Raw genomic sequence first — 144,179 nt, forward strand, 5'->3', positions numbered from 1 at the left:
GTGACTTGAGCTAACCTTCACAAATTACAACCCACACAGAGTTATAGCCCTGATTAGGACCCTTATATTCAAAAGATCTTTACTAGCTGAGTACTTTACTGAGGTACACTACTCTAGCATGATATGTACAGAAAAATATATGTAATTTTGAAGGCCACATGAATACAAAATGTTACTTAAAAAGTGAAACACAAATTCGTAGTTTGTGAAATGAGTAAAGTAAGGCTTGTTTGGGTCTCTCTAATTTTAAACAAATCCTCACACAGCTACTTAGAGGAAATGGCCCCCAGTATCCTTCTCTGATTTCCATTGAATCCAAATAGCTTGTTTGTCAACACTTCAGGCTGAATCTACTCTCATATACGTGCATTAAAATAACATCCTCTTGATATTAAAGGTTGTTATTTGAAGGTAGAAAATAAAAATGAACTGCAAAACATTTGAAACGGAAAACACAAATGGACTTGAAACAGACCCTGACATATAAAAAAACATTGCACAACATTATGAAACATAACTGATACTGAGAAACAAAAACTTGCTTCATGTGAACAGTGTATCTTATATGCAGTTAATGGCTGACATGTTAGTAATAGTAATTGGAACGTAACTACTACTGAACTTTCCTTAGTAGTTTTCTTTATGTGATTCCCAAAACACATTCCTTGCAAGTTCCTTAAACCACTCAAAAACAAAGCAAAGGCAATTCTTAGTTTTTGTGTTATACTGATCTTTATCAAAGTCACACAAATCTGACATTTACCATGTAAACATTATCTGCAGAGAAATCTGAATTTCTCTAAAATGTCTTACAGTAGGAAAAAGAACTATTGTAAGACTGACGATCTCCTGTGGGTGAACAAGCACGCAGATAGATGGGTTAAGCTAATATCTATTCAATTATTACAGCTTTCCCACGTGTGATAGAAAATAATACTTAACACCAAGTGAAGAGTATGTGATGTCCATAGACATCATTTATATGCTAATAAATAAGGATTTCATTTCTCTTTTTCTGTCTTTTTATTTATTGGCACAATTTACTTTGATTACTGGAATAATAACATTACTAATAGTTGGGCAGCAGGAAATGGGACCAAACCGTTTTTTTTAAATAATCCGAGATATCTTTTTAGAGGCCTTTCCAACATTATAATTTCTAGGTTTTAATCATTTTTTATCCTAGCGCCAAACATACTTACAAAGAGCTAAAACAAAAAGAAACATTTGTATTCATATAAAACAGATTACAACACCTTTCTGTGGTGTACAGTAAATTACGTGTAACATACAACCGTTCTAATATTTACTTAATTTACAAAATACGAAATGAGTACAGCTATTTTAATAATAAACGCAGTTACGACAAGAGAAAAACTTCATTTCCAGGAGAAACTACATATCACGCTTGAACCCTCCATTCTTTCCTGTCCAACACATTTTTAGGCTCCCAGCAGCGAATTTTGCAGAAGCGTTACCACCCACTTGAACCGGAACCTTTTCAATCAAACTGCTTCGACTGTGTTGCCTCTGTTTGCTATGTACACTGACAGCAGGAGCCGCGACGCTTGCAATGTTTCGCTAACATCCTCAGTTTACATTCCCCTGTTAATGGGTTTAAAATGACGAGGGGATAACAGCAGACCCCCTTTCGTTTTGTTTATTTAGATCAATCACGACAAGTAAACCAGACTGCTGCGTGGGTTGTGCAGATTTCAGTGCCTGCTTAAAATATCAGGAGTGCAGAAAGAAAAGGGAAAGGGTTTCAAACCTTTCTCCGATTTCTTGCTCTTTTTTCTGTTCGCAAATGGCTTTGCATTATTGCTGCTGCTGCTGCTAGCTAGGACCGGACGAGGGTGTATAACTGATCGGATATTCTGGTGTTGCAGTTCCACCCTCGGCGCCCTAGCCTTCTCTTTCAAGACCAGCTTCGGTCTGTGCTGCCAAGCAAAGCTGAAGAGCACTGAGTATATTAAAAAACAACCCTAAAAATGGGGAACACGACGTCCTGCTGCGTGTCCTCCAGCCCCAAGCTCCGGAGAAACGCTCACTCCAGGCTGGAGTCCTACCGCCCGGAGCCCGAGCTCAGCCGAGAAGACACGGGCTGCAACCTTCAGCACATCAGCGACAGGGAGAATATCGACGGTAAGACGGCAGATAAATCACCATGTCTAACGTGAAGGAAAAAAAAAATCCAGGACCGCTAAAACCAACGTCGATTTCGTAAATCCAAAGCCCCTCCTTTTTGTTCGGCATATATTTTGTGAAAAAAAGAGGACTAGTTACAGTGCTGTGAGGTTCGCAATTGCTGAAGATTCTTGAAATTATTTTTTATTTTTTAAGTTGTAAGAATTGAAACCGTGAAGATGCTCGAGAATCGTATGACTATTAATCGGGATCGTGCTTGTTGTCATTTGTATCTGTACAAGCGAGTAGAAATTGTGATTTATTTTTTGGGTGGCCCTTGTGTTTTGCAAACAAGCGACAGGAGCTTTGACACAGACTGTCAAGTCGATTAGGTTGGCTCCTCAATGTTGTCATCCCGCTGTGAGCATGAATTTTATTGCATCTTGTTTTTTTAAGGTATAGGCGCTCTGATTTCTAAATAATAAAGGTTGTTCATTGTTTGATGTACTTAGTTATTTACATAGTGGTGTTTGGGGTTTTATATTGTTATCCATCTACCAAACATACACACTACCTCTCCATATGTTTGTTTCACGTTCATAAGTCAGTTATTACATGGTTTTGTCGTGAAACGTTCCCTACCGCGAGTGATTTTACAACGAAGGGCCTTGATCTGTTAAAACTTTTTTTTTCCAATAAGAGGAATCGATAATTTGTTGTTGTGGACCTAGTTCAAACCAGGTTTGCGGGCGGGTCCCCGGGTTCTCCTGGGTCTTATTGGTGAGAGCCCAGCGTCCAGCCGGTTGTACTGTGGGTAGTTTCTGATCTGATTGCATTTAACTTTTATTTAAGGTGTGTGTAATCTAAACATTATTTACTTCATTCAGATTGGCTTGTTTATAAATACGTAATGGCATAAGGCCGTTTATTGTTTTATTCTGTAGCTAAATGTTCCTTGAACAGCCGATACCCTAAAGGTTAATTTAAACTGCGACTTCAGGGCACTCCCATGACTGTACTGCTGTGTGTAATGATTTTAATCTTCATTCAGTCTTGTAAGATCCGTTAAAGAACTACATGTTAATTAAAACACTCTTCTAAATTCGGTTACAAAACCACAGTATTAGTGTTCGTAGCCTATTATTGGCACTGTGCTTAATTGCTTTGTAAAAGTCAGAAGAATGAAATCATTTGTTAAAAGCGATAATAAACCCTGATTACCTCCGGATTTTTAAGTAGCATTTACAGGCTAACGAGGCTATGATAAACTCACTAGTGCAGCAGTGAAAGTTCCTTTATGAAAATACTCTTTAAAATCAGAAGGCACGCCTTTTACTGAGAAATACATTACTGCAATGAGATAGATTAATGTTAAACAGTTTTATAGCTTCAATTGATCTGAAGACTCACAAAAAAACAGCATAATGAATTGCACGAATCACTGTTACTGAACGTATCTTACCATTTTATCATGTAAAAACAACTTTCCAGGTTAATCCCAATTACAGAAGTCGGCAAATAAATTTTTTTTCCATGAATTTTACTACTCAGTTCTTGTAGAATTTTACTACTTAGTAATACGCCTAAGCAAGCACTAAATATTTCTTGATGATTCCCAAAACATAGAAAGTTAAAAGGCATATCATTTAAAAGCGGCTATTGTAACGAGTGGTATTGGTGGCTTTCCCATTTTATAAAGTAAATTAAAATTTTAATTTCTTTTTTGGAACTTGTCTATAAGCTTGTCCTTTCAGTACTGGTGCCATTCTAGACAAGTAACTGGCCTGTCACACTATCCTTGTTGTATTCTAGGACAGCAGATCCTAGAACAAATCATCACTATTAGACACCTCCCTTATAGCTTCACTAGGAAACAATGAGGTACATTTTCTAAACATTGCAAAAAGATGTTTAACATTAAATATAGTTAGAACAGGTAAATCAGAGTGAATTAAGTTATTACCCTTCGTATTACTTAGTGTGCTTTTCATTTTAAATCTTACTAAATAAACATTGAGGTACTGTAATATGAGTTACTTGGGCTTTAAATGGTTTATAAACTGAAAGAAAATTTTGACAATCGCATAGCAATCAATATTTGCAGCATAAAGTTCAAAATTAACTCAGTGAAACATTACTTCCAGTTTGTATTGTATGATTAGCGATGCAAGGGGGAAAGATTTTTTATTTGAACAATTTTTTTTCCTAGTTTTGATTTTCTGCCCACACCCAATTTGCTTTCGCCAAATGTTTCTTTGTCTCGGCTCACAGCAGCGACTCCAGTACTGCTGAAGGAGAGAATGAGGACTGAGGGACAAGCCTCAGTCTGACCTGCCCTCCTATTGAGACGCTGCTCTTTGGTCACTCTGCAGGCTCAGTGGTGCCTGACGGGAGAGTTAGTACTGACTGGATGAGGGGTGGGTTTCTCTCTGACATCACATCCGGGTGCTCAGAAAGCTGGCCTTTGATGAAAAGCTGAGAGAGCCCTTACTGATTGCTGTCTGCCCTGCTCTGGCGATACTTTACTAACTCCAAGCAGCTGCAAGGGGAATCCCAGTCAGTAAGCTGGGGTTTCCTAAGCAGCAGGCTACAGACTCGGGTTCTAGCCTGAGACCCCTGGGTCATAGTGCTCCACCTGCAGCAACCGCCTTTTCATAGTTTGTTGAGTCACTCAACAACCAAGCACATTAGATTTTTTTCATTTTGATCAATTTAATCATTTCGACTTCTACAGTGAACTGAATTTGGCTCCTTCCCAAAGTTTTTTTTCTGTGTAAATCGAGCTGTGCTTTCCATGCCACCATGTATTCCTTAAGACGTTCTTCCTACTTCTTGTTATATAGCTTTTATATAGCAGTTGCATGAGAAACAAGTGCCACATGACACATACAAAACATTCTTGATGTCATTTCAAACTGAAGCTGCCTTGAGATAAAACCGCTCGGTACACATAACTTAAAAGGACAGTTTTAGCCCTTTAGCAAAGACCATAAGATTAGTTAGCAAGATGCTTATCACCGGAACACTTAACATTTAGCATTTTTTTGAGGAATTGTACTGGCCTGATCTGTGGCTTTCTTGCACAGGGCTGAGCGCAGCTGGATTTTAATGGAATGAAGCAGGGAAGGGATGAATCACAGCATGGAATTAGCACTTGCATTGTCAGTGAGATTGGGGAGCAAGAAGTCCCGGTTCCAATAACAGAATCTTTATTCAGAAAAAAGGCAAGTTTATAAAACCACTGGCCGTGCCAAGAATCTGATAATGTTTGTCTGTGTTTACCATGAAAGCCTTGGTTAAAAGAACATGTTCTTATATATGGGAATCCCAGTCTGAAATACAGCCCTTTTTACTGTTCAGCAGGTAAAACTATGAACATACAGTACCTGGCATGACTAAAGGTACCATATTGATTGTAATATAAAGATGTAAACAGAGACTTCTGTGATTTCATTTTTAGGGGGTGAGAAAAGGTCTTCACCCAATTTATATTTTATTGGCAATTTTAAAGTATGTTTGTAAAATATTTTGATTTCTCTTTAGAATGATTTGTATTAGAGTTGTAGTATAGTAGTCTCTTTGTATGTTTTTAAACTGTATTGATCTGTGTGAATTACTTTTTTTCAAAAGGATTGGATATTCGCTTTTGCACAAGTTACACAAATCAGAATATTTCATGTGCTGCGGCTTCTCTCTTTTGTATCACTTGCATATTTGTAGACACCTGTGCTTGTTAGAATTGATTGAAACATTGTTCAGTGCCGTCTGTGCTTACCAGGGGCCTTTATCACTGACCAGAAAGTGATAATTTGCTAAGCTTCTCCAAATTCTGCTTTGTGAAATGCATATTTTCAGTATAATTTCTTTCTCTGTGAAGAACATTTGTCAAGCAGACATGGCAAAAATAGTCTGAGAATCCAATATGTCTAGATAGCCTGTGATAGCTGCATATAGTTTCTTGCCAGAGTGGATTATTCAGTATTCAATTGCTTCATGTTTATAGTTCTCTACTGAAGCCATAAAGCAAATTGTAATTATATCTCAGGTAATGTATTTGTCTCTGTGTATGGGAAAGTGCATTTTGTGTGGAGTCTCAGATGCTCTATTCAGCACAAACTGTTGTGGTTCTATGGAACAAATATTGCAAAGCTGATACCCTGGCTTCTTTCAAGATGAGATCGTGGATAGGATCATTAAGAAACACTACTAGCAACCAAACGGGCTACCTGGGATTAATTATCTAACATTGTATGAAGGCAGAGAGTTAAAAGAATTCTCTGGAAAGTGGTCCAGGTTAATGAAACTTAATCTCATGCTCTAGTGATTTCTGAGTTATTATGATGTAAATGTCAGTGAGCCCTCTTGAAACCTGAAATTTTGGAACCTCCTCGAATTCTGAACCAGTCAAGCTACAGGTTGCAATCTGGAGTTTTTGCAGCAGAGAACGTTGTGATTAAACCATCTGATTTGTAGTCCAAGACAGTGCGGTGCTCTGTGTCTTCTGGTTGGCCATGGAATGAGCTGTCTGCGTGTTTTTTGTACATTGATGTATCTCACACATAATACCCTTCGCCAGACGTGTTCTCGGTCTGTCTGCCAACTCAGTTTCTCTTTCTATTGCCATTCTGGGCACTCTGGGATAGCCAATAATCAGGAGCAGCCTGCCATCATGATTGTGATCATTTTACCCTGTTGAAAATGAAGCCACTCTTGTGGTTTGTTCAAGTGCTGCTGTTTTTGTTCTGAGTTTCTCTATTTCTAGTAGAATGTTTTCCTTATGAGATGTACAGTATATGTACATTGTGATAAATAGAATTGTATACATTATAGGATAAACCTGACTTTGTAAGACTGATTACTAATGGCTTTCTGATGCAGGCTAACTAAAGCCAATAAAACACTTTCATATTTCTCTACTGTATATGTTGTGGTACGTTTTGAAAAAATAAATCTTTGATTGTGTCCCTAGGAAACCCTTACTTTCTGCTTGGTGTGCTTAATTAGAGGCTAGACTGGTAACTGAAATTTAAGTAAGGAAATAAGTGATTATCCAGTATATTTTTCTGTGTTTCCTCTGCATTTGCCTTTTGTTTGATAGAATGGGTCTGACCTTCTATTTTTGATGAATGCTCTATGTCTCCTGAGGACATTCCAAGGGAAAACATCATACAGTTTCCCCATTTGGCAACACTGCCTTTACAGAACAATCAGTTTGGTCTGTAAACTGGCTTTTTCATGGATACAATGGAGCTATACGCTTGAATAGCAGAGCAAACAAAAAGGATGACTAGGATACTGCATTTTAAAGAGCTAGGAGTTCACTGGTTCATTTTGGACAAAATAAAAGTATGGTGCAAGCTTAAGGTCATAGGAAAACAAATGCAAACAATACTGCTATTATACTTCCTGGTAAACAATGTTCACATGCTCATCTGGATACAGTATGTGGGACTTCAAAGGTTTGAACAGCTGATTTATGTATTACTACCTCCAGTATTGAGATGGTTTGATTTCTTTTAAATCTTTGGCATTACTGAAGAACAATCAGACACGAACTGACAAATTTGGTTTCAGGTAGCGACCTGGTTAAATATGAATTTGCTCTGAACATTCTTTTTGGAAAATGAAAGCACCACTGTTTTACGTCAGGTAGGTTTGTTGGTTGTTTGAATAGTATTATTCCTTGGGATAACAAAATTCTGAGCTCAAGTCATGTGATTTTATACAAACGCCAGGTGCTTAGTGTTTGATGTTTGTGTTGAGACAACATTGAGCTGATTAAGGATCTGTCTAGCCATTCAAAGAAAGATGATTTTAATTAATGCAAGAACAGCTCAAGACACACCATGCCCCAATTAAGTAACGATAATCACCTTGTTGCTCTCGGCTTGTTTGAAGATGACCATCTGTGAGAAGTCTTGCTCAGGGAACAAGATGTTCTGCAGAAACCAGGAGACCAGCTTGTTTAAGAAGAAATAACATGAGAAAATAACAAAGGTGACAAGTGCCCGGAGATTATACTGCCCACCTAGCTTTTTTGATTGCAAGTGAGGACAGGCCACTTCCTGGAAAGCAGAGGACTGGTACACTAGTCTAGGACCGCTACATCCATTCAATTCCGCTGTGTAATCACTTTCAGACTGCAGTGGCTATGGTATGGAAAATCCCCGGAAGAAATAACGTGCACATTAGAGGGACAAAGGTAGCTCACCTTTGTCATGGGTGAAATCTCGCTTGCTCGGAGGTAATTCGAGGGTAACGCACAGTTTAAGAGATTAAATCACTGTCTTCCCAGGTGGTTTTCCAAGAGAATGTTGGTTTTCCGAGAGAATGGTACAACGTTTTATTCGCTGACGGGCGTATTGGCCATTTTGTCTTTGATAGACCTGATAGAAGATGTGAGGATACTGTGGTCAGCCTGATTTTGATTGTCATGATGTTCAAGATAGCTGCTGGGGTGACAGAATTGTACTGATGCCTTTGGTATAAATTGAGGGCAGCCTTACTGCTCAGTGATACATTGGGGAAGTATAACAATCTCAAGGTCTGCTTGTTGTCCCATACCTCTCCTGTTGGACCAACTTGGTAATACTATCAGCAAGAGACAGCCATTCACTTCAGCTGCACAGGAAGAGGGCAGGTGCAGTTGACATCCATCTGTGTAGACACTGATCAGGTTTATGTATGAGTACTGCTAGGGTTATATTAAAAGATATAAAAACAAAAGAAAATTTGCAAATGAGAGGAGACCATTTAGCCCATCTTTCCCTTTGGGTTTTCAGTAGCTAATCAATGGATCTCATCCAGCCACATCTAGAAAGAAGCTGTGGTATCGTCTTCAACATCATGGCTGGGTTTCTTGTTCCAGACTCCCATAGCAAGGGCCTTGTAGGTCTTTATAGCTGCCAGTTACTTCAGCGTTTACAGTACATAACTGGTCAGTCCGTGAAATGGATTTATCTAAGAGCAGGTTGTCTTTCCTTCTGGGATAAACTGGACAATCAGTGTGTGTTTGTGAAACACTACGGTCTGTCTATAGTTCAGGGGAAATTTGCTTTGGACTTTCCTTACAGCAGTATTTGTCATGGGATCTGTGTGCCTGCCAGAATGTGCCTGCCACATTGCACTAAGTCCTTTTCTGATGTTATAAGGCTTGACATTTATTTTCAGGCTCTCTTTGAGATACAGTATTTAAGACCCTCTCATTTACTGTTAACAATATCTCCAAAGGTAATAGTGCATTCACAGTTCATTGTAATATTGTTAAATTAGTATTTGTTGCAGTTGTTGATCATATTTAAAATGCTTTAAAACACCTGTGAATAAGATGGGCTTTTTTTGAGAGAAATAAATCTATTTTATGCATTCATTTTTAAAAGATAAATTAGATGGAGGTTGCAGAACATTTCTGCATGTTCTACAGCATCAGTGTTCTTCTGACTAAAACCCTTTTGTGATGGAAATGGGATTTTTAACTCCCACACAGACGTATTACTAAGATAATTGCTTCTTCATTATTGCATTAAAACTTTATTTCTTTGAATTGAGCTAAATGTTTGAAGAATAAGCTGTTTTACTTCTTTAAATTCATATTTTGATCTCTGGGTTCTATAAGGTGCAGCAAACTTCCTTAGAAGTTCAAATTTATTTCCATAATAGTAAAGTAACTATTGTAAAGTAGTTTGATAAGTCTAAACAGCAACAGTTCTCAGAACTTATTTTTGGAATCTGGAGTATAAATTGTCTCTTTTCCACAGAACATAGTGAATATTGTTTTAGAATGCCAGATACTGTAAAGTGTTTTACTTGCATTAACGTTGATCACAAACCCAGGTCTTAGCTACTGGTATTATTGTTTAAATATAGTAATCTGTTTTTGCTTCTTCCATTATGTACCATGCAATTTAGCCAAACTATATTCTGCATCACGCCCCAAAGATATTACAATATAATAAGGTTTTTGGCCAGAGAGGGAATAAATGTGAGACATAACTAGTGAACTACAGGATGCAGAATTTACAAGTGCACATTACATAACCATTTTACTCTACATTTAATGCATCAAAAAGAAAAACAGATTTACAGATTTTAAAAGGATAGGCTATTTTGAATGTAAAGTCAGATAAAAATGGTGTACTTTTTTATCACTGTACTGGATGATGGATTGCATTTTCATTATTACAAATATTGTTTAGTTAACTTCAAATATAACACAAAGTATGACCAATGTTTTTAAAGAAAAGTAGGTAAAGAAGGTGCACAGCCTTTTGAAGAATTTGGAAAAGCTTACTTTGTGATTAACTCTTACATCCGATGTTCTGGTAAGCTAACATTTTTTTGTACCACAAAGTGTTACAGGATTTGTTCTTTAAACTAGACATTATTGTTTGTTGGGAGTGAACAGCTTTTTTTGATCGGTAGGTAATGGCAAGAAAAGCATGTTTTTGCTTCTGATTGCCGCGGGATACTGATAGAGCTCTAAAACGTATTTTGTTTTGTAGCAGACCACCAAGAAGTATAAAAAGTGATTTTCCATTAGTGACATGCTGAAACAGCCAGTAATACTATAATGTTAAATTTAAACTAAAATGTAAATAAAACTCGCAAAGGTACCTACCACGGCACTGCACATTTTGTGTGCATCTGTAACCTGTGCATTTCTGTGAGTATAAAGACTGACTCTGTGTAGCGTGGGGTCATTTTCTCATTTGAATTGTGTGAATGAGGATACACCAGAGGAACACTTACTTATATTGTAGCTTTTTGTTAATGGCATTTGTAACACAATGCATACTTCTTTTTGTTTTCTACATTGTAATATTGCACTCATTTTGCAGGGACTCGGTATGTATTTTATTGTAAAAGAGCTGGTCAAACTAAGGAGGTTAAGAATACATGCTACACTATATTAGCTGTCTGAGGTCCTGAAATATCTTGACATAAAATGTAAGTGTAAATTATGTTCTGACATTGTGGTGTTATCGTGGGGTTTCAAAAGCAGCCTGTGGAGTGAAACAATACAAAATTAAGAGATCTGTGGATCAGTCCATTTTTCCTCTCTAGCTTGCAAGGTAGCATATACGGTATATTAGAACTACTATTGTAATAGGTTCTTTAATCTCATCCATTCTCTTAAGCAGAGTCAACACCCTGTTTAATGCCAACTGTGAGCCCACTAGGCATCGATTTGGTAGAAACTGAAATATGTCTGATTCTAATACGGTACATTTGTATCAAAATCCCCTTTGTCAAATTCTGGGTGCTTGTCAGTAGTGGCCCACAATAATTTAGGCATGTAGTGTAGTGATGTGTCTCTGTAGAGCTGCGGAAGAGTTTTTTGTTTGTCTTAATACCTTTAATGCTTTAGGTATTTCTACAAAACCAACAGTAGACTGTCCACTTCTGCATCCAAGAAGGATAGTAGCAGGTGATGATCTCCTGGCAGAAAAGTTTTTGCTCTGTCAACAGATTTTTGCCTCAGTAATCTGATTTAAATAGTTTCCCAGCTCACAGTCAATATGTGTGGCTTCAAATTATTCATACCTTTATTTTTTTATTTTTTTACTGCAAGTGTTCATTCAGTATGTGATGCATAATCAACTAAAAACATGAAAAATTGTAAGACTTTACTAAATATTGTGCAAACGGACTCCTCCAAAATAATTTCATTTTTTTCTTACAGTGATGTTCAAATGTATTCACACCATGTCCTCTTGTCAAAAATAGGCATGTAGTTACTGATTTTGTGGTCTTGTGGCAGTGTCTCAAGATTTCTGAAAGAATTTAGAAGACTGAAAGTCATCTTGATGGCGACTGATAATGAACAGAGCCTGCACACAAAATCAGCTTAGTCAGTATCTCGACTATCTCATAAGGAGAGTTCCAGGCTAATGGAATGGTTGCTATCCCCACTAAAATCACTTAAAGATTTTTCCTAATTGTTTACTGCAAAAAAAAAAACGCATGGGAATGTAACTAATGCCCAAAGGGAAACAATTGGAGGAGATCGGGGAAAAAAAGACACATCATCGGGACACAATATCTTTAGGACTACCATGTGAGTTTGACCTCATGAATCTGAATGTCTTTGGCATCTGCTTCAGGGCAGCATAAAAAAATCTGCACATTTTTCAAATAGTAATTTATGACTCTTGTGTCACATGAGACCACATGATGATTTGAAGTACAGAACTGAGTTTATAGACTCTCTTCTGCAGATAAGCAACCTGCTAAGGTAAGGTAGTAACATGAGCTTCACCTTCTTAAGCTTAGCAACTTAAGAACCTGCTATTAGTTACATTTTTATAAGGGTATGAGTACATTTGGAGCCAGCTATATTTTCATACTTGATTAGTTTCAACTATCCTGTATGTCTCCTTGTGGCAGTGTATTTCTTTGTTGGGAGGATCTGTCAGTCATCGTGACTAACGCGAAGTCACGGTTTTCACTAAACTGATAAAAATCTGGAATTTGTTATACCTTGGCCCTGGAGAAAAAAATTATTCATACTAAAGGGAAGTTTCCGATAAAGTTTTTTTTGTCATTTACAGCATTAGCATTGTCCTGACTCTAATTACACAATGGACAGACTTAAAAAGAGCAGCTTTACATATATTACTGAAAGCTGGGTTCTGGAGAAAGGCTTCAAAATGAGAAGCCCAACCATTTGCTATTTTTATCTGGCCTAGTTTTTATTGTTAAAACCATCAACTCAATTTCTAATCCAAAAATGCTTTTACACAGGCCATTGGGTCAAAACATAAGCTAATATGCATAATTGTTGTAAATTTGCATTATTGTATGTTCGTCGTTAATGAGAAGCTGACTTATAAATAATGTATACCATGTCAGATAGAGATAAGAATGGCAAGCCTTTACTGGTCGGATGAGTTGTGCAAAGGCTGGGTTGTGTTTCTTCCTGAATAAGTTTTAATAACGGAGCAAACAGAATCTCAAAAGAGTGTGCTTGCCTCAGTAATGGGTCTGCCAATATCTAATAGATGTCCTTAGTGTGTTATGTAATAATTGCTGAAAGAAATGTCCCTTGTTGGTTTGGGACATCCAAAATGGTCAGAAACTACTAACAGAAGATGCACTACAGTTCATATACTTCAAGCCAAGAGGTACTTGAAAAAGGCTTGAGTGGTTGTAAAAATATTCCTCAACTGGAGAACTGGCTACAGTTCAGCTGCAGTTTTTGTGATTTTGTAGGTCTACTTTTGTATTTGTGAACTCAGGACTTGATCACCTGTATTTTATTAATTTGGACTCCAGTGCCTCAAAGGACTTTTCATGTCTGTAAATAATTGTTTTCAGTCAAATTTTTAGTGGTTTTCAAGTGCTCCTAAAAGTCTAATTAACAGCCCTGATGGTGTCACACAGATTTTTTTGTCCTGCAATTCCAGTCTCATTTCTGCTTTTGTTTACTTCGTTAATTTCCAAGCATTGCTTGACCTGCCACCCCACTAGAACACCCAAACATGCACACTGTAAAATTCAGTGTAGATATGCAGACAGCTTCCACTGAAATGAAATATATTTTTTTCCCCACTGCCTCATTGTCGTTAATGTCTCGGGAGCACAGTTTTCCCCCTGGATAGTAACTTACTACCATCCTTTATATGAGAATAGTTTTGGTGAGCCATTTTTTATGCCTTAATCCTAGAAGGTGCTAGAGATTTTTTTTTACTCTGTTTTTTTTTTTTGCTTTATGCCATAAACCATAATTAATTTTAACCAGCTCCCGTTATTCTTTCTCAGTGTGCTGACAGCGTATTAATTTGCAGCTTAATTATTCCTTTTAATAGGTATCCTATATGCTGTCAGTGCTGCATGGGGAGAAAGTGATGAATTTTAATATGTGCAGACTTCCTCGGTTTTGAAAGGAAAGAAAATCCTCCCTCAGGTTGGTATAAATAAGCAGAATAACAGATTTGTGAACATTTATTATTTGAGAATAGCAAAGGATGACACATTGAACACAGTAAATCTTGCTGTTGTCATGGAACAATCCAAGGTAATATCCTATGCCAAAGGGTTGGATTTTGGAACATTCTAACAAATTGTGGAAAGTCTGGCCACTAATGATCTTAAGTTTCTTTTGAAGACAAAACTCCAGGAAGGAGTTAACTGAAAAGATGTAAAAGTTAATAAGTAGGGAATGGTGTCCCCTTTTTATGTGACATGACCCTAACTAGTGTGTGTGTGTACAAATCATCCTTGACAGTTCATGCTTGTAAAGGATGGCAAACTGCAGAACATGATGAAAACGTTAAAATAACTTAGGAAAGGTATAATTGTTTAATTTGAAGTTTGTTCATATTGCTGTGTCTGTCAAGGAATCCTGGCACTTTGTAACTTGATAAATAACACACTTGTAGTATGCCTATGCCTGTGAAATTTGTAGTTAATGCTATGTACCATTGGCGTCTACGGTTGGCCTCAGCGGTATCTTTCTTCTGGAGTCCTCATCTTGTATTTCCTGCTGAAGTGCAAGAACTTGCAGTGAATCTTTGTTGATTTGAAAATACTACTAGTTGATAAAAAACAAACACGTGGGTACTTGAGAGAGACACCTGGGGTTTCTGCGTGTGTTAATGAAGCCGATAACATCCCAGCATGCTTGTATAAAAATTGTATAAAGGTGGAGAGCTCAGTGATTTTGTAAAACAAGAGATTGCTTGGACACATCTGGCAGGAAATTCATTGAACAAGACACCTCTGCTTGCTGATGTTTCATGCACAGGGCTGTCAAAGGTGTGGTCCTCATGGAACTCCCAAGGCAAAAACATCATCTGTAAATGGCATCAGGAGGTGGAAGCAAAGACTCCAGATATCTGTGCTCTACTTGGAAGGGTAATGCATATTTCAACCTGATTTGTTTCACTTCCGGTGCAATTGCTTGTGTCTGGGGTTGCATAGCAGCTGCTTGTGTGATGGAAACTCAATACAAACCTGCTTGAGATCAAAGTAACATGAGGATGTATTAGACAGCTAGATACAGATGCAGTTCATGTGCGAAATTAAATGACGGCGTCATTTCATGATTTGCTCTTTTTTTCAGTTTTAAGAACCCGTACCTCTGTGTTTCCTGCCTGCTGTTTACATTTTTGTGATTCCCCTTCCTGTTGTGGTGGGAAAAATTAGCATTGAAGACAGGACAAAATAAAGAGTCTGGAGTGTACATCCATCCATTTTCATCCAATTCATGGCCATAGGGGAGCCTATCTCAGCAAGCTCCAAGTGTACAGTGAAACCAAGGTGACAGCAGCTGTTTGAATCATATAATGCGGTATTACACATTCAGAAAATATTGTAATCAGCGAAAATGTGGCTACAATTAAATATGGATTCAGTTGTGATATTTTAGTGTTTTAAAAAATAAAGCTTGCAAGCTTGAGCTGAACTTTAAATCCCCAGTCATATTCAGGGAAGTCTCCTACATTTTGGGCTTCTCTCCAAGTTATCTCTTTTAGAGAAAGCGTGCTTTATTAATATTTCATGTGTGCTTTTAATTACTTGAAAGAACATTAGAAACCAAAATAAAGGCACCCCTTATGTGTTGTCTGGTTAAGTGTGTGCAGCTTTTCAAGACCTGGGGTTATTGAGGTTTGCCTTTTTTCCAAGATGAAGTCATTAATAACAAGAACAAAACATGTAGACAACAGTAACAGTGTAGATCCTAGCTGTAGTGCGATATACAATTAAAAATTAATTTGTCTTTAAAGAGGTATCCTGATATGGCTAAATATGACATGCCCACTACCACCCTTAAGGCAAGTCATTGTGAGTTCTTGTGTGGCAGGTAGTGCAGTACAGCAAAGTGTGCTTCTCAGTGTTCTGCTCCTGTTCATGTAAGAAATATTGACATGACTACCTCGATGTTTCCTCACTGGAGTTGTTCCATTTGGCCGTGGTCATTAGTGCCATACAATTCCGGTAAGCTGCTTGAGAGCTGAATGGTTTTCAAGCTATTGGCCTAACTGGTAAATACTTGAAGTGGGGTTAATTAATCCAACAGTTAACAATTAATTGGTCTGTATTTTTCGAGGTGTAAAGAACCCAAGAATACAACTGTTGTCAAACCTCAAGCACTGCTGTCATGGCTGGCATCCTGTGGAATTCCACAGATATATAGACTGTGGCATGAAATTGAATCACTGGCAATGAACAACGATGCTACACAGTACCACACAATTTGCAGCAGGATGTTTGGAGTTACAAGTCTTGGGTCTATTACATTAAACGTGTTACTTGTTGAGAAAGGCCTGGATACCTGTGCGGGATATAGGATTTAGGATACTGGAGGTTTAGGGTTTTGAAAATTAACAGTGGTCTTTAGAAAAGTGAAATTCATAATCCTCTGTTGGTTAAGTTGTGCTTCCCCTTCCAGTTTTTCAGCAGATTAGTTGACAGTTGGATTTAAGGGTCAATTTCAAATGAACAGATGCTTTGTAATTAAATAAAAATGCTCATTATCCTCTTGGATAGGGAAGAAAAATGAATAACAGGTGGCTTGAAAAACTGAGTAGTCTTTTTGCTTATTTCTAGTGCTTACTCTTTACATGAGATAGGGTTGTAAAGGTTATGACTTGCCTTGGCACTACATAAAAAAAGATGAAGGGAAAGAGTCAAAGAATGCACTTTATGGGACACGTAAGTAAAAACTTCCATTCAAAGCAGAGCCTGGCAGGGAATTGATATTTAACCCAGCAGGAGGGAAAGCTATGTCACTGGAGACATTTAGCCCTTTTGAAGTTTTCTTCATGATCCTCACTTGAAAGGGGTCTCCTGTGACTTTCAATAAATATTTTTTGTTCCTCCAGGGAAATTTGCTTAGTGTTCATCTCGTGTAAAGGCAGACATTGCCTCATAAACTGAAGAGGTACTTTGTGGTCACGGAAGATTAACACTGTCCAAGAAGAATAATCTTCTGAAGGTTATTCAAGAGTTATCTGTGAGTCCGTCATACTACCGTGCAGATAGTTAACAGTAAATTTCTGAAATGTATAACCATGATGTCACCATTAAAATAAATTATGGTTTGACCTTTTCTGAAAATGTCTGTGTAAAAAAATGCTTGCTCTTTAACCCTTCAAAGACATCTTGAGGTTTTGTCTGTATTGCTGCTGCACCCTTGATCATGTGCAAGACAAACACGATTAGATTATGGAAGTCTATGTTTTGAAGTCCCTTTGCTGCAGAAGGTCATATGCATAATCACGCAAGTCACAAGTGAAGGTGGTGCTTAGAAATGTTTAGTCCAGTTTGGGGAGTGTACCTTCCACCTAAGCGCTTTAAATTGTGACAGTTTTTTGGGAGCTTTATTAGAACATTTCTTATTATTGCTGACTTCCCTTTGAGTGTATTATTTCTTTGTGTGAAAAACAGCCTTTTAGAATTAAGACTGCATCTCTGTAATAAGGAGAGAGCAAACACATGGTTTCTCAGTTTCTGCGTGTTTTATGAGAATTAATCACAATTACACATCGGGTTTAAGAACTGAACCTTTGCAAGTTTGATATAAAAGAGTTTGGTGATTTTTGGATGCACACAAGTATCTGAAATCGCAAAAGCAGGCCGGTTTCAGTGAGCAGGATCCCTCCAGCACCAGATAATGTGCTAAATATTAGGTCAGAGCTAAAGGGAAAGGCTTTGATTTACAGCTGCTGCCTGTGCCTGAATAATTTCCCAGTGGCCACACAAATCCAAAAAAATGCCAGCGCTGCTCAGCTAATCACTGGGATTCCCATCGTACTTGGTGTACTGCTAAATAAACATTAGGCAGAGGCTAGAGGGAAACCCCATGAATTTAGGGTTCTAAACACCAAGCGGAGACCCATGCAATCAACTGGCAGACCTGGTGTGTGGCTTGATGAGTCCTTTGAACAGCTTTTGACTGCTTCACATTCTTTAAGAGTCCCTGGTACGCGTTTGTTTTGAAACAGAACAGGTTTCATGTGCCTGATGCTCATCCGTTTTCTTTTGGTTGCCTTATTTAGACGCCTTGTGATAAAGGGCTTGGCAGTGTGCTTGGAAGAGTGTTCATGAATAATTTACATTACTTTTATTTGTGTTTGTACGTAATTAATTGTCAAGTATTTATTTTGTAACAGCGTGTTTCCAGCCTCGGCCTAAGTTTTATTTGCTTTTAGTGCCCACCTACCTTATATTAATGGGCATAGTACCCGTACGTACATGTGGGTATCTAAAAGACAATCTAATCTTCACACCATCCATTCCCCTTCTAATAAGGGTTGGGAGTTTTCTTTGACAAGCACAAAATTAAGGTTTCATTTTCTTAAACCTTAAAAGTACTGTACCTTCATCATATGTACATTCACAGTAATTATTTTTTAAAGGGTCTAGTTTTCGCAGGTCTAGCTTTATGAATCGGGTGCACAAGAAAGTGAGAGTAACAATGCAGAATGAGAAATAGCTTGCTACCAAACCTAAGCAATTAACTTTAAGTAAATAGCAATTTAATTGTGTACGTGCGTTAACTTAAAGTTAATTTAGATCACCAATGCCTTACAAAACAACAAGTGCATTTGAAAACTTGCTACCAATTTGTGTCTCTGTTTTTGAGAACTGTCAGTTATTCCCAAATGCTAGCTACCAAACAGAGTGATTAACCTGGACTTTTTGCCAAAAATAAAAATAACCTACATTACATGCCCAAAAGACCTACAATGTGTTACATATCCCATATTATCCTTTTGGGGTTAAACCTTATTCAGATTATATTGTTTTGGCTTAGCTGATGCCCTTATTCGGGGCCATTTATTATTTTGAGAATAATATAATGTTTTTGAGTTTGTGAAAAATGTTATGACTCAGAATCCCAACCATATTTTTCATATCCAATCTTTTTATTCTGTTTTTTGATCTTTTATTATGTGACGTTCGAGAGAAATTGTATGTTTCTTCTCAGAAGTTTTTTGTAAAAAAATATATATAAATAGACTGTATGACTAACGGAAAAAAGGAAACTGGAAAATAATTTTTAGAATTCCTGTTGGGATTTGAAAAAGTATTAGTATTTTTGTGAAACTTAAATTACACAGAGCACAAGGTAGTATATCTGTGGATTAATCGGGTTCAGCGCTTGGTTATTGTGAACAGGAATGGATCAATGTCAAATGTCAAAGAAGGCAATGCATTGTTTCTTTAAAATGACTGTATTTATTATCTCGGTTGCATCCAACCATTGGTGTAAATGCACACATCATTTTGGTTAATATTACAGTATATTTCCCTTTGGTGACATATAGTTGCAGGCATTTTTTTTCTCTTCTAAGCTACAGTATACTGAAGGTACAGTATGTTTTTACTGCATCATTTTGGATTAATTGAAGACAGTGCAAATACAGAGTCTTAAGGCAAAAACCATCCAAGTTGGAATGGCCAGATGTTTTTAACACCGCCCAGTGCAAGGCTAGAAACCATGCAAGCTTATGTTGAGAAGAACAAGGAAGTGCAGACTGTCTCCTCTGACCTATTCACCTTTGAGCAGTTCTTCATTTAGCATGGCACGCACTCCACAGCCCCATGCAGGAGGTCCAGTAGTGATTGGAAGAGAGGCGCGGTCCTCACAGATAGCAACCCTAGGAAGCTGTAGAGAGTCGCGGTGTCCCTAGGAGTTGAGACGGCCCTAGTCTACTGTTCCTAACCTTGGCAGGGCCAATTGTGTGCTGCCTCTTGGGAAAAATCCCTATCACAGTTGATAATGATGTGATAAAGGCTTAGAACCGCAATGCTGGGACCATAGAGTTCAACCAGTGCTTGTTTACTGGTTGAGCCAATCAGGAGATCTCTAGTTCAGAGTACTTTAAAGTGCTTGATACACTATGATCAATAGAGGGTTAAAGTGTTTCCTTAATGTAAATCTTCACAGCCAGTGCCTTTTTCAGTTGGCTGATGGGACTATAAAAGATCATCCTAATGTATTGTTTGTCCCAGGGTCCTGAAATAATGCGGAATTTGGAAGATGAAAAGCAGAAATTAGCAATCAAAGCATCAAAGGCTTTGTCAAAGCATTTCCATAGCAATTGTTTTGAGGGAGATGGAGTTTGAGTAGCGTTGGGTTCGGTTTAATTGGGAGGCTTTTCATGCAGCAGAGAGCAGAAAGCTTCCTGCAGGCCTCAAAGAACCACAAAAGCCATCTGGCCAAGAGCTCTTTCCAGAAATTAGTCTGTACCGTCTTCCCCTAAAAAGGTTGTTTGTTTTGGCCCTGGGTCTGGAATGGTTCATCAGCTAGTGATACAAAATTTTATAGAATCCAAATTCCCCTTAATTAGGATTGCCTTATGCTATTTTAAAATCATTTTCCCTGTGGTTGAAATTAATTTGCTCCTGTAAATGTTTCTTTTTTTCCCCAGTTTGAAAGGTTTATCAGAATTGTTTGTGGAATTAAGTTCATGCAGAACATATAACGATAAACAACGGGCACTTAAAACTTGGTTCTTTTTCAAACAACTAGCAAATACACTATAATCTGTAGACAGCACAAGTTCTAAAAGTGATAAGCACTCCATTTTTAAAAGAGACAGCCAGACATTCAACGTGTTTGTGAATGAGAGCTCTGTTTAAATGCAAAAATTATTCTTATTTAATTCCTTAAGATTTAATGATATTTTGTCTAATATCTATGGAAAAGCAAAAGGTTAATGTTTTAATAGTCAATGTATACTAATATAGTTTTATATTCTTTCATTTTCTTCCTGCCCACAAAGTAAAGGGACATTGAATTTTAGTTTAAGAATTTGATAAATATGACTGTTTTCCTTTTGTAATTTTAAAATGCACTGTTACTCAATCATAACAGTTCACTGTATGTTATTTTGGCAAATCTAATACAGGTATGTCTATTTTATTTGCAGAATGCTGGAGTTTGGCTGTTTTCGAACCATTAAAAGGAAAACACCACAGGCCATTTTTGTAAGGGGTATGCCCAAATGCACATTAGCCAAGTTTGTTTTTGTGGAAAAAAAAAACATTTAATTAGTTTAGAATTCAGAATTGTAATCAAGGATATGATTTTGTAAGGTTAATATATGTAAATATCACTGCAGGTCTGGATGGGGATGACTGTTTTCTGGTCTTTGGAATGACTTGAAAAACAGCCACAGCATAAACTCTTCAACACCTCTGTAACCACGCTGGTTACATCTATTTAAGGGCAGATGCTTGAATGCACCCTCTATTTCTAATCATATCCCTCATAATTAATTCATTAATTGAGGCTGAAAGAAGGTAGCTTGTAGCAAATGTTGAACTTGAGAGTGTGGCCTTCAGTGAAAAGCACACAAGTTGAAGTGTTTGGTTTAAATGTTGTTTTTTTTGTGAACAACATGAAGAATGAATACATTCTTGTAACCATTCGCTCAAATTCCATTTGAACAACTGTCTTTGTTATAGAGAATGTTGACTAGTCCTCTGGAATGAACACAAATTGCTACCCTATTGAAGCAAATAAGAATGTTGCGGGTTTCAAACTGGTCCCTAGAAGGCTTACTTGAGAACAATTACTTAAAAATCAGAATTTTTACTTAGATCACAAGGGAACAAGGGAACGTGCGGCGTAACTTTCTTTAAAAACATTTCATTGCCAGCAAAAAGACATTTCATTGCCAGCAACTACTGCTGCACGCCATATTGTTGTGCATTTGATAAATAAACTTTGATTTGATTTGAAGGGAATCCCAGTATTTACCTGCAGTAGAGTTTCTAAGGGTATTTAATTTTGTTTACTTAATAAGGATTTAATGGTATCTTTATACTACCTGTTAACATGCTACTACTATGCTACTAGTATTTTTATGCTAACGTCTTTATTCATGTCTTTTAAATACGTTTTTTATGGTTTTATTTTTTGCATGATAGTTCTTTGTTTTCCAGCTGCCTGGGATTTAGTGATAAATTTTCAAATTTTAAAGTAGGCGAATCCTACAGCATACAGTTGCAGTTTTCCTGTAATGGAATTTACATTCCATTGAGTATGCACAGTGCGCACTGTGTATCAAGCTTGATAAATGATTAATGGATTAAGTCGTATTAGTTATTTCCTCTGATTATATTCAGTTTTGTGTTCTATACCAAATTGTTGCTATCTAGGTTTAGGTTTAGGCATGGTGTAAACTGGACAATCATTTTTTTCACCATCAATAACATCACTGCACTTGGTTTTCTGCCCATTCAACACAAAATTACATCTTTTTGAAAATTAACATCTTGTAGTTGTGGTGGAGTTGCTGAGGAGTCGGATTATGTACTCTAGGGCTGATGTGTACAGTATGTGCACATGTATGTAATATGCTAATTGTTAATCTGTAATATTAAACTCATGTTGGCAAACTCAGTTGCAATTACATACATCTGTAGAGTGAACCTGAAGTGTTTTTACATTCCTAATCGACACGGAGAGAATATTTAACCTGGCGACTTGGTTCTTTTATACTCTCTTATCAAACGTCTCAGTACTTTTAAGTTGCAATATGTGTTAGCATGGTGGTGAGGCAGCATGTCAATTTCAAAGCCCTTTCTTTGATATACAGTAGGAAGTATAACTTAAATCTGGCTCTGTGTTTAGGGCCGTTATGATGTTCGAAAGAAAAGTTCTTCCTTTGCAAGTTCCCTTCCTAAGGGTTTTGCATAACACTGCATAACATTTGAAGCAAGATCTCTGTTGCATTTTGTTCTGTTATCATTCTTCTTGGTCTTGTTCTCTTCTGCTTCTTGCAAGTTCTTCCTTTGATAGTGGTGTTTCAGAAAGAATGCCCATACCATTTGGGCATTGATTCTCCTTATTTCTTCTGTGATTTTCAACAGAGGTGTATTAATAGCTTTTACCTTTTTGATTACCTATTTAAAAACAATACTTTGTATTATTATTTGCTTAGCAGGGGCCCTTACAAGATTCCTTGTATTTTCTACAATGATGTGGATACAAGGAGATATATTCATAGAGTGACTGTGAGGCTGGCCCAAACTGGACGAGCAATGCCAATGCCACACATTGTGTGCCGTTTACAGTGAGTGCCCTTAGCGTGTTTTGCTTCTAGTTTTTTTAATTAAATCTATTCATGGAATGCAGTTTAGGAGATATTGAATGATGTGGTTTGGAGCCAAGAGATCACAACTGCTATCCAAACAGATGAGTCTTGAGCAGGTGCCAAAACATGGCCAGGGACTGAAAAGCCCTGATTCTGTGGGTAGCTCTTTATACCAGTGTAGAGTTAGGGTGCAGAATGGATGGGCTCTGGGAGTGGGGAAAATGGAGAAGGGGTACCGAAAGAATTGTGAGAAGAGCAGAGCAATGAGAGGGGCTTCAAGGAAAGAGAAGAGACTGGAGGTAGCCAGGAGCAGGGCAGCTGACTTGTGGATGAGAAATAGGGTTTTGATGTGTGCAGGAATAAGCAGTGGAGGGATTAGATTTATGTACTAGCATGAGAGTAGATGAGCTAGGCCTCAGAGTTCTGGGTGAGTGGGAGTGACTAGATAATGTTTATAGGAAGGCTGGTTATAGTAACTCTGGTTTATAGAGTTACTGGTACTCTGTGCAGGAGAGGACTAGGGTTTGTGTGGATTAGTTGTATACTGTAGGAAGTGGGGATTCTGTGAATGGTGCTCATCCAGAAGTGGCAGAAGCATGCCAGAGAAGAAATGTGATAGGAGTAGGAGAGGAGAGGAGCTTTTGGTAGAGAGGGTGGGGGCGGAGAGTGGTGGTAGTCAGATGAAAGTGAGAAGACGTGAAAGGGCTGGAGTATAAATTGACAGGAGTGCATCCGGGAGCATGTGGTTGTGATACAGGCAGAAATTTGTGAGTAAGTATAAATGTTAATTGGATGGCATTGAGTACGATTTGACCATCATCAGCACCGAAAGTAATAAAAAAAGGCCATGGAAGCAGATGCCAAAGAGGTGCTGTAGACAGAGAACCTTAGGGGACTCAGGACAGAACCCTGGGGAACACCAGAGCAGAGAGATCATAAAGATCAGTGAGTGAATCAGATATGTTCGATTTGCCAGGGTTGTATTGTCAACCCTGTTATGGTGGCTACATTGTACTCTTTCCAGTTTAAGGTTTCCGTGTAATTTCACCGATTAAACGATTTCTCACTTCAGTTGCTGTTCTGGTGTGTCTCTAGCAGCTACTGGCATACAATTGCTGCTGTACTTCACTCAGATGAATGCTGAACTAAAGTGGTAGATGAGATGGCTGTCCTCCTATTTACAGTACCTGATGACATCAGTGCACAGTGTTAAGACCCTGTACATCTGCAAATTATTTACACTCTTTGGACTTAGGCTTCCTTTCAGTGTCCCAAAGAAGGCACAGAATAGTGGGAGACCATGCTTTGTTTTATGATGCTCCAAGGATGTGGAATAACCTCTGAACGCATAACAGATCTATCAAATCATTCATTTCTTACAGGTCCTGTCCTAAAACGTACTGTTATTCGTAGATTTTTAGTTATTTTTTAATGTATTATATTAACCTAATTTGTTTATACCAGTTACTTTTATTGCTTGTTTTCAAAATCTATTATTATTATTATTATTATTATTATTATTATTATTATTATTATTATTATTATTATTATTATTATGGAAAGCACTTTGGGATCCATTGGGATGAAAAGCATGATGTAAATGCATTTTATTATTATTAAATTGCTAGGTGAGTGTGTCTTGGCAGAAGAATCGATATTGTTAAAGCTGGCAGAGAGATGAAGAACGATTAAGAAAGCAGTGGGAGGCAGCACGAGCCGAGTGAAGAGAATCAGTAACAGAGGGGGAGAGGAGCAGCTTCTTTTACAAGCCATTTGTTAATTTCCTAGTTTTCAGAGTTCTGTGTTTAAAGCACACTTCTTAATATAGTCATACATCATTTACATGGTGCCCTTCATATTGTGACTAGAAAGCGATGTTCAGAAGGATTTTACAGAGACTTGTTCTTATTCAGTGTACTAAGCTTTATATTTAAAATCACTGGAAGATTCAGCATGCTACACTTTACATTATATACATTTTCACTGACTTAAAAGTATTTTGTGGGCCTATAGATGAACTGGAGGAAAGTTAACAGGGCAATATGGCAGCATTTATCCAGTTCTGTTTCTCAATTTGTGCGGCTGAGTTGCAGGATCATGTAAACAGAACTGACTAAAGATCTGTAAACAAACTCTCGAAAACCAAACCCCATTTTTTAATGTCCTATGTCTATCAGTCGAAAAAGGACTGGCCAATAGGCTTTCTAGAAGTCTTACTACTTTTCAAGCAGTGGCAAAAGAGAGCTTTGTTATATGTGGCACAAGGGGCCGTGCTGAAGGTGACACTGTACTCGGAGGAAATGTGTAAACAAGGCTGGTGTTGCATGGACTGGCTCCTTGGCACGCGTCAGTCTCTGTTATTGTTTGCTCTCGTGTCTGGAGCAGTTAAGTAAAAAAACAAGATTTAAGTTAAGCTGTGGCACTAGCTGTGGGTTCATGTGGCTGCTGTGGAAATGAAAGGGAGAATATAATGAGAGGGCACCACAGTGACCCAGTGGTTAGCGTTGCTGCCTCGCAACACTGGGGCCCAGGAGCCAGTTCCGGATGTGGGGTTCTATCAGTGTGGATTCTGTGTGTTCTCCCTGTGTTTGCATGCATTTCCTCTGGGCGCTCCACTTTCCTCCTACAATCCAAAGACATACTGGGAGGTTAATTGGCTTCTGGGAGAACTGGCCCTGGTATGAGTGTGTGCGCATCTGTGTCTGTGTCTGTGTGTGCCCTGTGCTGCACTGGCATCCCATCTAGGATGTACCCTGCCTTGCGCCATATTACTTCCCAGGATAGGCTCCTACTCAGCTGTATTGGATGAATCGGTTAGAAAATGGATGGATGGAATATACTATTTTTGATGAAGTAGAAGATAACAGCACATCTGCAGGCCTTTACTGCTGCTACGTATTATGACACATGATGTCACTCTCTGACATTCATAGGGGTTTTTTGCAGATGCTTTGCTTAACCGTGTCTGTTAAAATGTTAAAATAGGCATGAACGGTTGCTCTTAATTTTGAAATATTACGTGCTGCACAGCATATCGGCTAGGGCAGTGGTTCCCAGTTAGAACTGCTTCTGATTTAGGTGTTCCTAGGTTCGACTTGGAACATGTTTGCTTTTTTTTGTGGAGATGTATGTTCTTCATCTGTTCTCCTGGTGCTTCTGTTTTGTTTCACCTCCTTTAAAAGGAGGTGCTGGTTGCTGGAGACTGGAGTTTGAAAGCACCTCATCGCTTACTCTCAGTGCGCCTTGTGACATGTCATTAATTTTCAGTACTGTTTCTTTTTCCAGTCACATAAATAAGCACAGGAAAAAAAAATACAATCTTATGGATACAATTAATAATAAACAAATCTTCTGTACTTGACTAAAAGGTTTTACTTAGTTTTATTTGCTTGTCTGCATGTTGTCTCTGATGGGCATTTATCTCCTAAACAAAGACATATACTGTGTCCCATGTGAGTTCTCTGAGGGTAATTTGTCAGGAAGACACTTGGAGACAGTGAAGAATGATACCATGCTGAGGAATGGATGATGTTATTTCGAGATGCATATATTAGCAAGTTGCCATAAGAGCGTCCTCATAACTCATTTTAGGACAAGACAGGTCTGAAGCTTCGTTTAAATGACATTTGTAGTTGTTCCTGTTGTTGTATTACACACAGAACTTACAGAATTTTTTTTACTTAATTTACATTCGCAAAAGCTTTTAAAAGAAAAGATGTTTGTCATACATCTAAAGTTGCAGCACTTTTATAACAAATGCACCAAAACCTATGGTTTCTGATTTTTGTATCAACTCTTCTGATCTTGGGCTTAAGAGGTTTTGGGTGACATTGTGTCTGTTTGCACAGTTCCAGTTTGTAAGCATCATGTCAGAGTCAGTATCAGCTTGACTTCAGCAGAGTGATTTTTGAGAGTAATCATTTCTGGACTTAGTGCTGATTTGTTACTGGGCAGTATTAGGGGAGGAAGTTCTTATATTCTAGAAGTGACTGCAAGTGACAGTTGTCTTTGTCATAACTGATTAAAAAGGCCAGGGCAACTTTCTTGATAAAGGATGAACTGATGAGAACACAGCACTTTCTGTCAGTGACAGGGTTGGAAAATACTGCTTGAATCTGTTTTCAGTGAGTCAGGGTTTTTAAAAATATATTCACTTGTGAAAGAGTGTTTTAAAGAGCCACATTCCATTTAGTTCCGAATGTATTTAGAAACACAAATCCCAGGGTGAACCTCCATTTGTTTCCTGTTCCGTTTAAGTTTTGCCTTTGGTGACTTGAATTGTGATGTTGCTGTAACCAGTGACTGTCCTAGGTATTGTAAGCCATCAGCTGCCAAGCTACAATGTGGTTGTGCTTGAGCTTATACAGTGTAATCGCATAACTATAGATCTGATGGAGTGAGAGGTTATGCTATATTTTATGTTCTTTATGTATCCCTGTTATTTGATTTCTTGGCCTTTATCCTAATTCCTATGCTATGTTTTTGTTCCTGAATAAATGCTATAATTATTTGCTGAATGGTAGTAACTGGGTATTCTGTCAGACTTAGCCTCCAGACAAAGCCTCACAAAGTGGCAGAGCTGTGTGGCAGGGAAGAAAATGACTGTCTTCAAATGCCATGCTGCCTATTAGCGAAATGCACATGGCACTTAAAGGCCACGTTGAGAGTCGATCAAAGAATAAATTGAATTATAGATTCAGTTTAGTTTTCCACTTTACTGTGTTATTTGTAATTTTTACATTTGCGGGTATGTTTTGTGATTTAGATTATCTGTGAGTACAGTATCATGTTTCATTCAGTTGCACTCCCCAATGAAAACTAATTTCTCTTAACAAAGTGTTATGTAAATGCAAACATGCTAGCACCTGGTTATCAAGTTCAAAGTCAGGGCAAAGCATTATTTGTGCTGCAAGGGGATTTGGGACCCATCCTTTGCACATTGTTTCACCACTAGTGGTCATGACAGTGGTCAGCACTGCCTTTGAGCTGTGAGCTCATGACATTTCGCAAAGGGATTTTGATGGTGATGCAAAGGAGAGTACAAAAGTGGCCCATCTGGCTTGTTTGGTTCCTAAAAGTGACAGTACATGGTCTGAACATCTCTTCCAGCCCAATCTTGATAGAATGTGTCGGTTTTCAGAACTTGTCTGGGGAACTTGTTCCATATTCTTTCAGCCCTTTGTGTACATAAATGCATCCTATTCTCAGTTTAAAGGCAACTCCCTATAGTTTCCACTTGTGACGCCTAATTTGTGTTTCAGGTGCATAGTGATGTCAGTGCTTTACAGGATTTTGAGTCTTGAATGAAGTGGTGTTAGTGGACCAGTCAATGGCAGTCTTCCCTCTGGACCACACATTTCAAACTCCAAGTGTGCTGACCAGCTACAGTGTGTTGTTGGAGGTGCTGTCCATCAGATGATACATTATCCTGAGGTCTAGACTGCTTGACAGTAAATACCAAAAGGGGCTGTGGGTGATAACCCTGGTGTCATAGCTAAATTTGCATAAGCTGGCCCACCTAGAAGTACCCATTAATTCAATTGGTGATGCAACATCTCCACTTGATTTGCTGTGTTTTTGATCGAAATAGCAATCACCATTACAGTATCACTGCAGTACTGTTAGTACCACTGAAATACGTTTGCTCCATGCTGTTACTCCTCAGTCCTGAGCTCTCTAATGTCTGTTGGAGGTGCTTCTTGCTTTGCTTTTAGAATACTGCAGCTCAGTTTCCTTGATAGATAAGTATTCAGAAGGCTGACCCTTTTATGTTTGCTGATAAAACTTCATGTTTTGTGCAAACAAAATGTTATACTCCAAATTATCATAAGAACGTTTAAATCTTTAATTGTACCATTTCATTACAATACTGTAATTCATGTCTTTGGGTATACTGCTAAATAGATTTTGTTTTCTTGATGTGGTCTTTGAAATTACATAATGTAACTTCATTGGCTCCAAAAGCTGGAAATCTGTATGTTGGTTAACCTACTGTGCCACCTTACCCTGGCACTTGTTAACATTGTTTGACAGAGAAATCCTTAGTTCCCATTACTAAACCGCTCCTGATCACTGGCCATGTCAGATACATGTTCAGGTGGGTAGCTGCGTCAGCATGCGTAGGCTGCAAAGGAACAAGTAATAGGTTTATTCCATGCTGGAAAAAAAGAAGAAAGAGAACACAACGTTTTGGACGTGGAGCTTTCTTCAGGTGTGAGAGAGACAGGGCCAGATACATTATGTCAATATCAGAATATTTCAATATCAAAATCCACTCCAAATTCAAATAAGCAACAGCTGCTGTGGTGATTGTGTTGGGACTGAAGATGCTGAACACAATTTTCCCTTCACTTTTTATTGCTTTCTTTAAATTATTTAATATCCGTGAGTAAATCAAAACGTCCCATCAGTGAAAAGCCATATCCCAGCCAATCCCCATTAAAGGATTACAGGCACTGTACAGTGAGCATGTTTTCATTTGCTGCTTGCTATATTGTGTTTTTATTTTCCACCCAATTTAGAATTCAGTCCTGGAATTTGAACTCTGTTACTAAGAGCGAGCCACAGAATGTGAGGACTCCCGAGTGTCTTTTGACAACAACATCTTGCCAGCTGATTCCTCCTTTCATGCTTACGTTGCCTAGTTACTGAATCCAGGAAAATGGGGCTCAGCTGGGATGGCAGTGTCTGTTTAGCTTCTGCCTTTCCACATGAACACAGAGGCCAGCACTTTTAGAATTGGGTCTGGATCACACCCAGTGGACCATGTGGTGAAGAGTTCTCCCTAGGTGAGCTTCTGAGGACCCCGGGTGGTGAAAAATCTGCCCTTTTCAAAGCAACTGTGCCATTTAAATTCTTCAAATGTTGGCTGTCATGCACCACTAGTGCGGTGTCAATTTTTTAACAGAAGGACAGAGAGGGGAACAAAATATAAAAACAACTGATTTTAGTAGTCAGACGGGCTACTAGAGAGTCATCCTGAGATGCAAAAAGCATATCCAGTCATTTTTTTTATATTTGTGAGATGCTTTTTATATTTTAAAAAGTAACTCTCTGCACGGTACAATATGATTTAAAAATAAACAATTCAACCGAAATCAGACTGCACATTGTTCTACAGAGAGCTACGGTAAACAATGAAATTTAATATTGCATAGAAAAGAGGCAGAATTAATGCAAATTGTTAAAACCACTTAGAACCACATCATCTCTCTGCAGACATCACTATTTAACTCTAAACAGCATTTTGTCAGGAATTAATTCAATAACTTGTATAACTTGATTCTCATTGAAATTTCTTTTATCTCATATTTTTTAATAAGAACATAGGAATGATTGCAAATAAAAGGAGAGTATTTGCCACATCTAGCTTGTTTGGTTTTAGTTGCTAATTGATCAGAGAATCCAGCCCTTTTATAAAAGAAGAGTATTAACCATGGGAATATGGCTGTGTAGTTTGTTGCAGATGTCCACAACCCTCTGTATAGTAGAATACTACTCCATAAATAAATAAACAAGTAAACATTGTTGAATTATATTCAGATGTGACAAAATCAAAGAGAATATTGAATTATATGGCTTGTAATATATAAAATCTTTGACACCTTTGAAAGAAGTAAGTTATTCTTTCATTTGATATTAGCTTAATTAAATCAGACATTCTGGCTGAGGTCCAAAGTCAGATGAATTAATCATTCTGTGGCATTTGAAAAACTGAAAAAAAAATGATACACAGTACATTAACAGTCCACGCAAATATCTGCCTTTATAAATGTTCTTTTCAGTTTATTGATACAATTGAAGAAAACTGATTTTTTTAACTTGGTATGGTGCAGTGACACTTCAAAAACATTGCTGGCTAGCTTGTTCCACACTCTTACACCACTTTCTGTAAAAGAGGCACTTCTTTACATAAAGTCAGTGCCCTTCTTTCAAGAAATTATTTGATGTAAGTTTCTGAGGTATTAGGTTGTATGTAGGCTGAGTATACTTTCTAGAGTGCTCAGCATGGTAACTTAGGTTGTCTTTTTTTTTGCTTTTACTTCATTTGTGATCAGGACTAAAAATAAAATGACTTCCTTCAGTCAGCATGTACTGTAAATTGTAAAAAAAGAGATGGCAGTTGGATCATGGTTTTTTTTTCCCTAGAGGATAAATAGTTTGACCATTTTTCTTTTTCCTTCTTTGGACTTCAGATATCTTAAACAAAGAACTGCTTTTGACCTTGGGCTATGCTTTGAAATTGTAGCCCAACTGTCCTAAAACAAATTAACAGGTGTACGTAGTGCTTGTGAGGAATTTATGCATTTTCATTTAAGTTTAGTCCTTATCATCTGTCACTGCTCCAATAATGAGGCTTGGCTGATACGTTTTCATCACATTTTGTGTAAAGTTGATTAGAGGACTTTGACATTTTGACTAAGATAGGATATGTTACTGAAGACGGAGCAGTGTAAAAATGTAATTTAATAGGTGCCTGAATTCTGTCATCTCCCAGACCCCACAGTGCATGGTTTTAATTTTATTTTGTCCATGCCTGTTTATAAGACTTAAATGAGGAAAAGATTTGGGGTGCTTTTTATTGAAGCAATTTAGATCCAGACAACAAGCATTTAGGTGGTATGGCAAACATCTGCTAGTGATACAGATCGATGTGTTTGTCTATGAAATGTGAAAGATGGTATAATCTGTATGGTGGAAATTATTTATGGAATTCGTGGATTTTTCACACATACTGGAGATATAATCTGTGAAAGAAATATAAACTCACCCTTGAAAAGCTCTCTCCTCAAGTGCTTGGTAGTTTTGTTTGCTGGAGATATTTTATGGTGCCTGGTTGTTTCGTAGTCATGACACAATAGACTGCTTTTTTGCACTGTTTTCTTGTTAGATACCACACAAAAGAACCCTTGATTTATTTGAAAAGTGACCGCACAACAGAAAAGCAGCGGAAAATAAATCTAAAGGCATTAACCTCTGAGTGATAAAGGGTGTTTGTTTTGTTGATTTAATGAAAATAGTGGTTTCACACAGCATGTCTAGTGAGGGAATAGAAAAGTTCACATCACTAAGTAGAGGAGTTACAAGCAGTAATCTCTGCTTTTGAGATTCCCAGCTTCAACAGAATGAAATTTATTATTTAGTTATGGACAGCTAAATTGGACCACTGAGAATCCTGTAGTTATCTACATCAATCTGTAGTTATTCTTTATCTACAAATAAAGAAATTGTTACACAAAGTTTCTCACTCAGAGGCATAGGAAAAAACATTAATATTGTAAGTCTGATTCAGGGTAGTGCCTGGATGTGTCTCAGTTATGTGTTTTATAAGTTTGAATTTTAGGAGATTTTCTGTAAGTAAAATAGAACAAATGGTTACTCCAATTTTGGCAAGGTCATTCTCTTCTTATTTTGCAGTTAAAAATGTGCCTTTCCATTAAGAAGAATATTAAGATTAAACTTAATCTGAAAACAAACTACTTACATCCAGCAGGAGAATAATTTGTTAGGCTGTTAGTGGACCTATTACAAAAACAGGTTTTCTGAAGTAAAGTCACAGTAACTTCACTGTGCTTTAACTTTCAGTATGTGGGAAGAAGGCTCTGAAAGTACTCCTTATGATTGATGTAACATACTGTTTCAGTGGGCTGGCCCTATAAAAATGAATGTATATGTCCTTACAATTGGTAAGAATCGTCAACTGTTTATATGGAAGACAAATATAAATGTTTTAATAGCATTGGGTAAGGTATCTGTAACTTTAGTAAAATGAAAGGCTAGATATATAACTGCAAGATTGTGAGATTTATTTTATTGATGTCTGCATTAAAATAAATAATGTGCTACCTTCCACAAACCAATTTAAACTTAAACTTTGAAGAACTGGGATGAAAAAAGTATCACTTATATTAACTATAGCTTTTTCAACACAATAATATAGTTTTAATTACATTTTAAAATGCTGATACTGTACTTTTCTGTAAGAAAAGAAATCATCATCACTCTTCTATTTCCTGTGAGGGTGAATGCTTTTTCTTTTCAGCAGATTGTGATTAGAATTAGATCTCATACTGTACTACGATAAATATGTCAAACAAAAAGGCACACAAACACAAATTCAGTTTCTGTACAAGAAACCTCCTTGATTGGGTTTGGATACAGACAAGTACTAAAGCTCTTTTGTTCTATCAGCCCTGTTGAATATGGGATCACGAACACAATTTGATTCAAGGAAAGAGTTCTAGGTACTGAAGGTGTCCTGTGTAGTAAAAGTCCACATTGAATACAGTAATTCTTCAAGTAACTTGTCTTGTCTGTAATTGATGAACTATAGTCTTTTATGATTTATCTCTTCAAAGTGCTATAGAAACCCTCCCTTTCAGTTGTGCCATTGGTATCATTTCAATGGATAGTTGACAGACATTTCAGATACAGTCATGCATATTGTGTTAGATCCTGTAATGTGTTATTGCTTTCGACAAACCCTGCTTTGTTTCTCTTTGGTTATCTTGTGCTTATGAGATATTGAATACAACCGTAAAATAGGAATGCAAAAATAGCTGCAACATTCTTGGAAGGTGGTTTTGTGTGTTTGATATAAAAACATTAGGCCGCTTTCCTCATTTCACCACATATTGTGGTAAATTGGTTCAGGTTTTAAAGGCACTAATTCCTCAGCTTTCATCTCTTTTTTTAAATACTTTTGAAATTGCAATAGTGACTATTTTAGTAAAATTTGTATCTGAATGAAATACCTGGTGTAGTCCAGGCTGTTTGTGGTTCCCTCTTGACTTTGACTAAGTGATGTTGCAGATTTATTCTTGCATATCAACTGTAGAATAAAGTGTTCTTCAAAATGAGGAACATGGAGAAATGATTGTAGCTCCTATGCAGCTCTCTGTTAGGGTTGATCAATAAGGTTAATAACATTGTTAAGAATTATAAATTCTAAAACCTTGGTTTTGGTCTGTCATATACAACTTCCAAAATAAATCCAAGTTTCCCATTTCACTAAAACCACTTATAAAATTACAGATTGATAAATAAACTGGTTGTTTTGACTGTTGTGTTTTAAGATTAAGTTTTAAAGCTATGTCTGAGTAGTGCTTTTGGCACTGCTGTTAACCTTTATTTACAAGAAGATTAGTTGGACCACCTGTAGTCTTTTCATGCCTTGGCTATCGTCTGTCTTACCTGTCATGAGTCACTTTTGAAGGCATCAGGTGACAAAGAGCTTTCCATCTTCTAAGTTTGCATTGGGAGAAAAAGCAGGATAGACTTATCCCTGTCATCCTGGATTGAACTGTGGAATGATAGCATTAATGTGTGCCTACTGTCATAGGAAATAGGATTTATAGTCTTTATCCACACAGATGGGCTGCATTAAGTTGATTACACCCTGTCGGGATTGGCTTTTGTTGTCAGGTTAGATTTTTAGCTTTATTGGTTAGTGGTGGACAGACAAAATTTAAGGACATGACCAAGACGAAAATTAATGACCTCCACTAGACCGTTTTTTTTGCATAAAAGATTTGCATAAAAAACTAAAACTTTCATTAGGAAGATCGATCACAGATTCAGTCCCATGGCTATACTGAGCTCAGCTTCCCCATTCCAGAAAGGAACAATTTACTGGAGTCAACCTACCCTACATGTTTTTTGGGAAGTTGGAGGAACCCATGCCTGACGCATTCCATCCTATATCAGTCCTACCCAACACATTTACTGGAAACAAATCTTGGAGTTTCAAATGCTGAACAAGGCTTTTTAAGCAAGTGGTTCCTTTTCTCCTCTGTGGCTTGTTAGTTCACAATTTCAGATTAGATACCCTTTAAAAACCACAGGCATGCTGTGGAGTGTTAAATGTGCAGTGCACATGAAAAACCACCCATCTGAAATTGCAGAGTGTGAATCAGAGTTTTTTTCTTGAGATTAGCACTTTACTTCCAAAGCCTTTCTGCTGTGGTGTGCCAAAACCCATTGTTTTCTAGGCGGCTAAATGGATAACCTTTGCAGTGGGAGTGTAGTTGTTTGTGAAGGGAAGGTCATTATTCCAGGCCTTATCCTATTTCACCTGCTCCTCAGCTGTTTCCTGACATACGTCATGCTGCTGTATGGAAACCCAAGAGCAAAACATTTTACTTCTTAGATGGTCACAGATAAATGCAGTTTTTTTGCTTGTAAGTACAATAAGGACATTTTTCACTCCTAAACTCCTTCTTTTTTAGGAGTTTTAGGCTTAAACTTCTGCTGCAGTTATTTTTTGAAATACTAGGCTAGCCATAATTTTATTGCAGAATTCTAATTTTTTTTTTTTACATCTACATATGTAAGTTATATTCATTCCCAGCAGTTGCTTAGCTATAATAAAATGTGGCTTACATACCTTAGTAACATCTCCTACTTTCTTATATAACTTTCTTGAGTCTTTCGCTTTGAAACTATAGAATATTAGGAAAACACAGAAAAATACACATTGTAGGTGTTCTGTAGGTCTGTCAAGAGGAACCTACTACAATCAATGTGGAACGCTGGGTTCTGAAGCACTGCTTTCATAAACCGGAAGGTAATGGGTTCAAATCCCAGGTGACACATTGCTGTTTTATATTGCCCTTGAATAAAGTACTTCACCCACTTCTACCATATAAAATACAAAAATTGCTATAGCTAGAGTTTCATTTTCCCTTTGAAGTGTTAATGAAGTGTATACTTTAAATAACTTGTGATGGATACTTTAGGCTCCAAATAGCTACAAATCTAACATCTCTGGAACGAAGAGCTTTTTGTTTTTCGGTTTTGTTGTAATCAGTTTTCTTTCAGAAATCAATTACATATTGACTACATGAAGGACATTCTTTGTTTTACATGTGGCAGGCAATAGTTTAGATTGCCATGGCTAATAGAAAGAAAAGCCTATTTTTCTTTAATAATAATAATAATAATTGCTTACACTTATATAGCGCTTTTCTGGACACTCCACTCAAAGCGCTTTACAGGTAATGGGGACTCCCCTCCACCACCACCAATGTGCAGCACCCACCTGGATGATGCGACGGCAGCCATAGTGCGCCAGAACGCTCACCAAACATCAGCTATCAGTGGGGAGGAGAGCAGAGTAATGTAGCCAATTCATAGAAGGGGATTATTAGGAGGCCATGATTGGTAAGGGCCAATTGGAAATTTGGCCAGGACACCGGGGTTACACCCCTACTCTTTTCGAGAAGCGCCCTGGGATTTTTAAGTCAGGACCTCGGTTTTACGTCTCATCCGAAGGACGGCGCCTGTTTACAGTATAGTGTCCCCATCACTATACTGGGGCATTAGGACCCACATGGACTGCAGGGTGAGCGCCCCCTGCTGGCCCCACTAACACCTCTTCCAGCAGCAACCTTAGTTTTTCCCAGGAGGTCTCCCATCCAGGTACTGACCAGGCTCACACCTGCTTAGCTTCAGTGGGTTGCCAGTTGTGAGTTGCAGGGTGATATGGCTGCTGGCTAAATTTAAAAGCACCTTCACTTCACTGTCTGTAACATTAGATGTGTCGGATATGAAGTGTGATATGAAGTGTCGTATTCTCATTTCGTGGGAGGAAAAGCTTTGTTAAAAAAACAATCTGAAGGAAAATATACTGTTCCTAAAATAATCAGGGTTTTCAGACAGATTACAATGAATGACTATGAGGTTTGTAAAACCTATCAAAAATTGCTCATTTAGTTCATTTAGTTCAAGTAAGAATGGCAGACAGTTTTTTATTTTACATATTTAGTTTGCTCCCATCTTCCAAAGACATGCTGTGTGTTTGTGTTCATGGATTGGAGTCCCATCAGGGGTATAGTAATCCCAGGGTGCCATGATCAGAACAAATCATGGGATTTTTAAGGAGGGGTAGATGGAGATAAAGTTAAGTTATTTTTTTGTAATTTGGCAGTCTAAATCTGCTTCAAATGAAAGATGGAGGGCAAAAAAAAAACTGTCTGGAGATTTGGTAATGAAAATAGGATGAATATCTGTAGACTACTCTAGGTGTGACTCAAATAGTTATATCATTTCTTTCTTGGTTTTTCTGAAAAAAGCCTTCATAACCCAAAATCAACAAACATCTAACAACCAAATGACCATGATGGACTGGAAAACTCCTCTGATTTGCAACAGCTCAGTCTCCAATAATTTCATTTATCCAGATCTATAGAATGTATGAAATAAATGAAACATTTGTTTCATTTATTTAACATTGCATCTTACTAAATGTTTCAGAACTACAAGACAATGTTCTACTACATCGTTGCAATCAGAAACTGTCCTAGTGTTACAGTATAGCAGCACAATGATTCTTTCAGTTTTACATCCTCTCTAGTGCAGTTTTCAGGAGAATGTAAAAAGTCAAGACGAGGACATAAGATTTTAATTTATTGTATATTTGGATCCCCAAATATTAAATGTCACTGCTCAGTTTTAACTCTGTTTAAATGTTAGGCCTAGGGCGTTCAGTGATCGGTGACTGTTTGTAACCTCAGCATTGTTTGCCTGTTGCCAACCTCTTGTGACGTCACCAGCCCTTGTTTTGATTCCCTTTCTGCGCCTAAAGGTTTCTTTGAAATTCTTTCAATTCTGGAGGAATTATTACCTCTCATCTAGATGAAAATAAAATAATACATTTGAGCAGATGCTCAGACCTGAGATAAACCAAGCCCCAGTCCACTTTTCAGCTACACCAACTCCTATTTCAGGAGTTTTTAGCCAACGCTGAAAAGATAACATGAATCATCTACATTTGCTTTGATATTATTCCACATCTTATATGTAATATTGGGAATTGTGCTTTTTAGGTGATTAGTATTTTTCTTGTACCATTGGATATGTTTTATAATTGTAAAACAGTTAATTCTGAAGATTGTGAAAGAAAAATGTCTGTAGTGCAAGTTTCTAGCTTTGCATTTTTCTGCTGTTTTTCACCAGGTAAAATCTTAAAAGTAAAATAAAAAGTATTACAAAACATATATCCGCTCTAAAAGTTTGTGCACTGTTACATAATGATAGAAAGCTACTTTCAAGAGACTGTTCTTTAAAGAGTAATTTAACACTTTCTCTTCTGAATTGATATCCCAAGCTTTAGCCTACCATAAATAACATTTTGCTGTATTGTGTAATAAAGTGTTGTTTAATCTGGATCGTATGGATTTTGGTTTGCACATTAAAAAAGTACATACAGTAAAAGATTTGCAACCCCTTTATTTTGCTGAACTTGTGAAAAAAGGGAATTAGTTGATGTATTTTTGTGTATTTAATCAGAGGGAACTGACTGCCAGATCAATATCATTCTTTGGCAAGTCTCTCAGGGCAATGTGTCACATCTGTCTTTATAAAATAGATTTTATATTTCATACCTCCCTTCCTAAGGCTTATATAGTAAAACCAGTAAATGTGCAAGACAGTCCCTTCCTGCGCATGAAGCATCTGTTCTGTATTTGAAATTTATAGGCCACCTTTTATTTCATGGAGTAACGCCTTTGGATCTGCATTCTGTAAAAATGTAACATGCATTTATTTAAAAAAAATGTAAACATTACTGTAAACTTCAACAGAATGGTTCGACATTTGCTACAGATGCGGAAAAGTTGTAAACGTGGTATCAGAGGAAGTTGATCTTTAGACCGATAGCTCACCTGGCTGGGGAAATCTGTTATTTAGTTAAGGCCTGATCTGCAGGCCTGAATCATCTTTGACAACTACCAGACATCCCCAGGAGGAAACAACAAATTGCCTTATGTTGCATGGATAGGTGAACTTTATTTGGGAAACAAGTACCTTTATTTATCATCAACTGCTGTTGCAAAGGCGCATTTAGCATGAAGGTGCTATTCTCTTTGGTGGGGCTACTGATATAGTTCCTCATTCAGAGTAGACTGGAGAGCTACGTAAGGACATAGAACATCTCCAGACTGCTTGAGGTACAATGTGCGAAGGAAAAGTGTACTGTAAACAAAACATGGTATCAGTTTCTGATATTCTGTTTTTTGCATATTATGATAAAAAATGTCTTGAGTATAAGAATCCGAGGCTACAAAAAGAAAGGAGGCCATTCGGCTCCTCTTCTTGTTTCAGGATGCTAGTAGTTAACTGATCTGAGGATCTGATCCAGTCACTTCTTGAAAGAGGTCCAGATAATATCTTTGACAATGTGGTTGGATTGTTCTTGTTCCACACTGCCAAGGTTCTTTAGTGATGGTGACACTCCTAAAACCACAATTTCTCTAGTGGTATCATATTGTCAGTAGAGGTGTTGTTGTTTTGAGAACTGGTAGAAATCAAATCTTGCAAAACCTTGTCACTGTTTATATTCAACTACTTAAATTATTTGAGCAGAAAAAAATCTCACCGTTGCTTTAGTTTTTGTTTACACTGGTGCGTCCATCGGTCCGTCCACACATGGTTATTGGTCTTACATGGGACAGAAACATGCCTTTCTGTTTTCATTGTGGGAATTGAGAATAAATGAATTTTTTCCAGATTCTGATTTCTGCTTTCTGGCTCGTGATCACCAGTGCAGTGTTTTTTTTTTGTGATTCAGAATGTGAAATCGAGATCAGGTAGTGCACGCGAAATTGGGGAAAGTGGTAGTTTTAGCTGATGTAATCTTGCCAATTTATGTAGGCTTTGACAAACGGCAGCAGATGGTAGCTACATGCCTATAAAAAGTAATTTCTTCTGGTAAAGCAGAGTTTAACCCCAGAACCTTTATTCTATTATACAAAAGACTTTTTCTTTGAAGCGGAGGCAGAAAGGCAGAGCTGTAATGGCTACTTTGGGTTGTATGTCATTTAAACAGTATGACCTTTTCGCTGAAGATTGAAAGCTGACCCTGAATTTGAGTGATGGAACCAAACGAACTATATGGGCTGAACGAGCTTCTCTCGTGTGGGAACTTTCCTATGTTCTTATAGTACTGCAACCATTGCACCATTGAGTCAGATATCGAAGGGCAAGCAGTCAAGGTTATGCTCATTTAGAATTGTATTTACAAATCTTGACCTTGCACGTCCTCCAAGTTAAGTTAAATTGGGTTTGTCATGAATCGAGAGTGTTAGGTATCACTTTAGGAAGTGTCTTTTCTTGTTGTTTTTATGTTCCTTTTTAGATGGTGTCACGTGCTTGTGTCAAACGCAAAGTATGTTGTCTGCTGCTATGAATCTTTTTACACAAACTTTCTTGATGACCCTTATCGTAACTAGTGGTATGGTAGAATCCATGAAAAAGACTTGAGTTCTGAGACGTTGTTGTAGATATTCTTGCATCACCATTTAAGAAACAAGATGGAATTCAGCTTTAAAAAATGCATGTCTGGTTTGAATCGATAAACCAAGAACTTAGTCCTGGAGCCTGAAAGACAGAGGGCTGTTCCACAGTATGAATAATAGTAATTAATAATAATTGCTTACATTTATATAGCGCTTTACTGGACACTCCACTCAAAGCGCTTTACAGGTAATGGGGACTCTCCTCTGTTTGCCAGCCATCCACCATGTGAAGCTGTTTGAGGGCAGCATAGAGTAAGGCTGCCAGTGTAAGAGGAACAAAAGAACTGAGACCCTGGACAGAGGTGTAAAGGAACATTCCTTAAAACTTTAACTCCTTCATTGAATTCTTTGCAACACAGCTCTAATAAAATAGCACTGTTTTAAAAGTTGAAAAAATACATTGCTGAAGGGAGGATAGTCACAGTGGGGGATTGCAGTGCCGCTGTTGATGCTGTCAAATCGTTATTGTGCAGTGTGGCTGTCTGGTTTTATTGTGTGGAACCTTTTAGACAAACTCTGAGTTGGGGGGGGTGAAAGTTGCTTGTCCTTTTTTGATACTGTTCTGGAGAATTGAAACCAAATTTTGCTTCACAAGAAAGAAAAATGTATTTTGCGGCCTGCAACCACATTGTTATGAATGTGAAATTCTAAAAGTGAAGAGAACCAAGATCACACAGTTGTTTCTTGTAATCTAGCATTCACTATTGGATGAGAACATGCAAACTCCCCTCAGATAGTGCCCCTGGAATTGAACCCAGGATCCCAGTGCTAGGAAGCAGTAATGCTAACCACTGCGTCACCATGCCCCCCATTTTGTGATATGACAAATTGTGATTTTCCCTGCTGTTTTTATATAATTAATAATAATTAATAATAGTAATAAATCAACCCTCTAATTAAAATAAGAAAAGCTAGTGTGATTTGAACCCTGGTGGTCTGACACATAGCCTTGCAATGCTTTTATCCTTAAATCTCTATGTATAATACAGTTAACAGGTTAGTTAATAGAAGTTCAAGTAGATAGCTGCGTCAGTATGCGCAGGCTGCAAAGGAACAAGTAAAGGTTTATTCCAGCATGGAATAATTTCCTTTGCAAATTAGATAACAGTTTTGTATAAATAATTATATATCAGCCTGACTAGGTTTAAAGATTTTATCTGACTTTTAAAATGTCATAAGTGCCTTATGTTCTTTCTTTTGTTTAGCTGTTAATAAGCCTTTGTGTTGCACACTTGAACAAAGATTAAAAGTCTAAGGAAAACCTAAAACAGGATTCTTTATATTACTTTGCTTAAAATAAAAAGGTATCATCAAAACTTCTAATTGAAACCAGAATTTGGGCAAGGTTGTCAGTTTTCACTTCAGCTTTTGAAACAAGCATCTTCCTCTAATTTATTAAAGGGGGACTGCAGTCCCAGTTTCTCAGACTGGTAATTAAATCTCTGTAACAAAATAAATTCATTGACATTGTGGAAACATTTGACAAATTTCAAATTAAGCACAAAATCGTGAACTTTTTGAAAGTGCTGTAAGTCGCCATCTTGTCGCCAATCCCTGGTCTCTCCATGGGAGAGAGCGAGAGTTCCCACGAGCTGTGACGTGATGCGGCCCTTCCTGCTCACTAGTCACCATAATGGCTCATGTAATGCGCTTTATGAGTGAATAAATACAGGTTTTGCAGTAGACATTTTACTGCAGAAACGTTTCAACCTGATCTGCACGCAGAGTTAACGTAAAATGTTACTGCAAAATCTCGAAATCAAGAGCAATATTTCCATTGGATTAAAAGTGATGTATTCACAAGCCTGCTTGCTTACAATGTAATAAGGCCACTCCACGTCACTAAAGGTTTTGTTGTCTCATTCTGAATCACAGAACATGGCACTGAGCATACCTTGAAATGTTATCTATTTTGTGATGTAAATTGAAGGATTTACAAGTTACTGTGTACATTTTGCTTTTATTGTGGTTTGAAATACACTCTTCAGTGCTGATTCTTTCTCACCCCGACAAATAAAAAGTAGCATTGCAGTTCCCCTTTAAATGGTGAAATCATCAGATTTACACTTGTACTATATTCATTATCTTGCTCACAGCACGTCTATAATGGAACTCAACGCACAGTGGAAGTGCTAGTGCTAGAAAATGTCTATGATTCAGCTAAAATAAAACTTTTCCTAAATGAGGTGCACTTTCCCCTGTGATGGAAAAACGGAAAGATTATTAACATTATTATTGTGTCAAAGCTTAGCAGTATTCTGAGTTTAAATCAGTGATATCTATTAACTTATTGAAAACATAAGTCTTAACAGGGACAGCTTAGGTGAAAACAGTTACAATCTGAGCTTACTCGGAACAGAGGCTTACTGCAGTTCCTATTTGTTAGTTGGTGTAGAGAATACTGTTTAAGTTGATGCAGGAACAGGGCTTTAAATATCCTAATGGCAACCAAAAAAATCACTAGACAGAAGAATGTAAATTAATTACTTTATCACATCCAGTAATACAAAAGAGAATACTTCAGGAAGAAATAACCAAAAGTTTGGAAAAATATGTTGTCTGTAATAACTCAAGTTGATTATCACAATATGCACACAGCTCAGAAAAAAAATGGGTCTATGTGTTTGTTAGTGAAAATGAGATTTTTTTTCTCAAGAGACATTCCTGGTAAAGGAATAAAAATGTCTATGAAGTTTTGGGGAATATTTTGAGTCAGGATTTTTTATGATGTTTATAAAGTGGTAAACAGTTGTTTTATATAATTGACAATAAAGAATCCACGTACAGTTGACAGTAAAGTTTTTTATATTTTTTACTTTTATATTGAAAATTGTAATTGCATTTTTTTCAAGTATAATGCTTTACTATTGTGCCTATTTCAGTTTTGGGTACAAGAGGGTACATAAGTTGATATTGTCATGTACTGTATATTTTTATTTTTTTTAGTGAAGAACAGCAATGCAGTCTGAGCTCTACCTTCATGAGATCACGTTTGCTTGATCTTCCATGATTTTTCTCCTGTTTTGGTTCCCTGAAGCAAAGAAAATATGAACCCCTTCCTCTCCCCAAGAAACCCAATAACCATGTGTGGACGGACCGATGGACGCACCAGTGTAAACAAAAACTAAAGCAATCCCCGTTTAAGCAGTACTGCACACAGTTCATGCTGTACTTGGTTTTGCATGAATAGCAGTAGAGTGGGAAGTTTACCCTGGAATGTAGAGAGAAAGTAAAAACAGAAATATTTATGCAGTTAATTCCTCATCAAGTTAGGAATGATCAGGTTTTCAGTCTGGAACTGCTTTTCTTCAAGGAAATGGGAACATTTGCCACACAAGCACTAAAATATATTTTGTGTGCCCCCCACAAAAAAGTTTCAGTGCTGCCCCTGATTTCCTTTTGTATTTTGTTAATAGGTACCATTTCCTTGTGCACAGAGTCAGTGTCATGAAGTGTGGTTTGGAAGGTTTTAAGAACATTCCCTTTAATATCCCTTTGCTATAATATAAATATCTGGTTTCAGTTTTTCCTCATTGAAGAGACCAGGTTAGGTGTTGGATGCTTTAATATGATATTACTAGAGTGAACTGCATTTCTCTGAGAAAAATAAAATAAGGATGGGCAAAAAAACAGTAGGACCAATAAAAAGATTAAAATACAACAGTGGACAATATGAATCATCTTGGGGAAAAAAGTATTAGTTGATGAGAAAACTTTTTTTTTCCACAACCTCTGAATGGTCTTAGCAGCTCTGTAATATGCTGATTCTTCGCACCCATGTCATGAGATTCCTCACACGCACAGATGCTCCCATACACTGTAAATGGAAAGGATATCTTTACTGATGACTAGACTCCCTGCTGTGCTTGTTAGAAAGACTTGCAAATTAAGAGAAATATTTTTTTTCTGTAGTGTAATAAAGGCACTTCTTATGAGGCAGCTGTTCCTCTTGAAATGAATTAGGAGCAGAGCAATTAAAATTCAAAATAGATGGACTCAGTTCCTTTCCTTTGCCTCATTTGGTAGCTGAGTAGTGTAGTAGCTCAGTCTGAAATGTTTCTCTTTATTCAAATATACAATAATAATAATTAATAATAATTGCTTACACTTATATAGCGCTTTTCTGGACACTCCACTCAAAGTGCTTTACAGGTAGTGGGGACTCCCTTCCACCACCACCAATGTGCAGCATCCACCTGGATGATGCGACGGCAGCCATAGTGTGCCAGAACGCTCACCACACATCAGCTATCAGTGGGGAGGAGAGCAGAGTAATGAAGCCAATTTATAGAGGGGGATTGTTAGGAGGCCATGATTGATAAAGGCCGATGGGGAAATTTGACCAGGATGCCGGGGTATATAATGTATAGTGTGTTGACAGACTTATTTGTGCTTTAGACAGGAAGATCTCTGTTACCAATTGATGGTAATGCCTGTATAGGTGCATGGAAAAACATAAATATAAGTTAGCTTAGAATGTTTAAAAACTTACCTGTAGACAACTTGTTGTTAAAGTAAAATGACTGCTGGTTTTGAGAGAGCACTTGAGAAACATACATTTGAACTTTTCCATTTCGTCAGAAGTTAATCGTTTTTGCTGCAAAAAGCCTTCTTCTCATAACCTGAAGTGAAGAAGAACTTTTTACAATCTTTGTGGAAGCAGAACATTTGACAAGTATCAGAATTTCAAATTGTTGACTTCTCTCTTTGCCCTTGGGTCTTATTAAATATTTCTCTCAGGATATGCAAAGAAGCATAGCTTTCTTGTCTTTGCTTCTTTTTATGTCATGCTTTCTACTGTGTTTGATTTCATTTTGTTTAGCTCCAATTACTTAAAAGCTGTACACCGTTTATGAAGCAAAACAGTCCTGTGATAGGATTACTACACAGAAAATTAGCCACCTGGTGGTTGAGTATGGAATTTACAGTTTTTATACAGCAATAACAGAGTTTCTGAATTTTCTTACTTTTAGTAATAAAGGTCCTATTATGTGAGTGAAGTTATGTGAAAGGTATTCATGAGATAGTGTATTTGTGCTGCCTTGTTAGATTCATGTGACGGACAACTATAAGAGGAACAAAAGATTGTCATTGTGAGTTGCTGGGATCCATCCGCATTCAGAAAATAAATCTGCACTTCAGTTTGTTTTACTGTGAATTGTTTCGTATATCCAGTAATCAAAAACAGAATTCTCAGCTATGATTATTTTCCGTTGGTTTGAGACAGATAAACACTTAACACTCGGTTCTTCCTTTGAGCGATTGTTATTGCCTCTATCTGGACAAGCAGGTAAAATAGTAGACAGCAAATATTGTGAATCTTTTTTTTTTCAAGCTGCCATTAAGAGCACAAGAATAGTTACAAATGAAAGGAGGCCATTAGGTCCATCTAGTGTTTAATAGTTATCTGCTTATTGATCTGAGGATCTCATCCAGATGATTTTTTGAAGAAGCCAAGAATCGGCTTCAAAACGTGACTGGGTATTTTTTTTCGTATTCCCACAAACTTTTAAGCAGACGTTCTCAGTCCCTTTATTTGGTGATGTGTGTTATGCAATGTTCCTGACTGCTTGTAGAGAATCAAATCTCAGTTGCTTTCCAGAAAACACACTAGTTATACGAGACTATTTCAAGAAATACGTTTGGCATTAACCTGGAGTGATGGTATTATACTTGGTATTAATTGTGGAGAAATGTAATGTAAATATTCCAACAGTACAGTGTACTGGAATACCAATGGTAAACTTTGTGAATTATAAATCTAATCATGTTACTTATCTTATGTATACCATTTCTTTTTCTTTTCTAACTTTTTCTAAACATTAGGCACCATCTGTTTTGGTCTAAGCCTACATAAAATTGTAATAAAGTAATATAAATTCTGTAGGCACAGTTAAAGGGATTTGTATTGGGGCCATATTACTGGGAAATGTGCTTGTGTATTTAACAAGAAAAGTCATTTGTGTAACTGCTTGATATTCATTAGGAGTAGAGTTTGAATTGGTTTATATATAGTAAATCCTCAACCTTGTCTGGGAAATATTTTAGTATATGTTTACTGAGAAGGTAAAGCAGACTATTGATAGATTCATACATGACTCCTCCAAATCATAAAACCTTCTTGTGTATGGGATTATGGAACAAGCTACCTGGCCATGTTTTTGAAGCTGAAACCCTGCTTTCTTTCAAAAAACAGCTGAATTAGGTCTTTGGATCAATTAGGTACTAACTACAAAACAACCTCTATGAGCTGAATGGCCTCCATTTGTTTGTAACCTATCTTGGGTTCTTATGTATAATTCACAATTACACTTCAGATATGTTTGATGTTGGCTTACTACAGTGCAGTGCATCTTTTTATTTTAAGATAAGCAAAAGTGTTCTCAATGTATTGTTGAGATCAGTGTGAATAATTTTAATTTGAAACTGTGTTTTTCTTTTGACAGATTTAAATATGGAATACAACCCCTCAGACCATCCTCGAGCTAGCACAATATTCCTCAGCAAGTCACAGACAGATGGTAAGTTTTCCTGGACTAACAGTGTTCAGCTGTGCTATGCGTATTAGTTTTTTTTAATGTAGAGTTGCATGTCACACTGTTTCTGCTGGTGGGAAGAAAAAATGCCTTTCCCCCCCTCTTTTGAACTGGACTTTGTTTGGTGTCTTTAACTGCACATACACTTGTGAGTATTCTCGCATAATTTTCTTTTTCCTATCTAATGCGTGTATTTGAAAGTCAATAATATAGTTGTTGAAGTAGTATAGATATTATATGAGCAGTTGGTTAAATTTTATACTCTAGTGGGTCTACTCCCGCTATTGAGAAATGTTGTAAGGCATTAAGTAAAAATACTTTGTAAGGTCTTTAATTTGCACGTGAGCAGTGATGGGCTTGTTGAATTGAATACATTTGATAACCATTCCTAAACAGTTCTATGCAGTGTATATACTATTCAAAAAATGATCATCCTCAAAATATCATGGTTTGAAGTTGGCCATTTGGTTCAGGTTATAACTGTTTTAAAAATACACACACTGATATGGCATTATCTACACATTTATATCTATAAAACATGTAAAACATCACTGCTTTATTGACATCTTTTAGTCCTGAAAATATGCTGTAATTAAGCACAGGGTAATCCGATAATACTGAAAAAAGGACTTAGTCATAGAAAAGTAATTGTTAACTTTAAAGTGCTGATAATCTACTAATTAATTGGGCAGGTGTTTTTTGTGAATATAATACAATATGGTGTTTTGTGTATAGAATTACAATATGGTATAACTCATTCCATTAACTATGAGTTATTTTGTCAGGCATTTGTTTTTATACTCTTTGTTCTTCTTCATGATAACAAGTGATGACCTATTTTTGACATTCTGGGTTCCTTCTGAAATGGATACTGAGATGCAGTATTGTAGGTCTCCAGTGTTTGACAGTGCAAATGAACATAAACATTTCTTTGAAGAGTGGCCATCTGAGCTTTTATAGGACTTATAATCACATGCATAGTAACCTGTGTTTCTGATAAAGGCTTTGCCTTCAAGCTTTTGGAAATCATTGACATCATGTGTGCCAAGAGGACAGTGTAGCAGCAACACTGAAGGCTTCAGTGACATTTTGTTTTCGCAGTTGTACACAGCTTTGGTGTTTCCTTTAAAGTTATATAAAATACTTGAGGAGTTTTAAACTTTTAACATAGTCCAGGCTTTTAGTATATCACAATTCTCTGAAAGCTGCAAACGTCTGTTGCCTCTCTTTAAACAGGTGGTTATCTGGTGGAGGTACCTACGTGGTTCTTCAGGAAAACAGTGCATCTGTTAAAAATAAATGCTTGAATTTCTTATAGGGCATTTCATCCCAGTGGATCCCTAACTTCCAGTGCCAATCTGGGTGACGTGCTACACTACAGTATATAGTAGTTCAGGTGCAGAAATGAGAAGTTATTTCAACAGTTGAATTAAAGTGGACACTTGAGGAAGGGAGAGTGTACAAGCACAAAGTGAAATTGAGAAAATTAGTTTCTAACCTCTGATCTTTCAAACAGTGCCATGGTGTCTTTAATGTCCAAGTAGTCAGGACCTCAGGTCCATGTCTCATTCTACTTCAGAAATGATTTGAAGATGTCTAGTTTATCAGGAGACAGGAGCCACACCCACTCAAAAAGGATCTCTGGAGGGCTCATTGTAGATCTTTCAGATTTTTGCATTTTAGAAAATTATTTTTTAAATGACACATTTCACGAATGTTAATAATAAATTTAAATAAATTTATTTTTATGAAATGTCAACAAATGTCAACCTGTTGAATTCAGGTTAAAACATTGTGGTGATATAAATAGTCCTAATATTTATTAACTCAATACTCTTATTGATTTTACAAGCCCAGCAGAAACAGCTTTAACTTTTTTTTCAGTTGCTGTTCCCTTCAAAAAAGGTAAGTCTTTTTCTCCGGAACATTTTTAATTTTGAGGCTGACAGTGTTTTGAGTGTAATTATGCTTACTAGCTCTTGGAAATAACCTGTGAGTGCGTACTGCTTTGTGTATTATCTGCTGTGTCTTTAATTCAGTAGTGTATTTTGTTCGTCATTGTAGATTTAATTGTGGCTTTGTAGTGTAGTAGCTTTTTGTGTTGTTCATGCAGTTGTACAGTGACCTTAGCACATTTTTTAAATTCAAGAGACCTTACTCTCTGTTGTTGAATGAAATATTTTTCACATCTATCCTTTTAGATAAGATGGAGAAGCATCTTATATAGAGAAGTGTAAAAGCATATTAAAAATTATTTTTCATTAGGATTCAGTTTTATTTTACCCAGGCCATGTGTCATTTCTCATAAGTGAAATGATATGAGATCAGTCTTTATTACAGAGTATTCCCTACCAAATACCTTACATTTACTATATTTTGGCATTCTCCTCACATACTTCTTTTGTTTATTAATTTATGTTGTGTTTTCTTGTATTTTGTCTTCAACAACATACAGTCCATTTGCAGGTACTGATATTAATGCTGTGTGGAGCCAATTCCTTCTGAACACATTAGTAAACTGTACATTCTAAACAGAAACACGTGAACCCACCAAAGTGTAATGGGGCGGTGCAGTGGTTCTGTGGCTAAGGATCTGCGCCTGTGGCTGGAAGGGTGCCGGTTCGTATCCCCCAGCCGGCAAGGGAATCCTACTCCGTTGGGCCCCTGAGCAAGGCCCTTAACCCCAGCTGCTCCACGGGCGCCGTATAAATGGCTGACCCTGCGCTCTGACCCCAAGCTTCTCTCCCTGTCTGTGTGTCTCATGGAGAGCAAGTTGGGGTATATGATAAAAAGACAAATTCCTAACACAAGAAATTGTATATGGCCAATAAAGTCATCTTACCTTATATGTGTAACAGCTCACTTGGAAGGCAGTGCTTTCCTTTGTTTCTCTTGCTCAAAGCAACACTTTTGTATGGATACACATTTCCGTTTAAGGAGGAATCATCAACTCCCACTCAGTTTTAGTATTTCTAACTGAGAAACGCTGAGAACAGAGTCCTTCGCCGGGAGTGGTGCAGTATTTATTGTCTGCCGGTAAAGGGGCCAGATAAAAGCAGCTGATGCTGCTATTTCACAAATTCAGTCAGTGGTGGGTTATATTATAGTGTGTGCCTGGCACCAGGTCTGCTCAGCCCCCTTCTTACAGAAGCACAGTAATTGGCGCAGTTTCCAGAGGATGCTCACAAACCTGCCATGATTTGAGCACCCACATCACTGATCTCGAGTGCCAGCAACCTCTGCTTGTCTCTTCTGAAAAAATTAGCATCTGAGTGGGTGGCCAACTTGTAAGCATGAGCACGGTTAAAATGCCTTATCTGTACTTCAGTGGGTACTAATATGGTTCAAAATAGACACATTAGCAGTTGATGCGAATGCAGTGGGCAGAAGGAAATAGAGAGAGGTACATTGGGGGGGGGGGTGTATTTTGAGGAGCTCTTCAGTATGGGCTTCTCCTTGTTTTCAGACTGCTTTAACTTAACTCTGTAATTTATAGAACTGAGTTTTAAAGGACGTGTCAGAAATGGTTCAGAAATAATAATTAATAAATTATTTGCATCATGTGCTTTTGACTCTGTTTCTTCAAAGTTTATTCTAAGCTCATTCAGTGTAGCAGGCACTGTAGTTAAGATTTCAAGTGTGCTAGCAAAGTTAGGACACTTTCTACATCCTTATTCTTACAGTTCCATCTTTAGACTCCTGTGGAGCTGAAAAAGTAGTGTCATATCTGTAAATAAAGAGATGGACAATAATGCAAGAGAAAACTCGTGGCGTGTTGCGTGTGGACTGTGACTACAGAGGAGCAGAGAGTTGAGCATTTCCCGTCTCACCAGCTGTCTTCATTCTCACTGTGGGCCACAATCTCACTCTCCTGGTGTGTGTTTGGCATCTCCGAGCTGCAGTGTTGATGATGGAAGGCCAGGAAATCCTGCTTTTGAAATCCACCCTCAGTCACTCACTTCCTGCGTAAATGTGAAAAGCTTTAGCATTATATTGTAGGTCCCACATTCCAGAAGAATTTATCACTCCACAACTGTCTGCCTTCTGTGTAGAAAAACAAAATAACATAATCTCAGACACTCATTATACTATGCCTGTAGGATTTTACGTTTTTTTGTTTTCTCCTGGGAAAGAAAATCTACTGCTAACAGCACAAAGCATTTTTGATGAGTGCAGCATGTTAAAGTGTGCCTTGAAGAGCACTACTAATAAGTACAGTATGGGAAAAACACAGTGGAACAATTTTAAGATCTCCTGTTTTTTTGTGTTCTTTCTGTAGTATAACTTCCTTTCTGTATGTAATGCTTGCCTTCATTATCTCTGGTCTGTCTTGTGTTCTGCACCTGACTAATCAGTCTTCAGGGGTCAGTCCCCATGTGTAGCTGTTTCCACATCAAGTGATTTTGTAAGTGTGTTCATTTGGCAGTGAGTGGAGACAATCCTGCCTGTGGCTGAAATAGATGTTGTTTCTAGGTGAATTTGATGGGTAAATGCAAATCGTGTTTTACACCCAAACAAATTTTGAAATGCTCACAACATAATGCTATAGATTTGTAGGTCACTATGTATGATCTGTGTGCATTAGCATTAGATATAAAAGCGTATGTTTATACATAATGCTAAGAACTTTAGACTTGTAAAGCAAATATGTATGACTTTCATTATTTCCTATCCAGACGTGTTTGGAGTAATGTAGACAAGTATATGGCTACAATCCATGGAAAAACTTTATCATCTGAAAGGCGTGGATTGGAAATTATTTTATGTATTGTTAATTTGGGTATTGGATTGTCACACATCTCACATGTCTACACTCATTCAATAGGAGAATGTCTTGTCACATATCCTATCAATTCTTCTCCAACATCTAGTGTGAACAAATGTCTTTGACAACACTGTGCATTATAGTTTGTGTAAAAATACATGTTCCGATATTCAGTTTTTTCTTAAGCAACAATGTATACATTAGTTTCAGTGCTTTATACTTTACTCAATTCATGAATTGCAGAATACAAGACAAAACATTATTCCCACTCATTTCCCTTGCTAGACTTTTGAAAAACACTGTGATCATAAGCACTACACAAACTACGCCTTTCTACACTATAGCCAGCCATTATTAGCAATGTATACATCACAGCTTTATTGTGTCTATTTAAAACTTTTTATTAGAAGGATGGTGAGATTCTTTTCTTAAACTGTTTTAGAAATCACAGGGTTTTGGGGACAAAATAGTTACTACTACTACTACTACTACTACAACTACTACTACTACTACTACTACTACTACTACTACTACTACTACTACTACTACTACTACTACACTTATATAGCTCTTTTCTGCACCCTCCACTTAAAGCTTTTTACAGGTAATGGGGATGCCACCCATTACCCACCTGGATGATGTGATACAAACAGAATAATTTTTCCACAGAGAACAATTGGTGACCAGGGATGGCTCTTTATTTGGCTTGAGTTAAATGCCTCAAGCAAAAATAAAAAACAATGGTATAGAAACCAATGAGTTTGCTAGCTCTGTTGATAACCCTACCATTGTCTTTGGTTTCACGTGCTGCAGTGTGCCTTGTGCACATCACTGTAATAGGAATTAGTAACTGTTGTCAGAATTAGACAAATCGAAGAAGGCCAGCTTCAGGAAATACAAAGTTTTGTCTTTCATGATTGTTTCTCCATAGATTAGCTATATTCAGCCCATTGGATGCTTCCATTTTAAGTATTGAGCTGTTCTCCTTTGCTTTTGTGGTGCATGAAACACAAAGCTAGATTTTTCTTCATTTTGTTGAGTTTCCATTTTAAAATGTTGTTTTTTTTTACAGTGAGAGAAAAACGGAAGAGCCTTTACATAAATCATGTAAGTAAATAAGAAATGTAAAATGTTCTTAATTATGAAGTGTTGTTGACTGTTAAAGAAGTCTAAATTGTATTTAAATTGCTCAGGTAACATACATGTTTTCCTCCTGTAAACCTTTTTGGTGTATCTAAGGCCTTGTTTGTAATACAGTACATTGTAAAACATTTACCACTATATACATATCATATTTTCGGGTGCTGAACCACCATCTTAATGTCAACCAACTAATTTTGTACATCATTTTTTATTTTATTTAAGTGATAATGTGTTTAGAGTGAGTTTCTGTTGAGATGAAAAGATTTTAGACAATGATATTGTTAGCTATTGCAGTGTTAAATGTACCATCATTAACAAGGATTACAACTGAAGTAAAATATGTTTTTATTTTTGTACAAAATCTAAAAATAACGGGACTTAAACACTTCTATTTTGAATCGGAAAACATTAATGAGTATTGGGAAAGGATCTAAATGTAACTACGATGTAGTTTAAAACTGTAGAAAACATGTCAGAAGTCATTGTTCTCACTTGGCATTTTTCTGACTCTGCTCATGTGAGGTCATTTTACTGACAGTCTTTAGCCCTTGTAGGAAAGTAACAAAGGTGACATGGAAAGATGGCAGGTACCTGCCTTCTGTCAAATGTCAAGTCTCTTGCCCATCAATCATGTCAAATTAAAGCTATGAAAAAGGATAGTGAATACTCATCAGCTCAGGCAAAATAAGTGAGGTGTTTTTACAGTATGTGCAGCCAGACAACTGAGACTTTAGTATTAAAAAACAACTATTTCATATATTTTATGTCACTCTTCATTCAAGTTGAATTTATTTTATTTTCATCTCAAATAAGTACTTTATTAAATTGCATTGGTGTGCAAGTTGTTGCATAAATGTTATTTTAAGATCACTTTTATTATTATGATGGAAAGATGAAGGAGTCTTTGTTTTAAGTCTGGGTTTTGTAATCAGTTAGGTGTGATTACCCATATAAAGTCCCACTTTTGAGCTTACTGAGAGTTAGGCGGACTTGAGCCAACCTTTTACAAGACTGCAAAGTGAGCCCTGGGCGTCGCAGCCTGCCTGTAAGCTTTCGGTGTCATCTCTTAGAAATGTCGCTTGTCTAGACAGTGCCAACTCTCCTGTGAGGTCTCCTGTCTTTACATCTTGGCTCACAGTGATGGCTCCTGCACCACCAAGGGGAGGGGGGTGCAGACTGGCCCACCCATTGACCCATTCATTCATTGACCTATGTTGTGACATCTAGGTGTGTAGGACATTCCCTTAACACTCAGAATGTATCTGGTTGCTCTTCTCTGTTCGGCTTCAAGAGCAGCAATAACTTTTCTATAATGTGGTGACCAAAACAGAACACAATATTCTAAATGAGGCCTAAGTAGTGTGTCATAAAATGTTAACATAACATCCCTTGTTGTAAATGCTACACTTTTAATTAGAAACCCTAATATTTTTGAAATTTTTATTAATTTGTTCACCATATTATCTAGTTGATGTAGATGATGTCAGCATAAACACTTAAGTCTATTTCATAAGCAGCCTTTTATAGCTCAGCATTTCCCATTTTCTATTTATAACTTGCTTTTAGTACGTGAAGGCAAAACATTGCAGCCATCTACATCCAGTGTCATTTGCCAGGTGTTCGCCCAGTCATGATCTAAATCTTTTTAATTACATTTGCTGCTTCTACAGTGCGCAGATCTATAGTAACTTACTTCACTTACTATACTGGAATCCTATAGGTATCAATTAGGTAGAGCAGCAGTCCTAGTACTTCCTGTGGTACTCCTTACTTGTACCTTCTGTTTTCTGTTTAATAACACTTCTCATTCCAAACACTTGTGATTCCATGAATACCTACCGCCTGCAATTTGAGACTTAACTTTATGAAAAGTATTCCGAAAAGCTAAAAACTATAGTTATAGTATGCTCTATGTATATTTGCTGCTGTTGTTGTTCGTTAAAAGACTTCAAGCAAGTTGTTTAAGCAAAACCATTTTTTTTTTCTAATCCATGTCGACTAAGTCCTCGGATATTATATCCGTATGTCATCATCTCCACAGTTTTACGTACAGTTGGTTTAGTGCCGATTAGAGGAGAGGTGCACCATTCATCGACAGCAACTGGGAACTTGTTTACAGTTTCACTGGTAGCTAAAGGAGTCCTGGCTGCCTAGTTCCAGTACTACCCCTGACTCCACAGAGACGGTTGCACCCAGTGCTTAAGGAACATAGTCACAGAGTGTGTAACTTAACCCAGGCTAAAAAAAAAGAATCATCTTTATTTAAAATAAAAACATTCCTGCGTCAATGCGGTATATTTTCTTGTGTAAATTAACTCCAGAACGATTTTCTTTTTTTTCCAGCATCCGCCTGGGCAAATAAGACGAAAATACAGCTCCTGTTCCACTATTTTCTTAGATGACAGCACAGTTAGTCAGCCCAACCTCAAATATACTATTAAATGGTGAGTAGAGGACAAAACAGTTGTGTGCTTTTCACGGATTGTCTTCTGGAAAAATGTGATCCCCCTGGTAGACTGTGGAAGTTCAGTAGTTAAGAATTCATTAAATGTTATTTTTTATAACATGATAATCTTCCAAATTATACTTTACAACTCATATATTTAAAAAAATATATTGAACCAAAGTGGATGTTTATTGTGCTGAAAGCCTCCAAAATGGCCATACTAAAACGAGAGATTAATCTGACTGAGGCCATATGAAGTTAGATTGGTTAGATTACAGATTACAGATTTTGGAATATTTTGCACTTTAGGATAATATTTCTCTTAAAGCACAAGAAACAGAGGGCAGCAATATGAAAACTATGCCCTTATTTTGTAATTTATTTATGCAGTTCGAGGTTGTGTTATACGTTATATACATTATGGATATTAATTTAGTCAAAACAGCACAAACGTCTGCATTGTATTGTATATGTGGATAATATACAGTATACACCCGTACTTCTTTGTATGAATGTTCTTTTCATAAAAATTCAATTCTACACAGCATTGTTACCCACGTTTCAAATAACGAAAGTCAACTTCAAAACTACAAAGAAATGATACAAAGAAAAATTTTGAAACCTTCTCCAAATGTAGAGGGTAAAGAGGAAGGTGTCATATGACTCATATTTTTCATATCGAGTGTACACATCAAATTAACAGAGCCTTCGGAGTGGCGCGAGAAACATGTGATACTGTTCGCTGAGTCTTGCTTCGTGTGTTGTTTGCTATTGTTTGCGCTCTTAGCTTTCGTAAGCATATTTATGGTTTAGACTTCATAATGTAAAAGTGTTACGAAAATTAAAATTATGAGTGAGTGTGAAATTACACAAAAAGCAAATTAAGTGGTTACTGTACTGTATGATCAATGATGTCTAGGTAGGCAGTGTTTTTTATGACTAAAAATGCAAACCACAGTCTGAATGTTAGTTACTATTGTTTCTTTTACCATTTTTTGGTGAAAAAAGTAAAAGTTGGGGCGACATTTTTGGGGTCCGGAACGGATCGTCATTTTTCCCCATAAGAAATATTGGCAATCGATTTTTCTTTTTACGAATTTTCGCTATACAAAAGAGCTTCTGGAAGCGAATTACGTATGTTAAAAGAGGCATGGGTGTCTTGTGCGAATGCTGTGTGTATTTATACAGATTTACAGTACGTGGCAGAGCCTGTCACACAATCTGTAACAAAAAGGGAGGGTTATAACTTGTATGGTCAGACAAAACTGCAGTGTTTTTCTCACTTCAAGAGAGCTAAAGGCTTCCAACGATTTCGCATCTTTTCATCAAGATTAAGCAAAACACCACTGAGTGTTGGCTCTTCTAAAATATATTTTCAGTCAAAAGCAACTGAAAGCCATGCAGAAATTAAGCTAGACATTCATCATCAAATTTACAATATGTTCTTTTTAATTGGTTTAAGTTAAACCATTACTTACAGTTCAAAGGGCTTTAACCCAAACTCTTTGGAAGGTAAAACTGCAAATTCTTCACGTAACTACTCCAAGGATTTGTTCTAGCTGGTGTCTGAGAAGTCAAAAGTTTGACACATATAGGAACATTAGAAAGGTGTTGTATGAATGTCAGCAACATAATTGTAAGCTGATAAGTGTAGTTTTTGGAGAAAGAAAAATATACTGTTTGTCCATTTAAATGGAGAAAGTGGGGCACTGAACACAAAGGATTCTGGACTCACATCTGTACTGTAAATTCAGGCCATAATTTGGCAGGGGGTTAATCCTGTGATCAGTAAAAAAGTAATTTGTAAGAATGTGACTCATGAAAGAAGTTGGCCATTAATATCTCTTTATTTTACAGTGTAGCGCTTGCAATATATTATCACATAAAGAACAGGTAAGAAAATGTTTTTTTCTATTACCTAAACTGTAGTCTGTAAATATATGATATTTGTAAATGTGTTTTTTCATCTGTTTATTTTTAACATCTTAGCAAGCGAGAATAAAACAATTACATAAAGTGCTGCATATCCACCCCAATGTTTTTCCTGGAAGGAGAGGCATCATTTGCAATGAAATATGGGAGTAGTGTTTGCATGAGTACAGTAAAGGCAGTATTGGGTGCCTTTAGACCTGGGTTAGAGCTACACCCAGATCTGAAATGTCATGCCCTTTTGTATATAACCACGAAAATCTACAGTTCTGTCTAACCAATTCATGCCCTGCTATTCAAAACAAGTGTTGGTAGGATGATGAAAAAAAACTCAGAAAACTCATTTTTTTCATAAAACATTTTTACCCACCAGTTGTGGAAGAGCCAGTTGTGTGTTTTTTACGTCTTGGCTCACAAATACAAACCCTGGCACCGCACAAGGGAGAAAGAGAAAGTGGAGACAGACTCCTCTTACCTGCCTGCCTTTGAATCACTTATCTTTTAACACATAACAGGCAATTTACCCGAGGTTCAGCACCGATTGGAGGTGAGGGGCATCCTGCACTCCCACCCGCATGCCTGCAAGTGCTTGGGAGGCCACAGTGGTCAGCTGGTGGCGTGACCCAGACTCCAATCCTTGATCATAGAGCTGAACCTTAGAGCCATTGATCCTTTACCAACTGAGTCATTCAGGATGCTCTTAAATTAAAATGACTTTCATGTATTTAAACAGTTTAGTTAGGAGTAGGAATGAAGTGGTTTCATTTGTAGATTACAGATTGTGGACTATTTACGTATGTTCGATTGACACTTCTTGTGAAGTTTTTGACAACTGTATCTTTCCTCTTTTCAGAGACACAGATGGAAGAATGTTGTTAGACATTTTTGATGAAAAACTCCATCCGCTCACGGTAACTATTTGTTAATGAACCTAACCATGTGTGGACACAGCTTCTCAAAATCACTTCAACTTCTGCTGTATACAAGCTGTTGATCCTTGAGCTAATTCACATACAAAACAGGCCACACTCAGATTATGATTATCCATTTTGTATTGCTGTTCTTTTAAAAATAAATTTTAAAATGTATTTAATTTTCAATGCTGAGGCAAAAAATGTCTTCATTGGTGTGATTCATAGAATATTTTTTATCCCATCATCTGAACGGAAGCAAAACACTTTTAATTTTGCCCCCTAAAATCAAATAGTACATCTAGCAATGTCTGCCTTGTTTGTCATCTCTCTAGAAGTCTGAAGTGCCGCCAGACTACGACAACCATGACCCAGAACAGAAACAGATCTATCGCTTTGTGCGAACGCTCTTCAGTGCTGCTCAGTTGACTGCAGAATGTGCCATTGTAACACTGGTGAGTCCACTGCTGCCTCCTGGGTGCAGCTCTTTGAAACTGGTTTATGGGAAAAAATATCCCTAAGCTCAAGAAGACTGAGAGCGTGTTTGGTGAAAATATCTAAAAAGTAAAAGTAATACATAAGTCATACATGCCGAAGATAGTCATATTGAGTGACTACAACTGTATCTTGTGAAAATGTTTTAAAGTCCTAAATAATTGTTCCAAGGTGGACATGATCAATTTCTCTCAGTGTTTACACTTTACAAAGAGACCGGATATCTTTAGTCACACCATGTGGATGACAAGGCATTGAACTTCCAGTTTCAGTGGTCTGAGAGAGCAGGGTATCATTTTGGAAAACCACATCTTCAGGTTTTGATGAAAGAAATGATGAAAAAATATTTTAGTCAAAGAGGCAGAAATGTATTGTATCTGTAATGAATGTAATGACTTGAATCAGATCAAAGCACAACTGCTGTTATTAATAAACTAGAACAAAAGAAGGCAGAGTTACTGTGCCTTAAACAGTACGGATCAACACTTACACAGATGAATCTTTTAAATGAGAAATAAATTTTCCTTAAATTCATCAATAAATTGTGCTTCAAATGCAAAAGTATAGCCAGTCTACTGTTCTGTTTACACAGTGCTCTATTTACTTGACTTTTTAAAGGGTTCTTTCTCAAATGCAGATTGCTTTCAAATGTAAATATTAATTATCATGTGGTCAGTGTAGATGTGTATAACATAGCACTGCAGTTCAGTCAGCATTAAATTAATGCATAAATAAAAAACAGCAGGAAATAATGGATTCTTTTTTTTTCCACATTTATCTTATTTGTGACTATATAGTTTGGCACCAGGCAGAATTAAGGGAATGGGGACTGAATATATCCAGGACACTGAGGGTTTAGAATTATTCTAAATGCAGTTGGCTTCTGTGCAGTTGTCTGTACCCTGTAAAAGAAAGATATCTGCTGCAAAACCTCTAACGTTATGTTTGAAATTCTGTTTAGTCGAAGTCATTACCACAAACATATCCTTAGCTGTGGATGACAAATGCACAGGTGTGCAAATGCTTGGAACATACCACTTTGTATTGTCTGAACGTTTGTGCCCCCAGTGGGAGCTGACAAATGTTGTGAGTAATTGAATAGGGCTTCAGAATGATGGTTATGAGTTTATCTACTGCTGCTAATAATAGCGAAAGGAGATTGTGATTTATAGTATTTCCTCCCTTCACTACCCATAAACCTGTTGTGAAGATCTTGCCAAAAGCCACTAACCATCTCATTCACAGTTTACTTTGAATTTCATTGGCCTTGTGATTTATTTGCTGTGGAGGGAAAGGTGGTAGAGACCAAAAGGGTTTTGGTTTTTCTTCATGAATCCTTCACCTTTTAGAACTTGGGAAAAGCGCTTGCTTAGCAGGGTGAGATTGCTTTCTAATATATGACACCCACTGATTTTGTGTACAGTAGCAGTTGTTATTGTTATTACTGTTATTGCAGTTGCCTTAATTGAGGTATTGAAGTGAGGTATTTTTTGTTGAAAAACTGTTTTTGTAAGGTTTATGCAGCAGACATTTTATATGGTTTTCTTAAGGCTTTATTGCTAGAATTCGCTTTTTGTTCATGGAATTTTTTTCTCAAATAAATTGCAGTATTTCACACTTGCTCTATTCATCTGTCAGTGGGTTGCAGTCTTAATTATCAAACTAGTCTGGGGGGGGGACGGGACATTTTTTAACACCTGTGGGCAGCAGGATCTGTGTAACATAAAACACCAGACATTCCTCTTCTGATCTCTCCCTTCTAATTTGGAAATAGACAGCCACACAGTGACAGGTGTAATCCCTGGACAGCCTGTGAACTTCAGTTGTAGCTACCCAGGCAAGTCTAAAAATACCAGCATATATTCCATGAGAATACAATAAAACTGGCTGTGTTGTATTGTTTAAAATGTTTGTTTATTTATAAAACCTCATATGTACAATAATGTAATAATGTATTTGATCATTAATACAATGGTAATTAAAAGAAGATTGTTTTTTAAATCAAAATATTATTTCTAGTAGACAGGGTGAATATTTTCTCAGCAACTTATCTGCTGTTTAAAATAACAAATAAATAAGTACCACAAGAAAAAAAAAACAGTAAGAGAATTGACATATTTAAAGTGTCCTGAAAATGCCACTTATTTTGAATGTAATTTTAGTTATATGTTGTAAAATGATGATTTATTCATTTCATGGCAACTTATTTCACCACATGCTGTGAAAGTACTATACTGTAAAATGCTGTAATAAAGTTGAGATGCCAGGTTTTCTTCCGCATGTAAAAGGTTATAAGGGGAGGCCATTTTGCTCATCTACTGTAGCTGGTTTGGTAGCCAGTAACTAATTGATCTAAGGATCTTATCCAGCCGGTTCTTATAAGAAGCCAGGTTATCAACTTCAACAACATGGCTTCTTCCGCACTCCCACAAGCCTTTGTGTAATGATGTGCCTTCTGCTCTCCATTTTCTCCACATGCACTTCAGTGTAGTTTCCACTTGTGCCCTCTTGTTCATGTTTCACTCTTGATTTTGATGAAGGCCAATGGGTTGACTAATATTGGTACTTGATTCCCTTTTAGTCTTTTCTGATCAAGCCAAAAAAGGATCAAGTTTCCTCCTTGGATCCCTGTCCTGTTTGACAGTTTGCCCTGCCTTTAAAGTAACCACATATTAGCTGTTAACCATTTGGTGGAAATGGAAAAAATGACTCAGGCCAAGCTCCCACTTTGTAAAACCTAAACTGTAAATATCTCCCTCTTTAAAGTTTAGGTTATCCCCCCTACCGCTGTCTCAAAAGTATTGACGTAATGTAACTCAAAAGTCAAATTGAGTTTTCTCTGTTACACGGTTCAGTGAATTTGGATGGTAAAACAATGTTTAGGCCAGATTTAATCAAGTCATAACCTTTTAGTTTGACAGAGGCATCTTGCTTTTACCCTGTTATTATGTGGCCTCATGATTATAGGGCAGTGGTGGCTTACATTTTTGTTCAGTCTGTCTTCACCTTTTTAAAGTGTTGTAACCATTCTTAATTCAGTCTTGTACGTTGTCAATGCTAAACAGCACCCAAATGCTGTAAGGTGGAGTTCCCAATCTGTGGGAGCTGCCTGTCAGAATAATGCCATTAAATCCAGTGTCAAAATGATCTGCTCAGACATGCAGGTATACATTTCAGTACAGCACAGAACAGGTAGAAGTCAATTCCTGCACTGAAAAATTGAAAAAAAAATCCCCAACGTTTTGCCATTTTCAGGAGCCACACATGCTGAAATGTCATGTTCCTTTTCTGCCTGCATACTGATACAGCTCCCCATGTGAAATTCCTCAGTATTTCATCTCTCAGTACATATAAAACAGTCTTGCTGTAAATTAACAGTGCCCTACATGATGATAAAGTACTAATGTACTCGCTCTCCATGGGTTATTTAAGGGTTGTGTTGCTCAAATCTCCGCAAAACATGAAAGTGCATTTTACCATAGCAATCCTTTCTTAGCCGTTGAGTGCATACATCTAGAGCAGTCCCATTTTGCAGCGATCCTTCCTAGTTTTCCCTAGCTGTGTCTGCAAGTGAGGAAGGAGGGATAAGGGACAAGAGAGCAGAAGTGCAGGCTCACCAGGGTTCGTTGTCCTTTAGTGGTGAACAGGTGGGTGCTGATCGCAGAGGGGGACAGAGAGTGAGAGAGAGAATGTAGCAGCAGCAGCTAGCTGTCCGTGAGCTAGAGAGAGAAAGAAAGGAAACTTCCACCATTTATATAGTGGAAGAGAAGTGAAAATACCCGACACTGCACCGTTTAAGTAACTAAACACAAAATAAGATACACTGTAAATACCAAAAATTGGTATTTAAAAAACCAAAAAAACAAAAAAGCAAAGAGAGACTGAAGTGTAAAACGGAGCCCTGCTGGTGACCGTATTACTCATACTTTTCGCAATTCATCCACAGATGGTACATACTGCACTACCTGCTCTTTACGTATATAATGTACATTTTCAGTAACTCAAGCATTTTATTAGGGGATCAATGGGAGATTTTTACATTAAGTCAAATGTATGTACGTTGAGTCTTTCATAACCTGGGACGCGGGTGTGTATTAATTAAGAATTAGTTATAAGCTGTGAAGTGTCACGAAGTTGTCAATTTTAAAGATGTTCAAATTTGAATCTTATTAGAAAATGTGACTAGGGAATGTAATGGACACTGAAGTGTAAAATTACATTGACATACTGCAGGGGCTGTGGGTAGGCAGACTATAATGAAAATTGCTGAAAGAATAAGTAAAATCATCCTGCCATCTTCAAATTTATGATGTTGGAGAACACTGAGCTTAAGACATATGCCAACCCAGGTTCACAGTGATCTGCAGTATCAGTAATTGAATGATTTTCAGTGTCCAGGATGTTTTATCTATAGAAGTTTTACTATAAATAGGGACTACAGCAGTCTAGAACTCTGAGACTTGTTTGGTGTACTCAGCTTTGTCTGGGTGTGTGCAACAGAAATGGTCTCGGAACTGTCTTATACTTTTCATTCGGAATTGTGCAAACTACCCTATAAATAAGCTTAAAAGAACGAATAACAGAGCAAATAATTTTTTTCACAGAACATTGCCATTATTTAAGTCCATTATATGTGATTTTTCAGCAGTACAGATGTGAAGAAGGGTGGCTCCGATTATTATTAACATTCTTAATAATAATAACAAATGTAGTAATAATTAGTCTATTTTTTTAATTGACAGTCAGAACCTTTGCTTAATTAAAGATTTACTTTTTATTAAAGAAATACGACTACCATTCCCTGATAAGCTAGACAGTATAGAGCGCCATTTGTTTAAATTCTTTCAAAGGCTGATGCTTATCCAAGGTTGAACTTAGCTTTGCATACATACTACTAGGAAAATGACTGTGGTGAAATGTAGAACATATACTGATCATCCAAAGAAGTAAAATACTTAGTCTGTAGAGAAAAACTGATATTTAGTCATTTTGAGTAGAACTTGGGTGTTGGGTTTGCCAGAGTCATCTCTGCTGTTTTTTTTGTATTTCCTTAGTTAGATTCAAGGACTGTGGGTGTTAGATTTCCTGCAATAAAAATTCCCTGCTTCTGTAAAGACCCCCCACAGACTTTTGCTGGCTTTGCTGCTCAAATCTCAAGTTTAGTAACACCCCATGCAATGATATTTCATAAAAGCTTGGAGGCATTTTGCTATCCCCAGTGTGGTTTGCCTATTCAAACAGCTGATGTCCATGTGAGCAGTCTCTTCTGACAGCTTTAGAAAACAATAGTGGCTTGTCTTACAGTATCTGTCTTTGCCCTACAAATAGGTTACACAGTTTGTTTTACAGTACATTTACATTTCACTAAGAATAATTGTATGTCAATTTCGTATTAATTTATCCACAGTATATTCTTAACCTTTGAAAGGTCTGGGTAAAATGTAACAACATACAAATCCATTTTCCGCTTGATTCACTAACAAAAATAACTGATTTCCTACTTACACATCTGCAAATTAAAGGACTAAGGAGTCTGTCAGAAATAACATAAATTGTGATTGAATTTTAAAAATATCCTCTTATACATTTTGTCCATCAGGCCAATTTAGGTCATTAGGCACAGGGACTAAAGAATAACTAAAAGTTTTATTTTTTCAGGAAATACAGGTGTCAAGAGTGTAGGTGACTCCAGAATTGGTTTATCAGTAGCTTTTTATGTTACTCATGGTGCAAAGTCCTGCACAATGCTATAAAATGCTGTTTGATATATTTTTGTGTTGCGTTCCTCATCCAAATAAAGACCATAATGATACTGTTATTGTTTTTCTGGTAATGGAATTTTGTCTCTGTGTATTTTGATTTGTAACATATCTCTTACGCAAGGCTTAATCAATGTTCTTTTACCTTTTAATAATAACTTTTATTTATAAAACGCTTTTTCAAACCCAATGATACTGTACATAGTGATAATGAAAAAAAAAGTTTAAAAAAATTATCGAACAAAATGTACAGGATAGAATGTAGGCTAATCAGACATTTGTTTACGTTTTAACATTTTTCTGTATCATACAGTCACAAGCTGTAATCATGCAGGGCTTAGGAGTATATTTTGGTGTTTTTTTTGCTACTGTATAGAAGATCCAACAGTGTTGTTCACAGATGAATAAAATCCATTAGTTTGCACAGTGTTCTGTCAAGCTCACGTAATACTGTAAGTCTGGGCTGTTATTTTATGTTGTGTGGGGAAAAAAAAACAATTCCACTCCTTCATAACTCTTAAGAGGCCGTGAAAGCAGTAAGCAGCAGTAGGGGCCATCTCTGCTGTGGTCAGCACAGAGTTTATTAAGCTACCCGTAAACAATCCAGTTGTTGGAGTGAGCCCACAAATGAGACGGAATTTTTCCATTGTCAGAAGCAGGCTTATTAAGTCAGAGCATGTTTCAGTGGACAGATTAACTTGAACAGGGTTCTTCAGCAGATTTTTTAAAATCGCCTCAAACTCCACGCAGCTTCCAATGTGACATTTCACATGTAACTAGTATTTGTGCACAAATCCTGTGAGAACAAAACATACCATAACATATGCTTCTGTGATTAGGAGACCGACCTGACATGGCCCTGGGTAAAATCCTTCGAGAGTATCATCTGTGGGACAGAAGGCCACAGGGATTGCTTGAGATACTGGTTCAGTTATCTGTGCTATACTGCGTGTATTCCTGCTAAAGGGAGGCAGACATCATGATTAGTTCTGAAGACATACTTGGGTTTTAAGATATTCTCGCTTTATACTAATCCCAGTTGGTCAACTAGATGTGTCAGTATTAAGTCAGAGCATGTTTGCGATCTAGCTTAAGGTAATTAGAAGGAATTTCACTGCCATTGCAAGTTCTGCTGCAGAGCATTTTTAAACCTGGTTATTACATTATGGGTTGATCTTTTTGGTATAAAGATTTTTTTTCATATTGTTTGAAAGCATTCGTATAAGGTTTTAATGTAGATACAGTTTGTATTGTGCCCATCATGAGCAGTTGCTCTGAATGACCTCAGAAATATCAATTTGAACTTCAATTCAAACAAAAGCTGAAACATTTTTATCCTTAAAACACATTCTCAACCAAGTCAGCCTTTCATAATATTAGATTTTTTCTGACATGTACCCTAAACTGGAAGATTTAATAAAGCCCAATTTACAGTTAGGGTTTAACTTTGTTCTAGTAAGGTTTTTTTCCCATTATTCCTAAGCCTTTAAAAACAGATTGGAATACTTGCATAATGCTTCATTTATTTTTTCTCTGGACTACATATTGCACATAGTTATTATTGTGAGTATCATTAGCAGTTTCCCTAAATGCCCTCTAAAGTATCAATTTGAACTTCAATCCAGAAAACAGCTGACACATTCTTAAAAATCGGTGCAAACACAGCCACAGCTAACCGAGTCAAACTTTCATAATAATATTAACTTTTTCCTTAGCTTTCTCAGAAAATTAGATCTCCTTCTTGACTGATTATTGCACAGTTATTATTGTGCCCAACACTAGTGGTCACTCCAAAGGAGCTCAAAAGTATCAATTTGAAACTCAATTAGAACTACAGCTGAAGCAATCTTAATTTACACAGTGATCACACAACCAAAACTCCAAACAGAGCCAGACTTATAATTTATTATAACGTCAAACAGAGTCAAACTTCATTATAATGTTAACTTTATCCCAATACATACACAGTTTGGAAGATGTTTTGTGTTAATTAATTCCAAGTATTGATTAGCTTTCTTCTAAAAATAAACCTCCAATATAATATTTTTTCACATTGCTTCCAAGGCTCTAAATACAGTTTTAATGCTTACTTAGTTCCACATTCACATTTTTCTAGACTGTATATTGTACAGTTAGGATTGTGCATATCTCTAGCAGTTTGTGATCATGTAAGTCCAGTATATAAATTGATTTAGTCTGTTAAGAAATCTTTATTCATATTTGAAATTATTCAGAGGGTTTTGTTACCAGTTTAAGAATACTATTATTGTTTCTCTCTGCACTGAGTCAGTTTATTATTTATTTTGGAAAAACATGTTAGGAAACAGGCAGCACAGTGGTGCAGTGCTTAGTGTTGCTGCCTGGACCTTGGTCACTATCTGCATGGAGTTTGTAGGTTCTCCCCATGTTTGTGTGGGTTTCCTCCAGGTGCACTGGTTTCCTAGCAGTACAAAGACATACTAGTAGGTTCATTAGCTTCTGGGGAAACTGGCCCTGTTGCAAGTGTGTGCGCGTGTGTGTCTGTGTGTGCCCTGTGATGGACTGGTGTCCTGTCCAGGGCGTATCCTGCCTTGTGCCTGTTGCCTGTCCGGATAGGCTCCGGCTCCTCCATGACCCTGTATTGGTAAAAACTGTCAAAAAACAAATGGATGGATATTAGGAAGCAGCTTTTCTCATCTTTAATCATGATTTATTTCCCAGGGGTTTAGATGTTTTACATGCTGATTGGTGTGCTGAAAAAAATAGGACTTTTTTGTGATTAGTGATTTAGGGCTATCTCTTTAATCTTTTAAAATTAAAACTTACAGAGTGATGGAAGCAACAAGGGTAAAAGAAATTATATATGAGAACCAGCATTATTGAGTCTTCACCATTCTTCATCTAATGTTTGAACGTTTTTGTCAAATTGAATATATATATACCATATCTATCCAACTGCTCTGCTGTGTTGTGGGGCTGTGTAGAATGGTTGCTGCATATCACCTACTTGGGTGCTGCTCTTCTGTGGTGTATGAATTTTGTCCACTTGTGTATGTAAATCTCTATGTGAAAAGCACTAACAAATGCAAGAAATCATTATTATTAAATTCTAAAAATATTGAAAAAATAACTTTATAAAAATATTTTTCAAAAATATCACTTTAAAAGATCCCTGTTTTGAAACACGAACTGTGTGATGAAGTAAAGACTATGTCACAAGGTTAAATCACAACCAGGGTGGAATTTTTACAAGCTTAGAAATACATTGACCTGGCTGTCATTTGAGAAAAGTCACATTGAGCACATGAGTGCGTGTGTTGTATGCAACACTTTATCATTGTTTAATTTTAACGCACAAACCTAAAATAAAATAAAGGACAGATAATTGGCACATATTACTTGCAAAGCTCTTCTAGCTATTGGATGTGCCAAGCATTCATGCTAATTTGCACAGATGATAAGCAGAATTAAAGAACTGAGATCCTTCTTAAAGAAAGCTACAATGGAGCAAGACTGGTTTGCCTGAACTTAAAGGAACTCCTTTTATACAGGGAAAGGCAGGATTACCAGTGATAAGAAAGAGGAGAAATGTCCAGACCCAAAGGACACTGATACCCAGAGTTTATCTGGCAAGGCAACCAGTCTCGGGAATGGCAAGTGAAGCAATTTTCACCAGATACAGATTGTGCTCAAACGCAGTACTGCCACAATAGTGGGCAACTGCTCCATTCACCAGCAGCTCCTCTTTTGGATTTTTTAGATTCTGTCTTCTCTGACTGGTTTTAGTCTGGGCGCATGCGGTTCTGACATGATCTCTGCCTCTTTCCACACATCGGTTCTCCTATTCCTCACGACAGGTTCTCAGTGTCAGCTCTGCCCTTTGTAGTCTCTGTTACACTTACACATGCAGACCTTCAGGTGCACCGTCTTTATAGTAAGTGCCTTCTCATAAGATATGTGCGTAAGTCACATATGTCTGAAAACTGGACATGAGAAGCTGTTACTGATGTGCTATTTCCGTTGTATACTTCTGCATTTGTGACACATCTTTATAATAACAAACTTATGAATACAAAGTTGCTTTGGCTGTTGCATGCATCATATGAGATACTGCTTGCTGATATCTTTTGTAAACATTTATTAAAAGGCCCTAGATCTGAAAGGAACATGAACATGGCAATACCAGGTGAAAAAGTAAACTTAAACTGAATTGTTAATCAAATGTGAATCTGGTTTCTTGCAAAATCTTTGTGCTCAGCTTCCTTATTGTCCTGTTATAAATTAGATATTTAACTTTTGAAAAGAACTGTTCCTTTATTTTGTCTTTTTCATACATCAATTGATAAGCCAATAATATAAGTCAAAAGGGTGGAAAGTACAGCATTATCATGATAAAGCTAATAACCTCTTACCACGTTCTTGAAATATACATCATTTCAAAGGGATAAAATGAACATGTAGTTACAAAAGTTACCTGTTAATTTATAAGGCGTATTTGTCACGTTTGTCATTAATTGCAAAACAGGTAAAGCCAGTCATGTTGTCCTGATGAGGAAGAATAACAACTCATTTACTTTTTGTGATCCTGCTCATCTTTGTCCATATTTCTAAGTTTTTTTTCTTTTTTTTTCTAGGTGTATCTTGAAAGACTGTTAACGTATGCAGAGATTGATATCTGCCCTGCAAACTGGAAACGGATTGTTTTAGGTGCCATCTTACTGGCGTCTAAAGTCTGGGATGACCAAGCAGTTTGGAATGTGGATTATTGCCAGATCCTGAAAGACATCACAGTAGAAGACATGTGAGTTCATCTTAAAATATTTACTTTCTTATTGTTTTCAGGACATGGTTGATCTTGAAATTACTACAGTGCAGTGGGTTGGAAATTGGGCTATTGAAACTAATGATTAGATGAAGGGGGAAAAGATGCATATAATGTACTGTATATAAAATACATGGAAATATATGTTACACCTAACTCTTCCACAGTACCCACCTTATTACGTAATTGTGGCAATATTTGAAAAACTGAAATAAAATTTTGTTTGCCCAAATTGAAAAATGCAAAACGTGGACTAAGGAAAGTAAGCTCAGTTTTTTGGTTAGAATTAATGAAGCAGAAATGCAAACCCCTAAAATAGTTTACTAATATATTTTCAGTGTCCGGTTATGACCTTTTTGAATACTAAAATAGTATTCACAGATTGTAAGAGAAGTTTTCACAAGACACCAATCACCAGTCACATATTGCACCTGTGAAAAAGGACACCGCATTGTCGGGAAAAGCTAAAAGAGTGTTTTTATTTTGGAAAGAAAGTAGTGTTAGCCATATTTCAAAGTATTTGTCATTTTTTTTTAATATTTGTTATTCGTGATTCATTTGTAATTCATGAAATAACAGTTCACTCAAACCACCTTTTTATAAAGCTCCTTTTCTTGCTTTAAAAAAAACTAAAACACGATTTCAAATGTACTTTTTTGACGTAGCAAGGATGTTGACATAGTAAGGATGAGTAAAATAATTTCAAAGCAATATAAAATAAAAATAAACTTTTTGACAATAGTGAAAATGAGTGCGCATGGTGATATTGTAATGATTATTTTACAGTACATTTCAATACAAAGCTAATTTTATTGTGTTTTGGAATAAGTTTATATTACAATCATCTGTAAAAACGCACACATGCAATCTTTGTTTGCATAACTACAATAATCTTTGAATATGTACAAAAAATATTTCATGAATAAATTGTGTTTATTTTAATAAGGTTAACTGTAATTAGACTCTAAATAGTAAATATGAAAGAGTAGGTATACTGAGTGTTTATAATTTTATTTACTCACTATGCTTTCAGTATTACTGAACAAGAAGTAGAATAGTGGGTGTACTTGTACCTACTGGAGATAACGAAGTTTATACATATTCTATATACAATATTTTATAAACAGTTATGCATTATTAATAATAGTTACATTGTATAATTATACTATAGTTATATTATGCATTTTTTATAATGTATCACTACACATAATTTTATAATCATAAATCCTGCTGTCCAGAAGAGCTTGTTATCAAGCAGTTATCAAGTAATTTATTTATTATGTCACCAGTGTCATAGTTACATTTACTAAGCAGCTTTGCATCCTGCAGTGTTACCATCGCCATTCTGATGTCTTAAGAAGCTAGGCAAGGTGGGGCCTGGTCAGTAATGTAGGAAAACCAGATTGTTGGTGCTGTTGGTGGACCAGTAGGAGGCACTCTTCATGCCCGATTACAATTTTGTAACCAGTGTTGTAGGATGGTGACAGGGTACTTTGGACTATGGGACATACTAGGAGATGTTAAACTGAGGTCCTGAATACTAGGTCATTAATGGTTCCATGGTTCACTTGGAAGAGAAAGAGTGTCCTCATCTCACTCCACAGTCACAGCCCCATCTGCCTGGGGATTGTATGTGTGTCACACTGAAGTCACCTCTGTGACTGTGCTGCTTGGCAACCTGGCCCAGGTTCCCAAAGAGGGTGAAGGGCCAGCTGCCCTGGCTGAGGCTCTCCGCAGAAGAGGGCAACGCCTGTTTGCCACCCTGCCCATCTCCAGTGGAAGACAATGTTGAAACGTCATCCACATCTTGTCCAGTATCTTCAGAGTGGATGGGAGAGCTGCCGATGGGTCATATCAGAAGAAAAGATGAAGTCTCAAACAGACAAGAGATGGGCATGAAGAGGGAAATTCAATCCAGGAGGGAGAGGGCAACGTGCCCGTCCACCTCCAAACCGCTTGGCCTGGCTGATTGGCCTGATTGCTGTAATGCTTTATATGATTATGTAAATTAATCATTATGAACTGTCTGGCATGTTTGTATGTTTACATGGGTTTTGAGTTTGTGTATAAAGGTGGGTCTTTTTCCTTCAGAATGGTCAGTAGACCAAGTGTGGTAGTTGCTGGTAGAACAGAGTAAGGTTGGTAGTCCAGTTAAGTGCTTTCATCTATGGAATCTTTTGCTTTGTTTGTTTGCAGGATTCGCCCTGGGCCTTTAGTTTTTTTTTTTTCTTGATTTTTGCTTGACGTGACCCATGTAAGCACAGTTAGTTTTAAGAATAGTTTTTATCATAGGGATCAGATGACAAACCAGAACAGAAAAATGAATGCATGAGATCCTGTCAGAGGTAGACATTTCATCACAAATTCGACTCTGTAGGCTAAATTTAGCTTGTCTTTTGCTACACAAATTTGAATATTATTGTGGGTATCAATATAGGTTATTACATTAGCACAAAATAGACCTGGCAAAGAAATACTATGTTGAGTCCAGATGCTAGCCCACATTCTCACTGTGTGAGCTGAAATATTTCCAGTACCATTAAATAGACGCAAATTTGCTTTGGAAAATATAGCATAGGTAAATCACACTTGCAAAAGATTTTTTTAAGGTTCATTATTTAATACATATAATAATGATTGTCATATCTTTTTCCCTATGTTGTAAATTCAGTATAATATAAATTATGATGGAATTTAAAAAATGGACATGCAGATTACATAAACCCAGCTTAATCTGCCCTTTACTTTAAAAAAAGTTTAAGGTATATGAAGACATTTAGTTAGCAGCATGGTTCTCCTTTTTACTTTCATCTCAACTCTTTAATTAGCTCTTTAACCTAATAGTTGCCTGAAATGGACCTGTTTAGCAGTATTCCTAAACTTAAAGCTGCTGACTGTGTTAGGTTAGAGTGCTAGGGCTCTTTTTTGCATAATTCTATCCCCAACATAGATTTTCTTTGACAGTCACGGCTTTTGCAACATTTTAAAACACTATAAATGGAACATAGAATATAGCGTACACTTAAAGTGTACAGTAAGTAAAGAGAGAATGACATTTTAATGATTTTTTAAGTACTGTACATTTCATTACCCTATCTGTACTGTTCGGTAATTAAACACAAAATAAATTAACAGTAAATAAAAGAATCACTTGGGTACTTCCCTAACATGATTGCAGTATGGGTTACTGACAATTTTCAGTGAAAAAGCACAAGGTGATGAGCAGAGGTTCCCATAACATGTGCAAAAGCAAAGTGAAGCTGAATTTTATTGTGGGACCTGTGTTAGTTTTTTAAAGTCAAATTTAAAGTCTAGTCTCATGTAACCTAGTGAGAGGGTGTATACTTACATTTTGAATATTTTCATCACTACAATTCATACTTACTTACTGGCTTTATTGTCCTTGATGGGAAATTTGCCCTGCGGGCAGGTAAAAGATGTAACACAGTACATAATACATTCAACACAATGTATGAGCCGATTAACAAATGAACCGATTGACAAATAAGAAACCTACAGTACATGCAGCTAGCAGTTTTAAGTAATCCTAAAAACTCAGAAAGACAAAGAAGTTGGGTTACGTGTCAGTGTAACTAAGCAATTTAATTTCCAAGTATACCCCTTGGTCGTGCATTGATGTTCATTTTTGCCAGTTTTATATCACTTTGCACTTGTTCAGTGACAGTGGGGTATTTTCTTCCTAGGTTCCTAAAGCAAGTGTTCCAAGAACACTATCTGTTCAAGTGAGATTTTTTATACTGAGAGGTTTTACAATGCAAAAAGTGCTATTGGTTCCAATGTGTTTTTAATGCTTGAGTTTGAAGAAAACAAGAAATGTAACAATGTAACAATGTCATGTAAACCCTGTGTCCTAAATTGTCATCTATTGCCTGTCTCAATATTAAATGTTGTTTCTGTTCCTTAGCTAAGACTATATTGCAAGTTTTGAAATAGTGAAAACTCTAAGGTTTACTAAAGGAGTATTTAAACTGTGGAGTTTAAATGAGCATGCTTGTGTTGTTTATTAGTAAAAAACTAGTTGTAAGCTTTGTATGACTTCATATGGTCACGAGTGGTTTGTGGTGCTTCCGTGAGGCTATTTTCAATGTTTTAATAGATGTATCCTGAAGTTTTTATTTAACTGTTTTTATGTTTTCCAGGAATGAACTTGAGCGACAGTTTCTGGAGTTGCTGCAGTTCAACATTAATGTCCCTTCAAGTGTTTATGCAAAGTATTATTTTGACCTGCGCTCCCTGTCAGAAGCCAATAATCTAAGCTTTCCATTGGAACCACTAAGTAGGGACAAGGCACAGAAACTAGAGGTGAGAGAACGTTTTATTTCTTGCTGCTGAAGGTGATCTGTGCCGTGCTTTAGACGCAAAAACAGAGCCTCTTCTCATTTCTATTTAAATTGTTACTTTTCTGTGGTCTTTATAACAATCCCGTGGATGGTGGAAACTTTCTAGTATTAATGATGTTGTTCTGTTGTGGCTTCTGCCGTCTCGCACTGCCATAATGTTACCTTTATCTCCTAGTGGCCAAAGGCTCAAAGCATACTATCCCATTTAAAGATCATAGCATACCGGCTTATGGTAAGCCTTATATTTAAGAGCTTATTTGTTTGTAAGAAATTTAAGGTATTAGCTTAAACACAAAGGAGACCTGGAGACTGTTGGTTATATCCATGAATACCCTTTTCATATAAACTTCTGTTTAATAAACTGCAGTCATGTTTAAAACCAAACCTACAGCAGGGATTGAAGAGCTTTTGATTATCTCTTTTTTTGTTACCATTTTCAAAACCAAAACTTTTAAAGGCATTAGGAACGCAACCCCCGTTGCACAATTCAAGGGTAGCTGGGGAGCTTTGCATAATACGCAGTTACGGCTGGATATATATTTAGAATCCTTTTCAGATCTGCTAATGCATTTTATACAAGGGTTGTATTTTTACCAGGCTGTGCTGACATAAGTAATGCTGCATATATTTCAGATACTGTGTGTCCTGTTTTGTACATGCTTGTTGGTTGTGCTTGTATTTTCCAGAATACAAACAATGTTAAGCCCTTTCTTTAACACCTTTTACAGGCCATCTCCCGGCTGTGCGATGACAAATATAAGGACTTGAGGAAAGCGGCAAAGAAGCGGTCTGTGAGCGCAGACAATCTGACTGTGGTTAGGTGGTCTCCTGCTATTATATCCTAACAATCTGCGTACTGGGACACAGGTTGGCTTTCTTTGCAAAGGAGGTTTATCATCCGCCTGGACTGGGGGAGGCGGGGGACACTAAACCTTTTCGACTGGGCGACATGCCTTTCCAGTGCCTCCGTCTGCTGTAGCACAGAGGAAGCACGTTTTTATTTTTAATCGAGAAAGGACTGAAATGTGCGACTTTTTGGAACGGAGCAGATGCACTCTTCATGTTTTCCCTTAGGCTGCCAGAGCTTCATTCTGTGGCTGTGGAGAGAAAATACTGCTGTGATGTGGGAAATAAGGCATTGACATAAGATACTAGAATGAACTGAGAAGAAAACAGCAAACTGTGCCATGATATTAGAGTTCCTTCATCATAGTGACATTTCCTATTTCTTTGTGTGCATAGAGTTGTTTGCCAGATATTGATTTTTTTGTACATTCCTGTTGTGTTTGTCGCTCATTAATGTGAACACATTTCTCTCCCGAGCACAAGCAGCTATCTGAACAGGTAACAAGGCCATGAAGAAGAACGGAAGCCTGTTCCTCCGGGCAATTCTGATTATTTCCACAGTTGGATAACCAATTTCCATTTCCTGTGTTGTTTACTCAAACCTACAAATGTTTTGGACCATTTAATGTCATTGGCTTTTCTTTAGTTTCTCAAAATGCTTTTTCTGACAGTTTTAACAAAAAAAAAGTAAACTAAAAAAAGTGCACATCTTCTCTACAACATCGGTCAGCTTTTCTGAAAAAAAAACAGTCAAAGATCTTTTTTGTAGGGCTGAAAAATATTTATTTTTTGAAACTTTTAGAAAATTAATTGTGATTTTATTGAATTAATCCTGTAGAGGTTTTTTGCTTCATTACTTTTAAATGAAACAGACTGATCTTTAGTTTGCTGTTATTTTTTTCTTAGTGCTGTTTATACATTTTTTTTACATTCAGAAAGCAAGTATGATTTTTTGAAGGAACCTACTGCATATGAAACGTTCAGTGCATAGAGTTGCAGTGGTGATTGAAGCGCTTTATGTATCTTCTGGCTGCAGTGGTAACAGTTTAAACAATCTTCCTCACTCTTTCTGGTCAGTGCACCAAGTCCCCCCCACGCTATGGCCAGGTCACCCTGCTTAGGGGTAAAAAAGCAAAGTCAGGCCTTTGGCTCTTCCCAGGGGTTGGTCTGTCACAGTGAGGCTCACCATCAGGGTGCCAGTGCCAATTCGTGCTCAATTATGAAGGTTTTCCAAGGACTGTGGCCTGAGTTACACAATCGCCAGTCCAATTTGAATTGCTGTCTCATCTCGGACTTTAACCTAAGCTTAAGCAAAGGTCTGAGGTGACGGAAGAACTAGTTGATGTCCAAATACAAACATTCCATCCAAATGGACAAGAGTGTAATGTACTGCATATGACTTGAGACAAGGGTTAAATGTCAAATTACATGATCAAAAATTATTCAAACTCCAGACCGATAAGATTGCACTTTGTTTAGTAATGTGAATAATGCTGCGGTGCATTCCTCACAGGGAGCTAAGGCCGTGGACTACAGCCCCCAGTTCAATGATATATATAGAGTATATTACTAAGTCAGTTTATTAGCCCATTAATAACTGAAGCAGTTTGAACAGAAAAGTATTGTCCTAAATTTGCTGGATTTATTTTGCCAAAATACAATGGCAGATAGCAAATGTTTTGCACTCTTTTAAGTTTTATGTATTACTTGTATATTTTTTGTTCTTGCTGGGTTTTTTTATTGTTACTTGCCAGGCCAACAAAAGTATTTTTTTCACCATAAGCAATATACATGTACCATTTTTCGTTGACCTTAGAAAAGAATTTTTTTAGTTGTATTTCTTTTTCAAGAGAACGTTTGGCCATATGTTAGTTGTGGAGTGAATGTTTTAGCCGTAACTCTGCCCTTAGCCCCCTTTCTGGTCTCTGTTTTTCCAAGTGACAGATGTCCAAGACTGTTTATATTCTTTTATTAGAACTCTTTTGTCTGAAATCTTTTCAAGTCAGAGGTTTTCTGCACTGTTACATATTTTACCATGTTCATGTCTAGAGAAGATAGTTTTGGAAAATAAAAACAGATTACGATTAAATGCGAAGAAATGGACCCTGTTCAAAAAATATTTTTCAAAAATCCAAAATATTTTCCGAACGCGCTATGTGGCGTATGTAAGTGTTAATGATACTAGCAAAAACACAATGTAAGTGGAGGCTTCTGCTGAAATGTTTATTGCTGTGAGTGGTGTCCAAACTTTACAGAACTGTAAGAGAAAGTGATTATTCCTCAGTCTGTTGATCAGAATTGCCAACTGGAAAGAATTAAATGTGTAAAATTTATACAGTGAATAAAAGTACTTAAATGTTATTACTATTTTATGGGTTAATAACTTTGCAAAACTTCCCATAGCAAAACTTTGGAATAAATTAGTTATGCTTTGGCTTTTTATAAACTTACATTTATAGGGGTAGTAAAGTTATTTTTAATTACCATCAAACAAAAAAGATTTCTTTTTTGAACAGGATCCTAAATGTATTTTTTTTACTGACCTGTGCTACTGTGTACTTTCAAGACAATAAAGCTTTAGCACTCAAAGGTTTGCTAAAACTGTTACAGATAATAAGCTTTGTGATAAGAACATTTACAAATGCTTTTATTTTAATGTGTCCCATAGCATTTAGCTTACTGTTTAAGTCAATGGCTTTTGTATGATCTCCACTTACTTCCATGTAAATCTACATTTTTAGAATTTTGTTATCAGTAAGTATGTACAGTTAGTGGATGTTTTTGTGCATTAACACCCATGATAACTCAGTTTTCTCACTACAAAACGTAATCTATTTAAATTTTAGAAATGCCCCCCAAACACTTGACAATTGTGAATATTTTCTGCAAAATCCTTCTTACATTTAAAGTGCTTTGTTCTACAATTTATGTATTGTTTGTTCACAGTATCAAAGGTCTAATGACAGCCTAAAGATCTGTAGTGTTAGAAATTGTTTAGAAATCTGGAAACTCATCAGTCTTCAGAATTGTAGTTTTGACTGCGTCACTATTGACAAATGACAACTGCCTCCAGACACTCAGCATAAATCAGTTCTATTCTGACCTCCAATGTACTTTTTCTATTGCAGAAGTGAAGGTTATGAGTGTCTTACTATACCACCCAGACTACAATTCTGAAGACAGACAAGTCTGCAGTTTTGAAAATCATTTAAATGTGCAGAATTTTATGAAAGCATCTGTGTAAGGAAACGTATGGGGAGAATTGAAGCTTAAGTGATAATCAGTGACTAAAAGGTAAATCAATGCTATTAAATTACATATATTTTTTATTAATTTACTTATCTAATTAAATATCATAGCCAGTGCCCAGAGTAAGTCGGAAACTTTGATCCACCTACTAAATCCAAATGTCAGGTGTCTAATTGCAGTTTATATTATCAAACACTGGATAAGGAATCTAAGGTTAGCGTGTTTTGAGTTGAATCCTGGTTTTTAACTCTTACATGGTGGCCAAATAAATGAATGCAATATAACAGTGTAAAAAATTAGCGTGTTCTTAAAAGAGTAGCATTTGGTTGGGATGTTCCAAATTTCTGTGCTTTTAATGAGCTCTTTAAGGAATGAAACAATTGGTTTTGTTGGAAAAACGAAATAATACTGTCCATCTAGAAGTGGACCCACTGTCCCCAAATGCCACGTACATTGCTTAAATTGATGTGTTAACCCATGGTTTCCTACACCATAAGCCTCCAGTTGTCACATCTGAGGTGTTTAGTTTGCTTCCTGTGAGTTAAAAAAAGCTTGTCAAAACTAAATCAAAACCGATAATATTATCTCTCACAATTAAAGGGGAACTGCACTCTCAATTTCTCAGACTGGTTATTAAATCTTGGTAACAAAATAGATTTTTTTGACAGTATAGAAAAATATTACAAATGTCAAATTAAGCATAAATCCCGAACATTGTGAAAGTACTGTAAGTCGCCATGTTGTCAAAAACCCGTGGTGAGAGTTCCCACTAGTTGTGGCATGAAGCTGCCCTTCCTGCTCACTAGTCTGCGTAAAGACTAATGTAATGTGACATATGAGCGAATAAATACAGGTTGTACAGCAGACATTTCACTGCAGAAATGTTCCAACATGATCTGCATGCAAAATTATCAAGTAAGTCGTATTTGTCAGCAAAACCACCTCGAAGTCGAGAGCAATATTTCTGTTGGATTAAAAGAGGTGTATTCACAAGCCTGCTTGTTTACAGTGTAATAAGGCCACTTCACATTTCCGGAAGTTTTGTTGCCTTGTTCTGAATCGCAGAATATGGCACTGCGCATACCTGGAAATTTAATCTATTTTGTGATGGAAATTAAAGGTTTTACACGTTACTGTGTACATTTCACTTTTATTGTGGTTTACAGATACACTCATCAATGCTGATTCTTTCTAACCCCAAAATATAAAAATAGCGTTGCAGTTCCCCTTTAAGCTTGGATGGTGCTATTGTGCTCAAGTGCAGTCTTCCAGTTAAAATGGAATTTGTTGTTCACTAAAATTGTAGGTTTTTAAGCTTTTCTTTTCTAACAAATTGCAAGACTTCACCACCGAGGCCAAAATCAGCGGATGAGTTTCTGGATTGATTAGAAGAATGATATAATTGTATGCAGAACATATTTTACACTTGCAAAGAAATTGCAAAAAAAGTCAGTTCCCACTTTATTTCAAGACCCCTAATAAACCTAGCCTGAGAGCCCGAGACTGTGTACTTGAGCTGACCTGAATACAGTTTGGATAACATTCATAGCTGTTCCTCAGGCTCTATTGCTAACACAAGATCATCTGAATAATTTTTGTTGTTTTTTAATGAAGACAAAAAGCAACTAAAAGTGTAGTTGTTTAGCATCTTCATATAACTTTTCTTTAATTTATAATCATCACCTGTTTCATTTTGGAGAACCCCTATATTATGCAACTTTTAGTAATCTCAGTTTACAACTACACTTCTTAATGAACCCCATACATGTGTTTTTTTTCTAGAACATGTACTATCAGATCTATTATTTTTTCTCCACACAGCAGTGAGCTGTTATCAATTGGAGCAACGATGTCTCCATCAACATTGCTGCTATCTTATTTAAAGGGTTATACAGAAAGCCAAGGATACCTTAGCCAAATGAAGCTCACACTGCCAGTGTCTTAGCTACAGTTAGTTAATGAGATAGCCCAGATTCCACCTAGCGATGTCTGGACTCCAGTCTTCATCTCCTGCACCGAAGGAGTACATTTATGGGCTGACCCTCTTGAGAATATTTTTTAGCAGAATTTTCTGTACCCCTCCTCTTGCTTTATTGTTGAAATGTCAAGTCCTGAACACAGTGAGCATTGCAAAGATCTTGCTGGGTCTGTCTGTAACAAAGCCTCAAATGCTTTTAGAAATCATACTGTATCATATCTTACTTTAGCAAATCTGCAGTTCCATTTTGTGTGATTTACGTAGAGTGAACCCAAATATTGTTTTTTAGTTGCATCCAAAGTATACATTCATGAACCAGAACATTACAAAATTTAGAAAAACTATTCCATACTTTTGGGTCCAAACAACACAAGTCATTGTTAAGTTATGGAAATGATAGAGTGGTCTGGATCTCTAAAAGACAAAGATTTTATAGAGAAATATGGAACAGGTGTACTTTTGTGAAATGTATTCAGCTCTTTAAAGATTGTATATCCTATTTATTGTATGTATGTACATACAGCCTGATGTTTATTTCAATACTAAAGTGAACTCGGTCCAATCAGGTTCAGCCTGCTTTAGGCTGGTGATTGGTGTAACAGCCTTGTGCACTGGACTCTACCTCTGAATAGAGTTTTCTTTTTTAGGATTTATGAGTTAGTTGGAACCGAAACATTTAATATCAATTATTATTGGTTGTTTCCTGTGCTAACAAAAGAACACTGCTGTAAATGAGGATTCCATAGTTTTAAGTTAAATTGATTTTTTGTGTTATTATTCTGATGTTTTATGTTCTTTCTTTAGGAAATGTCAGGGCTTAACCTTTGTTCTTGTTCCGATTTTGCCAAGTGCGGAGCCGTATCTCTTGGGTATTTTCTTAGTTGATTGTAATTTTTGTTTTGCGAGGTGATCCTGTCTCACCTATTGCTGGGACAGAAGACCGAATAGGAGCATGATGTCTCGGTTTAAAGTCTATAATTTTACGAATAGTCCCATTTCATAAATGATGTTCAGAAACCTAAAAAAGAAATAAACATTTTAAAATTGCAATAAAAAGTTCTTTTTCTTGTATCCAAACTCGATTCTGTTTCTATTGCATCTTTTTCGTGTGTAATTATTTTTATGTATCAATGCAAATATTATGTCTGGATACAGGTATATCTGGATCAACAGTTTAAAATATAGCCTTTTATTGATGATGGTCTTGACAAAGATGTAGCAGTAATATATGACCAGATGGTGTTGCTTTTAAGATGTTAGTACCACACGTGATGTAGCTGGTGGGATTATTGATCATTTCATTTCTATGCATTTGGGCATATTCTATGCAGTATATTGAAATATTCCAGCCTGGTGTAATATTGTGAAGAAGACCACCACCACCCTCAACGTAAGATACAGTAAATGTGATACATGCAGTTTACCAAGGGTGTATGGATGCACTGATTCAAATCCCATCTGTAATACAGAAAATGGCACTTACATTATTTACAGAAAATGTGTCCAGTGTATTCCGTAGGAGTTTAGTACTGTATGTGCTACTGGTTACTTTCTTAAAACTAAAATATATAAAACAAACAATCTGTTGCAAAAAATGGCATTTTTTTCTAAGCTGACACAGCAAGGTTGAACTGAATCGCATTTTGAGATCACATCAGAACAGTGAGCTTGACTAGTTTGTCAACAGTACAATGCGTCCAGTGTAGACAGTCTCTCTCCTGAGCTCAGGTAATTGAAAGTAAATCTACTGAAGGATTGCTCCGCGCTGTCAACTGCATTTTCTGATCACTTTATCTGAAAGCTTTGCCTACTGTTTTTTTTTTGGTTGTTTTTTAGATTGGACTGGACTTCTCTTTTCACAGCATATTTTACTGACTTGCTTTCCTTTCATCCAATCAGGTTGGCAATGTCGTTATTTCCAGACAAGGAAGTGATATTGATTTAAGAGAAAGTGGGTGCAAAGGGAAATGCAAACAGTTTTAGTTTACAAGTGTTCATTTTTGTTCATCGGGACTCTTATTTTTGATGGCAATCATATTTTTAACAGCTGTACAGGACACAGAGTTGTTAAGCTTTTAATTGATTAACATTTCTAAATGTACCCTTGAACATGTATGGCTAGAAAAGAGAGGATTAGCGCTCACAGTGATGTTAAATTTATAGCATAACACATCAAAGTATGTTTTTTTGCAATTTCCAGGCTTTTTATGAATCTTCATCTCAATGCCTGCAATTGTAGAAGGTCAAGCTGTTAGCATTGTAAGGGGGTCTGCTCTGTTTTATGCTCAGTGTTGTTGCTTACATATTGCCCATGTGTCAACGCAACCTGTTGTCATATGGCACAGCTCTGTTGTTCACACAGATGGAAGGAAACTGTTTTTCGTATGCATCAGTGTTTTGGACTCTGTTTGCCTGCCTAAAGGTTTCTATGAATTGAACAGTTTTATGGTGGGGCTTTATTTCACTGTCTCTCCAAACTGAGAAGCAGATGTCTAACTCATGTCACATGACATGGTGTCTGACACTCACACACAGAATTACATAACCTTGGTGACAGCTCTTTCCTACTGGCCTTTGCCATGTGGCTGCCAGTTTTAACTAAAACAAATCTGAAGCAATTTTAAGACACGACTGCTGCATTGGAATACCCATTAAAGAACCGATGTGTAAGATCGTGAAGCACCGTCTTACTTCCTGAACATTTTTTCTGTGATATGTTCACTTGTGTTCACACATGTAACGTGACCTAGGGGCCATGTACGCACAGTCGCTGGTTTTCATGTGAGTGATAGTCCAATTTTGGACTTGGAAATACCCACATTTTATGATTTGAAAGGTTGTGTTATCTTTTACCACTTGACAAATCAGTACAAGTTAAGTTTCATTTATAATTTATTAGAAATGGTTTTATGTAGGAAAAGGGCTATTGCTCTCTTACCTTCTGTACCTATACCAATATACTTATGCTGGCAATTAATACAAATATTTAATTTTTTTGACAGTTTACTTAATCAGATCAGCTGCCTCTCAGAATTGTTAACACTTTAATGCACCTCTTAGTCTTAAGAAATGTTTCATTATTCTTGAGAGATATCTAAAATCATCTTGGTGCCAGTTTAGCTGAAATCCCTTTTTTTCTGAAATCATTTATTAAAAAGGAAACTAATTGAGCTAGTCTGAGTGACTTGGAGAAGGGCCTAGGTCCTAAGCAGGGAAGAAACAACAGGGATGACAAATTTACTTTTTTTTTCTCAATAACTGTTCTAAATAATTTCCTAGGTAAGGTTAATGCATGATTTTTATTTTAAAATCGCAGGTAGCAGTTTTGGAAAGTGTCAGTCTTTTCTTTATTTGCGTATGGCTATACAATTCACAATATTCACAATGCTGTAGTTTAATTCTATTCATTTTAAACGCTTTATCATTTACCATATAAAGAGAATTTGATTACTTTAATATTTAATCATAGATATTTAGTAGAAACATCAAACCCCAACTGCAAAGCAGATACCGTCTGCTGACCAACCGTAATGCAGCGTTAAAAATACAACTCCATAAGACTCATTCTAGTCCAGTCTGCTTGCAGAAGTGGTTAGCTTCTGAATACTTTCCGATGCGGTTGCAAACATAATACACTGATTTAAAGCGTAATCCAGTGGCTTCTTGTTTTCCTGTAAGGACGACCAGCACCGAAATATCTCAGCAATGTCAGGATGCAAGGCATGCCTTTGTGAGCAAGAATAGCCTACAATGGGTGACATGTCTCCTGGCTTCTGTTATCTGGTTGCAGTTGTCACTGTAACAGGGCTAGACAAAGAGGTAAAAAAGAAGCAACATCTTTTTGGGGGGTTTCTTAAAAACTGCTACAGCCCAGGTCAGAGCTAACTTGATGTAGGCCTTACATACTCTCAACATTCACAATAATAGGTTTCTCCATCACCTGAGTGCCAGTATTTTATCTGAAATCCTTTTTTGTTTTTCCTTGGACGTAAGCTAACATTTTTTCTGTTCTAAAAAGCCCATCTCAGGTGTACCACAAGTCTGTGAGTCTCTGTTAGATAAGGAACAAGATGGGACGATGGAATACTCTGGATTTTCTCTTCATTACCCTCAACTACAACATCACAATTGTAGGTATGTATTATGTTTGCATGTAATTACAAGATAAACTTTATATGTATTTTTATACTATATACATTTTATACACAAGCATATCACAATCAGTAGGGATTTTTTATAGATCACTGGTAGATTGAAGGTTCTAATTGTACAAGTTTTTTAAAGATTAAAGTTTTCATGTAATTAAGAAATCTCCTAAATAACTCCCACAGTGACCTATAAAAATGGTTTACTTGTACAAAAGGAAAATGTGGAATTTTACATGCAAAACATTGTAGAATATGTCAAAATTGCAGAAATAGTAGTTTAAATGGTGGTATCCTGTAGTATTTCTGAAACTACTGGATCTTTACCTTTTGATTTGTTTTCTGTGTGTGCGTTCACACAATCCTGTAACTTTGATTGTTTTAAACCTTATCTTTAATAAGATTCGCTACATATATATGAGCACACTTCATGTGTACAATTGGCTCAAGAGTTTTTATCATAATACAGTTAGTTTACTTTTGTGAGATTTGAAAAGGTATATAAGCGTATTGTGATACCCAACATGACCTCCTGCATTTTTTAAAAAATAAACCTAGTAGATGCATCAGTAAAGATGGTGTTTCCTGCAATATTAGGCTTGTAGGCTCTAAAACCAATCTAAACTTTACATATTAAATAATGCTCTCTCAGACTTTATGACTCTGAAACAAAAGCACTACTGAATTTTTAAAAAAACAACAAATATTTATATAAATACAGTTCATGGTAAAAAATTATGGGTTTTTCCAGGTCAGGCTGTTAAGTACTTATGTGTGAGACCCAGATGAGCTGTGGCTTGATTTGTTTTAGTATGGTTTGAAAGTGCTGTAATGCCCTTGTTTCTGAATGTTGCCTTTTGGTCATGTATCACGAGTTACCAGTGCTTTGCAATTATTGCCTTTCAAGGTGCTATATGAATATTTCTCATTATATTATCATCAGTCTATCCCATGATAATTCCTTATCATGGCCACAACTGCAGTTATTCTTGCTATCAGTTGTGAGGCAAACTTTGAGAACGGCAAATATCTGAAAAGGTAACAAAACCACTTGAAGCGCTTTAATAATTGGTTTTAAAAATCTAAATTATTTCAAATCTGTAAAACATGGAATGCACCCTACATTAATCATGATAATTTTGTGTTCATCTTTCTAACAAGGAATGATGTAAGTAATAATATAATATATAAGGCTATAAATAAGTGTAATTAAGCATGTGTTTGGTTCCAAACAGAATGTAGAGGTGGTCTTTATTTAAAAGCTTCTTTGCCTTGGAGCAGCTGTTGTTATATTTCACTGCTTGCCTTTATAATATACTTATCTATTGAAACAGGATATTTGTTGTAAAAATCAGAGCAATGCAAAGAGCTAAAAATATGGAGGAACAAATATGCTTAAAGCATTTTTGCAGCAGTAAACTATTGACACAAATTCCCATTTTTGGAGTTACAAAAATGAAAGTTAATCCCTTCCTTCAGAAATTTTAAGTCCATAATTTATGAAAGGGTAACAAAGGGTAATATAATTTTACAGCTGTTTAAAAGCGTTTGATTAACACAATATGTTGTTTAAGAGGTGCCTATACCTCAGAGAATAACTGGATAATGCATAGCTAATCTGGTTGGTCACAGGAAAAAATAACTACAGCAAATTACAAAACTGTAAAATTACTAATCACATACTGCTTTAAGTTTCTGCACCTAAGGCAATGAATAATTGACATTGCATATTACCAGACCACTTCTTCTTTTATGAATCTATTAAATTGCTGTGAACTGTTTTTAGGCCAATGTTGCCTAGCTGCCAAGTTGTTTTTCCAGAACAGGATGGCTTATTGTGTTGGAATTTAAAAATTGGTATACAAAGGACTGCCAGGGCATTTGAGCATTTATTTGATCCTGACAAATGTTTGTTTAGCAAATCCACTGTATAAGGCCATATTAGGACTTTAATAAGAATTCAAAAACTGTTCACCTGATATAATTAACATTTTTACAAATTAAGAGCATAAAGAGCACAGAAATTCAATCCTTGCTTTGGAATACTCCTAGGTCAAAAATGGGGAAAAAATACAGAACTATTCTCCAAAATCTTCAACAGGTGGTTGTAGGGAGTCCAATATTATTCTTGTTTGACACCCTCCTTTACTTTATCCTACACTCTACTGTACACCTTTTGTGTCACTTTCACAATACTTTTTGTTGACTACTTTGTAAATCTTTACTATTTATTTTGTTGTAGGGAAAATTTGGTTAACCCTGATGATCATGCTCCGGTTTCTAATCGTCCTTTTTGCTGGATATCCACTGTACCAAGATGAGCAAGAACGGTTTGTCTGCAATACCATCCAGCCAGGCTGCTCCAATGTGTGTTACGATATGTTCTCTCCTCTTTCTCACTTCAGATTTTGGCTTGTTCAGATCATAACCCTCTGTCTGCCTTATGCCATGTTCATCATCTACGTGGTTCATCACATCTCTGCAGAGGCTGCCATTGACCGCTATGTTTCAGACCGAATTAAAACAACTTCCCATTACAAAATACACCAAGAAACCTTCAGGAAAGCTTCCCTAAGTAAAATTGCTTTGGAGGCTGAACAAGGGAAGATACACAGTTTCTTAGGGGCTTACATCTTCCATTTGTTGCTGAGGATTTTACTTGAAGCTGGATTTGGCGCTGGCCAGTACTACCTATTTGGGTTTTTTATTCCAAAGAGATACATTTGCTATGAGATGCTTTGCACCAGTATGGTGGATTGCTATGTTTCCAGGCCTACAGAGAAGACAGTGATGCTGAATTTCATGTTCGGGGTGAGCGCCTTGTCTTTCTTGCTGAATATTGCCGACCTGATCTGTGTCATCAAAAGATCTTTGAGGCAAAAGCATAAAAATAAGCTACTGATGGAAAAAATGTGCGAAGAAGAGGAGTACTATCTCTCTCCAGCCAGCGCCAATGTAGACTCACACATACAGCTGACTCAAGAGCTTGTTGCCTCTGCTGCTTTTCATAAAAGAAGGACAAGCAAGTCAACTTTGGACGGAGCGATGTCTGCGCGATTGGAAGAGGTTGATAATTCATCGGAGCCCTCGGACGTTCTCTCCCAACGTGCAGCCGGATCCAACACCAACAGCAATAATGACTACCGGCAGAACCAGGAGGAAGATGTAGATCAGGAAGGCAGTGAAGTGGCACTTTGTATGAGCGAGCTTAAGGGAGTGCCTCGAATGTCTGCCAAGTACTGTAAGCATGGTCGTCTGAGACCACCTCCTTCTCTTTTAAGGGAAAGAGTCCCTGCAGGGGAGGCAGACATCTCTGCAGCTCTTTGTGCCAAGAGAATAGGCCAGTACACACTTGTGCAAATGACCACCTCTGATATACAGTCCGGTTGTAGTGAACTGCAAGAGAGGCGATCGGAGTGGGTGTGACAGAAATTGAGAATGTCCCCCAATGTGCTTGATTAAGAGATGCAACACATTAGATGTTACAAAAAACAAAACCAAAGAATAAATTGGTGAGCACTCTCGTGATTCATGCTTCTTCTTGTTTTTGGGGAGAATCTTCAGGAAGATACACCCGCTAGTGCTCAGATAATTCACTGGAACAGCTTGTTTTCTAAATCGAGTTAAAAGTTTGTATTGGAGCGACATTTCACTCTTACAAATGCATTATGGGTTACTTTTTCAGTCTAAACCTGTGCTTCCTTGTGCTTTTACTTCTTAAATCAGATACATTTCCAGATTATTTATATTACAATAACCTTGACCTTATTTTATTTAGGTGTAGAAATTAAATCATATTCTACATGTGTGGTCCTGAAGCTAAATTGATGCACCTTTTATGTCCCTGCAGGGGCTTTAGGGGTCAAGACTCAAGGACAAATGAACAGTTACTAATGACAACAATGGAACCATAAGGGTCCAGTACAGTGATCAATATTAAGGACTGTTCACACTAATGAACAAATATGGATTAATGTATTCACTCATACGTATATACATGAAATAATGCTAGAAGTTGACAGGTATGTTATCTTCAGTCATTGAGATACTGGTCATTACAGTATTAATTTACTTTGTGCAATTTAAACCCGTTTGTACACAATGTTTTTGTTACCAGAATTCTTTTGACATTTTCATTTTTTTTAGAATTTGAATGTGGAGCTTTTCCCCCATTTTTATCACTATTTAATCATAATAATAATTGCTTACACTTATATAGCACTTTTCTGGACACTTCACTCAAAGCGCTTTACAGCCCCTACACCACCACCAATGTGCAGCCATAATGCACCAGAACGCTCACCACACATCAGCTATTAGTGGGGAGGAGAGCAGAGTAATGAAGCCAATTCATGGACAGGGATTATTAGGAGGCCATGATTGATAAGGGCCAATGGGAAATTTTGGCCAGGATGCCGGGGTTACATCCCTACTCTTTACAAGAAACACCCTGGGATTTTTAATGACCACAGAGAGTCAGGACCTAGGTTTTACGTCTCATCCGAATGACAGCGTCTGTTTAAAGTATAGTGTCCCTGTCACTATACCCAGGCATTAGGATCCACATAGACTGCAGGGTGAGCACCCCCTGCTGGCCTTAGTAACACCGCTTCCAGCAGCAACCTTAGTTTTTCCCAGGAGGTCTCCCATCCATGTACTGGCCAATCTCACACCTGCTTAGCTTCAGTGGGTTGCCAGGTGTGAGTTGCAGGGTGATATGGCTGCTCATATTTAGTGTTTTAAGTAAGTATTTCTCTGAACCACAGACATTTATTACTAAAGCCAAATCAAATTCAGCACAAGTCCTATCTTCTAGTGTGCGTTTTGCACAAAGGTTCCTGGTGCTTTTGTGGTGTAAAGACCAAGGCAGAAATATACAACAGGACATTTGTAAATTCAGTTCACCTTATGAATGTAAGTGATAAATTGAGGAACAAAATGTACACTTCAGCACTGTATTAGCATAGTATTTCTTTATCATACAGGTTTCTTATAGAATAGCTTCTTAGAGACTGTTTGCACATGTTTGTTGGAAAGAAATGAGGGGTAAAGCCAATGTGAAAGCTTTTTCTGACATCTTGTTTGCGAAAAAAGGAATGGTGTTATATTTTAAAATGGAGCAATGTACTTGCTGTGTAATAAGCTGTATTTAGTAACTGTGGATGGCAGAGGTCGTTTTTCACATTTCCCTGTGCTTTTTCAAGAATGAATACACAGCTATCCATGGCATCCTTTGATATTCTAAGTTTTGGTTGTTAGAGGTTGTTACATGCAGCAGTAATTGTGTTTAATAATAATAATAATAATAATAATAATAATAATAATAATAATAATAATAACAATAGCTTACACTTATATAGCGCTTTTCTGGACACTCCACTCAAAGCGCTTTACAGGTAATGGGGACTCCCCTCCACCACCACCAATGTGCAGCATCCACCTGGATATACTATACAAAATTACAATCATAGTAGTAGAGGCATAATAATGATATTCCAAAGTATTTAAACGTTCATATCAGATACTCCCCATTTCAAAACCAGTTTTAAAGATTTAAACTAGAGTTTTTTGGTGTGCCATTAGACCTTTAACATTAATAAATAAAAAAAATGATGTTTTTGTTTATACAAGAATGATTTAAGTTACAGATTTATTGTGAATTATTTTTCTCTAATGTTGTTCAATTTTGTCTTTTTGAATTATTTTTATTGTAAAATGAATTCTGTTGTTGTAGTTTGGTATTTACTGTATATTCCTCTCATGTGTTATTAAATCTAAGAAAATGTACTGTGGCTTAATTTAATTTTTATCCTTTATATGTATTATTGAACTGTTCTATTTAATTCTTTTGCATAAACTGCACAAATACCTCCATGATAAAATGTATTTTAATCCAGTGTATAAGCCACAGCATAATTCAGTTTCCTGTTTTAGGGGTGTAAGATTTTAATTAGAGGAACTTTCTCACCTTTGTAACTTTCTGTTTTCTTGAGCACCTTTGCTGAATATTCTGAAATGGACTTTGAAATGACACATTCTCTTTTGAGGTTACACAAATTGATCTAATATACTGTGTTTTTTTGTGCTGCAATTAGTTTAGTTGAGACAATTAATACAATGTTAACAAACTTTTTTTAAAATTAAATGTATTAAGTACCTTTGCAGTTTCAAGTTCTTTGTATATATTATTCTGAACAACTTGAATTGTTTTCTGATATGTGACTCAAAATTGAGTGAATGGTGCTTACGTTTTTATGATAACATTTTAGATAATATATTTTAGATAATATTAAATCATTTGCATTATTATTTGCAGCAATTGTGATGGTCCTGGAAGACCAATATTTCTGGTGAAATTAAGGTTTTTGTTGCTGCGTTATCTTGCATGTACTGAAATTGTTTTTGTCTAAGAACTACTAAGTCTAATCACATCAAAGTGGCTATTGCAAATGTTCTCCTTTTTTGCTTTTGGTTGTTAGTATTTTGTTTATTTTAATAGATCACAGTATGTTTATTGCGTGATCTCACCACAAGATTTCTAATCTTGCTTCTTCTGGCAAGGAACGTACTACAGAATCTACTGGACTGGAGCCACTACTGTGTCGATTGACACAATGCACCAGTCTGCTTGGAAAAAACATTTGTCAGAATAGACGCAGGAGAGAGTAGGACATTTGGTCCGTTGTGCTCATTTATTTTCATTGTATATATAGCCCATGTTTAGGTGGTAGGAAGAATCAGAAGCAAATCTAAGGGGAACATGCTAACTCCACATAGACAGGCACTCCAAGCTTCATAAATAAATTGATAAATAAGATTCACAGTTCTTAAATAAACTTCACTTTCACAAGTTTGCCTGCTTGTTTTGTTGGAAGTATACACACAATCTATTAGATAAGATTTAGATACTGTATGCATTCTTTCTGATATTTCAGTCTTTTAAAATCAAATTACACTCACAGAAGGCTTGTTACACATCAATTATATTTTTTATAAACTTTTATAAACTTTTTATAAATTTGTACCTGCACAAAGCTATTTTGTGTGTGAGGTGACGGTGGACTGAATGGGAGAAGACTTCCACATCCCCATGTACAGTAGGGGAGAGACTGCAGGTAACAATGCAGTTCACTTAATACTGCAGCAAGAAGAAAGAAAGAAAGAAAGAAAGAAAGAAAGAAAGAAAGAAAATTCATTATTAAAAGATACGAAATAATTGTAAGAATTTACCAACTAAAAAAGCTACATTAATTTCAGTGACACTGAAACGATCATTGTCTTAGTTTTTCCTAAATATTATCTGTAATGGTCAGTGAAGTCAAGTGTCATACACTTTCAACGTAGATCATCCAAAGCATTTTTATCTTTGAGAAGTTACATGTCTTCAACAGACTTGGAAAATAGATTAAAGAATATGACAAAAGTAACAATCTGTGTATCAGTGGGGCCCTCCTGCATTTTTTGAAGTTGGAAGAGATGCCTCACAGAGCATCTTTAAGTCATAAATTTTCAAACAAATTCTGCATTCTAAGCGAGAGAGAAATTCTACTTTTAAATGATCTCTGTGAGAGTAAAATGTGAATGATGTGTTGTAAGTGAATTATAACCCATTCCAAAAAACAACAATTCCTAGCAGACATTCTTGTTGTCACATTCAAATGAACAAAAATACTCACTGGTTTATATTTTACATATGCAAGGGGACAATTAGTACTGGAACTAGACCTCTTTTCATGTCATATACAACACATAGTGCAGGGAAATGCCATTATTTCAGATATTTTTATAGCAATTCAAACCTTAGTAGGTGATTATTAATAACAATTATATTCTACATAAGAATAATGACTTATTGTGCAAGTTAATGAAAAGTAATATTTCTGTAATGTCTATAAAAAGTGCATTTCTCGCAAAGATCCCTGATTTTAAATAACATCTAAACCCTGAAGTCAACAGCAAAATGTGAGGAACTATGAACACAAGAGAGGAGTTCATTAGGATCGTCATGCTCATTTGGCTTTCAGTAGTTGATTGACCTGAGAACTTTCTCCCTGTTCTTGAAAAATGCTAGTGTAGCAGCTTTAAGCATATGGAGGGGTAGTTTGTGGCACACTCCCACAACACTTTGAGTAAAAAAGTGCCTCCTCGTCTCAGGTTTAATTAAATCTCTTCACTGTTGATTCTTACAAAGTCTGCTTGGTTTTAAAGATTTCAATAAGAGCCACTTGTTGTCTTCTCTGTACAGAATTATTTCAGTTCCTTTAGACAGTCAAAGTAGTACACTCCCTCTAGGATGGTACTGAAAGGGTCCTAGTTTCTCAAAGCCGTAACAGTTTTGAAACATGGTGACGAATGTGACCATAGTGAAGCAAATTGTTCTCAATATCCTAAATTAGGTATTGTGCATTGTATTAGCATTACCCCCTTGATATGCGTTAATAAAAGCTAGAACTTGAAAACTATACTAAAATTCTAAACCTGTGATATAGTCACTACTTCTGAAATGGTAACGAAATTATTACTTGACTATTAAAAAAATCATTCCGCACTTGTAACATTCTCCTTAATAAATGACTGTATTGTGCCCTCTTGTGGAACGTATCTGAATTGCAGCCTTTTGTTTTTCATAGTTCTATCAGTAATAGATAATACTTTATTAATCCCGTAGGGAAATTGATGTTACAGCAGTCCAGCCCAAGACAAGCAAAACAGACATCAGAATAGTTATAAAACAAAAGACAAACAAGATAAAAATAAATAAATACATAGGTGTGTGCAAAATGTGCTGATCATAGTCACTGTAAAAACAATAAAATATGTGCAAAATGTGCATAGGTTTATACAGACTGATTGTCCAAAAAGTACAATGGAGTAAACATGCTGTCCATAGAGGAGCAAATGAAGGGCTAACAGTCCTAGCCTAGGGCAGCGTTATACACCCTGACAGCCGCCAGGAGGAAAGACCTGCGGAAACGTTCCCTTGAACACCGTAGCTGTAGCAGTCTATTGCTAAATGTGCTCCGCTGCCCAGTAACAGTCCCATGAAGCAGATGAGAGGTGTTGTTCATGATGGCTGTGAGCTTGGTCAGCATTCTCCTCTCAGCCACCACCTCCATGGGGTCAAGGCTCATCCTCAACACAGTGCCAGCCTTCTTGATGAGTTTATTGAGCCTATTTGCATCTTTTGTCATGATGCTGCTGCCCCACCACACCACAGCGTAGAAGATGGCCGCCGCCACCACTGATTCATAAAAAATGTGTAGCAGTGTTCCACACACACCAAAGGACCTGAGTCTCCTAAGAAAATAGAGTTGGCTCTGACCTTTCTTGTACAGGGCGTCAGTGTTACCAGACCACTCCAGCTTATCATCCAGGTGTACCCCTAAGTACTTGTAGGAATGTACGCCTTCTTTGTCCTCACCCTGGATGGAAACAGGGTTCAGCGGAGACTTATTCCTTCGAAAATCAAAGATCATTTCTTTGGTCTTGCTGGTGTTAAGCTGGAGATGGTTAAGATGACACCACTCCACAAAATTGGTAATCAAGCTCCTATATTCCTCCTCCCTCCCCTCTCTAATACACCCCACAATTGCAGAGTCATCCGAAAACTTCTGCAGAATGTGATGTGATGTAATGTGAGTTATCTTGTAATTGCTAAAGACTGTTTACATTACTGCGTTTAGATATAAAAAATATACGATATATATATAGATACAGGTTTATTACACATGCAGTAAAGTTTTTTGACTGCAAAAAAAAAAGAAAGACTTTCAGACTAGATAAGACTTTCAGTTCTATGCCATTGCTCTTGGTCTCCTGTAATGGTAAATCATTATAAATAACTGCAGTGCTAGAATATTTCAATACCATGCAGTATCTGGACTTGATATGTGCTGCACCTCCATTTTCTCTAAGGTTACCCTTAAAACTAAAATCTTGATATAATCAACAAGGTATCCTGTTTCTGAGAAAGATTCCAGTTATTCCTGCAGAAGGGAGAGGACTGTGGATGAATTCTTGGTAAACAGCTGGTAACTGAGACAGCCAGGCTTCAGGAGCAGAGCTTCCCGACTTTGCTCCCAGGGACTAACAATCTTTTGCGTCTACTTTTTCAGCGGAGCCCTTTATTTAATTGGATCCCTAATTGAACTATTTCCTGTCTTTTTTTTCTGTTTTGTTTAACAGATTTTAAGGAACATATGGAAAGGCGTTTTTAAAAGGCTACCTCCAACATGTTTAGAAACTGAAGAGAAGAAAATAAAGTGATCCTAATATTATGGGCTCAATTGTACAGCAGAGAACTGAAATGAAATGAGCATCCCAATCAGGGAACCCCTGTTCTAAATCACAGACCCACACAAAACCTTGGACTTTAATTAGTCAAAGGATCAGGTTTCAAAGATACAAAATATACAAGGGTCCTATGTGACTTGAAGGGATGTTTATTAATTTGTTTAATTGATTTTTCCACAACTTTTACCTTTATACTGGAAATAAGAGACCCCAAACAAGAGGGGTAAGATAGATCCAATTAGGGCTCGACTATTGACACTGGTCAAGCACAGCCCACCTGGATTCTCTTAGGTTACCTGTGAGAGGGAGACAGAACCGAACCAGGAGACTACAGACCCATCGGTCTTACCTAAGAGATCAGCTCATGATGATCAGTAACAGGTGGGAATGACAATGTCTCACACACTTACACCCAATTGGTTTTATTTAAACAAAAACTAACCTGAATGAGAGAAGATCTGAAACACAGGGTTCAAACTAATAATAATGCCCAAACAAACTTTTTAAGATCTAAAAGAAAATGTAAAAAATAAGCAGAAAAGAGAAAACTGCAATACATTTACCAGCAATTAAGAACTGGGCAGGAACAAAAAAAAACCCAAAACAGTAGTTCTCTGAGCTCAGGGCTGAGAACCATTATTATACCCCACATATGGTTTCTAACATCACACATTGTGACACCTGAAGAAGGCTCCACAGCCGAAAAGTTGTTTCCTTTCTTCTCTTTTCAGCATGGAATAAACCTTTACTTGTTCCTTTTGCATCATACATTGTGTACACATTATGCATCCACTGCGGGAAATGGAAGTGAAAATGAGAGACGGTGGAATCTAAATGTATTTAGAATTCATATAAATATTGTGTGTACACATTTATCACTGATCACACATTTACATCGCTTCATGAAGATGTAAAGAAAGTTATGTGCTAACACGTGGCAGTCTGCACAGCAGTCTGAGAAGAAACTTTTCTTTTCCTCCTGCAATCTTTGGGCACTGAACAACTTATATACTCCTATGTGACCTTTATCAGGACTTTAGTGGGGAGTCACTTGAATGTATTCATGAAAATCTTCATATGAACTCAATCTTTACATTAGTAATTGGGCGTTTCTCATGCATTTCCGAGAATCTTACATTAATGTATACAATTTCCAGGACAATTCTCACAACTCTTGGGGTTATTTTCACACAGTTTTTGCCCACACATGTTCGGACATTGTTGACTCATGGGGGCGTGGAGGGAAGAGCAATTGTAAAAACAGGCCCTTCATCTCACGCTGCATTGCTGGCCTCCTTGATCACGATTAGAAAACCCATTAGAATAGAGTAAGACAGGGGTGTCCGATCCAGATCCTGCAGTGCTGATGTGTTTGCTGATGTGATTGAGCTACTCCCAGCTCTTCAGCAGCTGGTGCTTTAGAGAGACCTAGAAAAGCTGTATGTAGACTTTCAGGACCAGGACTGCCCATGCCTGATGAATGATGAGTTTTTATTCTCTTAGGACAGACATTCAGAAATAGACACAGCACCAGTAAATTTGCCTTTTCTTTTGCCGTGTTCCTTTTTGAAGTATTATGTCTACGTTTCCTGACAAAAAGAAACCTATTATGTTCAAGTTGTTTATTACATTGATAAAAAAGATAAAAAAGTACGTTTCACAGCAAGAACATGATTCTCAGACACCATCTGTGATGCACCTGTGTACTAAGATGATAGAGAATACAATCTGCAACTTTAAATTGAGGAATGTGCAGGAATGATCACAGACATAAAAAATAATTTAGCAAACCTTGAAATGATAATAAAAGGTGTGAACACCTGGAAACCCATCATTTTTATCTAAATTTTAGAAAGAATGGAAAAACCACTTGACATTGTCTGAGTAAACAAATCTACAACACAAAACAGATCATTCTTACCTAGCTTTGAAAATGTACAGAAAAAAGTAAAGGACTTCCCACACTTCCACGAAATCACCTGAACAGGTTCAATATAACATATTATTTAATGATCAAAACATATTCCCAACAAAACTCCAAATCATTAACTCTTAAGCTTCCGAGGTGCTTCCATACATGTATCTAAACTTTCAGCTGGGAAATAGCTTAGTGATGCATATAAAAGCATCTTAGGCAGCATCTGTACATTTTTTGTGATCAATATTTTTACACAAAAATAGATGCCCACCCTATAGCATAAGGAGGATATCAGTGAGTGCAACATCCTGATAGACAATCTCATCATGGATTTGCCTGCCTACGGAATGATCAGAGGCACAGTTGGTGTGTTTTCCTTTACTTAGCCCTCTGGCACTGTGCATGTTATGCTTCCTATCTCCCGAGTGTTCAGAGATCAAAACCACATGCCGCAGCTTAATCAATAATATTAATAGGCATGAACTATTGCCCTGTCTGCCTGATTTCACTCAATCACATACATTAATAATTGATAGACAGCCATGGCGAACTGGAGTTCTTAGTGTGAAAAACTGAACGCTTCACCTGAACACTCGCTTTTGTTGCAACAGACAGATCAATCAGTGGGACAATCGAGTAAACCACAAAAATGCAAGCTTTCGTAAGTGCAGCCCGTCAAAACCCCCCTGAACAATGAATGCATGGTGAAAAATTCGTGAACCTTTAAATTCCAGTTCATTCAAGACACACCTATAAATTGAACTTTTTGTACTATTAGCCATAACTATTAGCATTAGTAGTCGCTAATTATTGTATTGTATTACACGATTGTTGCATAATGAACAGATATTTATCCTTATCGCCTGACACAGTATGAAACCTTGAGATGTTCTTGGTGTTCTAGTTCGTATTCCAAATTTGGGGCTTAATGACTTTCAAAATTATGCATTATTGTTGTGTCACTGTTGACAACTTTTGCACAACAGGCAGAACAAACAATCCAGTCATGCTGTTGACACAGATGCTCTTGGTTTTTCACGAAATGGCTGGATGAGATCCTCAATCTCGCAATTTACTTGCCACCAAACAAACAACATGGGCTGAACAGCTTGCTCTCGTTTGTGGGTAAAATCGTCAATTTTACACATCCGTGCTCAGATGCATCGAGTTGCCATGGAGTGACCCAGGGGTATGGTGAGAGGAGAAAAACTCATAGCAGGATGGGCAAATTAAGGAGCTGATATGGTATGTCCATATTCTGAAGGTTTACCAGTCCACACATTTAAATATTATACTGTAAATGGTAAATTCTGACTTTGTCAGCATAAACGCCAAGAATTAAATTCAATGGGTGAAACAAGAGGTCAAAAGCCATCCTTTGATTCCCTCCAGTCGCCTGTGACTTGTTGATTTCTCTTGTTTTTTTTAACAGTTATACTACAGTACTACTCTATAAAAACAGAAGAGACACTTCTTTGTTTACCAAGTAGTGGAGTGAACTCCACGTGTTGCCTCCCTGGTACTGTTGACATCGCCACACCACTGTTGACTTAACCCAACCCTTTTGAATAACCGACATTGTCCGCCTGGTTATTAAAAGAACACAGTTACAGCTGGCTGAGCCCATATGTATAACCTCCAAGACTTACTTTAGGTACCTCAGGATAAGCTGCAGTTTATTTTTTAAAACTGCATTTGCTCAGTTTTATGCTTATGTTTAATCTGCAAGAGCCTTTATCAAATACAATCATATAGACAAACTGCCTTTTAAAGAACTAGCATCAAGTACTTTCATCCCATTTCTTAATAAACTATTTTTATAGATGGTAAATGTATAGTCAACAAACCATATGCTAATTCATAAAGAGATCAGTTTATAGCATTCTGTGCCTAACAACCTAATTCACATTTTCTAAGATTCAATAGTTATAAAACACAACCTAAGAAAGCAATGTGAAATTCTAGAAATGAATGAATCTAATGAAACTAAACAGAATGTCTGTAATCTGTAATATATTTTCTAGGGTACATAATATATTCCAAAAACAATTAATAAATTGATTTGACTTTAAAATTTCCTATTGATTTTTTTCTGTTTTAAATTATTTTCCATCGGAACATTGCCTGAATAATAAATAATGTATTGATGTATGTCCCCTTAGTATCTCTTGCATGACTTGATGTTTCCTTAGCGTTCTATTTGTATTGTATGGATTGCTCTCTTTTTATTATGACAAAACACAAAAGCATATTATCGTCTGGTTCATTTATTCTTTTTTACTTGTCTCATGGTGTTCTTTACTGGAAACTGACCTACATTCATAATGGTTTCTTCACAAAGTCTGCATGTTTCTCTGCAGGATACATATAACTATTTAAGATATAAAGTTAACAAAGAACAGGTTAGTCACTTGCGATGTGTGCAGGGAAGCATGAAAGTTAACTTTTCATTTATATATTTTTTATTTTTAGAAAAGGTTTTTTTGTTTTCAAAAGGCCAGTCATTAGATTACATTTCTCAATGAGAAATGATTCAACCACTAGGTGGCATCCTTACATAACGTCACAAAAACGCTCGCTGGAGCATGTCTGCAAAGTCTACCTTCAGGCAATTCATACAGAAGTATTGGGATTTTAACACATGCAGTACAATCAATCTAAAATTCAAATTAAACTCCTGTTTTCCCCAGAGAAAACCACTGAAAAGCATACTGTTCTATGGGTGTCGTAAACATCAATTTCTGAGTCTAACAATCTCATGAGAACAAGTGTGATTTAATTGCTTTTACAACTGTACTGTATGGTGTAATAACAGAGAACTGCTGTTTTACAATTGGAGGGTTTAAAGTTTAGTAATAATGGATTAAATATTGTACTGCATTTTTCTACGTTGTGCACTTTATTATAGCTGAATTCAGACTTTTAATGCCAAAATGGAATTTTCTATCAAAACATTTGGCACATCCCAGTGTAAACCATAAAGATAATGAATTGCCCTTAATCCCTTTAGATGTTATGTAAAATATAAAGATGCAAAAAGATAGCTCTTACTGTGTGTAATGTCTGAGTATAAGAATGGTTCCAAACAAGAGGTCACCATGCTGCTCTTTTATTTTGCTAGAATCAAGATACATGTTTTAGAAACCAAGCAAACCTCATCGGTAAAGTGATGAAAAAACAACACCTGAATCTCTGTTTTCAACAGCTGTACATTTTCTAAAAATATCTAAGATGGACTTTTTCCTTCTGGGAAAATTAGAAGGACAACTACAACCAGGGGACAAGAAATTGAAGGAAAACAAAGCTTTTACAGCCAGGCTGCAGGTAACTTCAGGAGAAGGCATTTGGTTTACAAATAATTTATACTTTGACCAACACCAGTACAGATCCCAACTGAATATAGGACTTTGAAGCTATAGATAAGAATAGTCAACATAATAAAGCCACCTGCCAATGAACAGGTTACATATTTAATACCAGGAAAGATTGTTTTTTATGACCACATTGACACATTTATTGCAAACTTTGCATGTAGGCACTTACCTTTCAATTATTTCTCAAGGTAGGGAATGAAAGAAAATGATTGTTTTCTTGAAAGACTAATTTGCTTCATTCTGAACAGTGCCTAATGAAAACCCAGTGTGCTTTCAAGCACCCTTTCAAAACTAAAGACCGTTCCAAGTTTGTCAACCTTACAAAGACTTCGCTGTAGATACATCACTTTGTGGACAGACAAACCTTAAGTTGGTGATCTCTTCCACCAAGTGGGAAGGGCTATGAGCTCAGCAAGAACAGTATTTCACACATTAAACTGGAACACACCTTGAATTAAAATCCTTTCAGGATACACAACCTGCATTGAGGTATGAAAACTGATGACAAGTTAAATACCCAGTTTAGAGCAACAGCTTAGTTTGTTAATCATATTTTAATAGGCACTGAAGAAATCAGCCCTGTAAGTATGTTTTTACCATTGTGTGAGCTCATTGCTTGTTGTTTTACCACCTACCACCACCAAATAAAAAAAAAAAAAACTATCTTCTACACACACCATAAAATAGTACAGACCTCAAACACATAGTATTGAGTCATGAATATTTAATTATTTTTATGGAAAACAGGCAAAATGTCCTTACCCTGTAGTCAAATAATAACCCTAAAACCCGAAGTTTAATAATCCGCCTTAGAGTATCTTGGGGTAGAAATACACAACTAAACTACCTACTTTTATAAGCTACCTTTAAATTGTGAAATGAAATGACTAGATATGAAAAAGTAGGTAAACAAGAGTAAAAAAAACCATATCAGGCCATCTGGTGTTTTGTTTTATTTGAACAGATTGTGTTCTAAAAAAGTTTTATTTTGTAGTTATTCAGTTTAATTGGGAGAGAAAAAGAAGACAGCTTTGTAATACAATTGTCGTGCAAAAAGACTCCTTAAACGGGGATTATGTGAACAGACCACCTGTAGGGCATTCATTGCCACTTCAATAATGTCCCAGCTCATGCCCTGCTGCCTTGTGTCCAACCAACAATACCGAAAAAGCTGCTTAAAAGACTGTTCCGTCGTTTTCCCCATGTTCACGAACTGTTACAAGTCTCGAATTCTACAAAACCTGATAAAGTTCTCCTGCCCCTTTATTCATCTTTGAAAGCTTCACGGTGGCAAATTAGCTAAAAGGAAAGAGAAAAAGTCTAACTACATGTTTTTTGGTGGAGGAATCAGAGTTGCTCACATGAAAAGACCGAGCTCCCTACAGCTTAAACCTATTCACTCAGTCCTCGTTTAAGAAATGATGTGCGGAGCCATTGTGGAAGCAGGTAAAAAGTTCAACAATTACCACTCAATCTGTTACTCCGGCCCCTCCACGTATAAATAATTTTGCGTAGGCAACAGAACGGTGCTTTCTTTGGTCCGAATAATTAAGAAGTAGTACAAAAGTATAAATTTATCAAAAAGTCGTTTTATTGTCAAAATAAAGTCAAATATTTTGCGCTCACAAAGCGAAATCTACACTTTATACAAAATGTACATTTTTTATAAATTTGGATATGTACACAATTTACAACTTTGTACAAGATCAATAATTATATAAATACACTTTTTTCAATTAAAAAAAACCCGTATAATATTTGGGTACTACAACATTAAGCCTTTTTTAAACCATCTTTGATATTATAATTGCAGTCAATTACACCCCCTTGGCACTACGTTTAGGTTAAACAATTAAATAGTCTTAGTCTCCTCCTAAAGACATTCAGATTTAAGACATTAAATGTTTCTTTGCATAAGAGAAGAAAGACAATGCACTGCCACTTGTTTTCCAACTGACTCCCACTGTAGGTCATGTGCATGTAAATAGGTTTTAGCAGTGTTGATGTCGTTGTTCCAACCGGTTCCTATACTTCTACCTTAATAGAAGCGATTAGGAGATTATTAATATGCTAATTAGAATAGACCGATGCAGAATCTTTATACAATTAGCGATCCATAAATCTCCTCAAACCTGTGATAGTGGCATCTGTTTTGGGCACGACACTGAGCTCGCAGTACCCGATCTCCACGTTAGTCCTGTACTAACGTCACTGTACATCGACCCGCTTGTGCCTTTACTTCCCCAACAGCATCGCGTACAGAAAGTTCGCCAGGAGTCCAGCGTTTTTCCCGACCAAATCCACACGCCAGACGTGATGCCCACCAACAGGCACATGAAGTATTTCAACATAAATACGGCGTAGTCCGGCTTTTTGAGCTCTTGCTCCAACAAGCAGGAGCAGTTGTGGGCTATTTCCCAACTCTGTCTGTTGTGCTGCTCGTAAAAGTAGCAGGCAACTATGATTGTTGCAGGTACAGTGTAAAGCACTGTAAAAATCCCAATCCTGATCATCAGTTTTTCCAGTTTGTCCGTTTTGGTGCCTCCTTGTTTGATCACACTTCGGATCCGGAATAAAGACACAAAACCCGCTAAAAGAAACATTGTTCCAATAAATAAATAGATAACTAGAGGCGCCAACACGAAGCCTCTGAGATTGTCCAGGTTTTGATTGCCAACATAGCAGATTCCAGCCACTGGGTCGCCATCCACCGAACTCAAGGCCAAAACGGCAATCGACTTCATGCTCGGTATCAGCCAGGCTGCCAGGTGAAAATACTGCGAGTAACTTGCGATAGCCTCGTTACCCCACTTCATTCCGGCTGCCAAAAACCAAGTCAGAGACAGAATAACCCACCAGATCGAGCTTGCCATGCCGAAAAAATAAATAAGGAGAAAAACAACAGTACAAAGTGCAGGGCCAGTGGTCTCATAGTGAATGTGTTCCACGTCATATTCCCGGTTACAGGCTACTTTTTCGTGCCCAGCGATGAGCCGCACGATGTAGCCAACTGAAACAAACATGTAACACGCGGACAGGAAAATGATTGGCCTTTCGGGGTATTTGAACCTTTCCATGTCGATTAAGAAAGTGGCAACCGTGGCAAAAGTGGAAACGAAGCACAGCACTGACCAGAGTCCTATCCAAAACGCAGTAAACGTTCTCTCGTCCTGGGTGAAGTAGGGGTTATGGCAGGGCACTGCACAGTTCGGGATCTGTCCCGTCTTCACCCGATTGTAGAGGGGGTGTCGTTCGCTGCTTACCTGGACCATGGGCGCACGGCACTGGCAGCCCGGCTGACAGGGCGAAACTGGGGCTCTGTGTTTGCTCCCAGGTACAGCAGGTGGCATGTACCCGTTTTTATTTTTGTGGGAGTTAGAACCCTTGTCTTGGTGATTTGTCGACACCGGGGGAACCGTGGTCGAGTCGGTTCTGTTGTAGTCCATACAGAGAGTATCTGGGTTGCCTTGTACCGGGAGTAAGTCACATCTCATTCGGTCTGGCCAGGGAAAGCCATATTGTCTCATTAAAGGTGCACAGCCTGCCCTTGCTCTCTCGCAGACACTCCTGCAAGGCGGCAGTGGTTTCTTATAGTCCTCTAGGCAAATAGGAGTATACATGCTGCAGAGAAAGAACTTCAGGTCCGGAGAGCACTGAATCTCTACAAGAGGCCAGAACTGATGTACTTCCAGGCCAGCTTCGTCCTGGGTGTCGTGATTAAACTGGTTAGGCATGTAGGTATAATTGTAGCCGATTCCTTTGCACAACGGCACGGCGATCTCCTGACAGGTTAGCTCCTTCGCTGTAGTGCAGCTTGATCTCTGCAAAACAGCAAGTGCAAGAAGCAGGTAGATCTCCAACAGGTAGCACTCCATCCTTAACCGCTTAACAGTATCTCCCGGCAGAAGACGAAACAACGTTGAAGTAGTCCTAGCTTGCTCCTCCAGAAAAGACCCCAGTCCAATTAGATCTTAAACAGCGAACTCATCTCGCTTCACTCTTTGGCACGGAGTTGCAAACCAATTTGCAAACCGTGGATACTTTACAGAGGAGGCGCAGAGAGAAGAGAAAAAGATTAGCCTCCAGGCGTGCAGTCAAAATGGCTGAGGAAATACTAGAGCACCGGTTACTTTTCCTTGAAATAATCTATGTGCTGCAAGACTGCGATTCTTGCAGAGCTACCGGTCCTTCTGCAGACTCTCTTAACCCGCTTTGAAAATAATAAAGAAGTTTCAAAGCTTCTACCGACACGGTTTAAATACACTTCTCCTTTATTAACAGTATCAGTCCTCTTTACTTGCTACAAAATGCTCTGCTTGAGAATGGAGCTTTGAATATTTATACACAAGGCAGTGGAGTCACTCCCCCCTGCACGCTTGTCTAATCACTGAACGGCAGGGGCGGAGAGCAAGGATAAGTCAATCAAGTGTTCTTAAGGTGTTCTGTTACAGTGGTGTGTTACATTTTCAGAAACTTGCTAATTGCTGTTTGCTGATTGACTGATTCTTGTCTTGTTTTTCTTCATGATATCCGGACATAACACATGCACCGCGACTGTATTTGTGATTACATGCGGCAAATTAAATCAGAGAGCTACCTAAATTAAAGGGTACCTTTCCTGTCAAAATTAACATGTCATATTTAAGTTTTCCTAAAAGCGGGGATTATCGGATTTACGTAAACATATTTTGATTGAGACACTCAAAATTAAGGATATATATATAGTACATACTTATTTCCAGTTAGTTCTGTCATTATTTACAATAGGACAGATTCAGAAACTAGAACTCTAGCGCATTAACTAAAACATAAACCTATTTTTGTAGTACTTTTTAATAATGCAAAACACAGGTTTTTATTAAAGCGATTTTCAGCGTCTAAAAGTAATAAACATCATTGTAATAATAAAAACTACCTTTAATCGCTTGCAAGTTGACGGGGGGAGAAGCTTGGCAGGTTAATTTGCGCTTGTTAGGACGTCCCGGGGGGTTGTCTTCAACCAAGAATGGAGTGTTTATTTTTTAATTGAAGTGCTGATGTTTCGTTTAGCGCTTGTATAGGACTCACGCAGGGGATGTAATTACAGTAATATCAGGAACAAGCATTAGAGTTTGTACAAAGAGTAGCAGTTAAAAGTTTTTTTTCTTCCACTCATTTAATTCTATTGATTTTAGAAAGAAACTGAACATGGTGGGTAGTTTGCAAACAGAGCAAATAATTAACGAGAATTCAAGTTCTCTCAAACCAGTCTTAAGTGCCCTTTCCTAGCAAGTAAGGTAGGCTGTATTTCAATACTGCGGGATTTTAATTTATATCAGCCTTGGTGTTCATTTAGTGGGCTATATACTCGTGTTGTGTGTCATACAGCATTTTCTGAGCGTCCAGTATGAATATTTTAAAATACGGGCCTTTAAACTTCTGATGCATTTTTACTGTAGAAGAATTGAAATAAAGGACCTGATATAACTATGATTCTGGAGTCAGTCATCTTCACATTTAATGTTTTTTTTAAATCTTGGGTACATTTACCGAATGGCAGGAAACATCTAAAAAATGAAAATAATTTACGCAGTCCCCCTTATTTTGCACGGATCATTAACTAAAGAATGAACTAATGTGGTTACATTTGGTGCCGTTTACATGCAAAAGCATGCGTTATTCTTAAGGAGCACGTTTCATTTCAAGAGAAAACGGGGGCTCACCGAGAACCAGAACATAACGTTCATTTATCATGTAGTCGTGTTGTTTCCGTGTAGAATTAATGTATTTTCCAGAAGTAAATCCTTAATTAAAATATACACTAAAATAATAACGAAACAATATCGAAATTGAGATGAATACTTCTTTCTGAAAAAGCACGAAATGACTCTTAGAAACTAAGTTTCTAAAATCTGACTATCAGCAATTTCTTAGACGCGAACCTCAAGAGAAAACTCAACAACAGGTGTCCAGTCACAGGGCCATGAACATACATAAAAACGAGCAGATGACAATGAGCATCAATTACACCGATTGTGTCTATCAGACTTGCAGGCCTATTGATTAACAGCTAGATAGGTCTCTGTTCCTGCCACCAACTGTTGAAGCCTCCTTGTAACTTTGTTAGCTGGAGTTGGATTACATACAACTATGGCAATTCCAAATTTCCAAGTACACAAATGGAATTACTGCATCTGTCTAAAACCTTCGCCAGTTTCTGTGCTAAATTTAACCCCTCAAGACCTAACAGTGAACATAGGGGTTGAGATATTTTTTAATAGGGAATTCAATTTGCGTTTGTGGTACAACATGCATGTAACCATATGCATATACTTCTAAAAACGTATTTTAATTGCTCGCTTATTATGAAACACAATATTGAATTCTTAATGTATGCATTATGCAGAAACAGCATGAAAATGCGTTTCAGTAGATTATAACATGGGAATATATTTAAATAAGGTACAGAAATACAACAGACAATGGTGTAACTGACATTTGTATTTTTCAATATATCCCCCACAAATACAGTGAAAACAGTTGTACATGGGATAAAACAATGTTAAAATATGCATGTTTTGCAAAATAATGCATAATTACCTCTGACAAGCTCTGAATGTAAAATTAAGTAGATGGAAAATAATTTGCAGTTTCTCAATTGCTATGGATTTGAAAACATCTTATGTTGGGTACTATGCAAGAAAGAAAGTTGAATACAAGAGTCCCATAAAAGGAGGCCTTGCTCTTATAGTTTCATATAACTGCATTTTCATAAGCCTGTCATAAGTAAGATGGAATATATGTGTAAAAATGTTTTTAACCTAGTGGACGTAGAGCTTTATTGGCATTTAAGATTTTAAAATCCAACTAGTATTACATCAAAATTAAAATTATTTGAATATTTGGAGTGCCAGAATATTGTTATGAATATAAAACCTGTAAATCCTATACTTTAGTATAGGAGTTTAAGAACAGAATTAGAATCAAAACTGTGATAGTGTACTGTATAAAAATATTTTTTTTAAAAATAAAAAGGTGTGGTAGTGCAAATTAGGTGTGTCTTCACTGTTGTGGGGAAGGAGTTGAGGCACAAGTCATATGATTTATTATAGAGACTACATTGACAGGATCCAGTGTTTAGTTGTGGGATTTGAACAGAAGAAGATGCTTATTCACTGGGACACTGATAATGCACCATACAAAATAAGGGAAAAGTTTTATATTCAAATGATTTAAGAAGTAACACAATACAAAGGAATACCAAATATAATTTTTACAGTCTTTCCACCTGCTTGAAGGAAAACATACACAGATCTGAAATAACTTTAACTTAGCTTAAGTAATTTTATTTTTTATAAGTACTAAGGAATATACCTTACAAACATGATAATATATTCAAGAAATTAATGGATTTCTTTCACTTTGGGTCTCTTCCATAAAGTGTATTATGCTGTTTAAATATTGAATTTATCCAGTAATTTTAATAATTAATAGAACTTTGTTTTGTCCATCTTCTGCAGACAGTGATCCTTTCCTAAATTATTCCTGGCCTCAAAATAATTGTAGGTACATTTAAAATGAATCTCAAAGTGTTCTCATCCTTAAGTAGCACTCCAAATAAACCCCCCCAAAATACGACCCAGCAAATAGTAAAGTGATAGTTGGTACCTATGCATGGTTACCCCAACAATAGTAATATTTTAGAATAAAACAATTGCGTATTCAGACTGATTTAAAATTTGGATTGGCAACACGGAAGCATTATGAAGTGTCGTGCAAGACCTGCCCATTAAAACACAATAAGAAATCAGGGCTTTAAAGACAGTTGAGTTTTCTATGAAAAACAAGCAGATTATTAGGTGGCCTTAATGTACTTCATTTCGTGCTTGGTGCACTTTTCAAAAATAATTAATAAATATAGGATGTCTTTATGAAAATGATTCAACATCACATGAGACCAAGAAATATTAATTGTAATTGTAATTAAAAGCAATTAGACCTTGCAGAACTTCCTTGCAATACTTCTACTGCTTATGGTCTATAACTGAAATGAGTAGAAAGCGATGAGTACAGAAGTGTACCAATGGAGTCCTATTGATTTATATAGAAATGCTCCTCAATTTGCAAAACACTACAAATAAGTCAAGGCAATGTTAACTGGAGATCCAAAGAAGAAAGATCAAGCTCAAAATACATCCCATATCTTAGGAAAAAATATACAGCACATTCTAAAAGAGTTCTATGCAAATTTTTCAGATTTTGCTTACTTGTTTTGAACTCCAAGAAGACATTTTGCATGTACCAGCTCTTAGTATTACTACCCCCCTCCCTGCCAGCTTTTATTTGTTTAAAGCTCGTCGGTTAATCATTTTCAGGTGGACCTGTGACTCTGGCACCCCCACCCTTTTTAATACCCTGAGGTGACAAAGCGTGTACCTTGTGAATTATTTCACCTTCAGCTCGTTACCTTTGACAAACAAGGTCTGCCCCTCAAATCAGTCTACTGCTGAGATGGGATTGGTCAGGAAATCCTGTCTTGAATTGAATTGTCAAGCTGCTCTGACAAAACTAGCTTTGGGAGGGGCAGAAAAGCTGAGTGGCTACAAGATGAATGTAACAATAGAACAGTGGCTTTTAAAACCCAAAACCTGATCCCTTAATGTATGTTGAGAAGGCCTTATTCCAAAGTACACTGTGTCAGACTTTTTAAAAACAGACAGGACAGTTAATTTTACAGTGGATTTAACATTTAACCTTAATATCTGTGGATTTGCACAAAAACATTGTGTCTTGGATATTCACATTTTTCTAAACAGTAAGATCACCACGAAGGTGATCAGTAAAATGATTTTCAGTCAGCAAATCAGTTATTTTAAGGCTTGTGTAAGATGCAAAGTAGAAATCTCTTCAATAAACGTCAGTCTCATTTTGTTGCAGAAACAAGGCTGTAATTCATTGAGGAGAGGAGCTGAATTTTAGTTTTCTCCAGTTAATGAATTGTGAGTTTAAAGCGATATTTGTTTCCAAGCCGAAGTTAAATTTATATTAACAAACACACTCTGAAAAAAATTGTAACCTGCTCTTGTTTTCTTTTAAACATTTATTTTGGGAAAATTAGTTAGTGCTACACCGAGTGTGTTATCCAAACACTCTAAATTGCTACTTGTTCGTGAAATGTTAATAAGCCTTGAAGCAGTGAGGCTGTTTCCATGAAACAACTGGCAACATTCATGACATGTTTATAATTGTGTTCTTTCTGCTAGTATTTAATGACGTTTTTGCTTAGATAAACATGTTCATTCATGGTTCCCAAAATGTGGCATGATTTGAGGTTTTTGACATCATGCTGGAAAACTGAAAATTATGTTCTATTCATTAATGGATTTTATTAGCAACCTCACTCTAGTTGAAGTCTAAAAAGGTATTTTTTGTTTATTTTGGCACATTGTATGTGAAAAACAAGACATTCACCTGAACTCCCTTTTCTCCTTCAGAGTGAAGTTAAGCTCTGTAAATGGCAATTTGTCACAGGCAGTGTTGAAGCTGGTTGAGATTCTGAAATGAGGTGTGTCAAATGATCAGTTTCCAAACTTCTTTTTAAACAATTGATAGTCACAAAATATCTCTTTGGGCTTCTGAATGGTACTGATTAGCCAGAACTGTCTTTCTAAACTATCTCACTAATGATCAAACCTTACCTGTTGGATCCATATTCATGAGATTAAGTTGTCCATCAGTTTTTAGCTGATGAAGACCAGAGTTGACCGAGTACATTATTATCCCTTTCTCTGAGAAATAATATATACATCATTGTTCTTTTAAGAACAAAAAAATGCAAATAGCACTCCTGGGTAAATTTGGATTTGGATTAGAAAATGACAAAATACAAGAAACTCCGATTTACTACATAACAATAAAATATTATGTGTTTGAACTGCAAAGCGATTGGTAGTAGGCAAGAAATCATCAGTTGAAATTGAATCTATTCTTTGATGAAATGATTAGTAGGCCTGTTCTATATAACTTTGAAAGGACCTTTTAAGTCAAGTATTACATTTCCATAACATTGTATTTTTTATGTGAATTTGGTTTTGTTCATAAAGAATATTTAGGTGATATACCCACAAAAGAGTTACTGTTCTTGTAAAACATTGTTTTTCTTGCTTGTTGCTCCCTGCAATTAAATAAGCCCAGAAAATATTATCTGGGAAATGTGCTACAGTAACTTGTAAGTCCAGATCTAGTTTGATATGAGGCATGATTGACACAAAGAATTGGTTAACATGGGGAAGCCTTTTGGATTTTGACAAGTAGAACTGACATCTGGTAGCAAGATATGGGAAATTCAAACCTCAGAGATGCCTGACTTATAATTCCACTTTCTCTCTCAATTGCTCTCGTTATCCCACAAATGAATATTTCAACATTAATATTCTGCAAGAGTAAGTGATGAAACAACTCAGGTCCGACTAAAAACTGACATCAGTTAAAAACATGTCTGGGTGATGTTCCCTCGCAAATCTACGGGGCTATATGTACAGGAATATTTTTTTCATCAGTGTTGTGTTAGATACTCTAGTGGTGAACCTGTCCCCGTTTGCTCCTTTCACATGAAAAATGGGGGAAAAAAAAGTCTCCAAAAAGGAAATAGCTTTTGTCATCTTACTTTATTTTTCCAGACGGTAGTGGACTGTACATTGAAAATCTTTCTTTCCCTTTCTGGTATCGACCTCTGGGTTTTCTACTGCATTTGACTATATTATGAAAACACTGTTGACATAGGCTTCTGTCTACATTTGTAATGGTGAGTGGAAAGCCTCAAATGCCAGCACACCCTGCTGTATTTGCTAATATAAATGTCTCCAGAGCAACCCAATTTACACCACACACATTTTACATCAAACATGCAAATGCATTGCTAGCCTCTTTCTTACAGCAACCCCAGAAGAGTCAGGAAGAGACTTAACTCATTGAGCTTTATGACGTCTGCAGTGGTTGACTTGCTTATAAGGTTAATTGGGTAAAACTAGGTGATACCCTCAATAAGCTCTGATTATTCATTAACCTTATGTTGCCTTATTTAGTCTTCTACACATACTGTATAGTGTACCTGTATAGTGTATGTGTTTTTGAATGAATATACTTTCCCTTATTAAGTCGTTGTAATGTTGTAATGTTTTTACTATAATAAACATATTTTAGTAATATTTTGAAATAATAATTGTAAAGCATTTTTAAAGAGGTTGCCTTTGGCTATGAGTGTGCTGTATTTTTGCCCGTTAATGTGGTTGTGTAACTGAATATAAAGAACCAGCTGCTGAACCACTAACTTACAGATGTCTGTTTTTACCAGTGTGCTTCTCAGTTTTCCCAATTAATTCATTATTTTACTTTTTTCACTAAATGGACCAGAAAGTTCATGCCCATATGTTTTAAAGATAAAAACAGATACAGTACAGTACTTGTGTACCCATGAATCTGTTAGAAAAAGAATTGCAACTTTTGACTGCAACTGTCAAAACACATGACTTGTGCTCATGTAGGACCAACATAAGGTGAGTTTTGGATATGCCTTATCATTGCTTTTACCCCTGTTCATACAAAGTCAGGAGGAGATAATAAACATGTTCTCATTTTTCCCAATGCGCAATGTAGCTTACAGAACTACAGTAGGAGGATGACCTGGAGCATAAATGAAGTTAGTCTGTGTTTATTTTTTAACTTCTTTAGAGAAAACTCCAGCAGTGGTATTTACTGAAGATATGTATAATGGATGTCTTCAGAACACTCTATTGAAAGGATGTAAAAATAATATTAACAATTGGTATAATTGGTAACATTATACATTTAATGATGGTGTTTTTTTCAGTGAATGAGAGATTTGGTTCAGATCTTCAAGTGCAGCATGTTTTCTTCATCATTTAATGAGCTAGCGTTCAAACTTAGTGGTGTATTAAACTGTTAGACAATTTATTCCTTTTCAATGAACACAATCCAGATGTTACAAGGGGAAACAAGAAGTGAAAAGAAAATGCTGTCTGCTTCATTTGGTTGATTAGAATATACCAGAGATATATAATATATTTCTGTTGCGTTGCTTGTTAGCTTGAGGTTTAGATTTGTTTATTAGTGCAGTAGGCAAAGTTTGAATTCATAATTTGGTATCGTAGCAAAGTAATTTTTAAGGTATACATGTTAGTGCCTTTGGTGAGTTCAACGTTGGACATCTAGGGAAAGCGTTCCAGAGATGAGACAAAAAGAATGAAAGTCCTCTATCCTTTCAGGGGACGGAATGCCTTTAGATATGCTAAGAAAAACATGATTATAAACTTGTGATATGAACACTGTAGTCATTTATGTTTGCAATGGTACCCTTACGATAAGTTTCATGCTAGATGCTTGTTATTGAATTGTACATTCATTTTTTGTAGTTATGTAATTATGCTATATCACTTAAGCTTCATCTAATACATGCTTCTCTTTTGTTCTGCTTCTGTTATGAGTATCAGACAGATGTCTTCTTCATCTGATAGTGACTTCAGAGCTCTGATCACTGCTCCGTGCTGCCCCCTAATGTGGTCTGAACAGCACTCGAACAGAGTGGTATGCATTTATCCCCAATCTGGACACTACTGTTGTACTTCCATGACTGTAATCTACCTATCTGTATAAGTAGGCAGCGACATTGATGGGGGATTAATCTGCAATAGACTAGCATCCCATTTAGGCAAATCCTGTGCTCTCAGTTAGCAAAGCACTAAATAAACCAAGATAGGCTGCTGCCCTATAAGCAAAAACACTCATGAAAGATTTATGTCAAAGTACTGCAATGCAGTGCACTGGAAGGGCTGCAAGTTTAGTAGCTCTCCTCTCAACCTTTAATTTTACCCCCCACAAGTCTGAAGCACTGTGATGTTTCACCAAAACTTTTCCAGTTTGAGATTTGAGATCAGCTCAGGGTTGATCAGTGCTAGCTGCAGTTGTGTAATGGTTTGTTTAAGATAGGGAATACCTCTGAGGTTAAAAAGAACATGTCTAGAGATATGACAGGAAATATCCAATTTAACTTGTACAACATTTCAGTTTCCATGATAGAGAGGCATTCATATCACCGCTCTCCATCTCTGGGACATTCCATGATCCTGTATTTATTTAACAGATGGTGCTCCAGAAAATACACAGCCCTCACCAATCTAAATTTAATGCATACTTATTGCACTCCTAACTCCTATGTCACATGCTTTGCAAAACAAAAGTTAAAGTGAGACGAAATAATGCACTAGCAGTCCTGATGTATACTATACATTAGACAAGGAAGCCAAATGTGAGCAAAAACATAGAATGTGCACATCTTTTTGATTATCTTAGTGACTACGAAGCATATACTTAAGGATGAAGGTCGTTTTTCATGAAGAAGAAACAATAGAAAAGGACTGCCAGTTTAAATACATATATTATAGATACATAATGTTTAATCATGGTGAAATAGACATCAAGAATTTAATTGCTCATTTTTGTCACATGATAATCAAGCTACAGAAACGGGTAAGTAGAATGGTGAAGTGCAGACCAACCCTAAACCCTCTGCACATCATCTTCCGTTATTCTTTTCGAAATCTGCAACACAGATATTACCACACTCATCAACCTTTTGGAAGACTGACTTTCTGTCTTCATGCGTTCTCGAAGTATAAAGGTAGATGTGAATTAAAGGTGGGACTCTGTGCAACACCCAATGAGCACAACATTCATTGAATAATCTTTATGTCATGGTGAAATATTAGGGTCTGTTTGTTGCAGTATAGCAATTTGGGCCATGGAACATTTATAGCTGTTGGTCTGCAAATGAAGATTAACTGCTTGATATAACAAGGTTCTCCAGGAGGAGCTCCAGCCTGTAAATGCCAAGAGTTTCCAGCCCAACTGTCCAAAAACAGAATTCATGGAAGATGGTGCCCCAATTTACACCACTGGTACAATGCCAAAATGGAGAAAGAGTCAATGCACCAGTCTGCCATAGCCTGTCCAGTCCCAAGACAAGAAGCCCATTGAGCACATGTTTGCTATTCACTGTTCCTGTGATTTCTCTGAAAGTAATCCAGTAAACCCTCTTCCTGGGACTCCCAAATGCAGAGTCTGTGCCAAGCCTGTGCTGCTGTCTCAGAGACCAGGATTGCTGATCTCATCCACATAACATGTAACCTCACTCATAATTTGCTGGGGCAGTGTATATTACTGCAATAAATGGGTGTCCTTGCACACATACGCTTATTTATATGGCTTTATTTGCTTAGGCAAAATCCCTGTGTTTGCTTTTAATCATTTATTAAATTTCCCACCTGGAATTATTCAGTGACTGGCAGGTCTTCAGCTAGATCCCACAGTATTTCATTCAAGAGCATTTTAAAGATATAACAGTATTTGAGAAACAGCCTTTCTTAAATGGGCTTTGCAGAAACATGGGACTCTACTGTAAATCCAAAACTCTTAGATACTTACTTTTCTGTAGGAAACAATGAGTATTTAAGAGCATAACTGCTTTGAATATAGAGACCAAGATGCTTATTCCCTTTTTTTACACCATGACTCCCATCTTTACCTTCGTATTTTTCCCTTGAAAAACTAACTAAATAACGTCTAACTACTTCCTGTCTTGCGCAAAATACACCCTGAAGTTGCAATCTGGTATTTAAAGTATTAGGCACGTGACAGTTTATTTGGCAGCATGTTGACTCAAAGGTTATACATTCCACTCTCTAACAAGTGTATTCAGAGATGGCTGAAACCTTACCTTTACAGACGGTAAATGTGTGTGTTCCAATTTCATGGCACACTAGAATAATGTCTATTTAGAGGCACCAGACCCTAATTATTTTTAAATCATGAAAGAAAATGATATGTTTGTGAAGGTTAAGGAATCAATCCTGCTGAGACAGGTATTTCAACAGTACGCTGATGTGAGAAAATGCTTCTTAAAGTTTACAGTTTGAAACACTGAGAGAACAGTGTGTTGCAAAGGGGTGATAATTAGAAATGGAAGGCAAGTATTTTTCAAGTAGGTGAAATACGTAAAATATATAAAAGAACTTAAAACTGCCTTCACAGTGAGATGATTTACCACCACAAAAATAAAATTATATGCTCTGAGTTATTTTAAAATTTTAAAAGTTGCAATTTAAAAACCCTTGATGCATTTCTGAGGCTATTAATAGCCCAATTGAGGGCTCTGAACTCTAAAATACACATTGAATAAGGAGAAACTAAATAAGCTGACATGAAGCGCTTTGACAGATACTTTTTCATGTAGAATGCTAGGTTGTTTCAATATGACAGCCATACAATTTAATGGGTAATGGTGATAGATTTTGCTCAAGAAATAAACCAGGAGGTTGAGGGGTTTCAGACCATTTAAATTTAAACAATTATGTGTCCCTTCCAAAACTCCATGTTTTTCAAATTTTCATATGTGATTGTGTTATTTTATTTTAGGATTGATTTCTATTGATAGCAGATGTCCTTTTGCTTATTCACTTCACCATGTAAGACTGTTGAGGGCAAATTCTCATTTACAATTCTGACCTGGATTCCTATTCATTTGGACATTTGCTGGAGCAACCTGAACAAAGTACAGGTTGGGTAGCTGCGTCAGCATGCGTAGGCTGCAAAGGAACAAGTAATAGGTTTATTCCATGCTGAAAAAAAGAAGAAAGAGAACACAACGTTTTGGCCGTGGAGCCTCGGCCGAAACATTGGAGACTGAACAAAGTACTGTATGTTGCTCAAGGGTACAACAATGGCATCCTACCTGGGATTTGAAGTCATAGACAGTCCACTTTATGAGTTATTAGCGCTGAGGTAAAACTAAAGAAAAATATGTATATATATTTATAGGTAGTAATCACAATTCTATGAATGTAGGAACACCTTACAAACCATTTTAATCAAAGCAAGTTTGACCATGATACTAACTAATAATTACAGCCTATAACTTTAAGACTGCGAAGTCTGTATTTGATGATGCAACTAAAGCATATAATTTATATAATTATCGCTGAATTCCTTACGTTTACTGTAAGGTGCTGCTAATTACAAGTGTGTAGGCTCAGTATTTGTAGTTGGCTGTCTGACAACCAGCTTCTCTTTCTCGTTTAAACAAAAAGGTTATCTGGATTGTGTAAAGAGTGCAAGGTCCACAAAAAAGGAATTTTCAAGATTTTTTAAAGCTGCAAGGCCCCTGTTATATCTAAGAAACTGTTCTTATTTATGCGGGAAATCCAAAAGATTTTGAAATATTAAAGTGAATGTGAATTTTAAAGTGGATATTTAGAAAAATGTCTGTTGTCATTTTTCAACTAATTGTATAATTCTGTTTTAAAATAAACTCTCAATAAGGATACGTCCTGTCCCATCTCCTGCTTATCTGTTGCACATTCTAGTGCTACAAGAGGTGCTTTTGACCAGCGCACTAGTGCAGACTAGTGCAGGAAGACAGCTTTTCTCACTAAGTTCTTAATAAGCTATAATGAGGTTCTCATTCAACCGAGTTTCCTTCCTTCCACACTTTGGTAATCCAGCAGGATCTTCAAGCAGAAACAAAAATAGTGTTTTTCTGCAGTGCACAGTGTACCACTACAGCACTTTCATGCTTTATTTATGATGTTCTTTCATAAGATGTACATTTATCGTGGATTAATTAATTATATTTCTCTAAGGCAATAAGAAAAATGGAAAGATTTTGAGAGTCCTTAAGCATAGTATTTACTAGCATGTGGTTTTAAAAGATTGTTTTGAGCAGACTAAAAAAATAAGCTTTCTATTTATGCAAGGGTTAATTTTTATCTTCTTCTGAAATGTATAAATATTTAGTTAACTTCTGTTAATTTTCTTCCATCTTCAGAAAAGGAATTGCAAAATATATCCAGGAAATCAACCACCAATATTTTGACTGCTGCTACCACTAACAAGTGTATTGTCACATCACGTTAGACTTTTTTAACTAAGTAATTTCCACATTACTGCTACAAAAATGCTGAATACAAAGGAACATGTTTTTATTTGTACAAAATAGAATACAGAAAATTGTATATTTCATCAGATTTAATTTTCATAAACGTTTGAAACTTTGACAAGAAACATGGGGTCATGTGTTGTAAAGTGCGTTTACTTTACAAAGACTTCTCATCTAAAGAGAGATTTGCTAGAGCACCAGTAAAGAAGAGCACCATACTTCAAACTGGGATGGTCATCTGTTACATTTTGTGGGGAAGATGATATTGTGCCTCTTAAATATGGATTCTCGAATGACTCAGAACATTGCGCATTCACTGAAACCCTGACCCTACCCTGCTCAGCATCTGAAATTTGATAAGATCAGAATCCAAAGTGGTGTGGCTGCAGGCTTTAACCTGTGCTAAAGAGGGTCACCGAGTAACAAAGGACATTCAAGGGAAGCCAGTGGCATGCACAGAGACAAAAACACTAGTTACACACTAATGTACTAGTGTTTGCATTGTTAGAATTGTAGGCTTAGGCTAAAGACAACTCTTGTCAAGGTGGGTGTCGATATTTTCTTTGCAGTTCTAAAGAAGCACAAAAATGTCAGAGAAATGGAAAAGAAACGGATTAAGAGGTTTGTAAATATGGCCCAACAGACATTCCTAAAATAACTTACAGAAAACTCGAATAAATCTGTTATGGATTTATTTGAAGTGTTGTTTTACAGTAAAGGAGCTTGTTCCATTCCACAATTTATGCACCCCAGGTCTTATGGTTCTCTGGAGTTTACAACTACTAAGATAACAACCAATTTTATGACTACTATTAATGCTGAACCTTTTAAAGCACAATTATATGCAGAAAATACTTGGATGGAAATATATTATGTCTCATTGCAGCTCAGACAGGTCTCATGTTTTATTTCAATTTAAAATACACCAGCAATCTGGGTTAATTCTGACAGATTCTGATCATGTTGTGAAATAAGACATCAACCAACATAGTACTTTATAGTGAGAGGTGAGGTTGCCAAAAAGTGACCTTACAGAACAGCATAATCAAGAGCCCTTTACCTTAATGCTGAACAATAATTTATTAATCAAATTAAGCCATTTCTGGGTGAACTGATGTCCTTTTGTATTCTGTGTATTTTTCTCACTGTTGTGGCACTTATGTGGATTTACAATATTTTAGCATCTGGTAATACATTTGAATGGCTAATGTTATGTATCTATGATTAAATTCTCATGAAAAGAGATATCTATAAACCATGCTGTTGTTCTTTTATTCCCATGCTTAGATTTAGGTCTAGATATTTATCCAGTTTAGCATATTCATTTCATATCATCAAATAATTTTGCCCAAAGGAATTGATTCATGTACTATGGAGAAGTCAATCAGAATGTTCCAATTGATTATCACTGTAAGTGGATACGATAATGCAGATTTTGGAAATTGCAGTTTTTGAAATGCCTGAAGCTAAACAATGGGAGTGTATGTATTCGACTTATAGTGACAATTTAATAGTCATTGCTATGAATAAGTAGCAGAAGCCAGTGAAAGAGTGACAGGGGGGATTGCTGATTCACATTCATTGGTGCACACCGCTCCACAGTTTCGAGAGGATCCCCGCTTCCAGCACTGTGCTTCAAGGAAAAACAATGCTCTCCCGCGTGAACTCTACTGGAGTATTCCAAGTCCAATCCCAAAGATTCCTTTCACTTATTGTCAACTTCCCCCCCCCCCCATTTAATCACAATTCAAAGAATAGGAATTACTTGATGCTTATTATTCTTAACATTTAACATTCTTAACAAAAAACAGAGCATTTTGTCCTACTTTACTAGTCTTTATTTTATTTTTTTGTTTGTCTTGCTAAAGCCCCCTCCCCCTTCCCTCTTGGTCTCTCTCCCTCTTTCTCTCTTCATATCTGAAATGTCATTCTTCTGCTTTTGTATCTACAGGCTTTTTGCTATTGAATGTTGGTTTCCAGCTCCTTACCTCTCTTTCCCCCCTTCTCTCTCTCTCTCTCTGGGGCCTAATTATGAGGCAGCTTCAAATAAATACATTTACTTTACAAAAACTGCACAGCCCTTTTTTGACAATGGGCTGAATTTTCTCTCTATTCTCAGCAAGCTCTTATTCAGTAGGGGCACTTAGGAATTGGACAGGCCTGAGATTTCAGGGCGCAGTAATTGTGTCTCATTAATTCTTACAGTAATGTAGGGGAGCTATACAGGCTATGCAATTAGCAGTCTGTGCTCTGAATAGAGCAGTTAATCAGAGGACAAAGGCTGGGGCTCAGAACCCATTAGGCCAAAAGGAAGTGTTACCATTGTCAAAGACACAAGGAATGCATGCCGAGATGCCTTAATTTAGGACAAATTGGAAAGGAGTAGAATTACAGGTTTTCTTTGCCTTAACCAAACTTCCTGCTTTTCCTGTGTCTCAAATAATACATTTCTGAAAGCTAGAGACTGAATTTTCTGTTTGCTTTACCATGGGTCAGCATATTTTTTAACGTTTGTTCTAAATTGTTGAAAACAGCTTGGGTTAGGACATCTATTTCCCAGGTCTTATTGGTATCCCTCACAGTTTTTTCTTTTTCTTAAAAAAAAAAATATTTATCACATCTATCAAATTTGGGATGCAGATTTATTTTCTTGGAATCCACTTCTACTTTGTCTGGCTCAACCACTCATACACATGCTCATGTATAAACATGTGGTCTAGAGAAAATTAATAAATGTTAATTTTTAACAGTAAGGTACAGTACGCAATATACAGAGTTAAAATAATTGAAAATAATGCCCCTGCCATTTTACTGTCTCCCCCAGAAAACACTACAGGAAATAAAGTTCTGGTTTTAAGTACATATGCATGAAAAACAATAAAAACATGTAAATGCACATTGTTATAAAAACATGTCACTATTTTTCATTAAAACTGCAGGTCGAAATTAACAAAGATCAGATTTAAAAAATGCTGTGGTTAAAAAATGCTTTTGATGTGTTAATTTCCACATTTCACTGCTCATCAAAATTACATCTTCAATTTAACCAACCTCGTTTTTCTTTTTCTCTTTTTGACTGCCCACTGGAGTCTCAGCAAAAAAACTTGAATCTGTTGACTCAGGAGTCTTGTGGTCCTTTCTCTGTCTTAGAAAGAAGAGGGGAAGAAGAATAGCAGATCCTGCATTATCTTCCCTTTCTCTCCCTGTAGCTTTATCTTTCATCCTTGCTAATCACATCGGCAGCTTGCTTCGCTGGAAAATAAATGAACTCTCCTGGTCATTAAAATTAAGCATTGAATTATTGACACGTAATTAGCCTGCTTTTTTGTGTAAAACACTGAAAACTTTCCCTGCAGTGACGGAAAATAATACTACTGCCGTAGTCATCAGAACTAAAAAACGCCTTAAACCCTTACTCGGAAAATCCTATTTATCAAATAATAAGAACACTAAGCCTGGTTCCATCTCATTTATCTGAATTTTATTCCCATAAGAAATAGTGTCTTTCCTTCGTTATCTCACATAGTGAAAGCAGTGCTGTTTTGGATTATGCAGTGGATTATGCAAATATACTAAAATATATGCATGTACCAAACCTTAGGTTAGTAGGTTCTTGTGCCCAGATACTACTTACATTTCAAACTGTTAGACTAACCTATCATATTTCAGAACACCTCAAATAAATTTGCAATGCAACTCTTTCCTTAAAAGGGTCTTTCCACATTATAAGTCACAGTAACTTATTGAATAATAATTGAATCATTTTTACTGAAAAATAGCCATGGATCAATAGAATATACTCTCATGCATAATAGACTAAAATATCCTTGCCCAACATATTTTTGCTGTTGTTAATGATTATTATAAATATGTGCTTGTTAACAGACCAGCAATATTAAAATGGCTTCTTTATTCAAATAAGGTTTAGAGCTCCTTTCAGCTTACCTAACATATGACAGGCTGTTTATATTAATCTTAAGTAAGCCAAAAAAATGAATACGCTTTCCCATTAATCTTATTTTGTTTACTGGAAACGTCAAGGAAATTAGCATTTGATTGTCACTACCTTAATTTGAATGTTTGTTAACATTTTTGAGCAACGGCTTTGGATTTAAACTGTGTATTAGCCTCCAGTATGAGATCAAAATAATGTACATTGTGACAGAAACTAAGCTTCATCTGACCAAGAAGAAAGCAATCTTTCTAAAACAGAATCAGAAACAGAAACAGCGATTCTGCTTTTTTTTGGTGCACTTTCAGCCAGTGCTTATTTGAAAGTAATAGAGTTAACTTTTGGAACAGGTAAAGGTTTATTCCATGCTGAAAAGAAAAGAGACACAAAGTATTGTCTTTTTCAGCTGTGTCTCTTTTCTTTTCAGCATGGAATAAACCTTTACTTGTTCCTCTGCAGCCTATGCATGGTGACGCAGCTACCTACCTGAGTTAACTTTTGGTTTGGGTGATTTTAACTCTTAACCACTAATTCAGTTATACAGTTAGACAGATGATGTTCCAGGCAAGGTTTCAGACTGTTAAACTGTAAGGTTGATAGTAATAACAAGGATGGATTTTATTTTGATTGTTTTCAGCAGTGAAAAATTAAGGAGTTGGATGTTTTAATTATATTAGTCCCAAAACCTACTTGTTCTAATAACTCTAAAGTCTAAAGTCTAATAACTGTTGACCGTAAGCTAATGTTCCTCATCTAGTTAATTATCTAATAACCTTTTCTTAAAATTAATTACATTTAAAATAATCAATTATTACAAATATTATAAATTTTATATAATAAGTGCCCTGACTGACACAACTGCTACTATATGGCTGGATGTTGCATTGTCTCATAAAGGCTACCTCCTTTGATTTAAAATTAACTTGTGGTTTTATTGCATCCGTTTAACAGTCTTATTGCAGGGATGAAAATATTGATAAAGAAACTTCCACACATACTCCTCTCATAGGCTACCGCTTCTATTCCACCACCCCTATTTCATTGTTAAACTATAATACTGGATTTTTTTTGCTAGACATATTTCTAGCCTTTTGTACCTAGCTAACACCCATTTAGACTCCCCCCTTCCTTGTAAAATATAAATATTTTGGTACTTCTTACAATGAATAGTTTTATTCAATCATACCACAATTCCTTATGGAATTGTGAACTGATCACTTTAAATATAATGTGTGGTTAATGGTTTTTGTGCAGCAGAGCAGTGTGTTATACCTCTAAGAGAATTACTATCCATCCATTCATCCATCCCTTTTCTAATTGTCTTATCCGTGAAGGGGTGCGGGTGAGTTGGAGCCTATCCCGGCAAACAGCGGATACAAGGCAGGATAACCATAGACGCTGTATCGCAGGGCAGATACACAGACACAAACATGTACACATTCACACCAGGGCCAGTTTCTCCAGAAGCCAATTAACCTACCAGTCTACAAAGGGGGCACTTGCTAAACCTGTGGGACATTAGGATTGTGGGAGGAAACTGGAGCACCTGGAGGAAACCCACATAAACAGTAGGAGCACATATAAACTTCATGTAGATTGCACCCCAGGAAATGAACCCAGAGCCCAAACTCTGCGTGGCTGCAATGCTAACCACTGTGTCTCTGTGCCACTCCAAGAGAACTACCGCAAATGATAAATCAGTTCCTGGGAGAAAGGCACATAATCCAAAGTGAAGGGCAGTTTCAAAATACAATCACTAGGATGTGCATGTAATTCCATCCTCATGTTTTAAAACTTGGCTCCTGTCACACACTATTATCCCTATTATCTGTATTATTGACAAAGATATGCAGTTCTGTGAAATTATCCGAAGCCTTTTTCATTTTTTCCAGGCATTCACACCATTTTTTATCTGAGATTATGTCACGTGTTTCACATGTGCTTTATCATAGTTTAACCGGAACTTTCAATACTAAAATTCAGGGAAATATAAAAATATACAATCTTAATGATCTTTATCCTTAATCTTTCCATATTTCAGTTGATGGCATTCCTGTAAGTATCCCTTATGTTTACAAAACAGAAATGTGTATTTTTGGGTAACAATTGGAATAATTAAATGATTTCAACAGCATTTTAAATGTAGTTAACATTATTTCCTGCTCTATTTGCAGGTGATAATGATTCTTTGGCACCTAATTAACACAAATAATTAACATGTGTATGCTAACAAATAATTTGATGTGATGCTTTTCAAACCAACTCTATTGTCTTGCTAATAGCCGCCAATGTAAGCAGATTGCTTAACATGTTTTTTCATTTACACTTAAAGCTATTCCAACTCCACTGAGCAAATAACTGTGCTTCAGGAATATTGACCCTCACAGCACCATGTTCTGATAACATTTAAAACAACAAAAGAACACTTTAAAATCTGTTAAAGTATTTGTATTCATTACAACTCATCTTACTTTTACTAAAAGATTGCAGGACCCATCAAATACACATTTGTCTAAAACATTTTCATACATCAGTTAGGATTCTTAACAGTGAAAAATATGTTAAAGTTTACCTGTATATAGCTGTATATAGCACCAAACTGTTTAAATTTGGAATGCATAAATTTGCCTAATTGCTAGGTATGTAAACACATCTGTTATACTATTGCTGAAGGAAGGGCTAGTTTATTTGTGCGTAACTGTAGCACAATAAAATATACATAACCAGATACATTATAATTAAAATACACATAAATTGATACTTTTTGTTGCCACCCACACTTACATGTGCCTTATGTTTCACTTATTTCACCTATTTCTTGTACAACTATTGCAAAACTGTGATATAAAAAATCAATGGTAACATTAGTTTTTCACAGGTGTGAAAATGTTTGTTTATTCAAAGTTTACATGCCAATGGCTGTGCTGTGGGTATTCATACAAGCAGAAATGGACATTCAGTATACTTGCCCCTAGTATCACACTGCTTAATGATGTTTCATGAATTGAGAATAAAAGAAGTAAGGTTAAAGGGAAGAAAATATGTGGAAAAACATGATAAAACATTTTTTTGAAAAGTCAAACTTTCTCCTAGTTGAAGTAAAGCAGTATTATATCAAAAGCTTGTTAGAAAATCATTCCTATTTTGTTTCTTTGAAGTATGCTTCTTTGAAGGTTAATATGGTACCTATTTGTTTCCCAAATGCAAATGAATAAAATCCAAATTATATAAAAGGTTTGATTTTTATACCTGTAAAAAAGCTGAAACCAAGATCCACAAGGCGCCAGAATAATGGACAATGAAATTTAACACACACTGAGTAAAACAAATGAAAAGTTTTTATTTCACATATGTGAATATAAGTGTCAATTTGCCTGAAAAACAAAATTATACATTTTTTCATGTCTGCATACTTTTGTATTTATTTCAGTTGGTATCTGTTTTGGAGCATAACATTAGTATGGTGCATGCAATGAAGGGTTTTTACCAAAACACCAATTCAGCAGAGTATTATTTAGAAATAGTATTCTGCATGAATTTCAGTGCATGTAGTACAACAATACTATACTGTAACTCAGTACAAAGGTTACTTGATTGAATAATTTCAAGGTGAATTGTGGGTTACCTATTAGCAATTAATGTTTCACATTAATAACTACTAATAATCTTGCAATACAACAAGATTTGTACTTTGAATGTCCCATTAAAATATTAGGTGTTGTTTATTAATTAAGAATCACTCATAATATCGTCAGATCAAATATCCTGAAATTACATATTTAAAAAAATCAGTGGCCATGTAGCCTGGCAAGCTGAAAGTATTATTATTATTATTATTATTATTATTATTATTAATATTAATAATAATAATAATAATAATAATAATAATAGTTTAAACTTATATGGCGCTTTTCTGGAGACTCCACTCAAAGCATTTTACAGGTAATGGGGACTCCCCTCCACCACCACCAATGTGCAGCATCCACCTTTAATAACTAATAATCAAACATTTGTGTAAATTAAATAATTTTAATTTTTGCAAAATGCAGTCCTTAAGAAATGTATAATTTTATTACACTAGAATAATTGAATCCATAGTTCAACTTGCTAAACCTATAATACAGAAGTATAATAAAGAAATGTACAAACATTATAATAAACACTATACTTATTCATTTATGAATGGCATTGTTACAGAGCAGCAAGACCAGATGTGAGCTTCATGTCCATTTGGACCTTTGATTAATTTTTAAATTTTTGCTTTCATGTTGTGTCCTAATTCTCTATGCAAAACCAATTTCAGAGAACACAGCTGAATTCCTGCAGTTGGTTAAATATTAATATGATCTGTCAATGTAGAAGCATTGTGTTACTTTTTAACAGTGTTCTGGTAAATATTCAATCTCAGGAAAGCAAACATGTGGCTCTTTACCTGAGCCTCTTTTGATTTACTCTGATGCAAAGTTTCAGATAAACTCAGGTATTTGTTTGAGCAGATTGTATTGAAAGACTCAAGGCCATATCAACAACTGAAGTAAAAATATCTTGTTTTATTTAATTGAATGATTAACCTATCTTGCCCCATCTTCTGTCTTCAAGCCCACCTTGCCTCATGCCTTTTTATAATATATTGCTGCCTTTACTCAGACAGATAACACCTCTGTCATTAATAGCCTTATGTATGAGCTGACATTTACACCAATTAATAATAATTATTATTAGCTTACACTTATATAGTGCTTTTCTGGACACTCCACTCAAAGCGCTTTACAGGTAATGGGGACACCCCTCCACCACCACCAATGTGCAGCATCCACCTGAATGTTGTGACGGCAGCCATAGTGCACCAGAACGCTCACCACACATCAGCTATCAGTGGGGAGGAGAGGAGAGTAATGGAGCCAATTCATAGTTGGGGATTATTAGGAGGCCATGACGGTAAGGGCCAATGGACGCCAGGAGATTTGGCCAGGATGCCGGGGTTACACACTCTGGGATTTTTGACCACAGAGAGTCAGGGCCTTGGCTTTATGTCTCATCCGAAGGATGGCTCCTGTTTATAGTATAGTGTCCCCATCACTATACTGGGGCATTAGGACCCACATGGACCGCAGGGTAAGCGCCCCCTGCTGGCCCCACTAACACCTCTTCCAGCAGCAACCTTAGTTTTTCCCAGGAGGTCCCCCCATCCAGGTACTGACCAGGCTCACACCTGCTTAGCTTTAGTGGGTTGCCAGTTGTGAGTTGAAGAGTGATATGGCTGCTGGCTTTATGTGGGTGTATTAAATGTGACTGGAGGGTATTAATACACTAAACTGTATCAATGAATGATGTATGTAGATAAATAATGTACATACATCATGAAGATGTAGATACAGATATGGATATTAAAATGAAGCAGTTCTCACACTAAAACTCAATCAACTACTAAACAAAATGTATAAAATAAGTACTTTATTAATGTTTTTCTGAACATGAAAACAACATTAATCTTATCCAATCCAGTGGCATTCAAAATGTTTTCTGAGTTGGTGTGAGTCTATTTATTTTTAGGATTATAAAGGACAAGTGAGAAGCAATGATTAACAATCATAATGATTGTGGCTTCACTCGACAATCAAAAACAATTTAGCTTTTACCCCAGTAGTAAAGAAGGTTCTTGTCTTTGAGGTGTTGGAAAAACTAGGTCACAATTTTAGTAATACTTGCACCCTGTGTCTTATACTATCGCATGTTTGGTCCAATCGCAGATTCAGTCTGTCATCTGTCAGATATCTCTGCTACAGTTACGCAACTTACATACAGTACACAGTGAACAAGTTTATTGCACCACAAGGCTGGAGTTCCAGCGCAGGAGGACTGAACACAATTTGAAGAGAAACCAGAGATGCACACTTGGAGATCCTTCACACATTCTAAAAAGATTTCTTCGCTCTTCATAGTCCTGCCCTTTGCTGCCACAAATATTTTGACCTCCTTGTTCACACATGATCCACTTGTGACATAATTTCTAAATCAGAATTTCCAAATTTTCAACACCAAGCTTTTTGGTGATGTAAACGTCAAGTTGAATGATAAAGTGACATACTGTATTATAAGAAGATGTGACAGAGCTGGTACAGAAAACAAACTGGCAAACAGGATGGATATTTAATCTTTATTGGCTATATACAATTTCTTGTATTAGGAATTTGAATTTGTCTTTTCACATTCCCCAACTTGGGGTCAGAGCGCAGGGTCAACCATTTATACGGCACCCCTGGAGCAGTTGGGGTTAAGGGCCTTGCTCAGGGGCCCAACGGAATAGGATTTTTCTGCCTGCTGTGGGATACGATCCAAAAGCTTCCAGCCATAGGCGCAGATCCTTAACGACAGAGGCACCGCAACGCCCTTTTTTATATTGCTATACATAAAATATATATAAAACTATATTGCTTATACACAAGGTCTTATAACTGCTAAAATCAGACAGTATTTTCAATCTATGTTTTTAAATGGGTGTGAAGATATCTGTTATTGGCTCTCTACATTCCCTTTACATTTATTAAGTGTTATTCTTGAATTCTTCTAAAAATGTTGATGCAAACATTGTCAGTCACTTAAATTAATACAATTCTTTTAATGTATGTTAACAGATAATGTCACAGTGTTTGTTAGTAAAGCAATACTTCCCAATCCTGGGTTCACAATCATCATCAATAAAAAACGATAACAATTGAATGAAATCACGTCTATGACCATTTACCACACTTGCACATTGCTGAATAAATGCTTATTTTACTACAGGTTATTTTTCCAAATGTTTCCAGATCTCTATTACATACAGCTGCAATGATGTATATTAATGTAGTCAATATGTAAAGTTACTGATTATGTTTATTATACATTTAGCAAGTAATTATGATATGCTTGAGCAAAATACGTTTTTTTGCAACCCAATCACTAGACATATTTGGCAAACGTGTGCTGTGATGTATTCCAATTGTAGCCCACTGTGAGCACCATTATGACAAGTACCATTATGAGGGAAACTTGTGAGGTAGTTTTTAGGCATTTTTGCCTAGAATGTTATTTTGAATAATATATTCCTGATATAGTGGATGTCTCAAAACAACTTGGGCTTCTTCAAAAACAGGGCCATTTAATGGAACTGACAAAGAATTGCCTCTTGTTATTGGTTTTGTGCACTCCCATGTAATTTCAATTTCTGGCCTCTGGTTCTTGTCCACTGGATTGAATTTGTCAATACATATGAGGGTTTTGAAGTCTTAAATCAGTTCCTCTTTTGGTTGTCCCTTTTAAAAGCTTCTCTATTCAAGAGTCTCTGTTTAGTTCCTTCAGCCTGTCGGTGTTGGACATTTCCTTAAGCTTCAGAATGCATCTGGTTGCTTTTCTCTGAGCTGATTCCAGAGCACCTATATCTGTTTTATTAATGTGGTCATCAAAAGCATGCACAATACTCTTACATGCAGTGTTTTGTGCAATTTTAAAATAAAATACATTCTATTTAATTCTTTGCTTTTAATTATATATCCTAACATTTTAAGGAACAGGTTAAGGTTTATTTCATGCTGAAAGGAGAAGAAAAGAGACAAGATGTTTTGGGTGTGGAGCCTTCTTCAGGTGTAAATCCTATCATTTTGTTTTCTTGCTTTCCCAAGATGGAAATGACACATCCACATAAAAACCTAAGTCTTTTTCCTGAGCAGCCTCTTCAGTCGCAGCATTTCCCATTTTTGTGCCACTTGTATGAAAATACTCTGCACTGGTCTACATTATATATGGGTTAGCTCTGACACTCTTTTTATGGATGGGCACTACATTAGTAATTCTCCAGTCCATGGATAATAACCCTGTCTTGAGTGACTGTTGAAAGAGTTGCATCAATGGCTTATGAATAACATCTCTTGTTTCCTTGAGTATAATTGGTAGGAGACCATTGAACCCAGGAGATTTATTAATCTTGAGTGCTCCTACTACCAGAAACACTCCCGCTTTTTCTATGCTAATACAATTAAATAAAGAAATTTGTCCTTATGCTGCCTGACACATGATGTTAATCTCTTCCTTGGTGAACAATTGAGTGAGTACAAATAAGAGCAATACTCATTTGGTACATCAGCCATTTCCCTTTCATTGTCTAGAAGCTTGCCAGTATTGTCCTGGATACATTTTACTTAATCCTTTATGGTTCTTTTTGTAATTGCAGTACCGTAATAATATTTAATTATTTGTTTTAGTGTCCATTGTAATTTTCCTTTCTATCTACTCAATTCATTGTACTCAGTTTCTTGACCTGAATCATGTTGTTTTTTTAATCATTTATAATATTTTTTGTTTTTCCTTTAAATTTTTGCCTATTTGATTTGTTGAACAATTTAATTATAAGCTTTCGATTTATCAGTTTTTAGGAGTGAGTAATCTGTTCTGTGCTTCAGGCAGAATCTGTTTAAACATCCATAGACTCCACATACTGTACTGTACAGTATATCCTATACCTTTCTACTTCTCTTGAACTCGGTCTTGTTCCTTCTAAATCCACTTTGGTGAATTTGAAAAATTTTAATTTGGACTAAACCTGCATGTTTTCAAAGCATTTTTAAAAGCACACCGTGTTATGATCACAGATCCCTTATGGTTCTCTCACTTCGGGTTGTACTTCTCTGTCCTAATTATTTGAAAAGACAAGACCAATCAAGCAATTCCTTTGATAGGTGTTCCGAAAAACAAGTAAAAACATTAACAATATGTAGGATTTTAGTTTGTTTTAGTTGCTAAAATTCTAATTTTAGTTTTCTGCTTGTAATTTTCCTATAGGTTGCACCTTAGTCTACTGTATGTGGCGAAAGTTGAGGGCTTTCATAAAAACATAAACTTCTGTGCACAAATTATTAATTCATTATATAGTCTTAGGTACATACTTAGGTAGGATATTATGATTATATCAGCAGTTAGAATTGCCTTTCATCAATGTTTTTTAATCTAAGACTCCATAATGCATTTCTGTAACTTAAGTAAGTTTTGTAATTTTATGGTACTCTATTCAGAGGAGGTCGCAAGGTTGTTGGCATTATCACATACTGAAGAAAACATCTAATTGTTGGAATATACCAAATGTTTTGACCACCCAAAGTGATAGCATGCAATAAAAAAATGGAATAGAATGTAACAGAAAAAGATGTTTTTGAAATGTCTAGCACAGACTTTATAATTCTCTACATCCAGCAAAAGTTATAGAAAATATTCATACACTTTATTCTAAAATGACAAGCCCCTAACTCCTGACAGTAAGAAATTCCAATGATGGGAGAGTATGGTTTATTACAGCAGTCTGGAGACACATTGACCAGCAAAATTGTGCTGCCTAGCTACTGTAGTGTAATGGTTTGTGAGTGTTTCCTAGGGACTGAAAATGGTTTTGTAAAGAGATTTTTTCTGTCTTTTGTTGATTGAATTGATGTCGAGGCTCTGCATATCTACCAGGTCATAACACATCAAATCACAAAGCTCTGAAAATATTTTCTGGTCTGCTTAGAGTCCTGTAGAATGCCTCTGGGATATACTGGACCAGCAAATCACTAGCACAGACCACCTCCCCTTATTGCACAAGAAACTGTGTTGAAGAACAAATGCCAAAGCAGTGTCATTCTTCTGACCATCTATGAAGAGATAGAGGGATAGTAGAAAATATTATTTTGGACTGCAGAAGTTATTAAGGATATGTCCACCCCTATTTAATACATTGTTTCAATATTTTATCTCTATACTGAAAGCTTTCATAATATAGATCACACACCTTAATTAGCACTAATGCTGGGCTATATAATATTAGGCTAGCTTACATGAATTAAGAGTAGAGCTAAATAGAGTTTGTGAAACCAGCCTTTAAGTTGTTATGTGATTTGGCCACCTGTGTATTACACACCCTGGACTGACGTAAAATAGGAATGTAGATAGGCCACAGGTCAGAGTAGTAAAACAAACATATGAAACAGCCATAAATTAAGGAGAAAGTACTCTTTTATTTTCAATGTGTGGCAAAATAGCCAAAAACAAAACTAAAACATGAGTTTGAGCTTCTCAGTAGACTTGTGAGAAGACTAGTTTTCATGTCCCTAGGAGTAAGCCAACTTGCTTACCACCTCCAAACAAATGTCTCTCTGTGAAATTATCAAAACTCACAAAGTGTTCATCAGTTGCTCACTCAGTCAGTTTATTCTCTCCCTCTCCCTCCCTTCCTCCCTCTTTCTTGTGCAGCTTATACAACAGAGGATGTGTTATGTATCTGTTACTTGCTCCCTAAACAAATTTCAGCTGGTCCAAAACTCAGATGCTTGTCTTCTAGGCTTTGGGACTATATCCCCTCGGTTCTGACATCTCTTCACGGACTCCCCATCACCCAGTGCATTCAGTTCAAAATGTTAATATTAAAACCATACACACCAAATCCCAATACTTAACACCTCTCATTACTCCCTATGTACCAAGCAGGCCTTTATGCTCTGCTGAGGCACGCCTTTTAGTAGTATCTTCGTGTAAGTTAAAGCTTACTGGGGTAAGCCTTTTTGTCTTTTCCCAAATTTTATAGCTTTTCTGTTCAATGTACTAATTTTTGTTTTGCCCTGTAAAGTACCCCAAACACTGTTTGATCCTTGTAAATCCTTGTATCTGCCCTCTGTTTTTTCGGACAGTAGATAATGACTGACACAGAAAGCAACAACTTCCTGCCCATTTTTTTTTAAACTGTCACATAAATAAATAATTGTCTTGCGCGAACTATTCAGACAGTAGGCATCAGCTCATTCCCCACAGCATTCTGGGGAATGTGGTTCAGACAAAGAGCACCATCTTGTCAGAACCCCTCTCACAGTGTGATTATATCTTACTAATTAATTAATGGATTTCCTCACTGACATTAAGGTACAGAAACATACATTTATGCTCTACCGTAAATCTCTTGATTACACACACAATAATGCTGAATGCTGCCTTTTGTAAAACATCTTAAAAATAATAACTAGTTTTTGTTGATAAAATCCAAATGGTAATAGAGATCTGTCTGTAAACATACATGGCTTTATCTAGTCACCATTTCTGAGGTGAAAAGGTTTTTTTGAGAGAATTTAGGAAAGCTTGGGGAGTCAGGGTTTCTGGTCTGATAAATGAGATGGACCTGTATAATTTGTGTGATAGATGGAAGTTTTGTTATCGCACCGGAATGACGCTAGTCACAAAACCTTATACTTACAATGATTAATAATCACACCTGGTCACGTTATTTGAAACTCTGACCTCTTTAGTCTAAAACTAATGAAAAGATAACCTTAAGTTAAAAATAAATTTTCAATAGACAGCTATTTTATTTTTTCATCTTTAATGAATATAGACATCAATATGAAGATGATGTTTCCCTTCATGGGGTGTAGCAGTTTAAACTCAAGAAAAGTAAAAGGTGCAACTGGCCAAGGTTTCTGACCATATAGCTTTTCACGATTGTTATTGTCAGTAAATGAAGCCATTCATTTCAAGGAAAGAGCTTATTGGATCCCAGAGTCCTTTGGAAGTAAAGAGAGGAATTCTGGCAACATTTAAGGTAAGACAGATATACTTATCTGAAAGTCACAGAACTCAAATATTATAAAATTAAATTCCATGAAGAATGAAATTAATCCATACATTAGAGTAAGATGTCAAAAGTTCCAACAGGAACACACAAAGACCTTTTCTGTATCTAATTTAATCAGGAGGAAGACTACATGGATGAACTAGAGCTTAAATGGATGGAATTTGAATTAAAAAAATAATAACTGATGATACAAAATTGTCAGCACAGTTGCAGTTTTTACGGTGAGATCAGAAAAATCAGCTTTCTGACATTGAAAGTTTTGAAAAACAAAATCAATTTCTAGTCTCTCAGCATTTTATAGACACAGACACCTTACCAAAAAAAAACATTCCCTTATTTTAGAGGTTATAATTCAGTTTACTAATTGCATAATCTTTTGGTAGACAAAATGAAATGAAACCCTAAAAGACTATTAAATCCTAAAGCAGAATTTGCTCCTGATGTAGCTTAAAGTAATTTTAAATGCATGAAGATGCCAATCACGCTGGAGACAATATCATTATGAAAAATACATACATATTAAATTAATATTCTTTTTTCACTTAGAAATAGTTCTGGAATTTTAAATGGGCTTTATTTGGAGAGATTAAAAGTACAATATATTTAACACTAGAGTATAATGCTTTGAAAGTTGTCTTGCATTTTTTTTTTTGGAATGCTAATTTTCTCTCTTTAAGAGGGCTTTATTTACCATTCATTTTGAAGTTAAACATCAGACTTCTTAGTAAATAATCAGCACTAAAAAGCTTTCATGACCAATGTTACTTATCCATCTGTTCTATAATCAAAGTAAGCTTCATTATAGATTGAAATATCTAAGAACATTTTGAATCATATAAATATACTGTACATTTCATGACTGAAATGAGACGGTTAGAAATACACTTTTGCTTGCAACCCAGTTATTTCTGTGGGGTCTCTTCTATAGCTCTGGGGTAATTGAATATTTACCCAGTGGAAAAAAAAAAAAACATTTGCTGGTTTTTAGATATTTCTGAACTGCCAGCTCACTACTGACCAAGGCAAAAACAGCCCTCAAGACTGCCCAGAGTCATTTGGAGCCTGGTAGCCTAGTCGGAACTAATATGACTTGAGGCAAAGACTGTCTCACTGGTCTCCCTGAATGATTCACCCAGCTTGAGTGTAGCAAAAATTGTAATGTTTATTTGGCATTGCTGGGTTAATCCCTTCTTTTTTCAAATAGGAATTGAACCTAATTTTGGTCTCTAGCCTGAAATCCATGGTAATTACAGTGCTGTGTTCCCTGAAGATTCATTTTGTGGATTGTATTCCATAATTTTAAATAAATTAAAACAAAATCCAAATTTTGCTGTTGGGAAATCAGTCACATTTTATTCTGTGTCTATTGGGCGCTGCAATGTTTAACTCGACAAGCTAGGAAGTTAAATCTTTGAATCATGACTGCAATCCTTGAGTGATTATATAGTAAGCACAGGCAATGATCATGCCCATACAGATAACAATCCTTAGACACTTCAGAAATGAAGCATGTACTTACTCCCCTAATTATTAATTACGCACACTACTCAATTAACCTGTTTGAGCATGCTATTATAAAGGTTGTGGTGTGCCTGCTGAAAACTGGAGAGCTGTCATGCTTTTTTTGCATTGCTTGTTACCTCCTGAATATGAAAGGACAAAAACTATGATAGCAGTAAGTAATAAGAACTATTGCCTTCTATTCTGTGTGCTTGAAGTGATGTGTGCATACGTAAAAGACACATGGCCTTGTCCGTTTTAAAATCACAATACAACTATACTGTACAACCGATCAGTGAAAACAAGGCATCTCCCTTTGAGAAACTTACAGGCTGGGGCATTCAGAGTGATTCCATCTTCCATCACTAGACTCAAACAGTGCTGTCATCTGACAGAAAGCACAATCTGTTTTGGTCAGCTACAAGCACCCGAACGACAGGATCTTCATATTCTGAGGGGCCACTTGAACTAAAATTAAGCATGATTCATCAACCTACTCTAATTACAGATATCAACCATTTCTAAAATGATATGACTTGACTCAACGTCACCAACTTGGTAGAAAAGCCAAGGAGTGGCATTTTCTGGTGAGTGCAGATTCGCATGCCATGCATGTAGAGATTGTGTAAACAGAAGAAGTCACAAAAAAGCTCCCTGAGGCATATTATATAGAACAGTAATGCTTTAGTGATGGTGGCATAATGTGGGGATCATTAAATAAAAAAACAAAAAAAGTATACCCAATATTAATGAAGTGCTTTTCAGTGAGTGTTCTAGTGATAATCAATCAAAATTAATGCCATCTTTAAGAGCAGCCTTGCTGTCAATTATAGTCTTATTGCAAAACATTATGTTGACCACAGTTTGAGACTTATATCTGTTATCTGTAGACAAACTCACTGTAATCCTATAATGACAACAAAACAATTCTTGCCTAGAGACAAAAAGAGTTTTTATTAGGGAATCAGTGATATAAGATGGTCTGGTGCAATACCAGATCTTAACCAAGTCAAGCACTTGTGGGATGAGTAGAGGAGACCCACAGGGCAACGTTAGTTACCATTAAATAACACTGCTTAAATGGCAGCGGCACTATGATATTCTCTATGGCTCACGTGCATCACCTCTGCAATTTGAACGCTTGAATTTGAGCAACAGTGATAGACATACCTCATACTGATCACTTAGGAACAACTAACTGTCACGGACGTCCAAAAGGACTAACAGTGGGGAGCAGGAGAGCGGAAAAAGACCCAGATGCGTAGTGGCGAGACGGGAAAAAGGCCCGGGCTCATTAGTGCAAAGAGTTCAGGAATGCCGTATAGAAACCTATGCCCTCAGGGAGCGGACGTGGGGCGCCCTGGTGCTAGGCGGGTCTCAGGACATCCGAACGTCAATGCTGAGCCAGGACAGAGTGCAAAACCCCGAAATATATAGCCCAAGGGAAAGAGAGGGACCGGAAGGACAGCAGACCGGAAACTAGGGACAGGACAGAGAAGGAGCGCCCTCTGGCAACAGAGGGCGTGACACTAACTTGAACGTGCTATGCAATTCACATTGTACATTGACATTTACTAGTCAATTTGTTATAAATACTAAACACTAATAATTATTCTGAACCAGGGATGGAGTCCGTGAAGTGTGTCGGCCAAAGAACGCAAAGGCATAATTTTCCAGAACAGCTTCTAAAATAAATGTTATATACTGTAAGCAATGCATGTGAATTAACAATGCAAGTGCATTTTGTGTGTTCCAGGGAAACACACACAGAGAAATGTTAATTTGCCTCAAAGTCAAAGGATAGGCAAATGGGCAGAAGGAAAGGAAAACACAGGAAATAAATGGATCATAATAACGTTTGAACCTCGAGAATTTATCACATGATCAGATACAAAGACAAGTTCACAGCAAAAGATCCTTGTGAGAAAAGCATAGAAAATGTCAATAGCAGAATAATTGCCGAGGCAAATATTTAAAAGAAAAAACTAAAATTATAGGGATGACTCAATTATCTGCTGTGGTAACCTTGTAGATAAACAAGCAATCAAAACATTCAGTGCTATGGACTGCTTTGTGCCTAACTGTAGCTCTTAGCTGATTTAGCTGTGTTTTGGCTGTGCTCTTTGTTTGAACTAGCAGCTCCAATTATGAATAAGAATAAATATATGCAGAGGATTCCAAGTGAGAACAAGTAAAGCTCCATTAAATGCTTCGCTCCACCTAAGCAGCAGATCACTCCCTTAAATTAGACCAACAATCGCTAATCAGACCAATAATTGAGACATAGAGTTAAAAGAAAACCAAAACCACAGAGGTGTTCCCAGAAGTTATATTTTACTTACAGAAGGTATTGTCTGCCAATTACCGTACATGCTGTACGCATTGTGTGAATCCCCAAATATGAAACAATTTTCAATATGGTATCCTGGGTCCATGATAAACTCTGTCCAAGCAATTTGAAATTTCTTAAGTTGTTTTTTGAAGTCTTCTTTTTAAGCATGCAACAAAATCTGCTACCATTGTACTAATCTCTACACAAACATAGTGCTTGGCATTTAAACCAAAGAGTTCTAACTTGGTCTCATCTGACCGTAACACCTTTAACCACTTTTTTGTGGGATAAGGTTAAGTTCTTGATGCAAACTCCATGGGGGCTTTGATATGACTTATTTTAGCTATGGCTTCCTTATTACCATAAAGGCTAGTTATCCATCTCAGCTACTGAACTGTGAAGCTCTTCCCTGGTTGTCTATAACTTCATAGCGGACCCCCTTACCCATTTCCACCATGTCCACTGCTCAATTTGGAGGGACAGGGGCATCTAGGCAGTGTCTGGGTGTTATGACGCACCTTCCATTTCTTGATGATTGAACAGACTGTGCTCAAAGGGATATTCAGAGACAACATTATTTACCCTTCTCACCTTACCCTTTAAAATGGCTTTATTTAAATGTAAAAACGTTTACATTTAAACTTTATTTTAAGTGTAAAAACTGTACAAGGGTCTGAATACTTATGCTAAGCACTGTAAAAGTATTTCAACCATTTGCTAAAAGAAGGGAATGTGTATACTATTACTATATTCTGACAATCAAAAAGGAATATTTAGAATGGGACATTTCCACTGTAATTAAACCACACAAACTGGAAAATATATTTACCAGTGTTCACAAAGATTTTTCCAAATGTCTGGCTCACATCCTTCAGAATTCACCAGGGTGCCATAACTATGAAGTATGCACAGTGTGTCATTGTATCTTAATTACATTAGAATGTTTGCTTTTATTCTTAAAAAAACTATATTAAATTAAGTGCTTACACCATTTTAAAGCAAGAGACTAGTCATTTATTCTTTTGCAAAATTAGAATGTTTTGTATTTGTTATTCTTTGGGTTTTAGTCAAGATGAATTAGGACACAGGCTTGATCCTTAAGGAACAAAGCTGGATGTTGATAATAGGTTTTACATATTTAAACTTGCGAACCCATCAGAGTAAGCCTTGGTGTTTTTTTAATCAATCAACTTCGGGGTTGTAGCAAGAAAAATATGCTGTCAAAATATATGTGATGCTCTGTGTTTGTGCATGTGTTAATGATATTTGCAAAAGAAGGGAAAAAAAGACACACGGAAGCCTTTGACAGCATCTTGGCACTTTCATACCTGAAGAAGACAAACTAGGTTTTTTTTTGTCAGTGCTCTGCAAGTAATGAATCTAAACCTAGTGCAAGAGGGGTTTAATTGTAGATTCGGTGACACTTTTGAATTTTAACATAATACAAATAAAAAAAGTCATTTTTGTTGTACTGAAGCAGCCTGTAATCATGAAACTGCAGGATCCTCGGAATGTAAGGAACAGAGGTACTGTGTAGGAATCTATACAGCTCTTATAAAACAGACAACTTGAATTTAACCCCTACTACACTGTAAATAGTTATACATTTATAGCTGATTTAATATTCTGAAGATTAAAATCACAGAGGTAATACATTTTTTTGCTTAATTGAAGAGAGATGACAGATGGCAGTTCATGGTTGATATTTGTGGGCTGAATGTACAGAAGCATTGAGAATGTGTCACTTCACTTAACATTTGCTGACCCCTTGTTTCCTGCTAAAATACCATTAAATACATTAGTGAAAGAGACGTTTCTTATGACGGATTGGTAACTTTGATTAAAAAAAGACTTTGGGGGGAAAGTGATAAAGCCTTTTCTGGAGCTGAAATGAGTTCACACAAAAGTTCCAGCAAATTATCAAGAAAGTACACAAGGAATGGTTAGTATAAATGAATTTTGATATTACGTGCTTTCATACCTGATTTTACTGAATTGTAAATGATTGATTTATGAACAGCACACAGGTGTGGCAGGTGGTGTGCTGCCTCACACCTCTTGGGTCCTGGGTTTGATTCCAGCATGGCATTCCTTCTATGTGGAGTTTGCATATTCTCCCTTTGGACATGTGGGTTTTCTGTTTTTTCACACAGTACAGAGACACGCACTCTAGGTTAACAGCCATCTCTAGATTGTCCTGTATGTCCAGGGTCTTATACCTGTTATCTGACAAGCAAGGCTCCAGCTTACTGCGACACTGAATAAGACTAAATGGTTTTAAAAAAAGGATAGACAGATATATCTTTATTCTCCAAAGAATATTCTACATATCTGTTTTGCCCGTTCATGAGTTCTGTAAAGTTTTGTTATTCTGTTCTTGTTAACCTCTTTTACATCTGTTAAAAAAAAAGCAGAAACTTTTTTATTGCTTTACATCCGGTGATTCAGCTTTCACTTAACCTTATTCTAAATTTTTATCTAATGAGGTTCCTTCAGTTGCTTCTTACAAATCTATAGAGGCTCCTGACTGTTTTCATTCAGTCGCTTAAGGAGAGACATTTAAAGTGCTCCTTTTCACTGTAAATCACTTTTAAACTCTTTCAAATTTTCTTGTATAGGATTTGGATTCTAAAGTTTTTTGCATCTATTGGTAGTGTGTATCTAATGCACTTACTGTAGTCTGTTTTACAACTTAATTCCTGGCTTCGCCCTGGAATAGGAAAAGCGACAGTATATATATTCCCTTTTCTTTTTCTCTGTACTTGGATTTTTTCACACTGGTAAAAATTATATCCTCATAAAAAGACATGCCAATCTTCTTCAGTGTTTCAAAATAAACACAACTATTTGTACCATGGGATGTGGACATCATGCCTAAATCTTACTGCTTTCTGTTTGCATTGAAACTTTGCAGGAGTTATAACAGTAGAGCTTTTACAGAGGTTAATTTCCCATTGAAATCTTTAAATATATTTTTTGTAGTCCAGGTTTTACTAGTTTTAAATTTTAAAGAACAGAGTGAAATAAGAAGTATTACAACATTTTCTCCCCTTGACATCAGTGAACCTCCTCCCTCGAGAAAGAATTTCAACCAAGGGACCATGAAGAATAAGAGACTATGATAGAAGCACTGTGCAATAAGGATCTGAAGACATCAGCTGCATAACCTCTCAGCCCCTTTATGTAAATCATATCAAGGTTGGATGGGATTAAATGATGCCAGGGAAGGTAATGCACCAACATTCAGTAGTGCCTATATTTTTTTAGCTGCAGGGGAATCAGGCAACCAAATCTGTTTTTACCATGCTGAGAAGCCAAGATCAAAGTTATCATTTAGCAGGAGTATCTAAGGAATCAAGACCTTGTTTCAAGTAGTGAACAAAGGACACAAGATGCGTATCCAAAGCTTAACCACATCTGCAATCAGGACATTCCACAAATGTGTAAAAAGATTCCCACTGTGGATGTTGGCACCAAAAAGGACTCAGGTTTCTACTCTGGCAAGAAAATATATATGGCTAAATTAAATTAATAAAATTAATCACATGATTAATTTAAAATGAATTAAATTTCAAACTGAATTTGATGAGTTTTGGAAGCCTAATTTGTATTTAGCCAAATGCCATCCTATGAAATCTGAATTCAATCAGAATTAAACATTTATCAAATAGTAATGGGTGTTAAAGGTGTGTACATATGAAACCCTTAGCAGAAAAGCTCAGAGGACGTAAATCCCATTGTTTTGCAGATTATGCCAGATTGCATTTTGGGTGCACACGCCCAAAGGCAATGCCGTAGATAAACATTATAACATGAAGAGCAAAGTTAAAAAAAGAAGGAAAAACAAAGCTGAGGGAAGTAGCTTACATTGGGAAGTCTGTTACTGCAGGTCCCGGAGTATTACTGCAGTTACTGCAGTATCATCCTCACTAAAAATATCTGTTAGAATGTGAAAACATTTACCACTCGAAAGTGAATCAGAAAAATGGGTGTTTTTCCCCTTAAAACGAAGTTAGAATTAATTACATAATTGTGGAGCCAATATTCAATGTATAATGTCTAAGGCAGAAGTGCCAAAAAGCCTCATGGCATTTTTTTCAGCTCATATGGCAAGTGCAGTCTAAGCCCCAGCCAGGATTCAATTTACATCTGGTGAATTGTATGAGACTGAATAACCCACAAGACAAACAGGCACACAAGGTAATGTTACTGCAACGCTATCATATACACAGCACTCCCTGTGGTTCTCTACAGCTATCCAATCGCAGTGCTCCTGTTTGATGTGGTCACAATCTAGTTTTGTGTCTGTGTCTTTGCACATAAATAGTGGAGAGGAGACACTGCTAGACTTCTACAAATTTTGGAGCAAATTCAGTGATTGAATCATCATTGATCTCACTGACATGCACCGAGTGGTTTTTTTTATGATCTCAAAGGGATTTTTTGGGGCATAGTAATAAGGGCCTTGTAATTATATTATCAGAGAAAACAAAATTTGATAAAGAATGCTGTGAGGCACAAAAGGAGTGCTGCAATTTATACTTCTTCATTGAAGTGATATGAAAGCTGAGGTTTGATTTTTGCACAAATAGCTGATGCTAAAGAGCAATACTAATAGTTGCAGAAGTGAATCTTTTTCTGATTTTGGATTGCTGATATCTAGCAAAAACGTAGTATTTGGCATCTTCAGTGTTTATTTTGTATCACTCATTTTTATTTTTTTATTTTCTTTTTGCTTGTTAGGTTTCACCATAAAAAACACTAGAACTATGAAAACGTTTAGCTGCTTTTCGCTTATCATCATAAATGCTCAGTGTATGGTACATGTTTTATCAATCCCTCCACAGAGTTTACAGGTAATATGTATTGCTCATCGCAGAGACTGTATAACACAGTCCTGCACTTTACCAACATTTATATACAGGCATCCCTGGGTTTATGAATGTAGACTTTGTAATATGAAGTTTTGTGTACTAAAAATTAGATTCCCAATAGTTAACATATGAAAGCTGACACCGCATTCGTTTTGGTCCTGAAAATCAACCTTTGTTACTCACTGTTACCTTAACAGTCTACTGACTTCTTAAAATAAGAATGCAATTCAGTGTTTATGATAATCAGAAAATTTAAAATAGGAAATAAACAGAGGATGATTATAAATTTATTATAAATATTCAATATTGTAAATAATTTAATATAAGGTCAAGATAATGTAAATGTCTTTCAACTGCTCTCCTGTCTCAAGTTTTACAGCTAGCGATAAGTCTTTCATTATTTTCTTTGCTTTTGTAACACCTGAAACTCTTGCAACAGCTTTGCTAACATGCTGTTAAAAAAGAAGTATGACCAAAAGAAGCAAGACCACAAAGGTCCTGTCAGGTTTGTCCTTTCAGCATTTTACTGTTTCCTCAACCAGGGGAGTTACAAGAAATAAACTTTCACTGTGTTATCCTAATAAACTTCATTTTGGCACATAATATTAACTGGGATGTGAGCAAACGACTGAAATAGTTGAAAGCATAAAGTTTCAAATGAATAATATCATATACAGTATATGATATGATAAAATTATATGAAGCACTAGAAAGGCCTCATTGAAGACTAATGCATCCAATTTTGGTCACCATATTTCAAAAGTATACTGCTCTGGATTTAGTCCAGAACTAGAAACTTTTCAGGGGCTTAAAAATGTACAATGCTGACAGGCTAACAGAACTCAAACTTTGTAGCATTGAACAGAGAGGTCTATGAGGAAATAGGATTCAAGTATTCAGAATCCTTAAAGACACTGCCAGAGTCAGCCCATTGGAGTTCTTCAGACTCACCAGTGAAACTTATTACCGTATGTACTGGGAAATGCTCATAATGCAACAAATTATTTTGTTTCAAAATGTTTAAGCATTGTATTTCTGTGTTGCATTTCAATGCCTCTGAGTAAAACATTTCTTATATATAGTAGTAAAATCAATTTTCTGCGATTTGTCTAAAGTTTATGCAAAATGTATATGCTAATGGAATTAGCATGTGTATTAGCTGCCACAGACTGCACAAGGAAAGGCATTATAATATGTGACACAGACAAAAATACTTTGATCATGGTGTAGGCCTCACAAAGTATTCTTTCCCTAACAACCTCTCAGTCATTTCAAAATCCTCACCACCAGCTTGAGGGTTAATATACAGCATTGATCTGGTATAAAAAAGTCAATAACTCAGAAATGCTAGATGTTGTAAGCATTTTAAATAATTTCTTTGGCAACAACGAAAGGAGATACATTTTTTTCAGAATCAATTTTTAAACTTTGAGTAACCATGAACAAACACTTCAATTTACAAACTAATCTTCCAATTTCCAATAATGTATGTCTTACAGCGGTGAGTATCCTATACTGTGGAAGTTATTAAAATTGATTCTATTGTATAACAATTCATCTTTAGTATCCTTATTATGTACATGATATTGAAAGTGTTGCATCACTTTCAAAGAAATATACACTCAGGGCTAACTGAACCACTTTCTAAATGTCCCCTGTACAAATGTTCTAAATGTTATACCATGTTTCTAAGAAATAAAAAACATATTACCATTTCTACTGTTGAATCATGTTATAAATTGTATGCATAAAGAAATAGAAAAAAGCAATTAATATATACAATGGAGTGAGAGCACAGAGATAAACCTCTTCCTTAGGCAGTTAAGTATAATTCAACTAACAAACACAGATTGCCCATTGTTTGTCTTCTTATATTCCTCCCTGGATCAATTCTGTAACAGTTCCTTTGATCATTTTACATGAGGGGTGGCTTTGTCATTATAGCCAGGCTGTATTTCCCTTAGCTTAACATGTGAAATTTAAATCTGTACTTCAATTTGCTCATACTCTAATTGAGTACAAAGGTTAACCCCAAATTCTCGAATGCCTACATAAATAAATCCAGTTTAAAAATAAAGTAATGTGACAAAAGTCAATCTTTTTTTCTTTTTTTTCTCAGGATTGCTGTCTCAATTTCTGTGTGACTGTATGCATGGAGGTTGTATGCTTTCCCCATGCTTGTGTGGGTTCTTCCGGGTGCTTGAGTTTCCTCCCACAGTGCAAAAACACACTGGTTGGATAATAGGCTTCTGGACAAAATTGTCTGTGTTGTGTCTTTGTCTGTCTGACCTGTGATGGACTGGTGTCCTGTCTAGGATGTATCCTGGCTTGTGCCTGTGGGTTGCTGAGATAGGCTCTGGCTTCCCGGTGAACCTGTATTGGATAAAAAGGTTTGAAAACAGAAGCATGGACGGATCTTTCTCTCATTGATATCTAAGCCTGAAAGTGTCACATATTGTAAAACTGCTTTTGTCACAGTTTTTAAAAATCAATAAGCATTTAATTTACAAAAATTACCAGAACATTAACTCAAAAGCAAAACACTTACTAAGCCAGCTGGCTGACACTTTTCATCCAAAGCTATTTACATTTGTACCCATTTATACATCTGGGCATTTAACTGGTGAAATTGGAGTGAATATATTGCTCAAGGTGACAACTGCATTGTTTCATGAAAGATTTGTGCTGGAATCCTTCCAGTTATAAGTCCAAACTCTGACTAAGACTGTTCTCTTGTTGCCACAAATTGTAGTAAAACAGATCATTTCATATATTTCAAGCACTTATTATTATTGATTTTTTATTTTTTTGTGGTGACATAAAGGGAATAAGATAAGCAAAATTAAATCATAAATACAGTACATTATATGTACACATTACATATACACTGCTGTGCAAAGTCAAAACAGTATACATTGATCTGCTTTTTTCACTCATGTATTCCTTCTTTATAAAGAAACACAACTTTATTTTAAGGTAACAGTTAATCCTCATGGATCTCCATTTTGTAGTACAAAAGAAGTATCCTTTTAGCTTTATTGATGTATAAAGTGGGACAAATTATGTTAAAGATAGGGAAGAATCCTGATACAAGTATTCTTAATCCTCAACGGTGTTCAATAAGTCAACAGAGTGGACAGAGAGCGTAAGTGTAAATCACAGTGGAAGAGCATTTAAATCTGAGAAAACTGACACCATTGTAACCTTTCCTATGAGTTTCTGAACAATCATCAACGAATCAATTAGATTTATTTTGTAAATTTGATAGGCTATCTACTATCTACTACAACTCCTTGTCTGTTCATGCATACTTTATACTTTTATACTCTGATCAATGTGAATTAAATGATAAGCTTGGTTTCTTTTCACCTACACTAAACTATATTATCCATCCATTTTCCCAGTTTCTTCCAGCTTCATTTCATTCAGGATAATGGGGAGCCAGAGCGTATACCAGCAAGCAAAGGGCGCAAGGCAGGATACAC

At 36.5% G+C, this 144,179-nt stretch overlaps 3 protein-coding genes across 4 annotated transcripts; 2 read left to right on the forward strand and 1 right to left on the reverse strand.

The window, feature by feature from the left end:
• Positions 1–1,492: 1,492 nt before the first annotated feature.
• Positions 1,493–80,770, forward strand: ccny (cyclin Y). 2 transcript variants are annotated; one of them, XM_088642922.1, is made up of 11 exons: positions 1,493–2,145; positions 46,921–46,995; positions 48,895–48,915; positions 52,848–52,882; positions 55,262–55,362; positions 57,222–57,257; positions 58,147–58,204; positions 58,540–58,659; positions 69,072–69,238; positions 73,420–73,582; positions 74,349–80,770. In XM_088642922.1, the coding sequence occupies exons 1-11, from the start codon at positions 1,992–1,994 to the stop codon at positions 74,463–74,465; spliced, it is 1,047 nt and encodes a 348-aa protein (XP_088499048.1). In that variant the 5' UTR covers positions 1,493–1,991; the 3' UTR covers positions 74,466–80,770. The 2 variants fall into 2 exon arrangements, with proteins under 2 accessions (XP_088499048.1, XP_088499049.1); XM_088642923.1 differs by lacking the exon at positions 48,895–48,915 and having other exon boundaries at positions 1,494–2,145.
• A 2,689-nt stretch (positions 80,771–83,459) lies between these two features.
• On the forward strand, positions 83,460–88,062 carry gjd4 (gap junction protein delta 4). The gene is made up of 2 exons (XM_088644409.1): positions 83,460–83,827; positions 86,081–88,062. Exons 1-2 carry the CDS (start codon positions 83,764–83,766, stop codon positions 87,262–87,264), a joined length of 1,248 nt encoding a protein of 415 aa, XP_088500535.1. The 5' UTR covers positions 83,460–83,763; the 3' UTR covers positions 87,265–88,062.
• A 12,930-nt stretch (positions 88,063–100,992) lies between these two features.
• On the reverse strand, positions 100,993–103,734 carry fzd8a (frizzled class receptor 8a). The gene has a single exon (XM_088642924.1). It carries the CDS (start codon positions 103,296–103,298, stop codon positions 101,550–101,552), a length of 1,749 nt encoding a protein of 582 aa, XP_088499050.1. The 5' UTR covers positions 103,299–103,734; the 3' UTR covers positions 100,993–101,549.
• Between the last annotated feature and the right edge of the window lie 40,445 nt (positions 103,735–144,179).

This window comes from Lepisosteus platostomus, chromosome 8 (assembly GCF_059453375.1).
Source record: "Lepisosteus platostomus isolate fLepPlt1 chromosome 8, fLepPlt1.hap1, whole genome shotgun sequence".
NCBI classification, from domain to species: domain Eukaryota; kingdom Metazoa; phylum Chordata; class Actinopteri; order Semionotiformes; family Lepisosteidae; genus Lepisosteus; species Lepisosteus platostomus.

Bases quoted from the DNA above. Each gene is read 5' to 3' on its own strand.
- ccny (XM_088642922.1), top strand. From the start codon at position 1,992: ATGGGGAACACGACGTCCTGCTGCGTGTCCTCCAGCCCCAAGCTCCGG. The intron at 58,205-58,539 runs GTAACTATTTGT...TCATCTCTCTAG, and splicing joins AAAAACTCCATCCGCTCACG to AAGTCTGAAGTGCCGCCAGA. The intron at 69,239-73,419 runs GTGAGTTCATCT...TATGTTTTCCAG, and splicing joins GACATCACAGTAGAAGACAT to GAATGAACTTGAGCGACAGT.
- gjd4 (XM_088644409.1), top strand. From the start codon at position 83,764: ATGGGACGATGGAATACTCTGGATTTTCTCTTCATTACCCTCAACTAC. The intron at 83,828-86,080 runs GTATGTATTATG...ATTTTGTTGTAG, and splicing joins CTACAACATCACAATTGTAG to GGAAAATTTGGTTAACCCTG.
- fzd8a (XM_088642924.1), bottom strand. From the start codon at position 103,298: ATGGAGTGCTACCTGTTGGAGATCTACCTGCTTCTTGCACTTGCTGTT.